At 42.6% G+C, this 144179-nt stretch overlaps 1 protein-coding gene across 1 annotated transcript; it reads right to left on the bottom strand.

Annotated features, from left to right (window-relative positions):
• Positions 1 to 33527: 33527 nt before the first annotated feature.
• Positions 33528 to 143424, bottom strand: sox6 (SRY-box transcription factor 6). The gene is made up of 16 exons (XM_069671211.1): positions 143362 to 143424; positions 135500 to 135550; positions 118025 to 118265; positions 114824 to 115034; positions 98540 to 98629; positions 88024 to 88196; positions 86305 to 86373; positions 72588 to 72708; positions 68762 to 68841; positions 60915 to 61064; positions 58503 to 58680; positions 58049 to 58236; positions 47421 to 47526; positions 40544 to 40717; positions 39642 to 39858; positions 33528 to 38861 (listed from the first exon to the last, which is right to left on the bottom strand). The coding sequence occupies exons 2-16, from the start codon at positions 135532 to 135534 to the stop codon at positions 38555 to 38557; spliced, it is 2340 nt and encodes a 779-aa protein (XP_069527312.1). The 5' UTR covers positions 135535 to 135550; positions 143362 to 143424; the 3' UTR covers positions 33528 to 38554.
• Between the last annotated feature and the right edge of the window lie 755 nt (positions 143425 to 144179).

Below are 144179 nucleotides of genomic sequence, written 5' to 3'. Positions count from 1 at the left end.
ACTTCAAACGTCATTTACATTGAAAATGAGCAACCCTACAACCAGGGGACAGTATATATACATCGACAGATGATAGGAAAATATACACATCAGACACGCACGCAGTTTTAAACATGCTCTGAGAGCTTAGAGAGGCTTTACGCGTGATAACTCCTAACAAAAACCCCGAGGCTGAGCTCTGACACAAAGCTTATAATCTGGCCCAGTGTTCCTGTGGTCCAACGCAGCTACAGCACTGAGCAGCAAACGCGCCTCCCGACAAATTTTGTCCTACAGTCACTTATTTTAATTCTTCAGCTGTAACAGGAGATCATTACATGTCTAGTAATGCAAAAAACAACAACTAAGAATTTATCTGTAGGTAAATCCTGTTTACACTCTAAACGCTATTGTGTAAAATGCATTTAGATGATAAGTAGGCATTTATGACTCCTACTAAGTATCAAAAAGTGAGTTATACATCGTACAGTACAAGACATTTTTGGCAGAGTAACAGTCGGGTCCTTTACAAAGATTAGCAAGAATATTAATCCCACTTGGCAACAATTATTATGATTCATTAACTGCTTAAGTCACTTAGGCAGGCAAATATTAGCTTGTTCCAACTGCTCAGAACGATTACCGTAAAATCCAGAATATAAGTTGCACCGGAATATAAGAGTCCGTTTTTGGGGGTATCCCAGAGGGACAAAGGTTTTCTAAAGCTATTTAATAATAAAAACATGTATACATGTGTATATATATAAGTTATTTCAACACTATTTCAATTTATTTTTATTTAAAACACATTAAAAACACACAAATTACAGCCTACCATCTGTTTTCGTTGTGTTTGCAAATCTGCTAGCTACCGGTGTTTTAGCTAGCGGCAGCTGGCAGCCTACGGTAACGCTGATTGCTGCGAGGGTGGCGACTGCAATGGCGATCATGACGGTGCATGTTCGTGATGAAGCTTACTCGTATGAAACGGTGAGGAAAACAGCACTGCGGCATATTGTAAATATCAGGGATGGGCATTTCCAGTAATCTCAATATACGAGTAATCTAATTACATTATGAACGATTAATCGAGTACTCGCAAATTATATATATTTTTTTACTGTTAAAAAAACATATGTCGGACACGGACCCCTCGGCCCGGAAATATTAGGCTTTATGCCTGTAAGGAAAACATTACTATCCAACACTTTTGCATTAATGTAAATAAATTGCCAACAATGGAAAGCAAGTGCAATTTCAAATGCATTGGGGCCCGATCAGACAGAACACGTTGTGCAGGCTGTAAAACGCGAGGCGCACCGCACTGCCTTTTTTGTGGAAGTAAACACCTGATCAGACAGAGCGCATTTTATTCTTTTTTTTTCTACTGTTGTTAAGGCAACCACCGAATCATTAACTGTCATTAACCTAACTGTTATATTGTAAACTGACAGAAGGCCCGCCTCTCCTTTCATCCTATTCGGATTCGGTTACTAGCACTTCTAACTTATGTTCCAATTTAATCCATAGACAGCGTCAGTCAAGCAGCAGCCCCAGCGTCATCTGCAGTGGGTACCGTTAGCAGAAGTCAGACACCAAGTTAAACCCATTCTCCATCGCTAAACGAGGGAAAATTACCCACTGAATGTCACAGAGCTGACGTCACGTTTACTGTGAAAGACTTAGTTTCCTTCAATACAGTGGAGTCCAGTTGGCTAAGCTAGTCACTGATAGCTTGGCTAAGTGTGAATTTTAAGTTGCCATGACAACCACAAAACTTGTATTTCTTATAATTGTTACCATTAACACATTTTCTGTTAATGTTAACTGTTGTTACTGTAGGGAGATGACCACAGCTTTTAACCCCAGTTACAACCTCCTTCCAGATGCCCATTATCAGACACCCTAATAAAGACATGTCTTTATTTTTTGCACCAAATAATGGAGGATAGTATCGATAAGTACCGGTATCAATGAGCAGTATCGGTATCGATCGAGATGAAACTCTTGATTAGACAACATAAGTCATTTGAAGATGTAAACTTGGGCTCTCAAAACCTGCAGTTGGTATTTTTTATTGAGGATTTTTTTGACAGTTTTGAAAAGGATGATTTAATAATAAAAATAATTGTTGGTTGCATCTCTACTGATTTCAACTTGTTAAAACTCTTCCTAAAATCTCTGTATTTTAAGACTTCATTTCAACAGGACTATTGTTATTACTTGTCCTGTGAAAAACAGGACCGTGTAATAAACGACTGTGGGCAAAGGACCATGGGAAAGATTATTCATCGTCCTCTCTTGGTTGTGCTTGGCTGGCCCGCTGTGGCGCTCCAGCTCGGGATCTTCAGACGCTGACAGACACCAGAGCCTAGTGGGAGCCTGCTGGAGTGGCCTCTCTCAGAAGGAGGAGAGCTGCTCCCACCCAGACAAGGTCACGCTGGCCTCTCGTCATTATCCTCCGGACAGACGGGGGAAAAGCATTCCTTTCCAGCGACCATTAGTGCCAGGCAGAGACCAATTACTACCAGGCAAAGGGCAAACAGTAAGCGGACATGAATGAAGCCTGACGGGTCAGAGTGGTCGCACAAAGCAAAGGTCAGTGTTGTCATAATTTCAGACAAGTTAAAGTTGTAAATAGCTCCCCAGATAAATACATCAGCAAGAAGGGTTAAATCAAGTACGCATTCCCTGAGTGCAATAAATGCTGTCCATTAGGGATCTTTACTGCTGTAGAAGAGCAACATTGTCGTTATCTGAATTGTCTCCCTCTAATCTCTTTACCAAAATCATTTACATTAGCAATTTATCATACACTAAGGAGTTGTAGATCAATACAGGCCTTTATTATGAGGATAAGGTCGATATTCTCCTTGAATTCAAGACAGAGCTATAGGTTAACTCAAATTGACATTCTGAATTACACAAAGATATCCTCAACCCAGTGTTAGTGATACAAGCAGCCACTAATGCCAACACATTTATATCAGGCCTTCCCTAGAGTGTACTGACATACAGGAGGTTCTGTAGAGCCTCTGTACAGTATGTACCATCTGTAACAGCTCTCTTAAGGTTTCCTATGTCATGTAAAAGTACATGTACATTTCCTACAACCTGAATATCACAAGATGTTGCATGCAGCATGTAGAGTCACTGAGGCAGCAAAGTATAAGTTTTGTCTAATACACTGCTATCTTTGCTCTCGGCTGTGGGAAGCAGCAGGGAAATCATATGGCTAATATCCACTCCTCCTTTTTTTCAAATGTACTGTGAGGACTTTTTAACTGTTTGTGAAATTGACTCAATTTAATACTGATGCCTCTACACGAGCTACAAAAGCATCAGCTTTAAGATTATATTTTTAATGCCTGTCACTGCTGCCACCAAAGCGATTTCCAGCATGTGGACAGAAAGAGCCTTTGTTTACACTTTTACCTGCAAAGTTTGACTGTGAGTAGAGTGTTAAACAGTTAAAAGGAGAGAGTTATACACAAGCATGTACATGACAGGATCAGCTAAAAGATAAAACACACTGCTTTGTCCATAATCAAGCTCAATCAAAACACAATTAAAGTTATACAGATATCTACAGAAGATATTTTATCTATTCTGAAGTGGGAAAAAACATCTAAGTCCTTCACATCCACAGGAAAAACTCCAGTACACCTCCTGCTGTTTCACAGCTCTGATCCTGTCAGCGACATGCTGTGACCGACAGGTTGGTGGGTTTTCAGGATATTCCCTGTGTGGGTGTTTCTTACTGTTAAGTCACAGTGGGGAAAAAAAAGGTTTCATTGTGATCACAAACTTGTTTGTGAAATGTTTTAGACATCTTGCTTCCATGAGACCTTCAAGCTATTCCCACATTTCCTTGTAGACAAGGTTCAAGACTAAAACTGTGTGAATGCACAAAAGCGGCATTGATAAAACTTCACAGTCTAATCTCACATCCACAGTAATCCATAAACAGACATATGCATGCTCTTCATTACATGTTTGCTAAAAACATTTATAAAGTACTGAGCAGACCTGTCAATAGGAAAAAAATGACAAGGCAAGATCCTCTGACAACACCAGAGTGTTGTCCTTACACAAGACTACTACAGATGGCTTCGGTTATTTTTAGCCCTCAAAGTGTGATTAATTTCAACAGTGTGCAATATCAACAGTGATAACTGTCTTAACACACTCATCAAATATCAGAAAGGTCATCAGCATTATTTTGATTTAAAGCACCCTTACAAAACTGTTTCAGAGCGCCTCACAATAAAGGATAAAATGGAGAATAATGAGTCTACTTTGTGCTTTTATGTTTCATCTTTTGAAGCCATTTGGGTGCTAACAGCCAGGAGCAAAGATTTTGTCTTGTTTTTTTTCACCAATACCAATAACAGCTCAGTTGGAAACGATTCAGTTGGACTGCAATTACTTTTATTACAAGATAAATGTAAGACGATAATTTATTTTAGCTTGCTGACTAATTTGTAAAATGGAAAGAAAATTAACAGAAATATAATATTAATGGTACTTTATATAAACAAACACTCAGATACAGTTATTTAAAATACTGTCTTTATAAACCAAGTGAGGAAATCATGAACTCTTAATTTTGATAACAACTTGATAATAATCTTTCATGTTAAAATTCTTTCACGTTATTCCATCTCACACACGGGATGAAACCACGTTCATCATGTCTGACTTGGGTTTATTTTGAAATATGGCTTATGTGCAGTTTCTCTGCCTGTACATAGATTCTATATCAGGCTTCATGTTTTAATGTGAAAGCATTAAGCATCCAAATATGAAGGTCCGCCCCTGTCAGTATTTAAAAGAGGGAAGAAAGTGAAGAAAATGCAGGAGGTTAAAATCATCATTATTACTAGAAAGACGGACCAAACTCTGTGAATCTCTCATCTTTATAAATTTGGTACATTTTCATCCCCTGCTTCGTGTAAGAAATTTCCACACACCTCCTCCTGCTCTGCACTTTCATGCCACACAGGGGTGATCAGCTGGAGGAAATCAAGCCCCTCTCTAAATTTCCTCTCAACTGATTAAGATAAACTGCTTTTCAGCCATGGTTACCCCCCCAACCAATCAATTAAAGTAATCAATTAAAGGCCTGCCGGCTGAGCCTTTGGTAATTGAGGGTTGAATAAACACAGGCTGCTGATACTGATGATAAAGCCGTAACAAAACCATGAGCATGAAAAGGGCTTGAAAAATGTAATTTCTGGGATTTTGGTTAGTCTCAATTGTAAGGTAACTACGGGAATCTAGTTGTAGTTATGTATTTCATTCCAGCGCCATCCTGGCTGTTTATCCCGCGCTGCCAGTGATACTGCCCTAGGACGTTAAATATTGAATAAAATCATCAGCCAGGCCGATCCAATTGGCTGTGGCTACTATTTGAAAAAAGTGCCAGTAGAATTCAAACATGGCAGTGTGTTCCAGCGCGTCCTCCAGTGAAAACAGATCCTCAGAGGAGGGTGAAAGAGACTCTTTGGGCAGGCTTGGCCTCTCCACTGCTGGCTGCAGGTCCAAGAGGTGAGGAGGCCGCCTGTACTTCAGGGATTTAAAAATACAGCCACAAAGGGCTCACTGACTCAGTTACGTTACTGAAATATGCATCTTATTCGCCTTATATTTAAAAATGTACAGTTCAATCTTTGATTTAAAGAGATTAAAAAAACTTGGCACATCAAGATAAAGAAATATTTAGGAATAGAACAGACAAAAAAAGCTACAGAATAATTACGACCCATTTATTAAGACCCTTTCCTGCAACAAGGCTGTCCATTTGGTTTGAATCAGTCTGCTTTTGTTAAGACTAGATGTCTCTTCGTCGAAAACTTATGAACTCCTCCTCCTCTGTCGTGTGGCTTTTTGAGGTGCTTGTCTTCCTGGCTTTTACTACACAGCAGAGACATAAGCGGCAGTGCAATAGGTCCTTGTTTAAGATTTGTGTGACCCTGCTTCTTTACGGGGTCACATTTTACATGTGTGCACTGTCGGAGCGCGCCTCTAATAACTAACTGTTTGTGTGAAGTCAGCTTCCATGTTTTTGATGACTCACAGCATGTGGCCTGGATTCTGTTTATATGAGAAAAAGAAGAGTACAAGGCATCTTTTCAGTTTAGTTCTGTATTAATAAAACGACTGCAATAGAATTTTTTGTTTTAAAAATGCTACAATTGTTCCAAAAAACTTGACAAACATAGAATGGCATTCCTAAAACACACGCTCCTGTGTGTAAAAAGGTGTTAACCACAGTAATACTGTATGTATAGACTGTACTTACAGCATGGAGGAGTGCTCTGCCTGCTCCAGTTCATTATCTAACAGCCACATAACATAATTTAACATTTCCTTTGTGTTCAGGGACACCGCAGCAATTAGCTAACAAGTGGGTCATCCATTAACCAGGCCCACGGCCCTGGGAGAGATATAAGCCTCCAGGGCAACACTCAACAATTCTCTGTAATAGAATGGCTAACAGAGAGAGTCCATTAGTAAACATTTAGGAAATCAGTGAGAAGGCAGGTCTCCACGGGTAATTATATTACTGATTATTTACAACAAACACACTCCGCACTTGATTGTATTTTCTTCCTTTATTTACTTCATGATGTTGTAAACTTTGTTGTTGTGCAAATTGCAGGTTCACATTAATAAAGCAGGAGGTCATAAATAAAAGTTTAGACTGAGCCTATAGACAATTCTCAGTGAAACACAGGATTCTTGTCTCTCTTTTTCAATTACATAAATAATACAAGTCTGTTGATTTTCCAGATTTTGCAATTGTGTGATCATGCAGTCAGAGGACTGAGAGTGCTCTTTGGAAGAGCCCATCTCGGAGCCCAAAATCCTGGTGGACGCTTTGTGCTATTGACGTCCTCCTTCACGCTCTCAGACGCAGGCTGCAGATAGAAACAAAGAACAGACTGCACTGTTGCACCTTGATCTCAACAGGGATGCTATGGTATGGACACCCCTTTGAAATAGTTTAATTCAGAATAAATACTTCATGCAGTGTGCTTTTTCTGATGAAATAATTCATCGAACACACTAACATTTGTAATAGCTAACCAGCCCCTCACAACGGTGTTAGAGTAAGACTCAAGGTTGATCAATAGAGGCCTTAGGGGTTTTATTTTCTGTTCCTTGATCAAGGCTGTCAGATTAGTATAGGTACAGTGTAAATAGGACTGCTCCTTGAGCATAGGCGGCGGCTCCGCAGCCCAGGTTGGAGCATCGCTGCCTCATTAATATGATTAGGAAAACAGCCTTCGGGCAGTGAGGATGCAGAGCAGCCCACACCGAGGCTCAGTGGATACCGACAACAGTACAGCGGCACAATGGCACCGTCCGTGTGTTTTTCACGGCCCGTCTTTTGCAAATCAACTTATTTGAACAGAATGTATAAATAGTGCACAAGATTAGACTTTTCTGTGACAGAGTCCAAAGTGAGATTTTATTCCTTTAAAGGAAAAATTGGTTCTTGTGTTTTTGTCTGTGGTAAAATTTAATAACTACAAGGTATAAAGATTGTTGGCATTCGGAAATGCAGCAAATTCATATTTTTTCAGTTATTGATTTTGTGCAGATTTTTTTTGTGAACAATATTGTTAAAATTGTTTTGTTCTTTTTCTTTGCAAAATATTCCTCCTTCTCTCCCCATGTATCGCCAGCTCCCTCACCAAGCCAGCCTCTCTCACAGGATTCACTAAAGTCCCACATGTTGTGAAGCCAGTGTCATATCAGTCTCAGGGTGTGAGATGTGGAAATGAAGGACATTTCTACCAGTGTGCAGATTTAGTTTTTTTTATTTGCTTCATTAATTCTTAAATATTAGCAATTTTGTGTTGCATGTTTATTTTAAAGGCGAGTTGGTGAAATAACGTGAAATATGAGTGATAATATAATTGATTAGCGGTAGTAATGCTTCATTTCTCAACTGATTTGCAATCCATTTAGTTTTAGAAATCACCAGACAAGGTTTCTGCTTTTCTCTTTTTTTTTTCTCACAGTGGCTGTCATCTAGTGAGTAATTATCATTGGTCTGTGTGTCATAAGCCGGGACGGATAGTGACACTTCTACTGATCTATTCATCTTTTAGTGCCGATGACATCTCCCTCCCGGCTTCGGAAACAAGTTGTCACCTCCTCAATCCAACAGACAGACAACACAAGTGTTATTAGTACGTGTTCCGTATTCAGCAAAATAGGTGAAAGTGAAAATGGCTTTACTTCCCAACACGGCTAAGCCACCTCTTGATGGCAATAATTATGAGAGGGACAATCTTGTTAATAATAACTACATTTTAATGGTACAACAGTGATAATATTTAAATTACTTTTATACGATTGCATAGGATAATGTTCTGATTTCAGTGTTATGACTCTCTTGCGGCGTTGAACAATTTGAAAGTTACTGTTATTGTTTTCATACTTGTGCAGAATTTTTGATAAAATTCCTTTGATAAAAATAAATTAATAATACATAAAAATGTAGGATGTATTTTCATTATATTTTGGAGCTTGAGACATCCTTTCCCAGAGAGTTATCACAGTGAGCTTTCTTGTTTTACCAAACAGTTGCACAGTTATAAATATCTTAGTGAACATACAATACAGCTGGTTTTCTGTCTCTCTTAAAGAAAACATTTTGTGCTTTACATTTCATTTTCTGTAAAGGACGTTTGTTTGCATCAAGCTGTGATTCCTAAATACTCTTATTCTAAATGCTAGAAGCAAAGCAAAAATTGTATCTGTCACCAAATAATGTCTTTAAGTTCAGCTACCTTCTGATTTACCCAGATATAATTGTTTTACTCACGATAAGTGACAGTTTTGCATTAATTAAAAAGACATTTCTATAGAAGATGATGTTAAGTTCACAGATGCTGTGCTTTGTCTCCTAATGTCTGTCTAAAGATGTTGCTGTCTGAAGACCTTGAGGAGCAGATGAGATCTGATTGTGCGCAGGTGACTGAGATGAGGCTGTGGCTTGTGTATCAGTACCACAAACGGCCAGTAGATGGTACTCTACTGTGGGGCTAAGCAGGAACATGGTGCTGTGCACTGTTGGTGTGAATAAAGACGGATAGGAGATTCTCAGTCGTATTAATTACCACAAGGTCATTAGATAAAGCATGTTTAATAAGATTCTTAAAGAACTGCTGCACTTGCCCACATAGCATTACATATATAGAAATTATAGGCATTGAAAAGCCTTAATAAAAGTGACAACATATTTAAGTTGAGAGCCAGTTTATGTAGCTGTCCAGTGTTGTGTGTAACAGACAACAGCAGATGGCTCGTGGCCGGCTCCCTGCATGGCCCCGTCAGTAGGACTGTTAGGTGGAGGTTACTTTGGTGGGTGATGGAAAAGCCAGATTATTCCTGTCATAAAGCAGGCAACAATGCAGCCTGGTGCTTTGTTTCCCCGTTTTCAAAGGCATTTGTTCTTTGATAAGGTAGCGGAAACAGTTAGCGACATGCTGGTGGGAACCTATGGAAAAGAATACACTTTCTATCAATTGTGTTTTCCTTATCCCCCGGTGGCGTTTGCAGGGTGTGGGAATAGGCAGCATTCTGGGCACTGCCGCTCTGAGATAGCATTCACAGACCAGAGCAGGAGAACGGGCTGCATTCAGCCCGAGGAACCAGGGGCCCTACGCTGCAGAATTGTACACAGGGATGGACAATGTTCACTATCTTTGGTTCGGACACAAAGAAGCAAGGAAAGATTTTATTGTAAGCTTTGGCAGGTCTTCTTTGCAGACTCCCTCTTTCTTGCTCGCTCGGACTCTGTATTTACTTGCTGCCTTCTTGTCGCAGCAATTTCATTACGTATGAATAATTATTTTATAAGACTAGTTTGCTAATGATAGACTGTTGGCTACTGCACAGTCTCTCTCTCACACAGCCACACACACCTTTTTCCTTGTTATTGTGACTTTTTACTGACACACATCCCCACCGTGCAGCTTCTGTCCACACATTCAGTCCCTGCCAAACCTCCATTAAAAAGAATCTGAACCAAGTGAAACCAAGTGAAGTCTTTCTTATGTTTTTGTTTGAATGAAGAGAACGTATGAAAGGCATTTCCGCTGCAATTTCCCAGCTTTTTTGATTCTCTATCAGATTGTGGAAATAAAAGTTTGTGCCGCACATGCTCCGAAACGAGCAGCAAAACAATGTTGTTGATATGGACATAATTGTTTCCTGGTAATAATTGGCGTTTCTGCGTGTTGAATGTCTCCACTGATTTGTGATCCATTCAGCACTGGAGCTCATCAGATGATGTGAAGGCTAAGCGTTTTTAATAGAAGTTGGACCCACTGCTGCCTCCCACAGAGCCACCCCATTGCAATGGGTAAATTAGTATTATGATTTTAAGGGATAAATACCCGTTCCACCTAATTAATCCAGCACATCACAGGGGGATATGACACCATGAGCCCAATAGATCAAGGACCACACATCAAAGGCTCCACCACTGTTAGAATCCTACACAGGCAAGAAAAAGGTTTCTTGTTTATTTTTATGTACAGATGGCCTGTGAACTAATGACTGAAGAATACAGCAATATACGCAAATTTGTTTATTGGTCGTTGGATGAATGATGGTACCTCGTCGCTTCACCAATGAGTCTAATTGGCAGTGTGGTTTTAAATATCAAGACTGAAATTTTAAAGCGGGTTGAAATTCCTTGTTTGGAAAAAACATCGTTGTGTCATTAGCATAATGTGTGATTTAAAGCATGTGCTTTGAATTAAGATACCATTTGTATTTCAGCTGCTTATGATCAATATCTAAACTGGGGTCCGATCGATATGTTAACTAGAAAGCTCTGCATTTAAAAAGTTATTTAATGGTTCGCAGTCAAAGCTGGTAATAAATTGATTGTTTGGTCTGGCCTGCAGCTCGGAGTGTTGGCAGGGAAATGTGAAGAAGATAATATCAGTACAGAAGAAATTTACCAGCTGCGTGCTTTGGAGTCTTAACACCTGTGAAAGTTTACCACATCTGAAACGATTTATTGAGCATTATAACAAATTTGATATATTTTTGTAATTTTAACATATTTCCTTATTATTTTTTATTGTTTTGAGTTCATCATTCTGACGAGTAATTAATTATTTTCCCTCTCAAGGATCCAGATCAGCCTTGTGAAGTTACTCAGACATCTTGTTTTTGTTCTCTAATTTTCAGAGCAGTGCTCACACTTTGGCCCGCCCTCCTCCTGACATAAGAAAGGAGCGAGCTGGGCCTTCTCTTTATTTAACACTCTGGCTGAGCTCTTAAAAAATGTCGGTGTTCTGCCAAGTTTACCACATATTCACTGTTTACTGATGGCTGTTACACATGTGGTTTTTGCATACGCTCTCCTCTCCCACTTAAATCATCTGCGGTCCCTGGGCTTTCTTTTGACATGTGCAGCGTTTGTGCTGCCACTGCAGCTTAAATTTTTCAAGCAAAGAAAAGGCATTTGTATGAAATAATAATGACCATTTCAGACATTTATATTTTCCCCATCCGACTGTCATCTCTTCTTTTCTTTCTCTGTGTGTCCACCACAATATCCCAGACCTCCTGCACACATCTCCATCATAATTCTGCTTATTTGCTTTAGTTTTCTTTGCTTTTAGGGGAGTGTTTTTTTAATATATTTTCTGGATTTTTTTGCACATGTGGTGTGCAGATTTGGTGGAAATAACTGCCATCCTGAACACCTTCATTCTCATCATTCTTCTGATTCATAATGACACGCTGACAAAAACCTACAACCGCAGCCTCCTAGTAAGCTGAGCAACGGACCTCCTCTCTCGGGACTCGCTCCCCAACGTCAGAGATCCTGGACTGACTGACAGACTGACTTGGGACTAGAACTTGTCTTCAATAATTCATACAACAGTACGCCATTAATATACTATTACATGCAATGTATAAAAAAACAAGCATATAAAGTAGGATTTTCAATTGAATTGTTTGTGTATTATAAAACATTCTGCATACTCATGTTCTGAAAGCGCATTTTATTGAGAACGTACAAGTCAGTTGTCATAACGCAGTTCTTTTGTTCGGCTGAATCTCAAAATGCCACTCAAAACATTCTCCATAATTTATTGAAGGTAGCATTGTGAAAATTCCCCCTTGTGTCAGACTACATCACTGTAAGTGATGTACACATGTCTTGTGGCCCACAATCCCTTTCAAAGAGGCTCTATTTGTTTTGTCGCTGCTCCTTTGTGTCGGCACGCCTGCAGTCTCAGCAGAGTGTGGATGTCACAAAGCATTAGGAAGTATGAGATTCAGGATGTTTCATTTAATCTCCTTGACTTCCCCAGTTAGCAGAGGAGCCAAGCAGCAGCTGAGGGAGCCCTGGCATCCTGTAGAACAAAGCTGCCTGACACGATGTTTGCCTGAGGGGCCTGCACTCACTCTCTCACAAGCATAGTCTGCGAGTGTGTAAAACAATGAGAAACCAGTCAGCTGACAGATACACTAAGCTGCAGTCACTTTGAATGACAACAGTGCATGAGAGGAGGAGTGGCAGCGGCGGTCTGGGACTCAGTACAAACAGCTCTGCGAGTAGACAGAAGGCTCAATCAGAGCGATCTGTCAGAGCTTCTTAGATCACGCTGCTGTAGTTTCATGCAGAGGACTGATCACATTGTGACGTGTACTGTATTTTCCCTGCAACAACATCAGCAGCATGTGGAGGGAGCGGCAGCCTGCATGTGTGGCTCTTACATGTTCTCCCCCATTGCAAAGGCAGTAAGGAAAACACAGTGGTCACTCTGATTACCCAGAGTGCTGCTGTGGCTCGGGGTTAAACAGGAGCAGATGCCCACTTAGAAAGCAGGGTGAGTGACTCTCCTCAGCTCCAGATCCCTTCTCCAGCATCCCAGTTCAGTTTTCCTCCCGTGTAATAATGATCCGCGGCAAGACGACACGTTTGACCCCGCATGACCCCTAAGGCTATAGAAATTATAATCAAGGGAGTTATTTAGATTGACCTGATTTGATGCTCAGCTGATGGAAAGGCTCCTCTGCTCTGTGTCAGTGCCGAGCTGACCCTTTCCTGTTTACAGCCAGCTTCAGAATCAGGTTACTGCCAAAGAAGTGATTGAGTATGATTGAGATTTGAAAGGCCACCCTGTGCTAAGAATTGTGAGCGTGTTCAAGGGTACAGATCTATGAAACAGTTACCCAAAGCAGTCATTTGGAGACAACAGCTTTGACAAACATTTAAAGTAAGCAAACCCGAGGATCAATGCTGTATTGTCTCACATACACACTCAGACACACACACTGTCCCACGGGTGCCACCGCTGCTCCCACTACAGGTAAAGAGGCCCACTCCAAGGGGTCATATGACTCAGCCTTTGGCTTCTCTGCCCGTCCTCCTGTGCATCTCTGGGGTACGCGAGGCTCCTCGGCATCCACCACTCCTCTCATTAGCACATGCCATGCTGCTAGTTGCTGCGGCTGAATCCAGGGCATGTCAGGAGCCATGTCTAGGAGCCACTTGAAATGACAAGATGAGAATGAGGGCCAGGGGCTGGCATATGGTGCTGATTAGCAGTCAAGTTTACAGGGGTTCTCTATCCAAAGAACATAATCAGACGGAGTCCCAGCAGCATCCTGCCCACTGAGCGTCGACTCACACACACCGGTTCCCCCAAGATGCCGCTGATACCTCTGAGAAGAAATGCCATTATTCTAAACTTTTACTCCAAGGGGAAACATTGAAGTTGTGTCCTTTAAACTAGGTCTTACTCGGCTGATACAAATATGTGTTTGATGATTTTCTTGTAAACAGGTCTTTTGGAATTAATGAAAATGAAAAGCGAGTGCTCAGGCTTACCCTGAGGGACCTTGTCAAATGTTGATGGATTTCTGTGTGCACTGACAAGTAAAAACTAATATCTAGAAAATAAGAAATCACAAAACTATTCTACATATTAATGAGCGATTTCAAACAGTCTATGCCTGCACTGGATGCACCTCCCTGCCCACCAGGCACGGAGCACAACTCCCCTCAAACAAAACTTTCAGTGCCACAGTCGAAGCAGCAACATCTGGCTCCTCATGTAGGCGCTTATTAGGATCAAATTAAGTAGAAATGAATGGGATGATACATGACAGGGTGCAGATGTTCAAAGCCGTGGTGTGAAAATCTGAGGGCAGAAAACAGCTTAATGAATTCTGCGTCTTACAGCAGGGGTGAGGCTTTGGGTTCACAGGTTACGGAAAAAAAGGCTAATTAAATTCTGCAGCAGACGCACAAGAAAATAAATGTTTGTTGCTTGTCGCTCCCCGTATTTACCCGTGGCATGCTTAGGGACAATGTTATGATTTGCAGTTAATCAAGCAATACAGGGGAGTGTAAGCGAGTGGCCGGCTGTTTGGTGATTTATGAGGAGACGCATACATCAGACCTGGACCTCTAATGTCCCAGCTCAAGTGCTTCACACATTAGCTGAACCGTCACTCAGACCAGGTTAGCGTCAGAAAATGTGAACCTTGTGATGCTAGATTTTCTCACAACTGACTGAATAAATGACTAATAATTACAGAAGAAAATTAAATGTCTTTTACATACGTCTTATATGATTTTTCCACCCAAGGTTAAGCATCAGTTTACAAATACATATCCATAAATGTCCATTAATTACTGAATCCAAAAGCCTTAATTGGAGCTTTTATTTATGGAGCAGTTTTTTCTTCCATACATCCACACAAAATTACATAACACAATAACTTTTGAACCACCTCTGCCCGGTAAACTGGCACAGACTCGGGCTGTGCTGTCCCAGTTGATAGCTCGTTTCTTTAGAACCATAAGACTAAGAGGGAAAACTCAGCTGAACATAAATGATGTCATCACACATCTAAATGTGACTTTAAGCCGTCCGTCGCGGCTGAACGACTTGATAGCTACCTCACTGTTGAATCACAATCCTCTTAATTACATCCTTGAGATCTATTATTTTGCTTTATTTTCCCTCAGTAGTGCGGGGCTGCTTTTCTTCTAAATCACAGAGTCTCCCCTCCCTCGTTAATGTCTCCTCAGTCTGCGAGCCGAGCTCCAGAGCTGCGCAAGGCCAAGTCTAATTTACACATTTTCACTGGCATAATGTTTAAGGGTGTTTTCCCCCTACTGACTTCATTGTAGCGTTTGTGTGTGTGTGTGTGTGGGTAAGTGTGTGGAAGAAACCAGGGTTGTTGCTGACACTGAGGTGTAGATCTTTTAAAGAGAGAATTGCTTTATAGCTCATTGTTATTATAAAAGTTTGCAGATTTTTTTGTGCAGAAAAAAAATGTAGTCCTTGATTTGGATTGAGTAATTGGATCTGGCTGTGATGTTTCTTTTTACTGTTGCAACAAGGAGACTGATGCTTTGAAATGCTCTGATTTTCTATGTATTGGAATAATGAACAATACCTGTAACTTGGTGACTCACAGAAAAGTTTGCATTTTATAAAGAAGTCTAACTTTGGCATAGAAAGTTCACATTACTACACAACCCGACAACCTGTTGAAAGATAGAATGTTTTGTCGTTGCCGCGGCCACAGCACATTTATTATCAGACATCTAAAGAAAAAGGCTCAGAATTTAATAACACAGATAATTTGTATGATAATTTGTAAAAGAATCGTGTCAAAAATATTTTTTTTCTTTTAACCACATTATTTGTTCACGTTTGTGTCATTCTATAGCAGGAGATTTAATTTATTTTCATGACCTCAACTGTGATCACAAAAAAAAGTGTCTTTTATATACCTTTCCTGATTCACAATACAGTTCTGTATTGACTGCAGCATAATGCAAAACAAATAGTGCGCTCCGTCCAAGGCCTTTCTATTGGCGGCATCCAGAGGGAACAATTTTTTTTACAATTCCAAGAACAGGGCAGGTGAGTTATTTCTCTGGCTGTGTTTTACACATGACTGTGTTAGTGCATAGCATAGAGCACGCTATAAAGTTTTAAGTGCGGGCCCACTTCCCTGCACAGGAGATATGTCATACTTTGTTCCAAGTTTTCTAACACATAAACGCACATTTTTGGTCCTTCACAGCTAAAGGAAAACACTCCTTTCCCTCTCGGTTTCAATAACAGTACAATATATTCTGTAGATTTAGAGCGTATAAAAGGAAATGCAGCTCTTCAATATTGGAGATCTTTTGTAAGATTAAAAGCAGACGCATGTACTTCTAACATATACTGAACGCGTGAACACACACTTCTCTGAGTTTGCGAGCACACTCCATCTTTCTGGGCCGGCACTTCCAACAGGAAACTGACAGTATTATGTGACACCATGGAATGTTCTAGAGAGCAGCAGCCCAGCAGCACTGACCTACACCCAACAACAATACCTCTTTTTGTCCCGCCTTTCCCTCTAAATCGCAGCTCCCCTCTGAAAATGCAGGTGTGGTGCTCTGCAATATGCACGCTGTGTGTTTTAAACCACCACAATTAAAAGAAATGAAGTCAGTGTTTTTGAGCATGAATCGGAGCACTCGGGGGAGTGACACAATTCTCTCTATACACAGGAACGGCATGCAGTACAAGCCAGCCCTGTAGTGAGTTGATTGAAAATAGAATATGATTGGTGAACCAATAAAAAGGGGAACAGACGTGTATGACAGACTTTTGGTCTAGCCTAAAGAATGTCTTAGTTACATAAACTTTAAACTGGAATGAGCATTTTGGCTGTACTTTGGAAATAGTAAAATGTTAAATATGCAGGAATTCAGAGTGGTGTTTAAATTGGCCCACGGGCAGACTTTACAATTCATTCTCATTGTATAATAATCAATTATAATTCTTTTTCCCTTATTGTATTGTCACCATTAATCATAGGTTAAAAAACAACACATTTTTGAGTGTTAAATTGTTTTAACCTGATGGCATTTACTTAGTTATATGTTTAATCTTAGTGCCTTTTTTATACTTTATCGTATTAGATCCTATTTGTTGTTTTGATGTGTTTCCTTCTTCCGTCTCTAAATGCATTTGCTCCACTACCCTGTTTTTCTTGTGTAACGAGGTTTAGATTGGAGGTCAGTGAGCGTGACACTGTGCCAGCTACATGGGGTTTGAAGACCAATCTTGGTTTCTGTAAACTTGAATTGCATCAGTCGCTTCCAGAAAGTTGTTTTTTTTTTTTTTTTTCAGCACTGACATCAAAACAGTTTTGCGGGTTTCACAGCGGTGGTGCTGTCTTTACATCATAAGTTGATTAAAATAACATAATCTATACGATATGGCCAAAACTGAGAAGTTATTGAGCTCTGATGTGTGTGTAGAAATAGCATCCTTCAGCTTTAAAATGAGCTATTTGGAAATGTGTGTATGTATTTATGCTCCATTTGCAAATACCTTGAGGCACTTTCTGTTACTTAGTGCACAGCCAGAGTCCAAAGCGCATCATTTTGCTATAAATCGACAACATATGCATCTTAAGTCTATTCTTCTGTAGTAAAATGTGCATCTTTTTCACTACTTTCCTATAAAGCAATCACAAGGGGGGAGAAAAGTGCATTTTAAGTGTTACATAAACATTAAAGTTGATGAACTTATAAACAATCAACTCAGTCGAGTTTATATGTGTTCAGGATTTGATTGAGCCGTGTTTTCCTGCTGGTCCTGATGTGAGGGATTTGAGGCTTTCCATGGCTTCATTGGGGTTTCAGCCACACAGCAGGAAGAAGATAAAAAGGGGGGCTTTGGAGGAAGAAAAAAAATCACAGCGCATTAAAAACAAATCTACTGGGGGATCCACCAGCAGCTTAAGTGAGCCAAGACGATTAAAGGGTCAGTGGTCATAGACTGCAGGTTGAACGTACCTGATGCCTATAACCTTGGTCCACTGGAGGGGTTGCCAAAACCAATCTCTCAAAATCAAAAACATACACAGGAGACACAGTGAAGGTCAACACAAAGTTACAGTAGGTAATGACAACTAGCTCAGCAGATCTCTTGGCTTGGTCGGTCACTCATACTGCACACGTCTTGAGAGTATTTTAGATATCTGCTTAGTTTTTCTTACTTCTCAGCAGTTCTTTTTCTGTTGTACTGTAACACTGTTGTAGAAAAAATGCACTGAATTTACATACAATGACACTTTAAAAGAAATTATGTTCAGTTTGATCAATTACAATTTTGTTAATTTTCAGTCGGCTGTTTGATTTTCAGACTCTACTGAAATGAATGGAAACCAATGGCTGCCTGGACTTGACTCTGACTTTGACTCTGAATGCAGTCAAAAGTGAAAGTCTGTATTTTTAAATGAAGTGGGCCGTGCTCTAAGGGTACTTTCTCTTCTGAGAACGCGTTCTAACTCTGGTGCAGACCAAACTCCCGGACCATGGTCCGCCAGAAACGACAGTACTCTAGGTGAGGGATCTAGTGAATTTTGGGCTTTCACAAATGCTTGTCGAAACGCACAAGAATACTGTTCAAACTGTTCAGTGAAAAACTACAGGAGAGTGTGATTGAGGATTGTGCTCTTTCTCTCTGTTTACTTCAGGGAGTTTTTATCCACTTGGAAATTCTGACCAATCATGAAGCAGTTTCCTCGCGCATCAAAACTTTTGGTCAGCTGGTGAAAGCTGCCGTGTGAACACAAACCAAACTAGGCAAAATGCAACACAGGAACAATTTGGTCTTCGGATCAAACAGCCTCTACCTAGAAAAAATATGCAGAGGAATATATGCAGAGAATTTATGCGGGATTACCAGGCCCTGTAGTTATCCCCAGCTAGCTGAAAGCTTTAAATAAGTGTAAATGTGACTTTGTACTGATTCCAATTGTTATATTTGTGTTAACTATAGGATCCATCATGTAACCTGTAATTGTAAAATGCTGCTATCCTACAAGACTGTAACAACCGGAAGCCTGAATTGGCTGCAAAAGTGTTCCTGTACTGTATTCATGCTCTACTGTGAAATTGACATTACTAAAGAACACCATGGAGGACACTTTTCCCCTGGACGTTTTCTGTAAGTGAAGCACAGAGGCTGGACCGCGGTGACTCAACATTTCGCCGTATCACTAAGGGCCTCTCTCTTTCCTCTGTCTGGTGTCACTAGTGGTGACTCTGAGTGTCTCCCCAGCCAAAGACCTGCTTTATCAAGCAGCCAATTTAACAAGACAGCTCCTTTCATGCTTGTTGGCTTCTCCAGTGGTAATGGATTTCCTCAACGAGTGTCTCTCTTTCTTCCAGGTTTCACACTTTTCTCTCTGTACTGCCGGGCCCCCTCTCCGGATCAGATCTTTCGCCGTTGACTTTGATTTCTCAAGGTAAGTGATCCATTGCTCCAGGCCAGGCCAGGCCAGCATTGCCTGAAATCTGGCCTCACTCCGGCTCCGATGCTTGATATTGTACACTCTAATGCAAAGTGAACAGCACGTCTAAATAGCCTGTCACTCCGCCCATCCCGCCCCAACCCACCCTTCAATGCCCACCCCACCTCCAAGCGTCTCTCGTCACCTCCTTTGGTGTCTGAGCTGCCCAGCTGGGACTCATTTCCAGGGTGTGTGGGGGGAATGTAAACGATACAGTGATATTAAGGGGCATTAAACAAGTTGATGACATTTTGGTCACGTTAATGAAGAGTGGCACTTTGAAAAGGGAGGAGGGAGAATGAGGGACTAGACCGGCAGCTTCTACTGTATATGATGTCGTAGAAAAAGACAGAAGAGAACTTCCTGAAGACATGAAAAACAATTAGTAGCTTTTGTTGGATGAATGATGAATATCTTGTTCTTCATTCTGTCAGTACATAAATCTCTCTACTGCTGCGGCGGATTTCAGCCATAATGGATGTTGAATTAATTGTAAATCAAACTCTGCGTGGTTTCCTGCAAACATTTTCAGAGCCTCCATTCCTCCTGCCTGCAACTAACTTGCACACCGGGATATATTTGAGCTGTTCCCAACACCTCTTAATGATGTTTGAAGGTCGAATAGAAATTTTTAAAAGACAAAATGTCTTTGTCAGTGTTCAGAACAACTTAACTCTTCTTCAAATGAACAAATGTGCCGGAGTTGTCATAACAGATAGAATATTAGGCAAGAGAAAGTACTGACCTTGCTAACCACCTATCAAGCTGTAGAACCTAAGACCATTCATAGATTTGAACTTCCAGTGAAGAATGCTCTTGAGCTTTCACTCACTAATGACCTGAACATCACCATCGTTGTATCAAACACATTAATTTATGTTTTGTATTCAATGATGTTAAAGTAATAATCTCAAAGATTTTCATTTAAATAAATGTTAAGTCACTATCGGCGAATGAGGTAACACAATGGTGACTGAGCCTATGGCCCACTGATGAAAGCCTTTGCATTTGCAGTATATAGTATTATCATGGACTGGAGGCGGAGCTAAGTGGCTGCTTTTCCGCTCTCTGCAAGTGTTGCGAGTAAACAGTAATCTACTATGGCTGAACAAACAAAGAAAGATCGATGACTACAGATACAACTTCAAAAATAAGTGAAAATCCAAAGAAAAATAAACAAATTTGACACTCAGATGAAGGCAAACAGTCTAAAAGGGAAAGCGACCGTCAGCGAGGAAAATCAAGAGTTACAACCGGAGCCAACCGTGGACGTCACACATGCGACACTGTCTGGATATCTGTGAAGTGTGCTCCTGCAATTTATCTTTATTTACCGTTTATCACCATAGGTGCCGCCAAAGAGAACTAAACTGAGATCTTTGAGATCATCACTTTAAATGACTAACATGCATACTGAAAGTATAATAAAGTATAGAAAGGGGATCCCACTTGTGTGTACCAAAAGTTTATTGATTGCTTAAAGTCACCAGAGAAAAGTATTTGATCGCACGCTGTAACATCTGTAGCTAACACCTCAAACCAGGCACACTCCTGGATCAAACTGTAGCTTTAAAGGGAAGAAGGGGAAAGAAAGACAACAAGGTATAGATTTAAATACGTTCAATACATATTTACATGTGAAAAATTTTACATTTTGGATCTGTGTGGTCTTACAATTAACAAAGCCCCCCCCCCCACCAAATGGCATGAAGTAGACTTGTAATGTATAGAAACACCTCAGGACATGCTTTAGTTTGAATGGCATAAGTAAGCCTTTATAAAGCAAGCTATACTGACAGCTGGACAGATTTGAAAAAAGGAGCATAAAATAATAAACCCTATATAAATCTATTTATATAGCACCTTTCTAAACCCAGGTTACACAGCTCTGGAAAAAATGAAAAGGCCGCTCCTTAAATCAGCATCTCTCTCTTCATGTCGTGGCCGGCCCGATCCAGATGTGAACCCCTTTAAAAACCTGAATGTGATCAAGAGGAAGATGGATGGTCTTAAGCCATCAAACAAGCCGAGTGGCCTAACGTCACAGAACAGCAATGTGACAGACTGGTGGACAGCATGCCAAGATGCTTGAAAGCTGTAATTAAAAACCAGGTTATTCCACTAAATGTTGATTTCTTAGTATTGTGTTGTTTAAACATGAACTTCAACTTGTTTACTTTGCATTATTTGAGGTCTTTTGGTTCTGCAAATAAATGAGAATATTTGATTTAAAAGATGGAAAGAAATGTTGTATTCAATAAAACAAAAGTTCATTTTAAGCGAACACACACCTACAAACGTAGAACCTGAGAAAAACACATTTTTGCAGTGGTCTCTTTTTCCGGAGCTGTAGATGTGTCTCTATCATAACATGCAACATTAGATCCTGACTCACTTATGTTGACGATGCATTTAGGCAGAAAAAAGTGGAGGACAAAAACTTGGAGAACTTGGAAAGTTTGTAAGAGATGGCACTGACTTAGCCGGGCATCATGATGGTCCAGCTGTTTAAATGCCTGGATTTAACTAGAACCAATGAAAACTCTTGGAAGGTGGTTAAAATACTTAAACTGTAACACAAAAGTCCTTGTTTAATCTTAAGTCTATTTGGCAGGGCTGTTAGCCTTTTGAGACCCTGTTGACTCTTGAAAAATATACATTAAGTTTCAGTTTGTTCAGGAGAGAGACTGGAGTAAAACTGTTCTCTACCATCCCCCACCAGGCCCTGCCTTCCCACCGCCAACGTCACTCTCTGTCTGTCCTTGCTGTACTTCGTCAGAGTGAATCCTGCGGTTCAGGGGAACATAAGCTCTTGGTTTATGCTCCTTTCCTAACTACAGGGTTTATACATCGCTAACCCTCCGCCCTTATGCCCACTGAGTCAGAGAGGCAACATATGCTTCTGTGTGGTTCAGAGACATATATTACAGCACGCAGTTTCCACAGCAGCGTGAATTCAATGTAATTATTTGGCTAAAAGTTTCTTTAATCCAAGTGTCACTGGTTGTGGGAACAGACCTGTACATGTCCGTCTTGATCTGAGTCTCCTTTATAACTGTTGTGGATCATACAGCAATAAATCCTTAAAATGTAAGAGCATGATATGTATGCAAATATACTGTGACAGTTACCCAGTGACATAACCTGGGAGTATTTTTCCTGTGGTGAAGTCTGCAGCAAACAGCTTCAATTTCCCCTCCGCATTTCACTTTCTGAATGTTCACTCATAATCATACCTCTATGTGAGGCCGCGGATAGCAGAGCGAGTCACAAGAAACCAGATGACAACTGTTCCGGGGAGCCAACGTTATATTTCAAACCACACACCATTACATCCTTAACTGTAGGGGAGTCACATTGGGAACACTGGCTCTGGAAAAATTGCATTACAATTTAGCGGACTAGTTGAAAGCTTTTAAAACCAGAGGCTTAATATGAAACAGACGGCAAAGTTTGATTTCGCTACGCTGAGTCCAGAAGCGAACATGTGTCTCAACAAGGTGCCAAAATTCTGACAGCTTAGATATCCAGGGCTCCAACACCATTTATCCCCTGAATTAACAACTAAACGGACTGCAATATTTCATTCAAGTCTTTTTTTTTTTCCGGAGCGGAGTAACGTTTAAAAAGTCAGATGATTTTTTCAGACAAGGGCTTTTACATCTTTTAAGCACAAAACCACAGCGGAGATAACTGCCAAAACCTTAAATCTAATACTCTGTACTCCACTGCAAAACCAATAAACTGATAAATTAATACTTTCCAATGTGATCTCAATCCCTGCTTTCGCTTTTCATGCGTAATGCACATTTGATTTGAGAATGCCAGCAGCGTTAAATAGTGAAACTTTACTTTCATGTTCATTATTAAGATGTAGTCCAGGCTTATTGCTTTATGTCTTTGTCCTTCCTTCTTCTTTTTTTCCCTGTCATTTATCTTGTTATTTTGTGGTGGATTACTTTGCTAAATCTGTCACTGTAAACTATTAATAACAGAGAAATCCATCATTGTTTTACCCCCCTTTTGATATCCATTATTTGCATGCCAAACCGCCACTAACATCCGTATTTTATTCTGAATGTTTTATCCATGCAAACACCATATTTAACAGTTTAAATCCTTTTCATTGGTTGATAATAAACTGAATCTCTGAGGGATGCCTTTATTCTAAGAGTAATAATCACAAACTAGATGTGTGAATAAATTCGGTCTTTCAGCGTACATGAATTTAAAGCATTTTTGATTACACATACGCAGGTCATTAAGATCAAGTATTCTGGACGTTCCTGTGATCTTTCCCAGTGTTTAAGATTTGCCGGCCAGTACCAAGGCAGTGCTACATAATGAGACATATTAGAAGTACATATTTAAAAGGCAGGGCAAATCAAAAGGCTGTGACACCTCTGGGTGGAGGCTAATTGAGTGGGCTGGCTGTATTCTGCGGGACTGGGAGACAAAGCCTGCGATGCTAATCATGCCACCATAATTAATAGTAGGACCACTTTCTGTGCCATTGGTCATGCCACGGGCATTGCTGAAACACTAACAATAGCATTATTCACAACTCCTCCTGAGTCTTAAAATTACACTGGTTCAATACATCGTGGATATGGCGTCTAATTAGAAGAGAATATTAAAAATCATGGTTTCACTTCTGAGACTTGAACTCTAATCAGCTGTTTGAAAAAGGCGGCGAGGATTCTCTGTCAGCCTTATTGTGCAGTAATTAAGCTGCTGTTCTAATATTCTTACTCACGTTTCTTCAACATGCACGACATCAAAATGTTTTTGTGTGCCAAGTAGTTATTATACGTGCATAAAAATATGACAAATACCAGCACACGGCTTGTCTGTAACTTCACATGAATATGTCAGACGCTTAGTCTGCAACCTTTAGCTACATTTTTGATCTGCAAGCAGCATCATCAATGGGCTCAGACTAAAACACCTGTAGATACTGCAACTATCAGAGAACCAAATGCGTGACTAAGCGATGAAGGTTGCTAGGTCCAGTTACCCATGCATATGGCTACTAGTCCAACATAAACACAAACCTCTGACATGAACTACTGTCCCCTGTTTATTACTGACGTGATAGCAGATTAAGGAAGTACCACATCTCAGTCATTTGGATGTTTACAAAAGTGCTTTAATGGTTTACAGTCATCGTATGAAACCCAGTCTTAGATAATTTCCCCATGATTCTCTCCGTGAATCTCTCTGAACAAAGGGGGCAGAGCAAATAAGCCATGAGCTTACAGTTTGGTTGCTTTCCTTCATAAAAAAATCCATCATTTTCATTCAAAAAAAAGGTATTCAACAAATTTTCTTCCATTGTGTTAGTGTTTTTGTCCTCAGAGCTTTTCTTCCATTGTGCAAGCTGCACTAAGTGCTGATTTAGATGGAGAATAGCTTTTGGGACCAGATGCATTGCTTTTTGTTATTACCTATTGAGGGCCTTCCCTATTACCTCATCAAATACCATAATACACCCTGATTTTCTCAAATCGACCCACCTAATTTTTTTTTTTTTAATGAGCCAACTTTATTAAGATGACACTTTGTTACCTTGAAGAATTGAGCTCTATTTTATTTTGATGTCGTAGAAGTAATAAAGAATCTTCCCTTGTCCGTAACAAGAGCTTACAAAGATGGCCGTAGAAACCGTTTTCAGGGTCAATGTACCAAACATGATCCCACCAACTTCAGAGTGCTAATGAACAGATACGGTCCAGCGTAACAGTCATCAGCGTGAACATCTCCTTTGATGCCTCATCGAGTAGAAAGCTCTTAAACAAAATGTTTGAAGTGTCTGCCTCTGTAATAATGATTTATAATTCTCTTGAACTAATGCAAAATTTGCTGGTAAATTTTTTTTGAAATAAAAATAAATTGTGCCCGGAGGGTCAGGCCAAGATTCAAAAGAAGATCACCCAAGAGCAGCAAATGATTTAATAAGCCACCAGCTCCACTAGGGCATGCAGACGAGCAGAATGGAGGATTTCAAAGTGTGTCTAATTAACATCAGTTTATTACTATGTCAATCTCTTTGGCTGGAGCGTGAATGAGGGGAGGGCTCAGAAATGTACGACTGCTTTGCTTAAATATATGGAATTACACTTAACTCCTTAGGTTAATATGAGCGCCCTAACCCAACCTCCACACGCTGATTTATCCTTTTACATTTTCCATCTCGTCACAGACGCACAAAATCTGAATCTCATCACAGCTTAGCTTTTTTAGCTTTGTTGAAAAATCATTAAAAATAGAAAACAAGATTTTTCCATCACCATTATTCCTCAAGGAACGAGCGAATGAATATTTAATATCACTTGCATCTATATGATCGCATAGTAATTATCAGAACCCAAATGCTTGACAAGCTTGGTGTAATATAATTTGTAATATGTTAAATTTGCAGGGGAGACAATGTTGAATCCTCAGACACCATGTTTCAATCTTATGTTGGTTTTTCATCACCTCCGTCGTGTCTACAGAGACGAGAGCCGTCCCCGACAGAGGGGAGCAAATCGTAAAGAATCACAAGTGTGAGCATTGAGGAAGAGGAACAGGTCTCTTCTAACGTCACTGCAGAAAACAGAAGGCTTCCTTGTTTATGGTGTCACATGTTTCTTTATTTCTATGCAGGTTTTGATGCCCTCAGAACTTGTGTGAAACAGTATCAGCAGGCCAGTGAGCAAGGATAAAAAACATGTTGCAAATAGGCCCTAAAATGTGCACCGTTAGGACTGGACAAGTTCAATATATAGATTAGGGATGGGTCATGATTTTGGAATATTCAAATCATTAATTTATTTATTAATTTATGAATTGATTCATGAATTTATAAAAGTCTAACACTTCATGTGTTTTTGTCAGCGCCTGGTTGTAACGCGGTGGCTTTAGCGCATCTAAAAGCATCTTGCTTTGTATAATGGTCGAATAGTTCTCAATAAATACCGAACAGTATTTTTGCTTGAAATGCTCATCCCTAATATAGATATAGATATAGGCTAATGTACTTTATTGGCGGCCAGGGGCGACGGACTGGGGGAAAATGGGGACTGAATATACAGGGAACTCAAGTGAAAAGGGCCCACAAAGATAAAATAAGGAGTAACTATGGATGGGGGGAGGGGCCCATAGAGAACATCTGTGTACAGGCTCCAGAAATGTGTGCAGCACCCCTGTTTGTGGCTTTTTTCAGCCATCATATGAGATCCAGGAATCAAATTAGGACACATAAATACTAAACAAACACATATATGATGGGTGTATGCAAAAAAAACCCAACACACTCACAATCATTATACACTAACAAAATGGGAGTTTTTGGATGCAATAAGCAAGTTGGTAATCCATCAACATCCCAAACTCAGACAGTTCATATCAAAATGTGATGTCTCTTATCGAGGTTAAACTGCAGAATGTTTTTGTTACAGTTGGGCTCCTCCACTCTTGACTCTTCTTTGCGACTACGTGACCCTTTGATGCTGGGCTATAGTGGTTGCGTAGCCATAGTGATGTAAAGGATAGGAAGCATATTGTCCAGACAGTCATCCACATGTATCATAACATAGTTCTGTAGGTAATTCATCCATGAAATCATAATTGAAATCACACTGAGATGCAAGAAGCTGCATTTAGAGCCTGACTGACGATCAACAACAGCAACAGTGTGGAAACACGGCTGGGCACATGAAAAGACTCGGCCCTTCTGCTACCTGCCTGCGCCGGACTCATTACTCAGCCAGGTATAAATATATTAATCATTATTCATTATTCACATTTCAAAAATAATTGCTTTACTTATTACCTGCTGAAATTAAATCTGTTACACAATTTGTCACATTAGCTTTTTTGTTGCTCACTGTAATTGTGTTAAATCGTACCTTCAAATATGATGATGCGTTGTTTACATCTGATCTGGTTTTGTGTGAATTTGTAAACATAACCATGTACCATTGATAGTGATAATTGAAATATCAACTTATTGCAATACTTGACGAGCAAACGCACAATAATTTTACTCAATACAGTAACCAAGAAGCACTGAGCCACTGACTCTTTCAGGGCCTGATCCATATGTGCGTTTCGCTGTCGTACCTCAGAGGACAGCTTGACTGAGCGCGAAGACAGTAAATCACCCCCCACCCACAGCCCATTATTCAAACTAATACAGTTTTATTAAAATAATCCAGATGAATGATTTAATGTTGCACTTTTGAATTGTAAAGTGGTATATATTATTATGATGACACATTTGTTTGTTTCTTTTAACCCCCCCCTCCCATCGCATATTTACTGGTTGAAGGTCCCCAGGCGCCCTTTCCTTAGAGTACACTCATGTTTACAACAAAGCCACCCCCCTTCCATTTACATAAATGTACCCCTGCACCAATCGGCAGGCAGGAACAAAGTGGCTGCATCTGTAAGGTAGCAGACCTTAATCCCCAACAGAAAAGGCAACATCACTTCTGCCTCTACTCCTTCATGTTAAATTCATGGTCCAGCAATGTGCACTGGCCAGAACACACCGATACACTGTGTTTGCAGCTACTCTCAGTGGGTGTGCAGCTCTCCTGAACGTGGTCATGATTTAACAGGAGGGCTCATTTAAAAGCCACATATGCAGGAAACCCCAAGACAGTACTGCTGGTACACAGGTAGTGTGTTTATGTTGAGTGAATATCAGGATTAAACAAGATGTACTTCATGGACCGAATGGATCAGCCCAGTTTGTGCATGTAAGCTGGCGTCGTCATTGATCACGTGTTTGCTCTGACCAAATATTACCAACAAAAAAAAGAATGTTGAGTATTTATTTGGACGTTTGATGCAAGTTTATGTGAGTTGTAGTTAATTTGGTCTAACGATGAAAAAGGAGCTCTTGCAGCTAGGTGTTAAATCATACTGATAACATTGTCAGAATTTAGCTTGACTTGACGTGCATGTCATTAATTCTCCCTGCTAGAACTTACAATCATTTATTTAAAGGAAACATAAAACACACCCAAGATCGTGGATGGTTTGTGTCAAGTTGCAATATTGTCCAATCTCCAAAATATTACTGCAAATGTTAAAAACCGAATTATACAGACCCAAATATTTTAATAATAAGAACTAACTTCCAGCTCTGGCTCTGTTCCTCATCTCTAATGCTCTAACACTCAGACTGGAACATTTTCACTGCAGAGAGACACGTAAAACATCTGTGCGCATAGACAAGATGCTTCTTGAATTTGTAGCACTTGTGCAGGTTGCATTCAGGTTGCTCCATGTGTGTGTTTCATGCAATGTTCCTTTGACATCTCATCATTTTTCTTCATGTCTATCTTAGAATTACCAAACTAGAGTTATTATATCAAACAGAACACACTGAGAAAAACAATTTGAGACGCTCGCGTTTTTAATATTTCGACCAGAATATAATAATGTAAGCAAACATCTACGCTGAGAAATATGCCTGTTAACATTATAAGTGCACTTGCAGATTTTGAGTAGAAATCCATAGATCTTATTATGAGACAGCTGCAACGATCCCGCCATAAAAAGCCAAGCAAATCATATTCATTGAATTACACAAATTACAGATGTAGCTCAAACCCTCTGAAAACGTGATGATGAATCCCCCTTTTTTTAACTTCTGCCTGATAATTCATCAGACTACACTGGCAAAGTATTGGGCTTGTGAAAAATGCATGAATTACTAATTAATGAGGCATTCTGCAACATTTACATATTCATAAAGGTGTGTAATTCACATATGCATGAGCGAGCTGAGTGATAGCTTTGAGAGAATAACGCACATTCCAAGAAAGAAACCTTTTATTTTGTTTAATTCTTCAAAAAGCTGAGGGAGCAGAGGCGCTTTTAAAAAAACATTACGCATTTATTCTTCCCCATAGAGATGCAGTCAAATGCTTCGGGAGACAAATGCACCGAGGAGATGCAGTGATGTGAAACAGTATGCAAAATTACATTTTCTGAAATATTGTCCCGTGTGGATTTTCAAAAGTTCATTTAGCGACCCAGTGTTCGTAACAACTGTGCTCAGGAAACCAGACTGATTTACATAGACAGAAATATGTTTTTGCTATCATCTCAGTGCAGCAAGGACATATGCTATGCAAGCTTGATGGATGTATAAAAGGCATGTTTTATTCTCTGATGATTTTGAAATATAAATCTGGTTGTGACATCTTTCAAGTCACATTTAAACATATTAAAGTTTTAGCTTACTTTAAACAGTTATGTCCTCTCTTTGGTCTTAAAGTGCGGCCTGAAATCTTTCCCATGCTTAAATAATAGTTTATTTATAGTCAATGTAGGGATTAGTCATCATTCCATTTAATCCTTTTTTTCAGAATAGTTAAAATCAACCAATAGCTTTGCCATGATGTCAGCCTTTTGGAGTCAAACCATTTCAGTGAAGCAGGTCCAAGATGGTTTGGCTGGAGTCGAGGCCTGTCCCTCTTCTGAAAGCGCCTCTCCATTGTTTCAACCTCCTCACAAGGGCTTTGTGAAAGCTGTCCCAAATATGGGTGGAAAAAGCACAAATAACATTCAGATGGTTCCTAGGCTTCCCTCACAGCTATGCACCAAAGAATGACAAGTCCAACAAAACCATGTCGAGTTTTTCACCCTGTGCCATTGTCTTTGCACATTAACTCCAAGCTGGGCCTTTTCAGCCAGGCCAGAGTTTTGTCAGGCCCACTCGGACACAGCCCAGCTCCAGCAGCAGGCTTGGCCTCCTCAAAATACCACGCAGAGTCTGATTCAGTCTTTTATTCCATTACAAAAAAAATGGCTCTTGGATGCATTGTCCAACACGTCTAATGAGAAAGAACACAGAGTAACGAGTAAGAATAGCCTCTGTGGTCAAGTGGACCCATGAATCCAATTCAGTGAAGTCCTTTGTGCTGCGGCGCATTGTTTTAGAAATAAAAACGGAAGTGAGAAAGTTATATTTTCAAAGGCCACAACTTTCAGGGTCAGAACAGCAGACATTCAATTAACTAAACGTCTTTTTATTTTCACTGGGGAAATGAGAATGTGAAAGGGCAGTTCACTTGAAAAACTTAACAACGCAGCCAGAAAACCATAAAAGAAAAGGAGCCTAACTGTCTTTAAAAAAATTAGAATTAAAGATATTGTTAATAGATTTCAGACAAATTGACTCATCTCGACACAGAACAAAAGGCAGGTGAAGCTCACTGAAGATGCTGTAAAGCTCACAACAAGGATGACATTTCGGGATGCTTAAGTTTGAGTTTAACCTTGCAGGACTTTTGGAAGGCACTTCTGAGCATCAGGCGCAGGGTTTTGGCAGCTGCACAGGGAGCCTGGTGGGTCAGCCCTTCTCCGGGAGCTGCTACTCCGCACTAATCTATTTTAAACCATCTGTGAAATTAGCAAGATTTCCTAAGTCCTTCACCTCTAAGGATTAAAACATTGCTAAGGGTCTCGGCTGTTCTTACACACTGCTCTTGTGTACATGTTTGATGACTCCGGAGATCAATCCCTAATTCTTTTCTGAGATAGAAAGAGAGAATCAAGCTGAAAGGTACGTGCATGTAAGAATATTAAACATCTGGATCGAGGCGTGTCTAGGTACAGATAAAAAAAATAATTTAACACGATTTTAACTGATGGCTGAAAATCAGAAACCAGGTGTTACACATTCCTACATTCAGTAACATCAGGGGAGTCTGTTTTAAAGAGCCATACCGAGGCACTGCAGCTCCTCTGCCAAAGCCAGTACAATGAAGTCATGAGTCAACCTTAATGAGAAAATCAGATAAATCGCAGCTGTTCTTGGGGAAATGGTGCTGTCTGACAGATTCACTGGGTGCAGCGGCTGCAGCATCGAGCAGATCCAAATGAGTAAAATATTGTTCCAGGCGCCCCTCGCTGCTCCCCTTCCCTCCAGTGTTTAGTCATCAGAGTTGTGAAATAGCAGCCCTGCCGCTACACGACAGCATCGCTGTATTAATTATTATCTGCCGTTCAAACATACACATCTTTGTAAAACAGTGACAGTTCATCCAAACGGGCCACTTAAAAACAGCTGTATTACTTCCCATAGCTCACCAGACCACCAATTCTTCACCCGGACCTCCTGTTTTGGCTCACACGCAAATCTGTTTGGTACAATGTAGAAAAGAAGATGAGGAAACGTCTCGCATACACCCAACTCAGCAGTGTTGTAATTTGGTGCACATGAATGCATAGACAAATACACAAAGCACAGAGCTTTTCTTCGTGCCATTAGTTGTCTTGCACGCTCGGAAAATTACTATAAGATTTATTGTGCGGAGGTATATGTGTAGTTTTCCATCTACTGCTGGAGAGCGCTCACACAGACATCTATTACAAAACTATGCTCCAGGAAAGGCAGCGTAAAGACGACAACTTACACAGGTTTCCTAAGTGGTTAATAAGACTTTAGTTCCAGAGAGTCTTTGTCCTTCTTTTCATTTCCTTTTCTGTAGATGAGTACGTCTAACGAAGAACTACAAATCACCAAAGTGTATGACGATCTGTAATAACACTTACACATTTTATATGAAATGTTTAACCCAAAGCACCAAGAAAGACATTATTTCAAAAGGAAGCAGGTTGTAGAACTCATAATAATTATGATGATAATGAGCAATAGATGGCAGAGATCCAGAGAAGAATGATGGACATAGTCTGGCCTACAATTCTCACGATGACCTCTGGCACACACGCAAACACACATCACACACAGGCTTTACCTTTGAATGTCTGCTTCCTGGAGGTCAAGGATCCTCAGGACGTGTGTGTGTGCGTGTGTGTGCAGGTTGTTCTTAAACACAAACCCCAGTGATCGGCTGGTGAGTAAATGCCTCCTATGGGTTGAATCTTCCATCTGAAGGCTGTATCAAGGTGGTTTCCAGAAAGGAGTTTAGAACGCTGTGCCACCTTTTCAATTTTGTTTGTGCGTGCATGTGTGTCAATCATGGAACCATGCTCACATTGGACACAACAATCTGCACATGCACCATGCAATACAGTGCCATAAAGTGCCATGGACATATAAATATAGTAAACAGTAAACTGATTTAAGTGGCTATTGTTAACATGTTCACATGAGTGAAAAGGATGCAGAATGTAGGACACATTGTCAGGTTGCAGGAACACCTGTTTTTCCAGTCAGCTACTTATTCATGTTGGCAGAGACTGTTTCTTTCTGTTCATGTTTTGTCATTGGTTGACAGATGACTAGCTGCTGGGGTTAGCTGCTAGCTGGAAGACAACACAAGGGCCAAGTTCAAACTTAACGGAGCAAAGCATTAAAACAGACATTTAGAGTATAAGGTCATATTGATTCAGACAGTATTTACTGGCTTTAAGATGTTGAGATATCAGCACTATGACCTATAGATGAAAATAGAGGTCAAATATATATAAAGCGTCCCTTTGAGACTTGAACTTGCAACTGTAAATGTGTTAGTCATTACTGTTTGCATTCACGATACAAGCTTTAATTTAATCACGTAACTTTTATGTGTCATCAGACTGTTCTAACAAGTATAAAATATAACAGAATTCATTGTGTGCAGTTATATTTTTTTATGTTAAAGTAGAGGTAAAATGTACACATAATGTAAAAGTGTAAAAACGTCAGCCCTTGGAAACATGGCACAGAAAGTCTCATCCAGGTGGTCTCTGTCACGCTGCGATGACATCATCGACAGGTCGAGGGGAATAATGAAGAAGCAACTTTTTTTCAGCATTAGTTTTAATTGAATATATGTCGACCTTCAGAATTTCCATGATGATATGCAGATATTATGTTATAAAAACTATAAAATATTTTGATATAAGCAAACAAATCATTTGTTCCATATTATTTTTTCTAAATTAACACTACCATAAATCATTTTGTTTATCATCATGTTTAATTTACAGTATTTATTGCTCTAAGGTAAGATAGATACAAATGATTATAGGCATGACTGACCTGAACCTAACCCAGTAACCTACTGTTAAATAATAATACAATATTTTCATTATTCAAAAGTTTCTACTTTTTTACTTTGTACTTTTAGTATCCTGTCATAGTAGTCATAGTTATCGTGGAAAAGTTTCTAAACAGAGGAAATAATATGATAAATGTGTCCAAAATAAGAACAATGAGTCAAATGTTAAAACAAAATGTCTCTTTAATTTGTAAGTGTCAACAGCAGTACAAAAGATGGAGTGATGGGAGAAGTTTTCTGTAACACAATTTCTGTCTGTTTTACAGAAAAGGAGGAAATTCTTGAGGTAAATGAGCTTAAACAGGCAGTTATTCATCCCACTGTTGCATCGTTACAATGGACTGAGACATACAGAAAATGGTGTTACATTATAATATGCCTGAATTGATCCTGTGGGGATAATTTATTCATATACAGTATACACATTTCGACGGTGCCCAGCTGCACCTGAATGTGTCACTCATTGGTTTGTTTTTACTTGATATAGTGTATTAATACTACCGAAGCCGAGGAGATCGCTCTCCACACACACCACTGTAAAATTATTCACCTTAAGTTTACCTCACGTCAATACTGCACATGGAAACCAAAGACTTGCTGGTGTACACTTTGAAGCCAAGCAAAAAAAAAAAAAAAAAACATTAAAAAAAAAAAGAATTTAGTAACATTTTCATTTTTTTTCTTTTGAGCATTAATACCCCTAGCAAATAATTGATCTTTTGTACTGTATAAAGAAGAATGTGAACACAAATGTGATGGCAACATTTTTTTTAAGTTGAATTAAAAACTTTACATTGGACTGTACAAGATATTATGATAAACTATTTACATATTCAGACATAAACTTTTTTTTAAAGCAGCAACAGACACTATGTATTTCATTTTCTCTAATAACACCCAAACAATACTTGCCATGGGCCTAGGTACCTGCCAGGAAAAAAAAAAAAAAACTACGCAGAAAATTGTATCAGGCTGCCAGCGATTTCAAAACGATGGCTCCAGTGATAGAAGAGCCACACACAGTGTTGCTTGAGAGACAAGTCTAAAAAGCAAAAAGTACCAAAGACAACCATAAACGTTGCCCTGAACAACAAATTTTACACTTCTGAACAGCAGCTAGCATGTCAGTCCAGCATGTCAGTGAATTGTGCTGATTAAATTAACACAGAGAACATTCCCACCATATACATCACAAAGTCCAGACAGAGAAAAAAAAAAACAGAAATTACAGTAAGTAATGTTGAAACAGCATACAAGCTTTCGTCTTCAGTTGTTCTTTCAAACCATTTGCATGTCGAACAAGTGGATTAAGAAGGAAACAATTGTGAGGGCTACATTTGCAGATGGCTTGATAGTCATGAACATGTACATAAAAAAAAATCAGCAACATACAAAAAGATGACTATGAATTATTTAAGATGCACCGTGTGTGTGTGCACTTTGCCACATTAAAACAAATAAATATTTGCACGCTCCCACCTTTTCAAAATAAAATACAAAACATCACTTGTGTTTGAAACAATCATTCATGAAAAAACACCTTTCTTTAATATGATAACGTTAATGCAAGCCAAATGCATGCAGGATTTTCTTTATAGGATGAAATCAGCTCCTCATAGTAAGTTTGCCGTATTCTATGAGTGCTGTGATAAACACTAAACACAAGTGAGGATATACAGCATTCCACTTCGATTGTATCATGATTGAAAACAAATTGAATCATTCTTGTACATCAAGTGCTCGTAGTTTAAATGAGTACCTTACTTTTTATGACTCCTCTATGTTTACACGTCTAATAAGTATAGATTTAATATTGATTGGTTCTTGAATAGTCGAGGGAAGATTATCGAAACGTAAGCGAGCGAGGCGCTTCTCTCTGTCTCAGGTCCAACACTGCTCTCCTCCTCCCATAAGCAGAAAAAAAAATCAGCATCCACATGAGGTACAGTGACTTGTCAGCTTTTAAAAACCACGTACAAAAATAAAAGAAAAAAACAGCCAAATACATAACTTATACTTCACTAATGAACAAAAATATATTCCTATGTTATATTTACAATAAAATCTAAATGAGATGGTGAATTCACTGAAAACCATTTTTAGCTCCAATTCTTCAACTTCTTTTTTTATTTCTCTGATTGTCCAGGTTGTTTGTTTCACTGACGTATTTTAGAGCCAGCTGTGGCTGATAATAAATACAATATGTTGGTACTCTACAGTTTCAAATACAATATACAAAGCACTAAAGTCTGAAGTCTGGTGTTTGACGGCTAACCGAGCCTGCTGTTGAATTTTCTGCTCACTTTCTTGTGCTGAGTCTCTCCCCTAGGCAGCCCTGAAGCTTAAACAAAGTGTTCATTCATCACATGTGTCTCTGCATAAATAAACACAACAAGTAGACAAAAAAAAAAAAAAAGACTCAAATCTGGCAACGTTGAGAGCAAACCCACTTGAGTCCAACTGGGGAGAATTTTGTTCATTCATGGTGTTTTTCCGCAAACAGCTTCACATTAATCAGAATTGATAAAAAATACAATTTATATCCAGTGCTTATAACACTTATGAAACATCGTCTCCTCGTGAGCTCTTGTCATTTTTTTCTCTTTCTTTTTTTGTCTTTTTTTTTTTCTCTCCTCGCTATATAAGCACAGTCAAGTTTCAGTTCCGTGAAGAGTCCTTTTTAAGAACCAGCCAACTAAAGCAGTGTGGCGTGGTCATGAAAATATTTACAATCACATACAAATCAATCCTGACCACCAGCAAACAGGAGCAAACAGCTTAGAAATACCAAACAGGTCGACTTGGAGGGAAATCCGCTTGGGTTTGTTTGTCGGAGAGCATCCTTTTAAAATGTCTAGTACCTCAAAATGAGAACAATGTAGAAAGCATGTGATGGGGAAAGAATAGAAAGAATGAATGGGGTGATTTAAGAAACTTTGAAGACTTAATATAAATGCTTCCAAAACATAGAAATAAAGCAATAAGACAATAAAAGTTCAGAAGATATGAGCGCTTAAGTAATAAAAAAGAGCCGTCTTTACCAATTAGATCTAGGAGATAAATGCAGTGACCAGCAGTGGGCTTATTGTCCAGTTAAAACCAGTTACCAACCATTCAGATCCTTCAAAAACCTCTGTGCTCTTTCTGCAGTGGACAGGTTCAAGGGCAAGGCAGGGGAATAGCTGGACTCATGCATTAATAATGCTGTATTTCAGATGATACCCAGTCGTCAGTCATTTTAATAATCCCCCACAGCTTGATGTACTTGTTCCATCTGCTCGCCAGTGCCTGGTGATGGGGCCAGGGTGGGAGCCCTGTTGAGGCCTTACCACCAGCACTTTGATGGAGAGCACAATGAGGGACACACACCCCGTTTTTATTGTTTCCCCGTCCCACCCTGGTGTTTTCTCCTTCTCCGGGCCAGATGGCGCCCCCTGGGTGCTGAGGTTGCCACGGGCAGGGGTCAGAGCAGGGCATGGCAGGGAGGGGAGCCACTTAGACCTTCTGCCCTGTAAAGAGGATCTGAGTCTCAACATCAAGGCCCTGCTTTATCTAGCTGCAGCCTCCAGAAGGTCACCGCTTGTCAGCTTTTGAGCTGAAATTCGGATAAAGACTTTGTGCCCCTTGTTTCTGAGTCATTGCATGTGTTCCTGTTTTAAATTCAAGAGATAAGTGCATCTCAGAAGCTGCTAAGATAATTAAAAACAACAACGTAAGGCTCTAGGGTGACAGAATAAGATTAGTATAAGTGCACAAATGCAAAATCAGTGTTTTAAGTTACCCCAGCTCTGTACTTGTTTAAGAAACAAACGTAAGATTTAAGCCTTTCTCCATAAAAACTCTCATAAACTGTCACTCCTCTTAAGACTACGGCAGTAATCAAGTCATTGCATCAGCCCAATGTCCGTGCTCTGCTTTAAGACTTCTTAGTGTCACTTTAAGATTTACAATGTCTAAAAAGAATTAAGATTGAAAAAAAAAAAAATGAAGTTCTAAGACCTAAGACTTTAAACTTGCCTTCCAAGTGGGGCTAAAGCGTTTAACAGAACGAACTGTAGCTGCACATTGTACAACATCAATTTGAGATTGTAATGCCCCCAAAGCTGCCTTTCGCTGCTGTTCCAATCCCACAGATTGGAGGCCTTTGGCCCTTTAGCATTCTGGCCTGATTATAATCACTCTGATTAAGAACTTGGTGAGTCAGACTAGGTTGCAGAGCTGGAAACGAGTTAAGGAAGCCGCGGTGCTCTGTGCGTGTGTGTGTACTGGGATGAGGAAATGAAAGGGGCTGGCCGGGTTCATTGATGATCACTGCATTGGGCTCCCTGGAGAACAGCTAGCATCACAAGCTACCACCCGAAGATGTCCCGTACTGTAGCCTCCTGCAGAGCTGGCTGCCTCCAAGTTCCTGAGTGTCATTTGTTTATTCTGTCAGGGTGAATTAAAGAAAGACTGGATAATGAGGATGTATTAAGAGATCAAGAGATTGTCCGAGACTCACGAAGCTCCTCCCAAAAGACTTGACAGATTTTAGAAACAACTTGAAATGTTTGGCACTTCTGCACTTGCAGTTTGTGTAATAACAAAAAATAACACTTAATAATAATAATAATAATAATAATAATATAATGTGTAATTTCCCTCTGTAATAAGTTGGAATCACTCCGTATGAATTTTGAGATATTTTGTACTGGTATAATTAGTTCTTGATTAAAAACATTCACGAGCTGTTGGCTGGCACACTATACCTGAGTGAGAATATTTTCCCATCTTAAACAGTTTTGCAATATATCAAAATCACCTAATTGAAGAGGCAAACAAGATCAATAACTGTAAGAATTACTGGTTCATATCAAACGTTCAATTTCAAGTTCCGTCTCTTGTTCTAGGCGATGACCTAATTGTGTAAATGTCCATGATCACGATGAAAAAACAAAACAATGACATAAATCAAAACAACCACAACCAAACTGCTTCACACACTTGAAGAAACACTTAAGACCAAATAGCTTTTGATTCTGACGGAGCCACATCTGCATGCTGGCTCCTAAATGATACATCACTGTTGTTGTTTTTTTTTTACATTTTAAAACCTTTGTGGTGTAGTTTTCTTTTGCTCTTTCGCTCCCTCAGTTCAGACTTCCTCCTGTATGAGTCTTGTGTCTGCTTTGACCCCTTCCATTAAAGAGGCCTCAGTTGGCGCTGACCTGCTCTTGTGTGTCATTTTCACTACTATAGTCTGATTTGGGCTCGTCCTCAAAATCTTCGTACATGTCCATCTCGTCCTCGCCGTTGACCCGCTCGGTGTTATTCGCCAGGGGGTTCGGCTCTAGCTTCATGTTGTAGGTGCTCTGGATGACGGGAATGGACGGCTCGGGACTCGCAGAGGCGCTCGAGCACTCTGATGTCATCTGAGGTGAGGGTGTGGTGGTCGCCATTGTGATGGCCCCGGGGTAGACCATGCTGGCGCTGGTGGTGATGGGAAGCTGAGGCGGTTGTCTGGATGTGGAAGGATGAAATTGAAATGAATCACACATTTGTTTCCCGACTTACTGCTGATACAAATTTGCCCACAAATACAATAAAAGGACAGATGGAAAGAATGCTCAAAGTGTCCAAAAAAAACCAAAACAAATTCTTTGTTGCAGCACTTCAGCTGAGATGGTTGGATTAGAGGGGTTTTCCCTCAGCAGTTGTCTGTAAGCCAGCAGCTCTGTGAAAATGATTTGGGAAAAGAGAGCTTCTCCTGACAGCTCCCGTCTTGAGCAGTTCAGAAACACTACCCAGTTTATTGGTGACATAAAACCAATGCGTGGTTAGTGCTGCTCTTGTCTGCTGCTGCGCTGGATGATTGATACTCCAGCCACTGAAGCTTATGACTGACATGGGAACACCTGGAGAAGGGCTCTCCTGCTAACCACACACAGTAAATTAAAGTGTTAAGCTTCAGACTGCTGCCCTCCAGGCTTCTGTAAGTGTACACCTACAGCTTATATCCTGTAATAATGTCTGCACTTCACGCTCCATTTGCAGACTGCTATTGTCTTAAATTATATAATCACAGCTATTGAAAAACTCTCAGTTTTAATGTCCGTGCCCGGGCCTTGTCTTTAAAACCATTCAATTGTTTAACTCAACGCTCACTTCTGTAGGTGGTGTTTAGATTTTATTGACAGAAGAAGCTCCAAGGGGGCGGACAGCTACGGTCCACTTGGTGTGTTTTCAGATCGTCTTTGTATTAGTGAGGTGAGATGGTGAGGGTTTTGACTGCGCACCTACCCCACGGTGAAGAACTGCCTCATCTCTTGCCGCCGTGAGCGCATCATCTGCTTGTACTCGCCGATTCGGAGTTTTTTTCCGTCAATGATGCAGGTCCTCTTAGGCCGAGGCTTGTACTTGTAGTTTGGGTACTTCTCTAGGTGGAGCTTGCTCAGACGGGCCTGCTCCTCGTAGTATGGCTGCTTGTCCTGGTTAGACATGGACTTCCACCGAGAACCTACACACGACAGTAGATTCAGATTTTCAGTACTTGAACATAAGCTGTAGAAAAAGCAGTTTTAATAAAGAACACGATTCATGCGTAATCCAACAAGGTAGGTGTTAGCTTAAAGATCAGAAGTTTTCCAGCAGAATCACGTTTTTTATTCCATCCAGCGTGTGCACATTATCTTAAACGAGGTACATGCCTGGATGTCAAACAGTCAGGAACAACATGCGAGTGTAGTAAATACTGCCGCTCTGTGAAGTGTCCTACTAGGTACCGGATGACAGCACTTTTAACAGCTCTGATGTATGGACTCCAATGCTGAGGGGACAAGACCCATTTAGCCTCTGTCATTTTTCATGACAAACACTTATGGTAGCGATGGGCTATAAATCCATCTGCGTGCTGAGGGGACTTGATGCACGGAGGCCGATGAGATAACACACCCTCCCCTCTTAGATACAAGAGAAATAAACCCGTATGTAAATGTATGAAATCTATAAACGCATGCATTTGATTCATTCTTGCAGATTTGTGCACAGTAGTTCTTCACCTTTACAGCGTGTCATGTAAGAATGCTGTTGGGTTCTTTCCACTGCAGATGCAAGCTATAACACTGTCCTTACTGGTGACATAACTTACATTGTCTTAGAAGAGTAACGACTGGACATACGTCCTGGTGTGATTTGTTTCTTACCCAAAATCTTGCTTATGTTGGAGTTGTGCATGTCGGGGAAGGCCTGCAGGATCTTGCGCCGCTCATCTTTGGCCCACACCATGAACGCATTCATTGGCCTTTTAATGTGCGGCTCGTTGTTGTTCCTTCCTCTGGCTTCCCTGAAGACTCGTGCCTCGGTGGATCCAGCGCCTCCTGTTGGCCAACAATAATAGGGTTGGGGTTTATGTGCGGAGCCATTTACCTCCTTGGACTCTGGAGTAGCCAGAGCAGGAACAAGAAGAGAGAGCGAGGCAAGACATTGATTAAATGACGAGCCGTGCTCAAACTCTTCTTCATCTACTGTCATCGCTGCTATCATCACCGTCAATGTTGTTTCAGATGAGTGCAGGGCTACAGACCCTCTTAGAGGGGGTAGACTGACTGACAGGATATGTTTAATGTGCTATAAAAGTGAATACAATGTCAGTCTATGCTCTTTCACTTACACTCCGGTCCATTCTAAACCAAAAGGAAGGCCTTACACTTCAATGGCAGTGAAATATTTTGTCTGCAAGTGTTCACATTTCAATTTGACATTCAAAGTGTCCATAAAAAGAGGAAGAGCGCCAACATAAATAACAAATATGGGACCTGAGGCGGTCTCTAAAAAAAGAAAATCAAGAAGGAAAGCTTGAAACTCTGGGAACTTTAATAAAGTGTTGTGCCAAAGTACATTTGAACACATATATGCATAAATAAATCCTTTTTCCTTCCTTCCTCTTTCTCAATCTTTCTCTTTTTCCTTTAAGCATACACACACACACACGCTCGCGCACACACACAAACAAACAAACCAGGCACACATTTGCGATGAGAGACTGTGCCGATTCTGCAAAGTGCCGTTTCTCAATCAGGGCATTCACAATCAGCATAAGAGAGTTTCTCTCAGTATTAAACTGTACATCAGCCTGATAATGATTTCTGTTTGCATGCGCATTTGCTTCCTTTTATATGTAAGATGTGAAAGAATTAAATAAAAGCAGTATGAATATTTAAACAAACAAAAACATGTTGATAAACAAGGCTTGAAAAATAAGACAAAAAAAGCCTTCCATATGCTCCGATACATCTTTAATGATCTCAAATCTGGAAAAGAAAGCTTGGGATGACTCATGCATATTTCATCATCCACATGTGAAGCCTTCTCATTAGACCGTTCCTCTCGCAGCCTTGGCACACGTTACCTGGGGTTTGATTTCTATTATTATTTCAGTTGATAAACAAAATCAAACTCTTAATGAGTAATGGAGGGCTGTGCGGAGACATTAATTCCGAAATCCACAGAAAGCTTGCTCGGCTCAAATCACTGAAGATGCTGCTGCGCCATTTTCAGCCTCGAGAGTTTAAGTGTCTTCTTTTCAGAAGTATTAGAGGAGACAAGTAGAGAAACAGTGTTATGTGCACACACAGATAATGTGCTGAGGGAGGAAATCCTATTTTCTTGTAGTTCTCTGGCCAATGGAAATTAAAAGTGTGCCCAAAATCTTATTCTAAAAATCCAGTTTATGCGCTTTGCAAATATACATTATAAAAACATTAAATTAAAGTATGTATAAAAAGAAATAAAAGGTTATATCCGACGCTAACATCACTAAAAGGTCAAGAGCTATTGATTACCTATATTTAAAATATTTAAAAACATTATTTTAAAAAGTCGTAGATTGTCTTCATATTATGTCCCCTCTAAATTGTGAATCTTTGACTTCAGACTTTTACCACTTAATTTTGATTTTTCCGTCTTTCTCCGGATGCCTATAGAAAAACAAAATCTGCAAAACCTTTTTGCCCCACAATAATATTCATGCATCAACTCCCAAATGAGAACCTGTAAGAGGTTTACTTTTATTAACACTTCAAACTCTGCGAGCATCCTGTCCTGTCCTGCGTGCACCTTTTCCCTCCTAGAATGCGATAGGCCCTTTAAGCCATCATGAATTCAAAAATAATACACTACCTTTGCTGCCACCCAACCCCACAGTACGTTAATTTCATTTAGCATGCACTCACTGTACAGGATGAATTGATTTCACTTTGTTTGGTTTTGACAACCATGTTTATTGTGCAATGAAATGTGGTGTGGCGGAGGGCTGACAGTATCCATCAACGCGGGGCAATCTGCTGACTGCCGGGGCCAGATGAAGGTATTCATTAGCTCAGGAGCGCAGCGCTCACTCAGACACGACAGCCAGTGTCTGCGCCCCGGGATCGCTTGCTGTAATTTACGATGCCTCCCGTGCCATTACTCTATCACTGACACTGATTCAGCAATTTATATACTGGTGTGCATGCATACGGGCAGAGGTGAGCTTCTTACGGGGAGGGGGGACAAAACAAGCGGCTGCCATCAGCTCGTGCCACATCCGTAGTTAGCCAGGAAACCAGCCACGGGACCTGGTTCATTGGAGGGAAGCCAGATGAGGCATGGTTTTTCTGCTCACATGATGGCACATAGAAAAGTGCCTGTCTCCTCTGCCTGATGCTACAGAGAGCTGCTTAAATGAACAACAGCAGTGTTGCATCGTTTTCACCCTTACTGAGGCAGGTGCTGTGGTCCTGGGTTAAAAAAAACCCCAAAGAGATATAAAGAGTTTGACCTTTGACCTGAAACAATACTAAAGTCTACATTACATTGCAGTAACTTAATCAGAGGCTTCCTGCGTGTTAGCCGCCAGTCTCAGCAAATCCCAAGAAACTGCACTCTGCAATTAATTTACTGCAACATTGTTTGTGTCGTTTCACTGAAAATGACACTGCTCTGACATTTTGCAAATGAGCATTAACTCTTTTTTCCAGGAGGTGCAGGACATTTAGGAATCAGTTAGTTAGGTGTGTGATTGTGTAAATAAACACAGATGTTTAGCAGTGACAGGGGCAGCCCCCCTGGGTGGTAGCTTTGGGGGGGGGAGTGAAACAGAGGGAGCGCTGCTTAATAGAATTTATTGTGATTCATGAGGCCCGCAGCTCAAGTGTGACAGAGCGATATGAGAATCCCCTTTTAATTTGTCTCTCCTGGAAACACTGCTGATGAGCGGCATGAATTACAGTGAGAAAGAATCATTTTGTGTGTGTGTGTGTGCGTGTGTGGGGAGGGTGTATAAAAAATGAAGAAGGGAGAAGAGAAAAAAAAGAGCGATGAATAGTGAGAATGTAGTGAGGCCCAAAAAGCCGATCACACCTGTGAGCTGCAGGCTCAGACTCGACCGTACCGAGCCAGAGGGTAGCGCTGCCCCGGCCGTCCCCTCCCCCCCCCCCCCCCCTTTCTCCTTACTCATCTTTGTTCTGCGGGCAGACACATAATGTCACCCAGGAATCCGCTCAAGAGGATGAGCCTCGGTGAGCAGGCAACAATCACGCGAACCTGCCAAGCCCTCCCTGTTGGGATCAAATCTAACACCTCTGACTGAAGGCATTTACTGCTGACAATAGAGCCTCTCCCTCGGAGCAGGATCAGGCTAGCTTAATGTGTGCGGACGGACGGGACGTGGGCACTCGGTGCCTCTGTTCTAGCCTGAGCTCATCGCATGCTAATTAAACCATTACAAATTACAAGTGATATAAGCCCTTTTTAGAACACGTCAAACCTTTTTTTTTTTTTTACCTACTCAGGATGTATGTGTGTGTTTTTGTGTGAGCGCAGGCACATGGGAACTTGGGAACAAACAGCCAACCTGTTTGAACATGCAGGCCGTGGCTTTTACTTTTGTCTTCCTTATCCCCTCTCATAAGCTAAAAGTGGAGTCTAATCTTTCACAACATCCCAGCTTTACACAAACACAGAAACAAAGCCGCACAGGAGTTTGTCCTATTGGGGGCTAAATTTCAATTTGGCGACTTTAAAAAAGAACTTATTGATTGCGTCGACCCATTCAGCTATTGTTGTTGCCGCTTGATAAATCATTACGTCTGAGCTTTCTTCTCGTAAAACTCCTCAGCAGTAAAAGCCCAGGCTCGTTCCCACGGCCTCACAGTGGAAGAAAAACAACAACGAAAACCTCTTTAAACAATCAGCTCGTATGAAACTTCACAACAGCTCCGAGCTACCGATGCACAGAAGCCCCTCACCGATGATCTGTAACAGTGCAACACCACTGTTCTTCTCATCCTTCTCCATGAGGACTTTAGAGACTCTGCCTGGCTAAAGCCTAATCTGCTCTCACTCTATAGCTGATATTATCACACTGGGCGTTTAGATTAATTCTGTTTCCTGCCTCTACACATCTCTCAACAACCTCTTTGTTCTCTGCAGACCCTCCGTGATGGGGGCGGTTTAGACAAACACACAACCTCAGCCACACAGCAGCTCCAAACTGCCACATGTGAATGAACAAAGCGCCTGGTTGGGCCGAGGCCTTTGTGGGTATTTGGTCATGTTTACGTCAGAGCTTAAAACGACCTAATGAATTTGCGGTGGCTTGGTGCATTAGGCTCGTGGCTTTTGTAAAATGAAGGAAATCCTATCTATTTCCATTCCCTCGCCGCTTTTTTTCCAAGTCGTTAGGACTTTGGTTGCTGCGTGCTTTGCAAATATTAGCTTAAGCAACCTAAAGCTTTCTGCGAGCTGCTGTGATGACAGAAGCCCGCTGTACACAGGGCCCGCTCAATGTGGCTGCTCTCTGTTCTGGAGGGGAGGCTGCTGCACACCGAGGGGCTTTCACACCCTGTGTAAGGGCGGGGAGGTACACCCAGTAATTTTCCCTTTTAGGAAAACAACCAAAGTATTTTGTAGTGTGTTTGAACTACTGAGAAAAGGTTAGTAAGAACTTCTCCTGTACCACAATGGTCCAAAAAAACTGCATTTAAGAGTTAACATTTGCAAGTCAAAAGACATTCAAATATCTGCATTAAAACTGTCTATTTATGTATGAAAAGTTCCCATTTACAGTTGTTTTGGTGATTAAACCATAGTTCCTTTTAGCCTGGTTTAAACCCTGGACACTGCATCACCTTTGACCTTTAAATCAGTCCTGTCTCTCTTATTAAAGAGAGCGCATTTTAGCTTCAAGCAGATGCTGTAGGTTTTAAGGTATGCCAGGGAGCTGAGCCTCCATTGGTTCAGGGTGTAGAAAATCCTCACAGCATGATTTCACAAGTAAACATGTTCTCAGAAGAGTAAACACGTTGTGGTTCACATCATAAAACCCTTCTTCACATCATTCAGCCGTATGTGTTTTCCTGTTGGTGAAGCTGAAGCAGACGGACAGATATATTTGTGGTGAAGGAGAAGAAATGGTAACTGTGTGTTTTGAGTTATGTGTGCGCTGCCCTGGCTCCCAGCCATCTCCCCCCCTGGGAAGAGGACCTCTCCTCTCCTCTAACCTCTGCCTGCTCCTAATCCATAGCCCACTGGGAACACTGATGTGAGGCGTCTGGCGCGAGCCTTTCCCTCGGCCCTGCGCAGGACTTAAAAGGACACAACTGCCCTGGTGTGCGCTCTTTTTCGTCCCGACTCCACAGTAGCCACAGAGGGAAGGTTCCCACTGGGAGAATGAGCTCTGGAAGCAACATCTGTGCGTGGAGTCAGACGGGTGGGATGGGATCTGCCGCTGCGGCTCACATGGGAAACATGTCAATGAATCCACTAAATGCACCTCTAATTCTCATCCTCAGCGTTGGGTGTGATGTGAAACTACGCATGATTAAAAAAAAACATTTGCTTTGGAGTTGGTAAACACTTTTATGGGAAGTGAAAAAACATTATAGAAACATCTATGTGAGCTTTTTTTTTCTGCTAAAACTGATGGGAAATGTGTCTAAGATGCTATTTAAGGCTGTCGATGGGTTACATTGTCCTGAGAAATATCTATCCCTCTGCCTTGAGGCTCTTCGAGGCATCAAAGATGAGTCAGACCCGTTTTCCTCTTTGCTCTTGCTCTGAAGTGCCATGGAAACTGCCACAAATATTTGTGTCGGACAAACACTGGAGCACTGAGGTACTCCTTGCTCCTGTGTAGGAGCCAGCGCCACAAAGGGAGATGACGCTTTGTCACACTGGTGCAACTCGAATTTACACCCCTGTGCCCAGGACCTCAAACAAGCACAACAGCAACAGGAGCCCAGCTTGGAAAAAAGCCAACTTTGTCCTCAGGCACCCTTGTCCTTCGCTCACCTACGTGTGAAAACCTCGCAGCCTCGGCTCATTTCAAACGGCATTCACCCCTCAACCCCCACTTCTCCCTTAAACACACACACACACGCACATGCTTCTGCACACACCCTGACAAACCACTCTCCCATCCACAACTGAGACACACGGCCACATGCTGGAGCCGACTTTGTCAGCCATCAAAACACCTTTTGCTTTCAAACTAGAGTGTGTAGGGCAGGCCTATTCAGTGACTGTTCAGGAGGGACAGAGTTGAGAAAGAGCGAGGGGCATGGGGACCGGGCGTTCACATTTCCTACATTTTCTAAACCTATCAATTTAAATGTGCCTTTTTAATCCTAGAGGAGAGGTAAGAGTTGTTTTAATAAACACAATGTTGGTTTTAACACCTTTTTATTCAGCTTGACCCTCATTAATCTGTTTTAGCCTACTAACACGATAATGCTCTTGTAATCAAACAGTGTACTGACGAATTAACTGAGGTGTGCTCCTTGTGGCTGTTCACTAGCCTGGGAGGTTTTACTATTTTTTTCATGTCTATATTTTTTTATTAAACAAGGGTCAGACTGAGGTTGTCAAAGGGCCTGATCTGACCTGAGTCCTCTCAACATAAATAACGCTTTGGCAGAGTTTTTACGGAAACTTTTAGGGAGTTTATTTGAGTTACAAGCAAGCAAAAAAATCCAATGATTTACAAGTATTCTTTTACAGTAATGTGTGACAAAAGAAGAAAGGAACCCAAACGTTGCTTACCGTCTAGATCCTCCGGCCTGGTGAGGTCAATAACTCGGTGGCCAATCTTCCCTTCCTCTCCCAGCTTGCTGAGGTGGTGGCCGATGCCCTCGAAATGCGCCCTCTCCTGCAGAGAAACACAAACAGTCAGGTGCACGAACAAGCACATATACACTCGTACTTGTAAAAATAACCCCATCAGAAATCTGAAATTTTGAAAAGAAAAAAAGTGTCTTTGATAAATGGAGGTTTCTTTTGAAGAGCTGCTCTTTTGACACGAGCGAGATGTAGCTTTTTCCTCTCTCATCTCTCTATTCAGCAGCTGCTATAATGGATGACAGGAGGCAGTGAGACAGTGAGGGCCAGGGGTGCTGTAAATAGATTTACAGAAGGATACTTTGTGATCCGAGGCACACAATGGGGCCGTGGCCCTCTTTGCAGCGCTCAGATTTTCCTCTGTAATCTTCTCCTTACATCCTCCCTTGCAGTCTGCAGCGCCCAGAGCTCAGCGCCCATCATTTATTCAGAGTTCATGCTTTAGAGAACACACCGTGTTTTCCCGTTTGTCATGTCGCTTTGTGCTCAGATTAAACTTGGCATCATGTAGTACTTGACGCACAATGAAACCCTGTCATTCAGTGCTCCGTGACAATATTAAATGTCATGTCCGTGTGCATTTACAGAATAAAATAACAGCTTTCGGGGGGCCTCTGAATAGTTGCTGCACATTACACTTAATGTATTATGCAAGGGGAGAGTGCCGACTGCTGCTGGCTCCATTGTTGAATGACCTACTTCCTCAGTGAATACACAGGGCATTAGCAAAGGGCTGTCTTCCTCTCTAAAGACTCAACTAGGAGATGGACACTTTGACTCTGCATGATACAAATAATCTCTCCCCCCCTAGGTTTCGCCTGGATGACACTAAAAGCAGGCATGTTGCCACCATTCAGAAAAAAAGCATTTGTTTTACTCCCAGGGTGAGCATTCAATCTCTGCCAAAGATGTACTGTCTGCTCTGACCTCTGCCTCCTTCTTTTCTTAACATGCCTATCACACGCAGCCTGAACAGACACTCAGGTAGAGTCCCCACACAATGCTAACAGCTCCCCTGCCACACACACCGACACCAACACACACATTAATCTTTTAGCCCCTTCTTTGTAAAGCTTCGTACCATTTTGTTGTTGTTTTTTTTTGCTTTTTCCCCACAGGGACGTATTTCTTACAGGAGACGACGGTGGTAAAAAATTAAGCAGACTTAAGTATCATGAGGGAAAATATTTACTTTTTGCAGATTTTGTTGTATTTTCCTGTCACATAAATCATGTTGGCAACAAAAGCCGTCAGTAATCACAAAAAAAAAAGAAAAAAGACGAAATCTAGTCGTCAAATTTCCTTTTTCTTTTCTTTAACCTTTTTTTCTTGAGGGTTAAAAAAGATGACAAGATGAAGGATGAAGATAGTTCAAGTCCATTTGAGGCCTTTCACAGTATTTTGATTTGCCTCATGCTTTTATTTATTCAAGAACTATTCCTCAGAAGAAAGGACTGCGAGGGAGACAGAAAGAGCTCTGCAATTTACCATCATACTTGAAGGAGCAGTCATTATTTATGGCCAGCTGAGTGATTCTGATATACAATTAGCCACTACCTGCTTATGGCGTGTGATTAGAGCCTGTCTGTCTGACGGCCCTTTGCTTACTTAAGTGTTTTCTAATTATGACATATGTGCTGGTCCCTGCTGGGCAAGAGGACGCTTTGTAAAGAGAAGACGGAGTGCGGGGCCTTTTTTTTTCTGTTTCACATTCTGCGTTAAGCAACACATGCACGAGCACGCACACACTCGCGGAGTCGTATTCATCACCCGGCCACATTATTGCTCTTAATGAAAGAAGCTAGCAGCCTGATGACAAAGTGACTGATGTGCGATTAGCTGGAGGGGCAATGGTGCTGCTTCAGATGCTACTTGGACAGTCCAGTAGGAAGACACGGCGCTCGTGTGCGCTGTGTGTCTGTAATAAAGTAGTCATCTCGTCCCTCTTCTGCGCTTCGGTGGTCCCTCCTGATCAATCAAGTCCTTTTATAAACTCATGATCATTAAGCATCATGTTGGGCTGAGGAGGAGGAGGAGGGAGAACAGGAGCCATCCATCAATGGATTTCATTAATAACCAGCTCAGTGTTGAACTTCCTTCTACTGCACACAGAGTCATGTGATTAGTGAAGATCAGCGCACTAGACAGCCTGAATGAGACTCTTGTTCTTTGAGATCGCTTCACTTCATTTGACAAAAAGGATCATGGGATTTTTTGTAGTTTTATAGAAAACATGCATCTACGCTTTGACCGAGCACGCATTTTACATGCTTGATATAAAGGGGTAGTCACACCTCTTCCTTCTAATGTCAGCTATGCTAATTAATATCAGACTAGCCGTGCAATATGGTACCACAAATTTTCATAAAATTTTATATACTTGGCTTAATATACTTATTGGTTATAAGTTTGGTAATTTATCTCGGCGAATTAGAATTATAGTTGTAATTAAGGCCATAAATCACATTCACAGCATCATGGTTTTGTTTTAGGGCTTGAAAATATTCACTGAACTAATGCTTCTTTACAGCCCACGCATCAAGTGCTGTGATAAATTAATGGCACTTTTATTATTTTATAGTGTCATTAAATTTTTACTGATCACTCCGACACAGAGAAGTAGCAAAGGACATGCAGTATCTTGGGAAGCCGGCCATCCTGCACGGAGAGGAGAGGGAGTGTACGGCTCATATAAAGTGCTGTTTATAATGCACAATACAAGGGAATGACTAAAGACTTTGGACACATAAAATACAGATTGTTTTTGTTGTTCGGAAGGGGTGAAGATAAAGAATAAGGAAACAAAAGATGTAACAGCACACATCTCCCCCTCCCACTTTAACCACGACCGCTGGCAAGCAACCGGTCCCTCCCTCAAATGACTTCAACATGCAGCTCTCCACCCTGCAACTAAAATTATAGCGATGCTCTCGGAGCTGTAGTGGAAAACTGCCACCCACAATAATCTCATCCACCCTGCCTGCGCAGCCTTTTGTCTTTAAAGTTTATTAACACATTCATTTTATTCAGATGCTTGTGTCTGCCCAGTGAAGTCATGAGCCAGTCCACTGAAGCTGTGAGTCACTGCGTTAAGAGAGACGAGCAGAAAGATGATAGATAGCAGAGTCTGTGCAGCTTCTTGGGCGAGGGAACCCAAAAGAGCCCTTGTCAGTGCTGTAAAGAGAGCTTTAATCTGGCCGGCCACAGAACATGTGCCGGAGGCCTGCTGCTCTGCCCACAGGGTGTATTCTGGGCAGAGGCGGGTGGCTGACGGCCCTGTGCATTGTGCCTACTCCTGCCCTATATTTAGGCAACGCACTGCCAATCCTAACACTCCTTCACTCGCTCCTTTGTAAATAGCTGCAGGCTATAGGCAAAGCCATATGGTCTGATATTGTTCAAATAGAGATGAAAGAGAAATAGCCAGAGGAGTAAGGTGGGCTGCAGTGCAGATAGGTGTGCAGTTTTTTTTTTTAGAGACAGCTAGGTTTATTGAATCGGGTTAAGAATTAAAATAAGAATTCTCGGAAATCCAAAAACGTTCAAAGTTAAATTCCTGAAGATTTTTATCATATAAATATTTCTGAAGTCTAAAACAATCTTTTTCATTTAAATAAATGTCTGTAAGTCACTATCTATCACCGAATGAGTTAACACAGTGGTGATTGAGCCTTTGGCCCACTGATGAAAGCCTTTGCATTTGCAGTAAATAGTATTATTAAGGACTTGGTGTCTGTGGCGACATTCGCGGAAAAAATTACAAGCGGCGCCCAGTTAGTGACGCGTTTTCCATCACCCAGCAGTGGTTGGTCTGCCAGAGAGGGTAGGCGGAGCTAAGCGGCTGCACCTCCGGTTTCTGTAAGCATTGCGGGTAAACAGTAATCTACTATGGCTGAACAAACAAAGAAAAGATTGATGACTACAGATACAACTTCAAAAGAGTTATCACCAGTGGGTGGCGCTCAGGAGCGTGAAACTGAAGTATTTGAGATTGTATCTTTAAGATAACACGATGCTGACTGAGCCTTTGGCCCAATACAGTGTCTATGGTATAAGTTAGAGAGTAAATGAATACTATGGCCAAACATAAAAAGATCAATAACTAAAGATGATCTTAAACAAGTAAAAAATGCAAGAAAAAAAGGAACACAATTGATGTTCAGATGAAGGCTGCCAACAAAGCGAAAGTAAAAGAAAAACCCCACCAGCAGTTACTGCTTTTTGCCATAGGTGTCGCCAAAGAGTCCTAACAAAGATGGTCAATGCTGTTACTTTAAAGTTCTCGATTAGAAAGTTAGCCAAGGTGAAGAGAGGCTTAACTGTAGCCTGCAATTATCATAGCAGAGAGGTTTGGACGTACTTTTTCTGTAACCCATGGGTCATAAAACCTTGATGAAGATGGACAAGCCAGAACATACTACGAGCCTTCTGACCAGGGCCAAACACAAGGTTAACTTTATTGTTTTCTTATACATCATTGAATCATTATTATTTTATTTTTTTCAAGGTTGATTTAGAGAACAAAATGATCTGCCTCCATGTTGAAAAAGGAATAATGTAAACCAGATGATACCAGCACAGATTAAGCTGGCATGTGTGCTGTCTGCTTAATTTCTTTCATGCAGCTGGTAGACATTGAAAAATACCCATTGCCAACTTGAAGTCATATAATAGTGTGATTATTATTTGGCCGTATATGAATGTATTGTATATACAGTAAATCTTTTGGTAACCGCTTTGCTTTCCAGGATCTCTAAACTATAAAATCTCATCCATATTGAGGGTATCTAATTTCATATGTTTAAAATTGTCATCACTGGAACCTTTAACAGCTGCAGGCCCCTAAACAGCCACTTATGTTTGATAATGTGCTGAAGTGGCTCTGGTTATATCACACACCTGGTATGTGGCAAGTTAAAGGCAATGTCTCCCTGACCACAATGCAGGCCTTTGTGTATCAAGTGTCAGTCATCACCCTCGGAGTCTTCCCTCCGACAATGTGTCCCAGCCCTGATGGAGACAAAGACTGCACTTTAACATTGCTGCAGCTCCTCGCAGCTCAGCGCCTCATCTGTTTTGTATTTTCATTGTAACCAGTCGCAATGTTATTTATAAGTCTGCAGCTTTCCAGTAGTTTCTGCGAGTTTTGACCCATTTAAATGTTAAGTACATCCAGCCATGCGGTGAACCCACAGTTCCTTTCATGCAGACTGTTGCTTCTCTTTTTACCCTGTGCTCTCCCTTTTGCTAAGGCTAATGCAGGCAGCAGCAGAATCAACAGTAGCAGCCCACAAAAGGCTGGCATCTGTTCTTTGGTAGTCGTCCTCGACATCACACAGAGCAGAGATGGCCCGCTATCCCAGTCCCATTTGTGCTGCCAGGGCATCACCTCATTTGTTTAAAACAGAGGCAGAACGGGCCTTTAATTTTATTAAGGAGCTTAAAGTATGAAAAAAAAAACGGTGAGGTAGCTTTACTCTGGGCTTTGTGCCAATTTAATGTTTATTGTTTTTTTTCCAATGAAGGAATATGCTTTCATTAGTTAAGATGAGTTATTTTTTGCTGGAGGGAAAACCCACAAAATGTGACCCTTCAGAGCCGATTTGAAACGTCCTCTAAGTCTAAACAATTGGTTTTCTTTGACATGTTGGTGAGTCTACTTTTGGACATTGCGCGATCATTTTTCTCAATTAGAATCAGATGTGCTGAAAATGTGGTAATTTTAGGAGTGTGTAATATATAACAAAGTCAGCACTGTGACTTTAGTTTTTGTTCCTCTCCACACTGCTGAGATCATTTCTGTTGACATCATTTTTTACGGGTTCCCAATCCTCAGTGATCCAGAGCCGTTCACTGGCTCCTCCGGGGAGTGTTACACTAAGTTGGGCTGGAATCTCGTTCCTTATCAAACCCTCAGGTTACAAACAGCAGGATATTTGGAACTGTAGCATGACCAAAAAAAACCCCTTTCAGATACAGACAAAACCTCAAAAGACTTGTTGGACACTGGAGCCATTATGTTCCTTCTGCAACAATACCGACGATTATAAATGGTCCTTTGTGGCCTATTCTTTCCCTGATGCTTTGTTGCGTGTGCCTCGTGGTGAGTGCCGTATCACAGGTCTTAGACATCCTGGCCAGCAGCATTTCTGAGCAACTGCAGCAGGCCAGAAATTCACTGTGTTAAACGACAACTGTAGAAAATAATGGAGTCACCACCGCCAAATGACCCTACCAAGATGCAGTGTTGATGTCTTTCTGGGGGGAGAGACGAGACGGAGCAAAAGACCTGACCTGGGAAAGGAGCCTGCAGACACTCACACACACACACATGCAGAGGCACATATTATCCAGAGTCATACATTATTTTTATTCTTTTGGCAAACACGAACAATTGGACAAAGCATTAATGTAAGCAATCTTCACAATAGCACTTGCTGGCTACAGCCAGTGTCTAGGAGCAGAGCATAATCTAATTTGGATGGGCAAACCCTTGTATGCCAGGGATTTACATTGCAGCCAAAACGCCTTGGTTTGCAATTTCCAAGACAGCAGTCGAAAAGGAGCAGAAAATTGCTTCCAGGGCTGCAGACCAGACAAGATTATATTCAAAGTCTTTGTGAGGGCTTTGCCTGAAAAGAGGCCTGGCATCACATACACACACATGCGCACGTGCATGCACATGTATGCTTGCACACACACAGACAGGAGGGGACAGTCAAACCACTATAACCAATAGGTTAGCAGTCTGGATTTTGTGGAGCACCAGTGTAAGCTCTATTTGAATATTTACAGGCTGAGCTTTGCGACACGGGAAATGGACAATTGTAGTCATCAATACTGAGGAGAGGAGGTGTGGCAGGGCAGAAAAGGGCAGTTCAATAGGTTAATACACTGGCCTTTCACCTTTTGATTCCAGTTAGGCACATGTCAGCAGAGGAATATATTTTATCTCACGCAACCTCGAGAGCATCGCATATGCAACGTCCGTCAGAACTAAAGGGAGAGGAATTGTATATCAGGTGTGACACGTTTCTCCACTGATCCATCAGAGTTCAACAGCCAGGTTTGTTGAGAGGTCCAGGGCATAGAAACGACAGAGTTTGGCCAGACAACTCGTCAATCAATGGCCTACAATGTATCACTTTTCCTCTGCTTGGCCTACGGTTTGCTGTCTCTAACCAGGAAGTAGAACTGCTCATTTGTGCAAGTCAGATGAAGGCTGGAAGTTAGAAATTTGAGTCTACCTGAAGACTTTTTCTTTCTTTGGATTTCTGAGTAATTTAAAGTTCTCCAACTCATATGACCTCAACCCTACCCAGACTTTTTGCTCATATGGGTCATAATAAGTTGCTTGTCATGTATTATTACCTACATATTTTTAGTGAGGATAGCCTCAGAGATAATTTCCAGACAATTTATAGGATCTAACAGAGCAGCTATGTGGCTACACCTGACCAGTTCTGAATTGATAGTTTAGATGAAATAATAGATTTGAGAGTTATTTGGCTCTATTTATTTAAACTTTGATTGTTGTAGCTTGATTTATTCCATCTTCTGGTTGGTTACATGTGCGAAAAACTTGTAGTTATTTGTGATGTTGTGCTGTCTGAACATGAGGCATGGGCCAGGGTGATTTAAGCCATTTATTTTGTTGATTAAAAAAAAAAAGATGCTTTTGGGTTCCCAACAGTTGCATTCTTAATGTATGCGTTTAAGTACTACATCTCCATTCTATTGGCCATATATTCCATCAGGGCCATCAATGTTCCTGAAATTTGGTAACATGGTTGCGTTCCTGAATGCACCATCTATTTGAAAACAGTCGGATACAGACACTTGATATGTATTCACCCGTGACCCTGAAAAACAGTATGTCCAGATATAGCTCCCGTGCATAATAGAGGCAAACAATTCCAATGGTTACAAATGGATTGCGATGTACTGTATTTGTCTGTAGGCCTACTGGCACATTCTAGGTAAAAGCTTCCTCTTGGTTCGGAGGAGATGGTAAATAATGGAACAAAGTAATTGCCCTCTGCAGACAATAATACCTTTAGATAAATATTTCAAAAAGGTAAATTGCAGAAGGGTTGTAAAAGGTTTTATTGTACTGATGGGATATAGTAAAAACAGACAAATAAAAAGACAAGCAAGAAAATCCGCTTGTGTAAAGCATGAATATTTCACATGTCCTCAGGTTAAAGGCTCGTACACTGTGGAAGAGAGGGTCTGCTCTACGCCATGTTCTCCTAGGTCAATGGCCGGGGAAGAAGAGGGAGAGCGACGGAGAGAGAGAGAGAGTCCTAGTGATAAAGGTGAGGGAGGAATGCATTGTACTCTTCCGACACACTTTGTATGAAAAGATGAATTGATCCATCTGTAAGCAGCACTTAGACCCACTCCTCTGCCCGGTCATTACAGTGGGATAAATCAATATTTAATATCCCCCTCTAACAGCCACGCTGGATGATCTTAACCTCTCCTTAATCCCATTTATGTTACCTTTCCAGAATCTTCTTCATGTAAGCTCTCACTATGATAAACTTCCAAACAAGAGACTGGGAGGGGAGCTATTAAAGACCACACCATATTTATGTCAGGTGAGGCGCTTTGGTGAAATATTAATATTCTGAAACTGACCAAAGTGAAAGCTTTTATCTGGGGCGTTCAAACCTTTCTACTTCGTTGGCTTGTATCAGCAAAAGACTCTCTCTCCTCCTCGCTCATTTCGCCGCTGAATTACAGCCTACTGTTCTTTATTGCGGCCGAAGGATGAAGATGATGGGGCGATTCTTTTAGCTGACTTGATAAAGCGCGCCTCTCATTTCACACCGTCCTAATAGGGCCAGTGTCACAGGAACTAAGAGGTGACAATATCTCACTGTGATTTGCACGAGCCGGAGTCAAGCGTGAGCACGGTTAAGGTGTCATTCAACGAGACAATAAAAGATGTAATGAAACAGAAGCATATTTCCTGAGGTGATGCTTTTAATTATTGATATATGAACCACACACACAGGGTGTAGGGCTTAAATGACTTCATATGCAATTTGTATTTTCCTTATTATTTGGTCTTTATTGTGTAAAAGTATTATGCCCCTTTTGTCATTGCTTAACATTCACATGCCTTACCACCCAACACCCACTCTGTTTTCTCCCTCCTCATTGTGCTAAGCACCTACAAAAGGTAGATTGCAGGTGAGGAGTGAGTGGCTATTTCAGGCAGGAGATCCTTTAGAAAAAAGATGACAAGAAAAAAACAAGAAAAAGAAAACCTTTTTCCTCCTCTCACATAATTGCTTTAACAAAGGTCAAACACACGAGCCCAAAACTCAGAGGAAACAAAGCCTCCAAAAGACGAAGAAGCAGGGAGTGAAAAAGACGTTAAGCTCTACCTGCTAAGGACAATGTAGCTGTAGGTGTGTGCTGCCTGTTGAAAATGGCTCTTTACGGGCAGTGTTCAGTTACTGCTTTCATGTCACGGCAGATTCCACTGCTTGGGTGACCACCGGCTCACTTTAGCTGGGAGAGAGTGGGAGGCAGCTGCACCAGCTCCTGTGACTGAGGCGGGTGCTCAAATACTCCTGCTTAAAGTTTCTCATGCTGTAACTGCAAAGAAACGGGAGGCAAAGGCTTGTATATTGTTCCATGAAAATTGCTTGTTTACATTTTTATTAAAATAATAATAAGGATTGTTTGATTATTGTAAAGATCTGTTTTGTTGGTGTTAGTAAAGGCTAAGTGCAGGGGAGGCTCTGTCTGTGTCTCTGTCCTCTCTGTGGGCTGCACTAATTTATTCTCTTCACTTCAGCAAGAGCATAGATGATTGCCACCTGCATAGACAGTGATCTCTTCCAAACACCAAATTAGAGGGAAATCAAAATAGATATTCATTGACTTTTTTACATATACATTGACCTAGTTGAAGCTGTTGGTTGAAAGTGTCAGGTGCTGAAATATTAATGAGCATCGCTCCCAGTTCCTGCCTGCTCCTCACAGCCAACTGGCAACACGGCATCAAGCTGAAGAGAGGAGGACAGCTTTTTTCTCTCCTTGATTGACTCATCGATTGAAGATATTTTTAAAGGGAATCCCTGGGAGTGTGTGCTCCCGGTACAAAGCAGCCCCGTCCCATGTCAGGGGACGGAGAGGGCTGCGAGTCTGCCTTAATTGGGCAGAGACTTCAGAGTCTTCTTAACCCACACCGGGCAGCGCCATGGCCTGTCACGGCCCTCACACCAACATCAACAACGCCAGGCCCTCTGAACACGCACACACAAACACATACGTACTAATTTAACTAAAAACATCTACACACTGAGCTATGCCAGCTCTTATCAATACGAGCACCCTGGACATGGATTAGAGAGAAATATTAGACTTAAGCATTACTTCTGTATCCACATTGCCATGTTCCACTTTCTTTCCTGCGCTACTCTCAGGGAGAGATGAACGCTCTTTGTGGTCAAAAGCTTAAGTTTGTTTCATGGAAAAAGCTTGCAATGGAGAAGACCTGAAACAGAGACAGGCTGTATGATAGTAGTCCTAACCTTGTCAACTCTGCAGTTGTTGAGGCCCACAGAGCTGAGGGCGGACAGCTTGGCCTCCATGCCCTGCTGGTGATGTTGCAGCTGTTCCCTCTGGATCTGCTCCCTCATTTTCCGAGCTTCCTGGATAGCCTTCATCACCGTGTCCTGGTCCCCGAACAGCGCGGTAGAGTTTAGGCTGGACAGGATATCTATAAACACACACACATACACAAATTAGAGACGTTAGGATACCCTGTCCTTCCCAGTACCTAGATTTGAATATAAGCCGATGCTGAGTATCCCTGTGAAACATATTGTTAAAAACACTTATTGCTTGCTTTAACTAACATTGCACATTCTGTTAACTTTGCACAGTTGCTCTTTGTTATGCCACATGATTATTAACCTGAAACAAGTTTATTTTGGGGGGGAAATAAGTGGAATAGAGTAAATCTGTGTCACTCTGAGGTCTTACCAAAAGATGATCCGCGGCCCAGGCCTCCGAGTGGACTCGGGATGCCGCCCTTGCCGAGGAGACTGTTCGGGCTGCTTTTACTGCCGAGGAACAGGTTCTGTGTCGGGGAAGTTGGGGATTTGACCAGGTCTGTCGTCTTTGGCCGAGCAGACAGGTTGAGCGGCTGTGTTCCCTCCTCCTACAGGCAGCAGAGAGAGGAGTGTGAGAGAAGACAGATGTGAATAGGTGTCCCCCCCCCTCCTCCCATTTTCAGGGGGGGAGCTCAGGATTCCCAGACAGCACAGTTCCTCCTCTGTTACTGGTTAATTATAGGATCCCTGTCTTGACCCACACCTCCTCCCTGCTTTTTCCCCTCTCTTAGCCCTTTTCTCCTCTCCTCTCTTTTCCTCCTCACTCCTCTCCTTATCCATCCTTCCTCAGGAGCTGTGCCACTGCGATCTTCCTCACAGTTGCCCGGCGCCTTTGTTCACACTAATTAAAGCAGATTCTGTCTCTCTGTACATCTTCATCTGTTCTCCCTCTCCTCCTCCTCCCCGCTCTCTGTGTCTGCACTCCGGTTCGAAGAATAAATAATGACCAGATAACGGCGGTGCCAATGATCAAAGACAGCTGTTCCATTCATCAGATGTCGACTTGCATTATCTACTTCATTAACTTGTTTTCTAATTTCATTCCTCATTTGTGCATACTTGGTTTTATCATATGCTTTGATATGCCCGCTCCTTAAAAATATGATGTGATTTAAAAAACCTTAAATAGTGCAGTCCTGAGATGAGGTCAGAGCTGGATGCTCGTGTGTGGTGCAGTATTTGCTGGGCTGGTTGCAGCCTTTAGATGTGGGATGAAGAGCACTATTCTTCAAGTTGCCACCCTCAGCAGCTTAACTACAGTGACCAAACATGTTTTTACCTGCAGATAAACTATTGGGGGCAGAGTCCAGGTATTTTAGAGCTTGCTCCTCTCCTTAAATGTGTTTAAAATTGACCTTAAGAGTCGGATAAATGGGCACAAAACCAAAAGTTACCTTGTATGAGTGGTTATCCACAATATGTTCAAAGTTGATAGTTGTGTTAAATTTATGTTGAATTATTTTTTTTCCTTATTGTAAGACATTAAAAAACCACAACATTTATAAATTATAATATAATGTGAAAATATTTAAAATGTCAAACTATGATAGAAAGAAAAGATGGTGGAACTGATCATAAACTGGATCATAAATATGCACGTAAACACAATAAATGCTGAATAATTCTCAGTAGAAACGTCTCCAACATTTTCATCCCAGTAGAGAAATGTCCCTTTGCACAGCATAAATCACCATGTGTACACAGCAGTCTTTTAAATCTGATTATGGCATGCTGTCATTAACAGTCTTTTTCAAAGCCCAAGTGTCTCCTTGTCCAAACATATGGCTCAAGCAAAGACTGCCCCGAGGCCTTGTTATTGCTGTGCCAATAACAGTTTGTCAGGCAGCGAAGCTGAAAGCAGACAAACAAACTAAAGGCAATCTGATTCCAATGGACTGAGGATATAGATGGGACGATGCCAGTATGTGTTTGCTTTCCATTTATCCATGATTAATTTCATTAATCCTTAATATTGTGATTATTGGCATATTTGTAATATTATGATTCAAATTATGGTTTTATTAATATTGGTCTGAATGGCATCCATTTAATCTGATAAGTAGATAGAGTGTATTTGTGTGATGAAATGTCAGATTGATGGCAATCTCTCGATTGAAATCCCATGAGGCAGGAGACTCGCAACAGTTCTGTTCATGTGTGTGTGCGTATAAGAAGAGAAAGCCAGAGTGCCTTCCTACCATTTCAAGACATGATTTATGATCTTTCTCCATTGTGATATTATTAAGCTAAACTACTCCAAATGGGCGCATGTTTCTGATTATGGCCTTACTGAGTGGGGATGATGTATACTGCCTTTCCTCTGCATGGAGGTCTGGTGGAGTGGTGCCATACAGCAGCAGCAAACACACATCCTGCATTTGGGTTGTTTACACGCCAAAAGCAGTCGTCAATCCCACTTCTTACTTTCCTTTTGTCAGCTTTGTGTAGCACTGTTGTTATAGTTTTATTCCATTTCAGTTACAAGAAAAGAAAAACTTTTCATTGTGAAAAAAAAAAAAATAGAAACCATGTGTTCCACAAATTACTGGCTTGGCGCAGCTCTCGCCATAGCAACCATGTCCACAGAGTTCTGGTTAAGAGAGAGAGCGCCTTGTTAAAGCCCAACAGATTGATGGCCTGTTAGAGGCTGGGCTCTGTAACATGAAGTGGTGAACTATGTAGATGCTTTTTTATTCTAAAAACACCATCTACTACGGTAGGTCAAGTACCACTCGAGGCCCGGGCTGGTGGGTGGGCAGGTTGGACGAGTTGCGGGTCGTACCTTGACTTGAGTGATGGGGCTGGAGGAACTCTTGTCATTCTTCAGAGAGGACGGAGAAATGGGCCCGCTTGCATTGAGGGGCTGGGGGAGCGGAGGCATCTTGGCTCCAGGAGAGACCTGCATGCTGGCAAGCTGGGCGGCATACAGTTGCTGTAGGGAGGTGGAGAAAAACCCGCAAGGCGTTAACATCCAAATCCAGCAAACATTCAAAGTTTTATATTCTGTCTTTTCCTCTCCCTAGAACTCTCTCTTGCTTCTGTGTCTGCCTTCATCTCCCCCCCTCTCTCTCTCTTTTACGTCTTTCCTCTCTTTCCATGAGGCTGGCAGAGAACCTCCATCAAAGGTCTTAACTGTATTTCAAAGGCTGAACCCAGAGAGAGACAGCAGTCTTTAAAACCACACAGAGATGGCTTTCATTCAAAATACTTGGAGCCCCTATTTTCCACTCATCACAGAGAAAAGTTTGCCGACTGGATGCAAGTGTGTTAGCAAAGATCTCTCGTTTCTCTAGATCTACACTGCGTCCTATTGAAGTTTCTGGCCTGTGATTTGTCTCCACACAGCCGAGCGAGACAGTCCCATTCCACAATGTTACGGGCCCAACCTCAGTTGGATTGCCATCACAGAATAAATTAAACACAAGCATTATTAAGGCTTAGAAACCTGCACAGAGAGCCCTGATGTAATCACCGTTATTTTCCTTGGCGTTAAATCAGTGAGATGTCCGACTGTTGGTGACATTACCACACAAGAGGGCGGTTCAAATGTCTGGCGAAGTACTCAATATCAGTTGTGCCTTTACAAGGTTGAACTCTGAAAGCTCCATTTACATTTCCACCACCGGGCTGATTATGTGGCATATAGTAGAAAGGATCTTTCAAGACGTTGATATGAGGGTTTGGGAAAAAAAATCTAAAAACCTGGTAAGGCCACAGATTGCTAAGTGTCCATTGGATCAGATTTTTGACACGGTAATCATCCTTTCTCCTGGATAAAGTTACAGTTAATGTCTTTACATTGTGTTGTGTGCTAACTCACTGAAATAATACCAGGCTGATTTGATTTCATGATTATTTTTCTGCTTGTTTTTCTGTGCTTACAGAGCCCAACAACCCCGCACTGCTGGGGCTTCTCTCTGCCCCAGGTCTTTATTGATTGGCCACCAGGTAAGTGATGAAATTGGCTTTTGTCTCCTGCTGGATATGGCAGGAGTCTTTCAAATAGAGCTGCTGTTTGAGAAATAGTGTTACTACATGCAGCCTTAGACCTCACTTCATCAGACAGATAGCACCCTTTAACTCCCCCACTGGCCTGCTATCCTCAGACTGGGTCAGCCTTATGGTTTGGTGTGTTATTCAGTCAGATGTTGCTGTCACACAGAATCTAATTTTCTCTTCCTCTAGCCAATCAGCAAACCCCGTCTCATTTCCTGGTTCGACTGGTCACATACAGGCTGCATTTGTTGGGGAAAAGCAACTCGGCCCCGCTGGCCTCACCTACGGCAGACTAAAGCCAAACAGAGCACTTTATGTCCATGCACATATCTCCAGATATAAACACATATGTGCCTCTGTAAGAAACTTTATCGCTGCCACATAAGCGGCAGTACAAAAGGCCCATTCTTCCAAAGGACCTGGGGATAACAACAGCACATGGGCAGCGGAAATGACAGACTGATTATGTTCCCACAATGATAGCACTGCCCCCACCTCCCTCACAAACAGCCTTTTGTCTCGGACAGGAATGGACACAGGAGTGGGCCCAACTCTATTTTCTTCTCATCTGAGCGAGACTTAGTTAATGTCAGTGGTTAAGGCGTTCTGTGTGTGGGGTTTAAAGAGAGAGAGAGAGAGAGAGAAAGAAAAACAGTGACGGAGAGAGGGGAGTCTCACTTCACTGGCAGCCACTCCGGGCTACACACGAGTCGTAGTAAAGGAGCGGAAGCTGAGTCTGTTGGACAGATGTTTGCTAACAGGCCTGTCGACGGCTCTGCCCCTGACCTTGACTGAGAAGAATATTATTGTCCCGGAAAAAGAGCACAATTAGACGCTGCCTCAAATTAGACGCAGCCTGGGTCGGCGCTGATTAGCAGGTCAGTGCCATAGGGTGAGAAGCCGTGGTTACCCTTTTTACTAGGAAGACTCCAAGAGCCAAAGAACAATAAATACAATCAGGGGGAAGACAGATAAAAGGTGTGTTAGCTCCCCCATTCTTAAGATGTATTGACAACGTCCTTTACTGTTTCATGAGGTTGATCTTTCTAATGGATACTGAGGGATGATGTATCCTGCTAAGGCTTCGTCTCCCTGAGCAGAGGACTTCTGCCTGCTTCTCCCTGTTGACTCTCTCACATCTAGTAGCCCCTTCTTCATATCTACTTGCCAGGTGGGGGCAGCAAAAGGTTCAAGGCCTTAAGGGTCAAGCTGAAAGTCAGTGCTCCAACTCTGTTGGTGAAAGCTGGAGAGAAGCTAGGGACCCTTCAGTTTCCTTTTTCTCCTCCTTTTTTTCTGGTTGTTTTGCTATATTTGATCAGGAACATAATCATGTTCTGGAACACTAATTATACTCCTGTTCATGAAAAGCCATAGAGCAACACACAGCGTGGTAAAAATAGCATCATCATAGAGAAATACGTGTACTATACTATGTTTGTTTTTCTCCATAGCGCTGTGAAAGGCCTATTTTTTAAAAAGAGTACTATCTCTGCGTACACAAAAAAACACATCGGGAGACACAGAAATCTAAGGTCTTCATTTTGACCCCATCATTCCCTGTTTCCCAGTAGAGCGGAGCAGATCTCGGCAAGCATGGATTCAAAGTGAGTGCAGCACGCCCAAGGTCAGCCTGTTAGCCTCTGGTAATTAAAAACAAGCCCTCTGGAGGCAGCAGAGGTTAAACAGGGAGGTTCACTTTCCTGCCTGCGACATGAAACTCAGATTACACACTTTATTGATGTAGTTAGACATCTCAAATTGGCTGCTTATGCTCAGGGTACAATACAGTTAATTTTGGGAAAAATATAACCTCCATTTATGCGTTTATTTCTTCAAACACTGGAGCATATGCCTCAAAGAGAAATACGTTTCTGTGGAAGAACAAATGTGCATCTTGTTTTCAGCATGGCAATATGTGCTGGAATACATTGGCACATATTTGTCACATTTCTTGCTACGAGCAGTGACGCTGCGATGCACATTTACAACTGCGGCCTGCAAACTATAAAATAAATTCAAACAAATTGCCTTAAAACTCTAACGATTCCTAATACCAATGAACTTCTTGTGCATTTAACACGAGGTGAGAGTTATCTGATGACTGCCACACTCCCTCAATCACACTTTCATCTCTTTGTGTGCGAGTGTGTCTCTTTGTCTGTCTGTCAATGTCTCATTCACCTCTGCCTGGCCTGGGCGCTGAGCACTGGGCTGGATATGAGGGCATTAACTGTGCTTCAGTGCACCACACCATTTAAAAGGCAGCACAGCGCCAGCCCCCGTTAGCCACAAGGCTTGTACAGGCTCATTGCCCAGGGCGAGCAGGCAGTCTGACCCAGGCTAGGCCCAGATGTCAGGAGTGGAGGAAGGCGTCCTGGTGCACTGTGCCGAAGCTTTCCAGTATGGCCCAACATCTGTCTCATCTGCTGGCACCCAACCTGCTCTGCTCCGACCCCTCCTCTTGCCTTTCTCTGTTTCTCCATCTTACATCTACAGTATATATATTGACGTCCTTCTCTATCAGTTTCTCTCCCTGGCACATACACATACAAACCCATCTTCTGTAAGTGTGTGTGGGTTCTCCAGGCCCAGGGGCCCCAGAGCCAGCCCTCCCATTCAGCGCAGCTCACTGCATTATCCACTCTATCTGTCCATCTGTCCCTCTGTTCACCACTGCCTCCATCCAGCTGCTCACCTAGCCGTCCTATTAGCCAGCCTTCCACACACAGCTAGCATTTCTGCACTGCTCTGGGTTACCTTCAAAGACCGAGCTCCTCTGCTCATAAACACAGAAACAGCTGCTCTCGACAGTATGTCTGTTCTCTCCTCTCTCCCCTCCTCCTCCTCTCTCTCTCTCTCTATCTCTTTCAAAGTCAAAAGTGCTTCACTTGTTAATGATGGAAGCCGTTTCCTCACATCTGTACTACACAGGCATTTACATCCAAACAAAAGATACTGTGCGGGTTTGCTGCTCTCCCACTTTCTTCCTGTTTGTCCCTGACTGTGCAACACTCTTTCTTATCGCTCCAGTCGTCTCAGCCTCTGAGTACTCCTTCAGATGTGTCCGTCTGCTTGAGATCTGGTCAAGGTTGTCGCTGAGCGTGTGGGCTGCTTTTTATCTTTACAGTGGGAGCTTGAGCTGAAGCTGGTCCTAGGTTTATCACGGGCCTAGAAAGATGCCATTGCAAAGAATTGTGTCATAAAAGCTCCACTTCTGGCAATGTAATGGGCCTGAGCAACTCAGGGAGAAAAGCGAGAAAAACACCAAGACCGAGTGAGAATGAGAACCCAAACTAAGATATTTAGAGAAGGTTGGAGATGTGTAAGGTAAATTGGAAAAGCAAAACAGTGGGGCAGAGAAAATGGAGCTTTGACTGAGTGGAAGCAGAGGGTTTCTATTCCTTTAGTCCTAACAGTGTTAGTGCATACAGGGAACCCAGATGTTTGGTTTTATCCAATAATGCTGCCTTTAAAATGGCTGTAACCCCAAAGTCTGCTTCCAATAATAGAAAACAGGACTTTCTCAAAGGTCCTCCTACTGTTTAGTGGTTCTGTAAAAAGGACTGGTGATATATATTAAGTTCATGCTGGCCTTAAGTAAATTGTTTTTCACTCTGCAAGCGATGCAAGGTGTAGTGTACAAACACCAATTTAAGTTTTCTCCCAAGTAGAAGATTCTTTTGTGGAATTAGGGAAATTCCCTTCTTGTCTGCTCGCTCAATTGAATATAGTAGGTGTCCGGACAGATTGGGGTACAATCTGAGCACAATTTCCTCTGTTCGCTGAGAGGTGTCAGTTGTAATCAGGGAAGGACAGGCAGGGATGGAGCCATTGTTTCCTGCTGGTCCTGGCCTCATCCCGGCTCTGTGTGGGCACTAATGAAGAGGGGCATGTCGCGCTGGGATAGTTTACCCGCCTCCTCTCCTGTGAGTTGAGGACGAGAGCCAATCTGTCAGGAAAAACATTGAGTGAAATTGCCCTGTGGTACAGCAATGCCTGGTGACAGCCACTTGCAGACTGCCAGCCCACCAGAGTGATGCTACCACCCTGTATTGACAAGCAAATTATAGTCTCCAACACTCAAACGCATCGCGGAGGATTCATTTACATCCATCAGGGCCTAAGCCTTTGTTACCTCGTTGGGTTTTTCTTCTCTTAGAGGGGAAAGGGCGGGGAAAAGGGAGGGGGGGGATCCCAGACTGTTATGACAGAGGAGATTGTGAAGAGGCTGCGCGGCCAACATTAAGACTGACGGCGCGGCTAGCCTCCCCGACCGGATGGCTGATCACATTACCTCTGCAGCATTGTGGGAATTAATTCTTTCAATAAGATCATTTTTAAGGTTCATATATTGCACAATCTAAACCGAGCAAATTGGGGGAAATTATACCTTGCCATGCACCTGACAGGAAGAGATATTTTAATTGGGGGGCAGCCATATGTATGTGGGATTGTGTGTGTGTGTGTGTGAGGGGGATAAAGAATGAAAGTGTATAGGGTCAGGGGAGTATTGTGCTTGATGATGCAGGAAGAATAAACTCGCAAAGCAATACCTGCCTGGGAGCCAAACATCAGTTTATTTTAGTCTGATCGTGTTTTAATTAAAAATAATCTTGCCTGTGGTGTTTAGATTACAAATTGCAGCATTTTAACACTGAACATAATGTGTTCATTTAAAAGTTTCTAGCCCTAAGACACGTCATTAAGCAGCCACAGGTAATCACTTACCGCTCAGCGTGTTTCCTCCTTTGTTTGTTTCTGAGATGAACATTTTTCTGCTTTTTTTTTTCCTACCCGTGAGTCCACTTTCTTTCCACACGTATCGGAGTACACTTTTTAAGATTTTAATTTTGAGGAGGAAGGAGGCTGCAGCGACAGACGACTCTAACTTAATTCCGTGTCTGCCTTGATATGATGTTTTTAATCATAGCCGACTCCCAGTGCTTTGTAGAGGAAGTGGTGGCAGTCACGTGGTTTGTTGATCCCAGCTATGTAGGAAAGGGCATGTTTGACTTGCCTTGCTGTTTTAAGGGGAGTCTCTACGCAGGGTAAATAGCAGCCAGCAGGCGGAATATGTGACGGGCTGACAGACTTCAATTAATGGAAAATGCACCTCTTTTTGTTTACTGTGTTCTGTAAAGGTCAGCCAAGTCATGGTCTTGGAGGCACTGTTTTTGCCCATTCCCAGGGTTAGATACATAATCAAAATTAATCACTCTCGCCCCGTCTCCCCTCCTCACCCCAACCTTCAGATATATGACTGTCTCATCTGACCTCATACGCCACTATAAATAGGCCCAGCATGCCTGTCTGAACTACCACTCCTTTCCAATGGACTTCTCCGTGATACACAACACATACACACTCCAGTCTTTTTCCTCTCACGGACACACGTCTTCAGACATGAGCGGACTCATTTAACACCGTACATGCTTCTGATAGCTCTTCTCGTGGCAGCATAATGACGCACGGCTCCTCAGAGCCAGCTGCATGCATTGTTCCAACTTGCCAAGGCTCGTTAACACTGACAGTGGTAGCCTCCGAAGGACAAATGCCACATATATCAGCGTGCGAAGAGAGTTCCCCTCTTAGTCTCGAGCTTTCTTGTTCTATCTTGACACACTTCTCTCTGCTGTGGCGCGTCACGTGTTGCTGCTTTCAATTACTTTTGGCTGTTGTTGACAAAGCAGCGGCGGCCACTTAACCACATGTTAGAAGGCATGCTTTTTAATCCTTTGTTTCCTCCTTTTGTTTCCGAAGAACAGTGCTGATTTCCAGTTTCAAATACTCTTGAGATCTACAATTACTCTAAGGAAACTGATGGTTAAAATAGCAACATGCTGCACTGCAGCTGAGTAGATGGGGTTGTTGTTCATCTTTCAGTTGCTACTTGTGTGTTTTTATGTAAATATAAATCCATTAAAGGGATTTGTTATCACCTAAGATCATGCACAGGCTGACAGAAGCCAAGGTTACAGTAGTATTTGTGATTGTTACAACTTGAAGCACTGATAATAATCTAAATTAAACATCGTGGCCTCAGGTGAAGCTCTGACCTGGGTTCAGCTGCTTTAAAGGCTGTGTGAGAAAAGTCCTGGAGCAGCCTGAAGGGCTTGGAGCCTCTCCCAACGTTCATTGTGCCTCCAAACCCTTTCTCAGCCTCACTTCGTGTGACATGCCATGAATTTGCTTTTACTACTACAGTATATACAGTATGACAGACATTATTATTGCTCAGATTTACGTCCATTCTTTCTTCTTAATTGTTTCCCCCACAGGGTTAAGATCACAGTGATTCTCCGGGATAAAAGCAACAGAAAGGAGATTCTTTGCTTACACACTCAATTGTCTTCTGATAAATTCACTGGCAGGCGATTAAGGCAACCAAAGTGATTCTCATTCCCTCTAATAACTATTATCTTCCTAGCTCCTCTGTCTGGCAGAGCGAGTGGGGATAAATCCTCTATAAAACAGGATAAATTACATATGTAAGGTGATAAGCGTGTGTGAGCCGGGGGCCTCCAGGATTATTTAGTGTGCAGCTCATTACTTAGCGTACAGCTGCTTAGCCATCCTTTCTGCCCTGGGCTTGGCGGGCGTCCCTAGCATTCTTTGTCATAGTACTGTACATACCTGAAGCTGGAGGGGGCTGAGTCCTGACGCTGCTGCAGCTGCCATTGTGGATGGAATGAACTGCACTGGGTAGTTATCACCTGTCAGAGAGGGAGAGAGAGAGACGACAATGCATGCAGGTTCAGACAATGAGCCGGCCCACAGCGACCAGGCAAGTGCCAACACAGATCTCCGGGCCGTGCGATACTTTGCCACAGCAATGTGGCACATTGCAACGAGCCCTCGGCTTCAAGCCCAAACATCTGCATTAACAAAAGGCTAAGCTGGTTTGACTGGAGGAGGATTACTTAGGAGCATTTCACACTACTCCCTCCTTCCTCCACCTGCGCAGTGCTCCTGCTGGAAAACGGCACCATAACAATAACTACTCCACAATTTAGCAAGTCAGGAGTTATTTTCAAGGTTCCAGGAGAAATGTTAAATGTCTCCCCTGCTATTCAGTTAGCGGTTATGTAAAAGGAGCAGCATGTTCTCTCAGGCAGCTCAAACAGCTGTAGACTTGTCTGGCTATTGTTCAGCACTACATTGTTTGTTCCTGAGTGATAGCTTTTGGCAGCAGAGCGAAAGCACTTGTATGCAGACTGGTTCGAACAAGTGTGCAGGCACAATAACAAGGTGAAAAAAAAAAAAATCCCACACTTTCTTATCTCACATATCGCTGTGATCAACGGGGAAGAATTGGGCTCCAAATAGCAGCACTATTTATTACTGTTCACTACTGTTGGCCTGCCATCAGCACGTTTGTCAGACACGGGTATAAAAACGGCTGCTGTATGAGTGATATCCACTGGGGGTGTAAAACAGAGTACCAGACGCTTTTACACACTCAGGCTAGTGCGTTGAGACGGACAGAACAGCCCCAGTGAGACGGGGCGGCCCAGCGTTTCACGGAGGGGAGGTCGGTTTGAAGCATGTGTGCGGAGGCGAGGAGGTGGGGCGCACAGTGGGAGCGGGGAGGGGGTAGTTGGCCTTCGCTCAGACCCCACTTCTGCCTGTCACTTCTTCTCACAAACATATGGAGCCATTAAGCCACAGACAAGGTAAATGTATATACCTTCTCTTTCACTTTGCCCTCGCCCGCTCCGCTCGCCTCACTTTGCAATCTTGTACAGCACTGCACAATGTGATACAGGCCATGGAAATTCAATCCCCATTTAGTAGCAAATAAAATCACACAGCAGAAGTGGTTTCAAATAGTGCTGGGTTGGATGTGCAAGAGGGGAGGGGAGGGGGGTCGGGCACTGTGGTTATTTCTACACCTCCTCTTTTTTGGTATCGCTTTCTCTCTGTCTCTGTGCTGTCTGTGACGTAGGATTTGGGAATAATAAATGGCTGGATGTCTTTAGATGTCATGTGAAACCTGGGGAGGGTCATGTGCTAAGTGAGCACACCATCACTGCTAGTGGGGGGGTCCCGGGCTCTGAGGTCCTTGGTCTCGGTTGCACAGAGTCTATGTGGAGGCACCAGGCTCCATCAGAATGGCACCACGCCAGGGTAACATCACCGGGGAATTATGTTTAAAACTGTGTTATTTTTTTAACAGGCCATGGCTGGTCCCATGCCCAGAGCCTAGACTCTCACTGTTAAAGAAGGCGGGGAGGGGAATGCAGGTGACGCCATGGTCACAACAGGCTATATTTCCCTGCTCATGTGGTGCCATGAAATACTAGTCATAGATCTGCTGAGGGTTGACAGATGTAGCTAAGACCTTTCTTAGAGCAGATCAAATGATGATGAATGGACTGTATGACTGCAGCGCTCAAACACGATCCTCTCTTTTACATTTTATTGAATTACCAAAGCTGTTGACAGAAAACAGGCTTACATGACAGTTAAAATACAAGTACATCATTTTATATTGTTAAAAGGACTCTCAAGTAGATCTCATCGGCCCATAAAAATGACTTAAATTACCGAATATAATTCAGTTTATGTAAGGTATAGTACATCAAAGAGAGAAGCATGTTGTCCGACGTGAAAGACTCGCCACAAAAGCAGAGAATCAGCTTTAATGTAGGAACTAAAATGTGACACAAGAGTTGAAATTGCATGAGGAAACTGTCAACGCTCAGCATGAAGAGTAACCTAAAGACTAAGGGCTCATTCTGCAGCTCCATTAGAGGCACATCAGACTAAATGCTGCCCCATGTAAACAGTCCAAACAGACAGGGAAGTCCTCCATGTATCTATTTGTTTAAAAGATGACTTGGTGTTCCTACGACTGTGCTTGTCTACCATGCAGCACCAGGCCATTGAGCACAGCCAGTGGACGGGGTGATGGCTTACCACCACGGTGCCAGAATGACTCAGTCTCCATGCGAGCGCCACAGGGCCGGGGGTCATAAGCAGTGGTCCCTGGGAGCTGTCTCATAATGATAACATCAGATTAGTGTGCCTTAGTCTTGGAAGTGAATGCTTGGCCACTCTCTTCATGGAGAAAGGACACGGCGGCATCCTGTACGCCCTGCAGGTGGTGGTGATAACATTGTCGTCTGCGGATATATTGTGTTGGACTCGGGGAAATAATAGAGGTTTAGAAATACCTCTCCCGACTACAAGAGTCATTTTCAGACCCCCTTTGCCGTTTCTTCACGAGCTCATGAATTATGCACGAGCCGTACACATGGCGACCCCTGACCATGATTCCATAATAGCTCCTGTTATTTGAACTAAAACATTTTCCGTGTCAAACGTATTGCAGAGCGCACACTGGTGAAAGACTCCCCCTCAGGCACTTTGTTTAAGCTGTCATGGCTCCATAGTTCCAAAATAGCTGACTTTCTTTTTCATCCTGTGGTTTTATAGTTAATTCATTAACTGCACTACCACACCTTTTAATGTTCTGCTGCGAACCTGCTGACTTCCCAGTGTTCCTTTTTTTTCCCGTTTTTTAGTTCTCTTTCTTGTTCCAGTGCCGTTTTTAAAACAGACACAAGGACTTTTTCTTCCTTTTTCAGGCTCACTCGGAAACCCTTTCTTCTTTGGCGTTGAGATTTTCATCATCAAAACACTGTCTTCTTCTTTTGTGCGTGGGTGAATAAAAGTGCACATTCATTTTAGTCCAAAACACATTTAAAAAGTGCTTTGTGTAAATAAGCCATGTGAGCTATTCTCAATATTGAACATGAGTACAGCTGTGTGTGGTGGCACTTCGAGGGTGTGTGAGCCTACTGCTTTGGCAGGGCATCAGTCAACATGTTGAAACGATTTCCCAAAAAAATGTTTTATTTTGAAGGCCGTGGAGGGCTTCTCCTTCGCTCAATTCAACAAAACAAAGGGAGCGAAAGGGGCATGCTGCAACAGGCAGTGACAACAGTTATATGTGCGGGAAAACCTGTTTTGTTGATGACCCATAAACTTCCCACCTTATAATTGTCTTTTAATTGCCTCATTTCACTATCAAACGACATAACTGATTTAAACTGTCGCTTTTTATGTATGTAACAATCGGAAGACGTTTCATTCGGGGATCATCTCCTGTGTTTTTCAATCTCTAACAGCAGATACTTGAAAAACAATTACAGCCAGCACACTCTTGAGAGATACTTTCATGTTGAATGCATGTTTACATTCCTGTGCTTCTCCAGCCATATCTATTGTTCCACATGGTCTGCAACATTCCCAGGCTTTGGTGTAAAACCCAAGTTCAGACAGAGCAGAGCATGTCAGTGGCCTCACGTGTGAATCAAGCGTTTGTTTATTGCAATATGTTTGTCATGCAAGTGTATCTTAAAGACTAGAAATCAACATTTAGAATCGTCAAAGGAAAAAAAAAAAAAGCAGAGAGAAAGGGGAGAAGGATGAAATGAAGAAGTTGCGAGCATACCTGGCTTGTAAGACATTCCCGGGGGGAAGAGAAAGCCTTGCTGGGCGGCGGCGGCTGCTGCCAGAGTGCGTTGGTCGTGTGGAAAAATGGGGATCATGAGCGGAGGCATGTGACCCTGGACCTGCTGAACAGATAGAGAGCGGAGATCAGAGAGAGGCCTAAGCACGGTCATGGTACACAGAAACACAGAGCCCACTCAGGAGGGGGGAGAGGCCAGATCACAGCTCTCCCTAACGCGTGCTGACAGGGGGCTCCGCGGCAATGACGGCCCTCGTGTGCTCGCACAATACCTGGCAGAGCTGCGCCTGCTCTTAATCCAAACCACAATTTTACCTCGGTACATCAAAGGCCCCGCGTGCGCACATTGTTACAGCATCGGTTGGAGGAGGCGACATGAGTGCAGAGAGGCTGCTGTAGAGAAGTACTATACGTGTTGAAAGCAGCATTCAGCGACATGCTTTGCTGCTGCTGTAGATTCATGTTAACAAGAGGAATTTTGTATGTATAACACACATCCAGGGATGGAATTGATTTGCATCTTACCTCAGCTACTCCCATAATCTCAGATGATCATTTACTTCAATAATAAAAGCCTAAAGACAATTCAGTAATTTACAACGACTGAGGAAAAACAGCAGCTAATTGAAAAGAACGGGCCGCTCGCTGTATTTCATTTTAATGTCACTCTCTGACTGTCGGCCCGCTCACATATTCACCTTCACCAGCCGCTCTGTAGCCGACTCTACCGGGAATATCAGCACAAACTCTCTGCATGTGTGTGCTAAAGTGGCTGAGTAGCTTATGTCTCAAAAGACGTGGGGTGCATGGGGGTTTTGCGCACATGTTGCAAGCTCCAATCTTACTGTCATTCTCTGCTTCCTGAAACTGTGTGATGAGGAGCAGCCCGGCTACCACGGGCCTGCGAGGGTTAATCTAGCACTGAGCCAGGCCACCTCAGGGGAACCTGCCTGGAAAATGGGTTAATAAAGGTCATCCCCCAAAATAAACACTTTACAGAATGTTTCTCCATTCATCCCTCCTTAAAATCAACTCGCAATAAAACAGGTCTGGGTGCAATTACTGCCGCTGCATTGGGGCATGAAATCAACCTGCTCTGAGCAATGACTCTCCCCCCGTGTTCTGGCTGAGGTCTGCTATGATCTCCACTTTTTCAGCCTGCGCTGCTCCCCCTGTAGACCCTTTACCGGAGTAGACGCACCCACTTTCTAGCACGCTTAAACCTTCTTAAAACTACTTTATTGATCGGTCCAGAGGTGCAAAGCTAGACTGAAAACTAAATACATAGAAGCATTTTATGTCTAGTGAGCTTTTACAGAAGTGCAAGTGCAGAAAGTGCATTATAAAAGAATAGAAAAGTGTGTAATTCCTCCAAAAGTAATTCTGCAAAATGTGCTGCTGCTGGAGAAAAATAAATGGCAGAGGAGACTGCGACAAATGACCTTAAATAAAACATTGCTTTATAGGGATTACTGGTCCAAGTTTCCAGGCTGAATGGATGAAAGATGGATCTTGGCCTTGCATGTATGGAACATATGGAAAAACACAATAATTAATGTCACAACATGAGGTAGGGCCAGTGACAGGCAGGGGGGATGGGGGGAGGGGGGGGCACTGGGGAACACAGCTTTTCTCTGTCTCTGTATTTGGACTGTAAAACCAGATGGAGTCTGCTGCTGAATGTGCGGTAGTCACAGGGCAGAACAGGGCTCCCTCAAGTCCAAGTGTGTTACAAGTGTGCTGGATGCTAGTTTTCATGAATTAAATAACACGCGTCAGCAGTACATTTGTGTTTTTGAAATTGGCAAAATCATTCAACGGGCTTGCTACACTCTCCAAAGTCAAAACATCATGTGTGAGACTGCACCCTTAACGTATATCGATGGAAAGGAAATTAATTAACATAATTGTGCTTCCAATAATAGCAGCTAAACCAACCGGGTGAACAGCTGCTTTACAGGAGGATACAACAAAAAACATAATTAAATTATTTATTTACAATTATTTCAAAGACAAATGTGTCTGCTTTAACAAATGTGTCAGATAATGTACAAGGGTTGTAAGGCCTTAGAGCCAAAAAGCATCAGATACTTGGACGCATTTTTCTCCAGCACTAACTGTGAATGATGCGATTTCATCCGGGATATCGCCTTTTATTACTATTATTATTTTAAAATATGGAGCAGAATATACAAGATTCACCGAGGCAAGACAGAGTGTGAATGTGTGCTGAAGGGGAAATAACGGCATTGAGTTCGAATGGCTGTGATTTGCAGTAATGAGCTCCGCGCATTAAAGTTTAATTTACAGCAACTAATGTCAGAGAAAGGCAAATCAAATTTTGAGGAGCTTCAAGGTGGCAACAAATAGTGGAGGTTAGTTGAGCTGTCAATTAACAGCTGGCACAGTGGCTGAGCAGCTTCTATTACGTTTTCACAAGTGCTGTCTTTTTTAATTTGACTGTCAAAGTAAAGGAGAAGAAAAACATAAAGAAATATATAAAAAAATGTGTATGTATGTGTGGCTTCCACTCTCCCTCTGTAAACCCCGCCTCACCCCCCCCTTTTAAGAGTTACCCTCAAGTTCATCTATGTATGGGCTGAGTGCCCAGGATCCTTCTATTGCCAAGATGATGTTGAAGAGTTGGAGAATGAAGTGGAGCAGATGTGAGCGGGGCACTCGGGCAGCGTCCTCCCTTCTCCTCGTAAATGCAGCAGCATTGTTGTGCTGGCACTGCTCTTCCTTTGTCTTAGCGCTGCTAAGTACTGGATAATGTCATTTCACACCATCTGCCCCCAGGCTTCATTAAAGATACATGAATGGGCTATCTTATGAGGAACAGGTGCTATTGTTTGTCCCTCAAGACCCGGCACTAAGGATCTGACTCGGAATACTTGAAGAGGAGCATCTGTAGTGATCAGTCAGACAGACTTGGCTGCGGCCCCCGTCTCTGCCAGCAAGCACTCCAACAGAGGTTTCTGGGGGAACGCAGCCGCCTTGCAACATGTATCATCAATTCAGATGACCTGATGAAGTCTGTATCAGGCCAGCACGCAATCTGTTTCCCTCTCAAGGAGACGCTGGTGTTTGATAAATAGGACCAACTTGCCGCTCAACTGCGAGCAGAATAGCATATACAAACCACATTATGGAGGAGCTAATTACAGGAGAACTTACTCATTGTTTTTGGCGTTTCACATTTTGTGTTTTAACGGGAAATGCTTTAGTCATCCTTTTTTCAACTGATGATTCATTTTGACAAATAAAATAAAAACCTGTATAATGAATGCAATGGTTAACAACAGCAGCCTATCCTGTGGTCAGGCTGCAGAGGAAGAGTCACACGGCGCAGACGGACTCATCTCTGATGTGTAAATACACAAAGTGTTAAAAGACAGGGTCCAGTTGAAAGAAGTTCTTACTTTTCCTCTGAGTAGATTAATCTCTAATTTTGTACTAAGGTTACTTACATTGGCACTTAACAGCACTTAACAGTTTTAAGAAGAACGGTGCACTTTTATGGTGTTTTTTTCCCAACATGCTGTAAAAAAACTAGACAAAAATATATCTACATTAAGTGAAGGAGGTGTAAGGTTTTTGTGCCAATGAAAGAAGGAAGGTTTTTCTATGTTTTTCTAGGCGTCTAAGCATCCACCTACAACACACAAGCAAGCGGCTCCGAAACACTGAGTGCAAATGGAGATGTACAGCGCATTACAGCACTCACTTGGGCCCCTGTCAACACCCATGTTCCTCACTGTCTGTTAGAGCTTCTACAAAGCACCCAGGAGGCCTGGAGCCCCCCTGCTGACTCTTCCTCTGAACCCCCTCACACTTCCATGCGCTGATCTACAAGAATCTGCTGCTTGCATGGACCACAATGCACTATGTGCAGAAAACTGGGAGAGCGTCATTCTCACCGCGTTTCGTGGTTATTAGCGTGAAAGGACCTGTGAGATCCTGGGTCTAAAATCCTGATTAATTGCTACTTGACACCTTTTAAAACACCTCTCACACATGTGCTTGTCTTGGGTATAATCTGCATTAATTTGCCCTGAAGAGACTTGTAAAAAGGTAAAACCCCTGCCAAGTATTTAATGAAAATACTGACAACAATACGGCTATCAGTAGCTAAAAATTTCTGAGGAGCTCCTGGTGATGATGTTCTTAATTCTGTACAATCATTTCGATTATAAAAGGCGCCTTTCCCATTAGGAAAAGATCACAATCACCAGCAATCATTTAGAGGAGGACTCACGTTTCACTGACACCTCATTTTAATAAAATTACTTCCACACTTTAGTAGCTGTCAGATCCGCTAGCTCTCGCTAACCTTCTCTTTCACATTTTCTATAGGAGGGCTTCTGTAATTTCACCCAGGGAGCCGAGACTCCAGCTGTTGCTGTAAGAACTGATAGTTCACACTTCGTTCCCCCCCTGCTCTCCACTGAGCGAGTAGAAATCACCTTTTGTGATCCATTTAAAGAGAAAGTGATCTTGAGGAAGCTGGTAAGTCTGGCTATGTCCCAACAGCAGCAGCACACACAGTAAAACTGACACTAGACAGCAGGATATGTTTAACACCCGCCTCTGTGTACACAGCCCGCTGGGTGTACACTGTACTGGAGCCTAACCAGGAGGAAAATCACTCAGTGGAAGCACTTCTGGCTTGTTGAATCCTCTATCACTTCAGCTTTTATTCCCCTATGAAACAATCAACAGTTTTTAAGCACTCCTTATCTACGGGTCAGCAGATTATACTACACTGAACAGTTACATCACACGGCAGACGTACACATTGATCGAACAGAGATGTTGTGATGCTGTTTGGATTTGTCTGTAGCTAATGGTAATCAGACAAATGGATCAATAGATTTGAACAAGACTTTGATGCTCCAGACCTCCTCAGCCTTTGAATCAAAGTCTTCATATTACCACCCAGCAGACTTCAGCAGACGCATTATTCCTGCTTGTCTGTGCTGAAAATGGGCGCGCTGGAAAGGGGAGGGCAAAAGCTCTAGCGAGGGTTCAGGTCACCAACAAAGGGCCCTTGTCCCGGTCAAGTCTCTGACCTTTCTGCTCACTTCCTTCCTGCATCTGAAATCCTCGAGCAGCGCCCTTTCCTACAGAAGTCAAAATCAACGTTGCACAAGCACCAGCGAGAAAATAGTCCCATAATATTTTCCTTGAATTGTTGGGGTACACGCTAACTCTGACGGCAGGCGCTGTTTGCTCAGGCTTAAGTGTAACGCTGCACATCAGTCATGCTTGTGTGTGCTATGTGCTGAGTGCTGCTCAGGATGAAGTGCAGCAAATCCAGACACTTGGGTGAAGTCGGGCCGTCCAGAGGGAATAACCAATAGATGACTTCTTGTTCCACTAATTCCTTACACAGTAAAACAAGCCCTCTTGGAATACAGCCATCCTGATATTAAGTCGATGGAAGCTTGAAAGCAGGTTAGTCCAACCCTCTGACCCCAAATCCCTCCACTCCAGCCCGCCTCCATCTCAGCGTCTCTCCTGCTTCTTTGCAGCTCTTGGTAAAACTGCAGGCTACTGTTTGCTTAAATACACTGCGGTGCATTCACAGGGTTTCTGCACACTGCTCTAATTGAATGTAGTTTCAGTTTTAAATGTAGGAAGAATCATAAAAGCTCTACCTTGAGAACGACGCAAAGTGTTTTATTCTGAACACTAAAAGCAAAGTAAAAGCATACATCCAGATTATTAGATGAAGCAAAATGCATTTCTGAACGCTGACACGCCGTATGTCATGAATCTTGTTCACTAAGCAACAAAATCCTGCTTTAAACGCTTAAATACAGATTATTTTTAACAGCAAATTCAGTGTTTTACTTCCAAAGAATCTTCTCTCTTTTTTTAGGGGGAGGTGGGGGGTTACATGGAAGTGAAAATGAATATTTTTTTCAAGGCCTGGCCATAAAATTAAGGTTCGCAGTAAACTGGCCAAATCCACAGGGACTCCCTCAAACAGCATGTGTAATGACAGGATAGAAGAGAACAGACATAAACAAACCCACAAGTGGGCTCGGGCCCGGCATCATTATCCTGCGTGTATATCCTCACTGTATGGAAATGGGAATAAGTGAAATGCCTCTGACCCTCATTGCAGGGGGGCGAGTGAGGTTCTAAAGAACATTGGACACGGGTTAGTCAGATAGTCAGCTCCGTGCATGTGATGTGAACAGTGTAGGGAAGTGGGAAATAGAGGGATTTAAGTACGGGAGGCTTAGGAAATAATGTGGGTCTGAATCTTCAACAGTTACGAGCAGGCTGTGGATGAATGTCCACTGCAAACTGCGATGATTTTCCATTTAAGCCTGTTTTATATTTCAATATTAAACATGTTTAATTCTGTCATGCAACATTTTTCAATATAAAAAAGTGAGAGAAAAACCCTCTTTTAAAACTAAATGACAAAATGATTTTTGTCTGCCAGTGAAACATCCTTAATTTGTGCGATGTTATTGTCCACGCTACAGAGAGGGGTTTCCCCCTCTGTCTATCCTCCAATCATAGACTGAGGCTCTGTCCTCACTGTTCACCTCCCAGCTGCCCGACCATAGGAAACAACAGAGCCCATTCTGTTGTTCAACAGAGAGGAGGCCTGTCAGGAGGGGCGACGCACAAGTGAGCCGAGAATTTCATACATGCTCAAATATCAACACCTGATGACGAACATGAAAGGCCGCAGTATTTTGTTAAACGGTAAAACAAGTTTCTAAGACGTCTAAAAATATGGAGTTAAAATTAGCAATTTAATTAAGGAAACGGAAAAGGGATTTAAGAGATCTAAATCATGGCAAGACGAAACAAACAAAAAATCCTTTAATTCTGCTTCTCTGAAAAACTTCAGGACAAAATAGCTCATTCATTGTGTTGTGTTGGGGAATGCTTGGACTCTCCAACGCCCTAAAAACAAAAAGCTCCCTTTCTGCGTCGGCCCAGGGCTGAATGCTTTGCTTTGCCACCCCGGCCCTAAGAAAACACGCGCCCCTTTCTCCCTGCCGGCTGCCCGTACACAGTGGAGCCTATTAATGCGGCTCCTTCTCCCCGCGAGTGTGCCCACCGCCGAAGACGATGGCCGCGCAAAGCCAACACAAAGACAAAACAGTTTGCTCAACATTAGCAGAGAAAACAGTCCATGCAGAGCGGGGAGAGGAAACCGAATCGACATCACACTGGAGGATGTGTTCTCCCTCAACTGATGTTTTCCTTACGAGGGTCGGGGTACAATGGGTGTAAAGTGTAGGCGCTCTGAGCTCTGAACAGGTGCTTTATGGGGGACACAAACCTGCTTCATTCATCATATGTGTATGTAAAGAATAGATGTTCAGTTACCAGGATTATGTAGCACCGGGATTCATCTAAAAGGCAAATTTAAGTTCCCCTGCGTCAGGTAATCTTCTGCGTTGTGTCGATTATTCCCGTCACCTGTGAGACTCGATACAAGGCTGGAAGTTTGTGTCATAAATTAAGCCGTCCCATGGCTGCTTTACAAACCCCTCAGGTGACTAATTTTAAGTAGACCCTTGTGTGTGATTTCACACGTTACAGCCGTTCATGTGGCACCTCTCAGATGGAGCCTCTTAATTATCGCTGCTTAAACTGCTGAGGTGTTTGAATACAAAGGCCAATTACACAAAAGCATGGCTTTATTGTGCAATTTACATCAATAATGGATCTATGTTTGTCTACATCCCTACCTCATTGGCGAAGACTCTACAAGCAAGCATATGTTTTATTTGACTGTGTTTAAAGAGAGCCAATAAAAGAGCATGTATCAGCTGTTATACTTTGACAAAAGAAGGACGGAGGATGGATGCAGTTTTCGCACTATCATCTTTAGTTTAAAGCGATACAATCAGAAGCCCTGGCTGTGAACCGCAACTTAGAGCTTCAAATTAGTGTTAAAAAAGTAGATGGTGCATATTATCCAGAGACATAGGACATAAAATTATGTCCTAATTGGACAAAAACCCACAGACCTCAGACCATTCAAACAGCATGTACTGTTTAAATTCCTTAAGCAAGAATTTGTTTTAACAGGCAAATGGCATTACGCACCCAATGTTCATCCACTTAGCTTCATTTGCAAACCATCACTGCCACGGCTGAGGCTGTATCTATTACACCTTTTTGCGCATCATTAAGTTTTAACAGGGCCACGATGGCTTTATTGTTTAAATTGCGCACGACTTTGTTTAACGTCAGCATTTCTTCTGCTTCCTGACAAGAAGTCACATTTCATAACTAATTAAATTGATCCCCCTCCTCCTCCCTGCCGATAGAGTCCACTAAATGGAATTATTTGTATCCAAGTGTCAATATATTAAATCACAGGGGCTAATGAGTCGGGTCACCGCTTTCTTTTATCTTCAGTCTTGCATGTGCACATCTTCATCAGCTAACAGTCTCCTTAAATGGAGGATGAACATGCTGGACTGAGCCTCCCTGGGCGAGAGCCAAGCCCGTCTGACTCGGCTGTTAATGCCCCCAACGTAATCCTACTAACACGGGCTAACACGGAGCTCTTCAGCACAAGGGAGAGCACTGGCAGCACTGTATCTGTGCGCACACACACACACTTAAACACACACTCGCAGGCACATAATCATTTCCCTGCTCTATTATTCTCTTATTATCATGCTAACAGTTCCCATCTAGCTGTGCTAATTGGGGGACTTACACATTCTCTTTAACAATGTCTATTTTTGTGCGTTTTTTTTTTTTTGCCAGTGCATTAATAAGAGTCTCACACTGAGGAAATCACTTGTGTCGGGGAGACAACAAAAGCATGGGAGAATACACAAATTAGCCCTATTATTTTTCTGCAATTACCATACAGCCCCGTGTTTATTTAAACTCATCTGATTGATTTAAATATTTACCATAATGCTGTATTTGTGCTGCCTTTTCTTCTCCAAACTGAATCAGTTTGTTAAATAACCGCCCAGGATTGGATAACATGCATATTCTTTTTTATAATAATAACAGAAGTGATAACAAACCAGTGCTGCTAAAAGCCAAATTATCCTTCAGACCAAACAGTTTGTTTTTGTTCATGCCGGGAGATCTGGTTAGACAATTATCTGTGCAGAACAAGACAACAAGTTGTCTGCTCCAGCAGTGGTCAGAAGCTCTTCAAAGAAATGGTGAAACAATCTCTGATGAAAAGCATTTTTAGGCTGTGAGGACGGACGAAACAGTGAGCACACTTTGATACATGCCTGTTATTCAGGGGGGGCACTGATTTTTAGTGACAAATACCAAACACTGGCTTTATGATTTATGTTTGTGTAGGACCGTGACCCCCGAGCGGACTCAAAGTGGACTGGCATCGCAACAAGAATGTGAAAGTCCTTGAGGGGCACAGATAAAGCAGCGGCTGACAATAACTGCACATAAAGTTGCCGAGCTAATACAGATGTTTCAGAGAAGTTAAGCCTCTGCCAAACCGGCTTCAAAAATGTATAGAATTAGACTTAGATTATGGCATTGTTGAGGGATCAATCAATAGATAGCTTGTTGAAACAGATTCCCTGCTCCCTTGCTGCTGCCGTCAAGTGTTCACCGGACAGACTCTACAGAAACTGAATACAGAAGACACTTTCACAGAGCTTCCCCTGTGGACTCTCTGGTTTCTTCGCAGGTAAATGGGAAATCCATGTGCAACACACTAAAACACACTGCTCTCTGTTTTTTCCAGCATGTGCTGTAAGATAATTTTCTCCCTAATAAACAAAACCAGATCGTCCGCCGTACAAATGGCAGGCGGCTAAATGCTGGAGTAATTAAATTCCATCTTTAATCTTGAAACCTTTTGCATCTAACCACTGAACCAGCACATGTCCCCCACTGTTTCTCCACACCATTAAAGACACATGTGAAGAAGCCTCCAGGACTTTGAAGTGTGCAGTGGACAACAATATAGTGGCCTTTTCCTCTCTTTAATCTCTGGTTCCTTTTCTTTTTTTCTTCAATGGAAGTGACATTCTGTATGCCTGATTGTGTATCTGTGTGGACACAAGGTTAAAGGTGTGACGCAGGGGCACATATAATGCGAGTGTGAGGTTGTAATTGTATGTGGAGAAAGAAGGACGGGTCAAAGCGAGATAAAAAGAAGCAGCCCTGCTTGATGTATGGATCATTTAAGGTTTCAAAAACAGGTGTGAAAAACACATGATGGACAAAGGCCTCCGTAGAAGAGTATTCATTCTCATATGTGGGATCTCACAGCGTACTTAGGGTTAAGACGTCCATGCCACACAATGGCAGTGTTGACAAAATTGAAATGTAATGTTTTGGATTAAAAGTGTCCCTCTGTTTCATCTCTCGGCCTGCTTTCTCCGGTCTGTTTGTGAAGATAAAGTTCACCCTGACCTTTCCTCCAATATTTATTCTCTTGATGTGCGTATCAATGCGTGGGTCCCTGTGTGCCGGCACTGTACTGCGATCGCCTCTGTGCATGTGTGCGAGTCAAACCAGGGTTTGTATCTTAACAGAGCCATCCTTGAGGAATGCACGAGCAGGGGTCATTACCACGCTGAGGGAATTGTTGCTTTAGCGTGGCTTCGGAGCTTCACATCTCATGAAGCATCCTATTTTTTTTATTTTACACACATAAAGAATATCATTCTCTATCTGCTGTTAGCACTCTAATGCTGCTCGCTTCTTGGTAATATGTGTCTTGCTTTTGACTCTGAAAACTGTAATAAGAAAATACACATGAAAGAACATACGAGCATTCAGAGTTAACCGTCTGATGATCAGGCTGTTCGGCTGCTCATCTGCTGCGACTCCTCATCCATTAGGAGCAGGAGAAAGTAGCTGTGATCATGAAACAGTAAGCCATGAAGAAGAGACTACAAAATGCTCAATGTACGGGAGTGATGCTGTTTGTTTTATTTATATGTATTTTTCACACAGAGATAAGTAACTTAGATCTCTGCTAATATATACGTTTATTTGTCACATGTATGTTGGTGGTGTTTCAAATTTCCAACTAAGACTTAATCTCAGCCTGGGATTGAATTAGTGCCAACTTGATTTCAACGACAAGGATGGACTGACAGAATACAAACAAGCTGAGGGAAAAACACACAAAGCCTTGAGCTTTAACTTTTGATAAGCCTCTAACACTGCAATCAAAACATCTGCTATCTTAAAACAAGTGACATTGTAATCCCGAAGGACAAAGACTAAATCTCTCTGCCTCTCTTGTAGGAATGATGAGAAAGGATAAAAAGCGAGATGGCTATTCAAAAGGGAAGCTTGATTAAAGTGCTGCATTGCTGCAAAACCTCGCTAACTAAACCTCCTTCAACTACACACTTCTGAGGGATTCAGACACGCATAGCGTGCCAACAGCGGTCTCCAGTTGCAGTCCCCATGGTTTTATTGTTTGGACGGTTTACAATGTCCACTGATGTGATCAGTTACATCATCAATACGAGACCTTAGCGAGAGGCTTTCTTTTGGTTTTCTCCCCTGAAGCCAAAACAGAAGGACTTTGATGGCCAGTAGGGTCTCCTATAAAGTTTAGTGCTCTCCATGCTAATAGCAGAGTAACTCGATCCCCCAACACCGCTCACCACTTTGCTACAAGTCTGTGACATACAGGCTGGAAGCTTGTTTACAGAACTAATTAAGGCAAAGCTGTTATATATTAGGATGGCCGGGGCATTTTAAGAGGCAGCAGTAATGAAAACAGAGAGGCAAAAAATGCTTGGCTAACTTGCTTTGCTGGACTCTCTTTTATCTGCTCTTTTTGGTACTCCAAGTCGAGAGGAGTGGCCATCAGCATGCTCGATATTTAGAGGAACTCGACTGGGGAGAAAGAACTTTAAAGGGCTAAGTGTTGGATAAACAATGATGCACATGATGAAACTTATTTGAAGTATTGAGAGCTCTCCTTGGTAATTATTTGATGGTGCTCTGGATGGACAGATGGTCTGAACGCGGGTGTGTTTTGTTTAATTGTGGATGTGGTTCAGTGAAGATCTGTGGCACAGTCGGTCAAGGGAGAAGCTGGCTAACTGGGCTCTGCAAGAAACAACTTTACTTGTATCTCTGTTCAAGTGTTTGAAATGGATATTTAGAAGTACGCTCCCATACACACTCGACCCCCCACCCTCTCTCCAAACTATGCATCAAGGGGAATTTTCAGGTATCATTTGCCTTTAACTTTGTGATGAAAGCAAGAGTCTCGAAAAGTGAGATGCATTAGGGCTTTGCCCTTATGCTCATTGAGCATAAGTAAAGGGCCCTCCATGATATGAGTATAACTAGCCCCTCAGTAGCGTATAAGGTACTTCATTTTAGAGTGTTTTCCAGACAGAGTGTCATGCTCTGGGCCTCTCTTTAGTGGAGTGTAATATGGAGGTATTTTTCCAATAGACTGTCCACTGTTGAAGTGGAAGGTCCAGGATAGTGGCTTTCCAAGAACGTGTTGACAGTGTGGCCTTTACTTAAAAAATGACTCTTAAAGGGGAATTTTCGATGTCCTGGAAGTTAATCTGGTTGTTGTGCTAACACCTGTGAGAAACCAGAATGACTTCTGCTTATGTGTATAAGAACAAACTCATATGTAAGAAGGGGTGTCGTGCCCTGTTTACTGGAGAAATATTGGAGGATATAAGGAGAAAACTGCTCTCAAGTTTAAAAACACCCTCTGGGGAGTACTTTCAGGGGCTGGAGAAACAATTTGTTGTAAGTGAATGTTTGAAGAGGTAGGAAAAAAGAAAAGAGATGATGGGGAGTTGTCAGTAGAAGAACAGGCAGAGGAGGAGGAGGAGGAGGAGGAGGAGGAGGAGGAGGAGGAGGAGGAGGAGGAGGAGGAGGAGGAGGAGGAGGTGAACGGAGAAGGATGTGCCTGACACTGAGCACACCCAGCAGGATAACGTTCTTCACACAGGCAGACCGGCTCAAGGCCTTGACCACTGCCAGTAACAAACCCTGGATCACCCTGAACTGTCTGACCATGTCCAGTCCGCTGCCTGGGTGGTCTGTCATTGCATGACTCTGTTCTGTATCAAACAATCCACACACACACACACACACACACACTAATGAGCGTGATAATGTCTGGCTTGAAGTGCATAAATATCTCCCAGAACAACTACAAGCACTAACACACACAGTGTCAGCCCTGCTGCAGTAATGACAATGTAAGTTTCAGTAGTTGTGAAAGCGTGCCACGTTGCCCGTCTGGGGCCCGACTCGTTTCAGAGGCATTTACCAGCCTCTTTCATGTCCCCCACCTCCAGGCTCTTCTCCATCAACAGGACTCATTAGCTGTTGTTACACCCACCCCCCACCCCTCTCTCTTTTTTTTGTTCATTAAGATGTGCTAATTATTCTCCTCCATATTTTAAAGCCCTCCCAATTACCAACAGGCAATTAACATTTGATGAGAGTGATGAATGTTAGTGTGACACAAAAATTAAAGATAAAAAGACAAGAAATGTAGAAAGGAGAGAAAGAAGATGAGACGGAAAGGCTAACAGAAGCTAGCAATGATATTTACTTTCATGTCTAATATTGTTGATCCGTGTCATTGGGCTCACGGTGAGACCAGTGGTGCACAAATTACACTGAAGAGGGAGAAATGCTGTAATGATCAGTGTGGAGGAAGTGTAAGCGGTACGTGTTAGCCGACAGAAACACTTTGACTGACCTGGATCTGCTGCTGGAGGAGGTTGATTTTGTGCTGCTGCTGCAGGAGCTGCTGCTGTTGTCTGGCAATCTGGTTGGAAACAGACAGAAAATGAATATTCTCTGGTTAAGCTGACTTAAAAAAGGAACTAATATCATGTAATACTTTTGTTCTCTTTTTACTCAACTACATTATAGAGGAGCTGCACCGGAGATACTGCTCCTAATAGCTATTGTGGCCACTAGAATAAGTCGAAAGAAAGCCGTTACAATGGGAAGAATACAGGAAGGAATGTGCAGATTAATAGGACCGAACAATATTTCTTTTTTTCTCCTTTTAATAAAAGTTTTGCAAAAACACACAACGGCAAAATCTTAAAATACAGTTGTCGCAGTGAACATGAAATAAATAGTTCTGCACAATCGAACATGTTGGTTAAAGAGAATGAATAATTTACAGGACAGACGAATGTGGTGATGACGGGGATAACTGGTGCAGGCAGCGTGCGGGTGACAGAGGTCCCCGCCGCCCCTGAGTGACAAGCGGGCCCCGCCGCAATCCTTCTCATTCCAGCGGTGCCCCTTCCTAACATGCCCGCTTCATTGAGCGTGACAACCTAGTTTTAAGTGTCATTTAATTTTCATTTTTAAATATAATTACAAAGTGTTCACTGTAAGATATCGGTCGTCTGCAAATGTGTCAAGATTAATTTGTGCTGGCTTCCTCACGAGTGTCAACAGTTAATTACTGTGTTGTATCTTGATGGCTCGATGACATTCTGGCTCTCAGCGGGCTCCCTCTCTCTCTCTCTCCCCCTCCTCTCTCTCTCTCTCTCTCTTCCATTTTATTAATATTCTTCCATTTTAAAATAAGATCAAATAATAAAATAGCTTACATCACTGCTCGTTTATGCTGCGATGTCTACAAAGCCTACAGAGTTGAGTGTAGTTTGCAAATGAACATCATTGATTGAAAAAGAAATCAATACTGTTAATGTATTATTAGTGTACTATGACCAAATGCATCACTCCAAGGTATACGCTCTATCTGTTCATTTAGCACATGAAGGTCTGAGAGTGTGCCGAGAAAACTCTGAGTGAACTCCTCGCTGATAATTGACTCATAGCCATTAGGCTGGCTGCTGATAATAAAAGTGTCGCCCGTGTGGATAGTTTGTGTCCTTATTTCTTCCCAGACATTAACACACTTCATGGCCTCTGCTAATTTGCTGATTTGTACAATATGGCTCATTGGCCTGATTCGTGCTGCAAATCTAATGCCAGTCTTGTTCTAATAGGAGCCGATTTATAAGATATAGAGGACTTCCATGTTTAATATAACGTTTAATTCACACATTCCCTCGCATTTGTTAGCACAAGTCATAATAACGCTTTTCTACCACACAGCACAAACGTGGGCGAGAGAGCATGACGGAAACATCGGAGGTAATATAAAATATCTCTTAAATCTAATATTATTCCAAATTTGCACAGAGGACTGGGGCTTTATTGGCATATTTCAGGCATGAAATTTCATATGAAATAGAAAAATCAAGTTGTTTTGAATGGGGTTTACTCTAAAGACAGAAGGGGAAATAGAGTAAACAAGGTTTAAGAAAGGAGGAAGGAGGATGTTTTAAACTGTAAGAATAAAAGAAAGAGAGGAATATTGGAGGATAAAAGGGGAACACTTGCACTTATAAAGAGATATATTAGGAATGTGAGAACAGCGAGTGGTTACCTGCTCCTGCTGCTGACGAGCTAACTCCATTTGCTGCCTCTGTTTCTCCATCTGTGAGGCGGCCAGCTTCTTCTGTTCGTCGTGGGCAGCCAGGAGCTGTTCCCGCAGGCTGATCAGCTGGGAGATCATCGTGGAGAGCTGGTGCTCCTTTTCTGCCAGGCTCTCTGGAGTACCTGGGGAGAGAGAGAGAGAGAGAGAGTGGTGTCAGGAGTGAGGAGGTGGAGTCATGAAGATACAGGTGTGTGTAATGTATGAAGGTTTCATAGTGGTGTTAGTAAGAAAGCCTGCAGAAGGCCTTGGTCATTGTACACTGCTAAATATAGAATAGTAACCGTGCTGCACACACACCGATCAGCATCTTGTGCTATAGTATTGTGCACAATATATGGTACAAAGAAAACCACACAGGCAGCAACCAACTGCAGTGAATTCGCCAGAAAGTGTTAAGGTCACACACAGCCTGGAGTTGTCTGTTTGACTGAAGCTGCTGTTCAGCGCTCTCACAGGAAGAAAGGGAAGGAATTGTTCCCGGCACACGGACAAAGAGCTGCGGGGAGCTGTCAAACTGAGATGGCAGCTTATGTCAGACTACCAAGGGTCTAATATAAAGAAAGTGTTGGAGTCAGTGTTTCCTGCTGGACTGAGCACTACACAAGTTTGTCATATGTTACAACAACACACTGGAGAAGGAACTGGTCAGAATTACATGGACAAAAACAATGTTTACACGCTGAAAGATACGCTCTGAATCCACTATGACAATCACACAATCAACACGCATCAGCACGTCTTATTTTATTATCTGTGTAGTTACTTTCTGCATATTTCAAGCAGACCAATAGGCTCGCTCCTCTCTACGGTCACATGTGGACGCTGTGTGTGATAGAGAGAGCGCCTCCGCTGCACTGCTCTCTCCCTCCGCCTAATCAATGCTAAGTGATCCTACCATTGACTTACACCGCCAACATAATTGCCAGTGAGAGGCTAGACAGTAACTCACTCTCCTCCCACTGCACTCCTGTGTGACAAGCTGATCCCAGAGAACATGCAAGAAAAAGAGATGGGAAAACCGACGGGAGAGAGAGAGACCGTAAGAGAGAGAAGGATAAAAGCATAAAGATCCAGATAACAGTACAGTGGAGTCTGGCCCCGGGCCAGCAGGAGCTGAATTCTTTCCTGGGTGTCTTCCTCTCCTCTCTGGCCACATCTGTCTTGAGTTTCTCCGAGAGCTCCCAGGGGCCCTCTCCACTCAAACTATTTTAATTTGACTAAACACCTGATTTATTTTATCTCTCCGATGAGGAAAGCCGTTTGTCTTAATAGGGCTTGTCAACCTCCAGAACCCATTCAGGGCAATTTACTGGCAGGCTTGTCTGAACCTCGGCTCGCCTCGCTCTGCCTCCGCTGCCTGCTGCAATGGAAGAGAGCTGCAATTCTCCTAACGAAAAAAAAGCACCTAAAAGCAGCTATTCATTGGGCCTGCGTGCAGTTTCCAAGGCCTGAATTGACTTCTTATTCACCCGACTACACTTGTTGTGAATGGCTTATCTGTAAAATTGATACAATCAGCACCAATTTTATTAACCTTTGGCTGTGTCCATGAAGGAGCTGCCTTTTACAGGTCACCAGCGAGATGCATCAGTCGTTGTCACAATAAATCACTGCTATCAATACTGTGGAGGGAAGGAGGGAGGAAGCGAAGAAAGTAATAAAGAAAGGGAGAAAAGGGAAAAAATCATCCAGATGAAGATGAGGGCCATCGGGCCTCGGGGCCGGCATACATGACCTTGAGTTGGGAACATCTGGACTCACTGATGCCCTCCCAGCCTGCCTAATTACACATTTCTGATGATCACTCGCCAGTTAAGAAGTGTCAACACTGTAAAAACCTACAACTGCAAACATTTATAGAACGCGAAGCACTTTTTTGTGCTTAAATGTGCAGAGGGACTGGTGCTTATAGGGTCCACAGAATAACCTGATGGGTTAGTCAGAGTGTGGAGAGCTGAGTCCTGCCCGGACACCAAAAGAATACTAACAGAGGGCCCATTGTTTTGATGTTAAGCTGAATTGTGGGAAGACCAAAACACCCTCAGTCCTATTTTGTCCTTCCTTTTCTGCTGCTTTTAATCTTTTTTGCCACTTTGTTTTTGCATTTTTTTTGCAACAAAAGCTGAAGACATTCAAACACAACTTTTTCTTGTACCGTAGATACTGTACTCGGCTTTGTAGAAAATCAGCCGCATATGTTTTTTGTTGGCTGCCTAGTGTAAAAAAATCTCTTTCTTCCTGCTTTAAATTATGGATCAGCTTTAAAATGCAGATAAAACTTTTATTGGGTGGTGCAGAAGAGGAGAGTCGCGGTCTGTGTCTGACCAGCCTGCTGACAAAGGAGGCCGTTTCCTGCATATTGCATGGCTTTTAACAGCGGTGGGGCCGGGGTCTGCCTGTTAACATGTCTCCTCACATTGCGCTTCCGATGGCAGACAGACAGCCCAGAGATGCCTTGGCGCTACATAAACCCCAGCAGTCGGCCCAGACCTAACATGTTGTGACATCCTCCTGTTAGACGACTGAAGCTCGGTAGGACAATACCCGCCTGACACAGGAAGAGGATCCCAGGAGTGAGCGGTCAAGCTGTTCTGGCACTTTTCTTGTTATTTTTTTCTCAGGCTGCGGTGTTAACTTCAGAGATGTTAGATTGACACATAGGAGGAGGAGATGGTGAAGCTGTGTTGTTCAGCCTCAGCCCATTCAGCATTCACCTTTTGAGATTCCTGCCCTCTTTTAAACGTCACAAAGTAGGGCAGAAAACATCAACGGGTGACTAAATAAATGATAAGAGGAAAACAAGCGGAGCCATGGTTGCTTGGGGAGGGATGGGGGTATTTGAGCCTTGGGGTCTTTGGATAAAAGGCACTTTGTAGGGGTGCGATTTGTTCTGTCCAATACCCACATCTCCCTCTCTTTTGGCTCCCTCCTCTCTGCTCTAATCAAGCAGTCTCTAATTTGGGTTCCAAGTCCAGTACCGGGGAAAAAGAAGGAGGCTTGTTACTTTGAAGAGTCCCGAGTGAATAACACAGATAAAAGATTCAGGCACAAAAAAAAGAAGAAAAGCGAGGGAGGGTGAGGGTGAAAAGGGGGAAAATCACAAGGCACCCTATTCTCTTCCCTTGCTTTGGTTACGACAGCTGAGCCATTATGACCAGATCTGAATTGAGTTTTTTAGCGGCAGAAGACTGGAATTTCTTTGTCTCTCTATCAGTCAGCCATTGTGGACGCTTCCATATGCTGCGAGCCCATCCTAAGTAAATTAAGACTTGTCTAAATGCTACGATTGTACCAAGCTGTGTCCGCACACAGACCGCACATAGCTTGAATGCCTTGCGTGCTGAGGCTCTCTCTCTCTCTGCTCTCCGCTAAAGTGTGTGTGAATGTGGACATGAGTGTGTACAGATGTGTGTTGCGTGCTGCTCCGATCGATAAAAGGTACATGCCGCTGAGTAAATGCACACGTGTGTGAACTCTGCGGTCATCTGACCCTTTGTCCAATCTTTCTTTGGGAAACACAAAGAGCCAATTGAGTAGCAGCTAATGGCGTCTATTGGAACCTTCTTTGGTGTTCAAAATAGGATTTTTCTGCCTTTCTTAAAAAAACATAAAACTGCCTCTACCAAAAGATTGAAACGCATGAAACAGATTCACTTTTGTGATATTGAATTTAACAGAAACATTTAATCCTTTGCTCAGAATTCTGAGGATCTACATTGGCACAAACCCCAGCTAGAATAACACGTTTTATGGGATCCCTTTGCTTTTAACTACTACATACACTTGTTCAGCAGTGCTACAAGGCCATATGTGTTTCCAGTAATATGGTGTTAACGCGTCTCCATGCCCTACAACCAAGACAATATGAGCAACAGCTGTTTCACCTAGCTGGCTGCCTCTGCCATGATATAAAAGCTGTTAATCTTGCCAATAAAACCCCATTAACAAGCATGAGCAATGACTCACAAGCACAAGTCATCCATTGGCAGCGAGGGCTCCTCAGTCCTTAAGCTTTCCTGTATAGATGCTAGTTCAAACTGAGAAGCTAACAACTGGATTTACTTAAACGTACTGCTCTGGAAATGCTAATGCTAGCCCTATATTAAAGTATATTTTCTATGTGTATTGACGGATGTGATTTTAAGACACTTTCACAGATTCAAAATCCTTTTAATGGCTCAGCAGATGAATTTTTGCCACAAGTATTCTGATTGGCATATGGAGAGGTTATTAATAAAAGGACACTTCATCCATGCTGGTTTTGCTGTTCACGCTGAACGCTGATGGAGACTAATATTTTGATGAAAGAGGAAGCTTTGCTCTTCAGTATAATTACACTAATGTGAAAGCTCCAGCACTTCACTGTCTATCCATGACACTGGACGAGGTACTTCATCAGACCCAAGATAGACGCTCGACCTGAACGCACCGCTCCATAGGGAATGCCAGGGACCCTGAAATCCACACTGAAGGGGGAAAAAAAAAACTTTACGCAAACGCTAAAAACTTTACTTCTTTCAGGACTTGAATGCGTCATTCTTTCACGCTACAATACAGTGCAACACCATAGAGGTTGCAAGGCCGCATATAGCAAAGATCATTCCAGGAAAACAAAGACTGTCTCCGGTCCTTTTATTCATCTCTCATGGCCTTTATGATGATGAGTCTGACCCGTGTGCCCTTACAATGAAAAACATACAGAGTTTTCAAGGTCTGTCTCATACAAAGCGCTTAAAGCCTTTAAGACAGTGATGGAGGCAAAAAGCTGAAGAACCTTGGAAGTGAATTAGGACTTCAATGTTATCTCTTTCTTTTCACCGTGCATTTATTTATTACCTTTTCAGCTGAGAATTAAAGAAGGATGTACTTGATTTCTTAGACTGATCATTCAAAAGACTTTTGTCTTTGATGGATAAGTGCTTTTATCCACAGCGTCTGCGTTTTGTGAGGGTTTAATCCAAATGACACGCTGAAATAGATGAACAGGACACAAAGACACCTGAGAACCGGTGCTGGCATTCACAAAGTATATAAGAACACCTGCTTTGTTTACAAGCAGTCAAGACGGTTGTCCTCATTAGATCCAACCAGAGAACATAAATGAGTTTAGTAATGTAATGTTAGAGTTGCTCAGGGTGGGAGACAGTATTCACGGGGCCCAGGAGAGCACGTTGGGCTTTAAATGGAGAAGAGATGGGCCACACAGAGCAGAGCAGGAGGGCTTATGAAGAGACGAGAGAGCTGAGATTCTGAATTATCTTGGATATAATCACACTGACATGCACAGTACTAACTACAAGTGTAATGCGAGGGTGCTATATTAGATTGAAAATCCCTTCATTTTCCAAGTCAAGTTTTCTGCAGCTGCATATACTCCTCTTTCAATGTATAAGATAAGCTGCCTGCAAAATGATAAGAATAACAAACCATTTTAACAGCGTATCTGTCTGTAATTAATTGTACAGTCCTCCTCGCACTGATCACAAGTTTGACTCCCGGTCTACCGACCATTTGGTGCATGTCATCCCCCACTCTGTACTCCCAGCATTTCCTGTCTCTCTTCGGCTGTCCTATCAATAAAAGCAAAAGCCAAAATTGGAAGATAGTTTGAAGAGAATCCAGATGACTTTTGAATAGTTTTTAAAGCTACAAAGAATAAAGAGGTAACCTCACATAACAAACAAATAGGAGTTGGCACATGTAGAAGGGGAAGGTCCAGGTCAAATTAAACCGTCTCTTTGCATTTTCCTGCACTTTGGAGACGGTCCCTAAAATTCAGATGTTGTTTGCATGTGTTCATATTGCATGTTGTATTAGTATCTGATAATGTATTTGATCACATTATTAGAAGTAGCATAGGTGCTCCCTTTAGCAGTTTTTCTTGACAAATTATTTTTGCTATACAATGTTTTAGTGGAGTTAGCGTCCTTTTATACATTTTATATGTTTTTTTTTTAGCTTTGCACATGTTTTACATTCTCTTCAAATAATAACAGAACTAATACGCTTGTTTGCATGAAATGTGTAATACATTTTATAAGGTCGTTAGTTTGGCAAACCAGTGCAATATAATTCAAAGTGCATACAGTGAATTCTATCCCTATTACACACACACACACACACACACACACACACACACATAAGAGGACAGCACTTCCCTTTTTACCTCCATTGCCACAAGCTAAATTCCTCAATTCATTAGAGGAGAAAAACACACAGTCCAACACTCTCATACATTCATCCTGCAAATGTGGCCTGAGGAATAATGATTTAGTGTGGCTCATATTTCACCTGAGTGCACAGGGCAAACAGTTGACTGAAGTGTTGTGGAGAAAATGCTAACTGAGGCATTTTTGACTCGAGCAACTGGACAGATCCCGTTTTGTGCTGTTTGTGTGACTGTTTTTGTGAGTTTGGGTAAATACGATATTCATAATATTTATGTACAGTACGCTGAAAACACACAAGCAATTTGAAGTTGACTGCAGACAATTCTTTTCCTGTTTATGTGGAAAGATGCAAGTGGGTATCACTGGAAAATGTGCATCTCCAGTGGCATTAGAAGTGTGTGGAAGCCGTAGAGAATGAAGTAACATCCTAAAGTGAATGATCATGTTTTAAAGCTGAACAATGCCGGTTCTGTGCTCACACACTGGACTCCTTTCTGTGTGTGTGTGCAGGAGTAAAGCCAGCACAGGTAGGGCCAGCATCAAATCAGTCTCAGCTGCCGCCCCGGCCCTGCCCTGTGTTCTCCTCCTAAACAGCTTCCACTTATCTGCCTGCCACAGGACTGTCTGTGCGAGCCCACCACTGTCATGTAGACACCATTCTCAAATTGATTGTGACAGTGCAAGAGCCCCGATTTTTCTGCTTCAGTATCCCAGCTGCCGTTTCTGCTGTACAATGCTGAGCTTTTTTCTTATTTTTATTTATTTTCTTTAGCAAATTCCAAGAGAATGAATACAGCTTGTGTTCCAATTTAGTAACTACATATTTTCCTTCAGTTTGAGTAAATGCTCGAGCGTTCTGCTCTTTTTTTTACCCCCCTCCCGATGGGGGGGCCGGGAGACTGGCACTCAGCGGGGAAACTTAAACAGCTCTGTTGAGTGTGAGGCTCTAAGACCCTGCACAGAGCAAGCATGCAACACAGAGCAACCTTATCTGCCAGTGGACACTGTGCGCTATATTTACATTTGACACAAAGTGTGTATATATGAATGCATACATGCACAGAGCAATAAAGTATGTCATTATAAGCGTCCTAAATCATATGCTGAATAGGGGCTGTGCATGTTTGTGATAGAAAAATCTCTTTGACGTATATAATTATAAATGTCAAGTCTAAGTATCCGGACTAAAATATTTTTCTCTCTCCACCTCTTTTCTCTGCACTCCTCTTTCCACCTTGCCTCCCATTATCTGCTACTTTCTGTGGTTTGGAGCCCTTCCAGCGGCCTCCCTTTCTTGCTCTGTGGTTTTGTTCGAGAGATTTCATCTCCCTCCTCATCGTTCCTGCAGATTGACAGCTAAGCTCAGGTATGAAAACAAACAGTTAGCTCTGGAATTGACTGGTGAAAAGAAATCCGCCACTAATGCTCCTTCACAAACACTCCTCTTTTTTTTTTTTTTTGCCTTCACCTGCTCGTGCTAAGCCCTAACAGCGTACAAGAAAAGGCAGATGGAGATTTGAAATCATTAACCCTTCATAAAACCATTCTACATGTCTGGCTTAAGCGCACCACCTCTGCTGGATTACTGTGCTTATTTCCACTCGCGCTAAAACCTCAGAAACAGCACATTATGTAGCCAAACAGCCACATGTCAATAAGCTATAATTATACATCTGTAAGAGGTAAATTGTTGGGTTAGCAGACCATGAAAAGCAAACCTCTGATGTTGTTGATACAATTGTTTTGTTTGTTTACTGTACGTGCGTGCTCACCTCAGCGGGATAAAGTATTCAGGGCATGTTTGAACACAACTGCAGTAAAAGAATGTCTTTCTTTTCACGGTTAAGGCCTCGGGTCAAATCCTGTCACACCTATTGTTTTTCAGCTTTATTTGTTATCTCAGAGCGAGACCAAATTATTTCCCCAACAGTCAGATTCCTGCACTTGCCTGTGCAATAACACAATTACTCGTCTTTCAAGGTTTTTTAGGCTCTGGAACAATGTCAAAAGGTAGCCTGGGAGGTGCTCCGTGTAATTGGTTGAGGAATGAGTGAGCGATCAGCAGAGAAAAGACAAGGCCACTGTGCCAGTATAGGTACTGTAGTCTTTATCTGCATGTCAGCTTTTAGTCTCTGCTTTCTTTCATTCACTTAAAACCTACAGGCATGTTTGCCTTTGTACTGATTTTAACCTAACAATTAATGGAACCTCTGATTCATCATAACACTTTAGATCTTAATCATAAGGTGTTTTCTGCTCGCTACCTTTGTTTATGTTTTAATTAGGCGGACCTTGTGCGTCTCCAACCCTGGGCTTCTTTTTAATTGCCCGTATTTACATCAGGCAGACATCAAACGCAGAGAGAGAGAGACATTTGTAAGGGGGAGCACAAAGCAGCCCTTTGAAATGTCTACAGTCATATGAAATGGCATGCTAATTAAAAATCTAAGGCTGCCACTGTGATAGGAGAAGCATTTATATTGGTAACTGTGGTGTATAGACTGTCTACATAACTCGTCGACAGAGACAGAGGCCATAGTGTTTATTATCAGACTCCCTACCTGTTTACAGACCACCAAGTAACCTTCCTGTTGCCATTCATCAAACAGAAGAAATGCCCTGCCTGTAATTTAACAGACCGCCTTTCAAAAGGCTAAATCATCTGAAACATTTCACCCGGTGCACTTTGATCTACTGTGGCACACAGTGCACCAGGGCAGGTACAATGAATCTAGTTTACCAAGCAGTGATTTACCCTTCACTTCATTAAGGTTATTGCCAATGAATATGCTCAATAGAACATTCAACAGCTTTTTTTCTTTTCCTCTGAAAGTGTAATTCAATAATTAAAACCAAGCAGTTGCGTTATTTAAGTATGTCACCCGTGTAGATGTGTTCCTATAGCATTTATTCTTCCCTATACCCACTCTGTTACCGAGACTTTAGCGTTGGCAGATACAGAGCACCCTTCTGATACCAAAACAGTGATTGCTGACATTTTGCTAGCTTTGACTAACATTAAACTCTGCTAGACTGAAGGGTTGTTATTTGTTACACATGTTGTGGAATCGGTGTAATGACTCGCCGATACATGATACGACATTTTAGGCAGGATCGGAGGCCAATAACAATAGCCCCTTATACACTGCCGGTTTAAGGCGGGATTATTACGCCTCTGTTACGTTTCATCTTTTATGTAAAACACACAGAGGCGGAACGATGGTGCGAAGTCGTTCCACCTCTGAGCCGGCATCAGAGGTAGTAACAGAGGCGAAACGGCGTCAGTGTAAACAGCGTCGCTGCAGGGCGGAACAGCGCTGTGTGTGTGTAGGTGAAGCTTGCGCGATTTGTTTATACCTTGTGCACATGTAACACACTGGGGCGGCTTTACGCCGGCGTTGCTTGGTCCAATATAACATGACAAAAGCGGCATGACAGCAGAGCTTTGTTGCTGAGGCAGAACAGCAATGTTATGTTGGTTTCTGTATCAGATCGACTCTTCACTCACGTCTATTAAGATAAATAAATGTTTAAAATCACCTACACGGGGAGGGAATAATCTTTCTTCATAGTTTTGTGGATTGTCTTCTTAAAAGACACAAGAAGTTTTCCAATGAAGGGAAAGTGTAGGAGCCAGTGACAGCCTGGAGTTATCAGCCAGCTGGTATTGTGCTTCCCTGTGCTGTATAAACACACCAGCTCTCAGTAACAGTCAGTGCTAAGGACTGAGCAGCAGCCCTGCCCTTCCTCGGCCCACCTTAGCCCTGTCATAAACACAGATTTTGTGGGAGTGTTGAGTTTTTCTTTGGCGTGCTGCACTTGATACGCCGTGCAGGGCGTTCACTGTCAGACTCGAGACATTCCACTCAAAAGCAGGCTCGCCGAGGAGACGACTCTGCGCTTCTCCTCTCCGCTCAGCCGTTCGCTGTTTACTTCAAGCACACTTTGGGTTCAGCAATTACCCGAACGGCATGAACGTACTGCATGTGCCACAGCGGAGTCGCCGGGCGCAGGGACAGCTACAATAAACCGCTGACAAGCACAGAGAGCGTCGGCTTTTAGGTCCAAACGGGCTGGAATTTTGAAGACAGCACTTTGGACAGAGTCGGGCATTCCAACAAAAGATAAGGGAGGAGAGAAATGAACGAGGAGGGCAGCCAAGGCCTTTGTTTAATTTCAGAGTACAAGGCGGTTTCTGAGATTATACAGTGCTCAGATAATGTACGTCTGATAGGAATGAGGGACTTGTTAACGCGGCTAAAAGAGGCGTTTGTGTGGTGAATCTGTTTTCTTACCTTTCACTTCTGCCAGGAGTTCACTGGTGTTGAGCCGCTCCATCTTCTCTTTCCACTCTTTAGAAAGCAGTTTCTCCATGCATGAGGAGTCTGAGAAAGAAAAAAAGATACATCAAGTTATTTAATTGAAAAACACAGTCAAGGTCCCTGTTTGGAGTGTATTTTTATATGAGTATGGACGATTGTGTATAGAATATAGCTTCCTTTTTTTATAGTTTTGTGGATGTTATAAATCCTTAAATATATTACTTGAATGGAAATTAAAGAAAGCAATTGTAGCAGATGGAAAAGAGGTATTTTATTTGATGGTATTGCCCGGCGGACATTAAAAAAGACTCAGGCCGACAGTAAAGAGATGAGCTCAGGGTGGAGTGAGGAGGGAAGCAGGCATTGTGGGGATAGCATAAGGGCAGAGACGCATTAAGAGGGAGGCAAGGAGTGAGACTGGGTACGTCCGAGCGTTCACATGGCTGCCAATGATGAAAACAATTAACATTTGTCCAGCAGACAATGAATCAGAGGAGGAATGGCTGCAATCTGCCATGCTGTCGCTGGGGTAGCTGATAAAGAACACACTGGGCCGTCTGACCCGGGCCTCCACCATCCACGCGCCGCTCAGGGGTCAGTCTGTTCCCATCAAACACCAGGAGCACAAGCAAGCCTCCACCTTGAGCCAGTGTTCTCCACAAACCGCCTGCAGGATGAGCCAGATCGAGTCACGCAGAGTCCAGTCCTGGAGAGGCTGATTAAAGGAGCACCTATCCCGTTCAATCCAATTCTGGGAGGGCGATGAATGTAATGTTTATTAGATGATTAAAACGCTGCTGTGCTGATTTCTATAGAAATGGTCCTCAGGTTGCACACAGCGCCTCAGGATGGTGTAATTTGTAAAACCGTGTTTTTCTAGATTTGGAGCAAAACGCAAAATCAAAGCAGACGCGCTAATTATCAGCACAAAGCCCTGAGGCACCATGATGAATAGTCTATCCACATATCTACCCGTTAATCGTTAATTAATATAGTTCTGCCAACAAAAGGACTGTAACTGAAGAACTACCTGTCCCATGCAATATTTCGGACCCTCCAGCTTCTCCGTTATCATTCTTGTCATCAAACACTGAGCAGATTTATACCCTTTAAATGTATACAAGTGTTTCCTTTTATCCATCCCTAACATCTCTTGCCCTCTGCTTCCACAAACCAAACACTGCTGCTCCCTCTGACAAACACTCTGACTTCAGAGGAACTGGGAGTAACAGGGAGTCTGTACGTCTTGTTGCCTTGTTTAAGGATGGCTTTCTGAGAGATCAAGCAGAGTGTCCATTTTGTTTGATTGTCCACTTCCTCCAGTGTGATGGGGGTCGACAGGACATCTCCAGCTCGGGGTCATTATAACATTACTTCTGCTTTATTGACTTTCCAATTCCCAACTCACAGTTTGTCCCCTTGACCCTAAGAGAGAGAGAGGAAAGGCTGCGTGTGTTTGTGTGTGTTAACTCCCTCTCTGGCACAAAGATCACCCATCTTAAAACAGGGGTTAAGGGGAGAGAGAGGGGGGGGCGTAGCAGAGCTCAGCTTTTCTTCCCCGTGTTTCACCCCTGGGTGAGACAGCTTCCTCTCTCTGAACAACAAACTCCCCTCCGATCATAATCCTCAGGCAGACAGGGCGACATCAGTGCATGACATTTTCTCCCCTGAAGCACAGAAAAAGCTTATTTTTAAAGTTGTTCTAAGGGGAATTAAACAAACACAGCGAGCATATGTTAATATGCACACATATGTTCCCCCTCTGTGACGCACACACATACGTACACGCACGCTCTTTCATCACAGATGCTGCTCTAGCACTTGATCATTAAGGAATGCACCAACTGTTGGAGATAATGTGGTGCCAGCTTCCATTCTACTCCAGTCCTCCCCCTTCTTTCCACCTCCCTCCCAGGAGAGCCGCCGCTCCCTCACTTCTCCATCCCCTCCGCCGGGCCAGACACGACCTGCCAAGTCCTCCACCAGGAGAGACTACAGCTGGAATGCACCGCTGTCCTCCCTGCCTTCCACCTGGGAGACGTGAATAATGACCTGGATTAGGCTATAAAATAACTCTCAAACATCTTTCAGTGTTCGAACTGCGCGGACTAAAAAGGCAACCAAAAATGGTTTTGGTGAAAGCAGAGCAGCTTCTGCGCAGGCGCGCTGCACAACAGTAAAGGAGTCAGATGTCTGGCTTTCTTCACAGCAGCCTTCCTCAGCCCATTTTTCACAAGAATTTAGATTAATGCTATTTCAGTGTCTAAAACGTCTGTCTGTTTTTGCTGCAGGAATTATAGATTCCACTGGAAACACTGGTTAGTATCAACGTAACAATTACTGTCGGGCTCTGACACAGCATGTCAGAAATTGATCCACCCTGTATTCTCCATGAAATAACAAATTATTGCCGAAAAGATTTACACTTCACTGATCTAACTGGATCCAAAGTGCTGGCAGATTTGTAAGTGAAAGGCAAACATCATTATGTTAGTGATGTTAGTGCAGCTTCTGAAGTTTTCAGTGTAAAGACAAGTTTGCTGCTCTTGTCCTTTCAAAGTAGGACATCACATACTGGGGAATTAGCTTAGACAACAGAAGAGTCCAGTGAGTTTATTTTTATTTCCCTTTGGGGGCTCTTAAATCTCTCGCACCCCCTCCCCTTCCATTTCTCTCCCTCCCCCTCTCGAGATAAAATGCTGTGTGGCTGGGGAGCAGGCCATTCAGCTGGGATGAGAATGGAATGAAAACAATAGCCCTTATCAGGCTCTTATTTACATTTTCCCAGCGTCCCTGCAGTAGACAGCTTGGCTTGTCACCAGGCCCAGATCGCCCCACTGGACCCAGACCAACTTCCTCCAGCCCCGGCGATTCCAACGGTCCCTGCGGACCATCGCCTGGCACGGACCCACTCCGCTCTGCAGCTAGCGCAGATAGCAACATACAAGACAAAACTACTGGAGTGTGTGTCCAAGACGTGTTCCCATTGAGGGAGGAATGGTTTCTGGACTACTAAGCCTGTCTGGGTCTCATTGTCTCCTCTCTGGGGCTGCTGCTGGATTGCTGGAAAACCGCCCTGAACCCTTCCCCGGGATTTTTCCAAAGTGTTTCCAAGTGGCACTCAGAAGAAAGTGAATAGTCATCACTGATTTAATGCAGCCAAATTCAGCCAAAAGTTTGTTTATCTCCTATCAGCGCTATCATCTCTGGTGCGCCGCTCCTGTGCAGGTATTCTGTGATCTTATTGATGTGGGTGCACAGGCGCAGGGATTAAGACACCTAAAGCTGAGATGAGCTGCTGAGATTAGGCTGCAGCTTTTTAACTTTTACTGTATTTAAAGAAAACAAAGCTAATGATCCACATTAATCTCACCAAAGGAACGTTTCCTGGTTGACGTGTGATGTAAACAAAGCTCTCAGCACCAGCAGTCAGTGCTGCCAGAGTACACAGTAGAGAAGCTAAGAGGCAGGTAAGCTATCAGTCCTGACACCGACTGTCTCCACTTCCTTTCCTTCAGTTCGCTCCACTGTTTTTACTCTCTTGTCTTTTAATTCCACATTTAATAATCTGAATTATTTTTTTATTGTTCACACTGAAAGACAAAATACTTTTATTAAATTGAGTGCTAGTCGGCCATAAAAGCCCGTGCTTCACGAAGGGAAGAGTAGTTTGCTAATTTATGTTTTTATTGCCGCTCTAAACAGAGCAGTTCATTCAAACGATCATTGCAAACTGTAGAGAGGCTCGAATCACTGAATAGAACACAAAATAGACGAATAAACAGCTTCAAACAAATCAAGTCTTGTCACTTTGGAATTGGATTGGACAGTAATAAAGCAGATCTTAAAAATTCATGGCACACTAATTTTCAAATTGCTCTGGAGGCCGCCGTGGAGATATGAAGTCCGGTGTGTATATAAAAGTTAGTAAATACACCAGCAGTGCACGCGCAGAAAGGCAGCTTTTACATGTCACACTTTCAGCCACTAAAAGGTTTAATCTACTAAAGTTGTTGATGCAACAAAACACGCCGTCATGTCTGAAAAGGCCGAGACTGCCTCAAAGCACAAGAATGGTTTGTTACAACATGCAGCACTTGGTATTTTATTACCCCGTGTTGTCAGCAATGAAATGGTTCTGTCTGTCTGCCACCGCAGTCAGGCCTTCTCTGTGTGCGCTGTTCTCCTGGGAGAAAGATGATACTCGTGTTTGAGTGTTTGTTGTGCTGAAAAGCCGTTGGCAGAGAAAAGACGGCTATCTGGGAGAGTCAAATTAGCCATAAGTCATGGATAACAGACTGAGAGACCTCCCCTTTAGCATTGGCCTTGTATATCAGTTATCCCCGCCTCAAGGGGAAACATGTAATTACCAAATCAATGATCAACTGACACTGACCATATAAATAATTTCCTCCCCAGAATGCAGAGGCGCGTACAGAGAAACAATGCTGAGCGGGGGGAACACAGGAAGTGGGGGTTAGAGACTCTAAACAAGCTTCAGCTTGAGCAGCTCTTTTTTTACAGTTTGTCATAATCCAGTTTAAGTCAACCAGAAAACTCCTCCTCTGAAAACTAAACTGAGCATAAGAGAGCTGAGCAAGGATACAAAATGGAACAAAGCTGCATCATCATTTATGCAACCTTTTTGTATTTATTGTAACAATAAAGCAGCTACTCCATATTTTGTGTCCTTACAGTAACCATCATTTCCTTTAGCAAGGTTCTTTCCCTTCCACACTAAAGGCTAGGTGTCAAAAGGTTACACAAATGCATGTTTTCTTGCTCCAACAGAAATAGCCGTGTGTATAAAATGTGGAAATATAACCGATGCAATTTGTTGAAAATGTCTTGGACCATAGAAAGGAAAGGTTAACAAAGATGCTTAGTAAATATCATGTCCTAAGTGTAACATCAAAACCACTTCTCCCTCATGCATCTTGTCTATGAAATACAGTCATATATTATAACATGTTGATGACTGCTGCCTTGTGAAGCTTGGCTAAAGGGTCTAATGAAGTGAGCAATGTGATGAGAAATATCCACTGTAACTTCTTTGGAAATCACACAAATCACACCCTGCCATTTGGCAATGATTGATACAGTCATAAATTATGCATGAAGAACTCTATAGGATATTAGTGCTTTTGATTTACTTCATTATACTGACTGTATCATGTGATTACACATGTAGAAATGATGTGTCTACGATCTCAAAAACAAAGATAAACTAGGACGTCTTAAATAGCTCTGAAAGGGACTCTTACATTTCACCGCTGCGTACAGTATATTTCTTTAATTCAGGCGTACATGTCAGAGATAAAACTCTCCAAATCTCCGTCAGACAATGATAGGCTCACGTCTAATTTCACATCCACTCCGCTCTGCACGGGAAACAAATCAAAAGTCGAGATTGATAAAAAAAGAAAATGACTGTGACACACTCCAAGAAGTCCTTTGAATATCTTAATCACAGACACACTAAAAACAAGACCCCATCATCACAGCAAATAAAACATAATAATTACAAGAGGCAGGCAGGGAAGTGAAATGCAGAGAGAAAACATGTTTTTGTCATTCAGCCGGTAGTCCCTGAGACAACAGCTGCTGGATGCTGCAAATACTCCTGAAGTCTCCATAATCATGGCGTTATTGAAGTGAGGACAAAAAGGGCACTAATTGCAAGGGAGCAATCGGAACGCAATAGGTTACACACCCGGGTGATGCCGCACAATGCAAACGCTAAAGAGGGAGCCGGGGGGAAAAAACATTCTGAGCACAACAGTGCGTTGTCGCTCATTTTCAGGCAATTACCTTTCCTCGTTGTCAACAGTTTTAATAACCTCTACCATTTCCACGAGACTTTTTGGGTGCAGTTAAATCATTCCAGCTTTTTAATATGTAATTACAAGTGCTGGCATGCATAAATAAAAAGGTCCAACCATGGCAGTGTATTGTGCAGCACCTGCACCTCGTGGTGGGCTTTCTTTAACTGACACCTAATCATTATTCCACTTGGTGAACATCTCTGTTAGTCACCTTTAGACTCTCTGTTTGCTCCTGTAAACAGTTGCTATAAATATACTGTAGGAGATGGGATGTATCTGAGGTTCTGATTTACTCCTTTGTGGCTTCATTTTCTGTTTTTCTTTTTATTCTTTACCTAAAAATGATGTCCAACATATCTCACACTTATCTACATTCCTGTTTGAAAGAGGGGCCAACATCAACTGTAAGTGAAGGGGTCACGGATCACTTGTAGTTTCATGTCAGGTTGAGAAACTGATCTATTTTCTGCTGCTATATTTCATTGATATTTGGAAAGTTTTTCATGTAGCTTCCGGCGTATTTGATTCTTTTTCTTGTATTTATCCCATTAGCAGCTGTGGGTCTCACAGTTTGATTCAAAGTGCACTGAAAGACTTCGACACATACAACCGGAGGTCAAAATGATTACAAACTGCGCCGCTTTAGGTAGTAAAATTTGCAGGTCCCTTTTTGAATCTTTTACCTTTTTCCTCAGGCAGCTAAACACCTCAAAAAATTCTCCCTTATCCGTCGCCATTATCTGCACTGACCACCGTGTTAATCCCACAGTGTTGACCTGGCCATTCTGCGAAGACGTCGACACGCGCAGCACCCTGACCTCTCTAAATAGGACACGTGTCTATCAAGCATATATGAATTAACCATCCCCAAGAGGCTTCACCTCCTGAGCTGAGCAGCATGTGACCTCTCCCAATCCATTTTACTGCGGCACTCTGTGGCAATCAGGCTTGAATTATTAAAGTGAGCAGTGAGCAATGATCAATTCATTGCGGCCCCTGCTCGCAGACCGCCCGGCCGTACTTCAGCAGAAATGACATTGAGAACACTTGAGTATGCTTCCAGACAATGCACATAAATGTGAAATATGTCAGACCCAATATGTCAATAATCATAACTGTACAGGCCGGGGCCATGTCCAGGCTAATCCTGCAGAAATGCTGGGAGATGACAGTGGGGTGAGCAGGTCTGTGATTCAAGTGAATTCTTGGGAGAAAGCAGGGGAGAAGTTGAGGTGTGCAGACAAGAGGCAAGTGTGCTGCATCTAAGATGTGTTGTCATCCCCATCTCCTACCTCTGTACTGCTATTACTCACTGTACATTTTTATTTTTTGAACATATCTTGAAGAAACACGGCTCAAGACTTCGATGCCTTGCAGTACAAATTGGCCAGAAAACAGATTCAAAGTGAAAGAGCAGCCCTATCTCCCTCATATCTACTCAATTTGGAGAGGGAAAAAGAAAAGTAAAGTTGTAAAAATATTGCAATGAAGTATGCAACTCAAGGAACCTGGAAGTCGGAAGAGGGCAAGGAAAAAAAATCCAATCAAAACTTCGCGAGGAGCAGATGAGGAGCCAAGATAAACCAGTACTCAGAGCCCCCAAAACTGCAATCTCCCCTTAAGCCGGAGAGTGGCAGCTGGCAGAACAGCTGGTGAATAGGATTAATGTCAGAAGAATGAAATAAAACTCAACATATGTCCGAGCCTGAGGTGTTGGGACTGTGCGTGATTGTGCCCCCGATGGATGCCATGTGTGCATCTGGAAGGAGCTGCTGTGCTGCTCCGCTCTCTACCCCACAAGGTCACTTTTAAGAACTAGGACCATTAAATGCTTGGATAGCAAAATGAACTTTTCATTCCCTCTCCTTTCCCCTGCTTTTGCTTTAAAGCCTCTATTCTGGCAGCAGAGTGAGTCTATTGAACACGGCTATCAATACAATGCACCCCACCATTCATCAGGGAAACAAACAGTCGCTAATTTGATTGAATGAAGGAAGAGAAAATATGTACAAAGAGACAGACAAGGTCAAAGAGAAGTGGAGGTTTTATAAAAACACAAACATTTCACTCTGTGTTTTGTGTCACACAATTGTTTTTGATTGAAGCCTAATGAAGCCTTTAATCAAACACAGTGCCTTAAAATATCTCAAGTGTGGCATTGGTTAATTATTTTTTTAACTAGTTAACAATAGTGGAATAAAACAAAACTGGAAGGCAGAAAGAGAGAAAAATTAGTAATACATGAACGTGTGTAGTTGACTAGAAAGAAAGTGTTACATGTGGTATGATAGCCGCTGCTGATGAGGGGATCAGCACTTGTGAAGACGAACATTACGAGGAAGAAATCTGTGGACTTGATTTCAATTTATAATTTCCATTTGATGTCGGTAATCATTAGGGTCCACACACTGTAATAAATTATAATAATTTCACACAAAAATTAAATTACTGGGTACCTTGCATTGGGGAGATTCTTTTTTGGGTACCCTGCAATTTAACTGTCAGATCTAAACTTGCCCACTAATCAATGCTGGGAAACATTCACATTTATTCATCTATGTTAAATTAATAGACGTGTGAAGAAAACGTGGAGCGCTGTGATCATGGCTGTTCAGTGTGATTTAGTAAATTAATGGGTGTCTGACTCTACAAGGACAAAAAGGGACTAATAGGATCCACATGAATGCATTACAATTTGCAGTGAAGCCAAGTGTAAGCTATAGACACGGAAACTTTATTTCATCGTAAACGGCGGGCGACAGCGACGCGCTCCAGAGGCCGAACCTCAACATGTGACATTAAAAAAGGCACATATTACAAAAATAAGCCGGGTGGTATACTGTACTTTGATAATACAGCATACTGTAAGGGTGGTGACTTTAGCTCAAACAAGGTCAGTTGAAGTCAATGACAAATTTTTAACTCAGAGTGAGGATATTATTAATTTCTGCTTCTGCAGTTCGGCTTTCCCATTTTCAAATAGTAATTAGAGTCGTTTATTGCATCTTGCAGCCAACTTTGTTTACTAAGATGCCAAAGTTCAGGATGCAACACTGCTGCTTACTGGACTGTAAAACCAAAGGCCACTAATTTTAGATTATGTTGTTCCATCTCAGAGGGGAAAAAGAGGAGACGTGTGCACACATTAAAAAAGTCTTACTATTAAAAAAGTTTATTGACCTTACTTCACATCGCTGTGTGGTCTTTGTTAAGGTTGTTACATAACATTTTTAAATTCTGATTAACACCAGATCTGACAAAATAAAAGGTTCATAAAGAACATTTGTACACTGTTCACTTTCATTTTGCCTGAAGAAGTAAACTTCTTAAAGTCCTCATTCATTTGCTCAAAGTGACTCAATGTGCTGTTGTTCAAGTTGGTTTAGCAACAATAGAAGCTGCATTTCTTTCCTTTTCAACCGGCCCATTCCCTTTCTGTTGGACACAGAGCCGTACGGGCCGAGACCTGCTGGGCGAAGACGGAGAAATTTGCTTCTCATGAGCGACTGAGCTCATTGGTCCAGCTCACAACGGGGGAAGCTAACAAGGCTTACAGTATCGGCTTTGTGGAGCAGAGTGCCACCCACCCAGGGAAAAACTGACAAGGAGGAAGGGAAGAGGAGGTGAGCAGGAAGTTAAATGTTTATATAGTCTAACAACCCAGTGTGCTTTTCCCGATATTTAACTCATTGAAACAAGAATAACAACATTTCAAATAACGTCAACTAATCGATTAATCTTTACGACGTGTTCATACAGCGCATTAACCACTCGACCGGTGCAGACTTCAAATATTATTGTGGAGGTACTTCCAAAGAGAGATGACGTTCATCAAATAATTATAATCATTGGCACTCAGGCTTTGCAGTGCAATAAAACACATTTCTATTCGTTTCTTCTGACATCCTCATCTCATCTCCTGGCACGTGTAACGTTATTGAACAAGGAGAAAGAAAAGCATGGAGTGGGAGGAAACATCTGTTTCATCACTGCTTATTAAACAGTCTCTTTGTTCATCAAAGTTTGGTGCGAGACACTCAAGCTCGCTTTGCTGTTCGGGAGGAAAACAATGCAAATATGTTAATAGGCTGCACCTGCACGAGTTGTCATGTTCGCTTGTGTCGAGGCGGATCTCTCTGCAGGATGGCTGACGTACGTCTGACTTCCAGAACAAGCCTGCAATGTGCTCTGAAATCATTAGCAGGCCACAGAGGCTGTCTGTGCCCGGGGTGTGAGTTACACTCTCACTATTTTGATCCTTGGTCAGATGACACCGGCTCTTTTGTCAAGTTATGTGTGGAGAATGCTTGGGAGTTGAATGCCTCAGCTAGGACAGTGATACTGAGCTGGCACACAAGTCTTTCAGAGTAACCCTACTGCGAGCCCTCACACACATACACTCACACAGACGCACAGCAGGACACAAGTGCCCTCCCTCTGCACCCCATCCCATTGTGGAATAGCCTCTGTTGTCCAATTTTCCGACTGCATTAACCCCTCCTCCTCCACTGTCTTAACTACATGAAGTTTGTCACTTCCATCTGTGTCCCTCTTCGTGTTCCTTTTAGATGCATTTCCCAATCTTTGGCGTCACAGCCCAATGACCGATATAGAACCATTAATGGCTTCAGCCGTCTTATGTGTCAGCGTTTAACCATCTCTGTGCCGCTCCAAAAGCAGTCCGAACATTTAAAGCTGTAGCTGATTTAATCACACAGACATCCACATACAGTACTGAGATTGATCTATTGTTTTAACATCAAATAAGATCATTTGCAATTTCCCTGCACAAGCAGTGACGTCACTGATAAGACAAACCTACAACCAGCGTGTTAGTGTGCGAGTGTGTAAAGACAAACAGGCCTCTGTGCAGCCCTGGCTGTGATTTGTCTCTCACAGACACCCGTTTCCTCCTATCAAGGGGTTCCTGTGCAGCCAGTAAGCCAGGATCACAATGGGAGTTTTGTGCTGCATGGGTGCAGGGGGACACGCTGAACAGCTGAAACCCGGGAAGATGGCCCCTGGAATGCTCCGCAGCAGTTGCTACTGTTGACTAATCGGAATATGAGAAGTGGGGAAGGTGATCTTGAATGCAAAGAATGGCACATTGAAGAAGCAGCTGCTTGTTTTGTCATGTGAATGACCAAGACAGCAGAAAGGGTTCCCGTTTTGAAAGGGGGGCAACAAAATCTATATCTTAGCTTGTGTAAAGTGAAACCTGTGTCGCCCCCCCCCCGGCGTCCTGTGGGGGACGTGCCTGTGTTGTGTGAGGGCTCTGTTTTGGAACAGATAGTAAATACATAATTCAGCAGGAGCAGACCAGACACTCTGTGCTCCCTGTTTCCCTCATACTGCCACTCCATTTAGCCCTGGGCTCTGATCTCAGCCTGGCAGAGGAGCAACTTTGCCACAGGAGAATAAGATGGGGTGGGAGACAAAAATCATGGAAGGAGGGGAAAGGTTGATCTGGATCAGGTACGGGTGATCCAGATCAGAGAAAAAATAGAGAAGAAAAAGAGAGAAGGGAAAAAAGTGGACAAGAAGGAAGAGGATGAGAAAGTGAGATTAGGAAGAAGAGAGGGGCAGGGTGTCTTTTTTTTTTTTTTTGTGAAAGTTCACATGTCAGGCTGGCAGGCTGCCCGCGGCATACAGCCGAAAAATCTATTTAACGTCTGCTTCACAGGGTGACAAGAGGGTTGATTGGCAGAGAGCAGAGAGCCGCTTTTGATCATGTGTCCTAACAAGCGATTCCAGCTCATGTCTCTTCAGCCTGAACAGATCTACATTACCTATTCAAACAAAAGTGACAGACCAGAGCACTGCTCCGCTGGGCTGCTGCACCACGCCACAGGCCAAGAGAGAACACACACACACACACACACACACACACACAGGAAGGCCCCCACTGACACATACAGTACATGCAAGCGCACACACACAGATCTATATTGGCTATTTGATCAAATAGATTACTTGCATCAAGTTAAGTAGCTGGCTGAAATCATGTAGACAGAATAAAGAAGAGACTATTAAAGGAGGTGGGGACGCGGCGCACAGGAGAGATGCTGACTGATGTTTGGCCTGTGTGCGTGTGTCCTGCCAGGAGGGTCCCGGCCTTACGCTGTCCGGTAGGAAGCTGCGCTCAGAGGCAGCGCAGAGCTATGTGTGAAGATTGCCACGAAAAAACCTGCAACCAAGGCAACTGGATTTCTAGCACTCATTGCATATGCATAGAGTCAGAGGCTCATGCTCAGATCATTATAACAAAGATTCCTATTAATTAGGTGGGATAAAGCAGAACCAGATGACATGGCAGCTGGGATGAGAGGAGAGGGGAGAAGGGAGGGTAGGGGAAGAGGAGGGGAGGAAGTGCATCAGTCTGTTGGGGGGAGGGAAGGAATGTATAAGATAGACTGTAATATATGTATAATGTAATTCACCTTTAGGAAAAAATCCTTTGAAATGCTACGTTTCGATTAAAAAAATAAAGAAGTCTTTGTGCGTTTAAGCACCTGCAACCAATTTCCAGCGAGGCGTCAGCAGGGGCTGTGACACTGACAGGGGACGGTGTTACAACAGAGTCAAGAGTTCATCAGTGCTAATCAGACCACAGGCTTAGAGCTGATCCTATTCTCTCCCAAAGCTTTCACCCATCCCTGAATCTCATTACATGGCCTGTTGTAATAGGGGATAATGACCTGGGGCCACGCACACAATGCTGATCACTCCCCCCACACTCAACCTACTGCGCAGTCATTATACAGTGATAATACACAACCTCGCCGTGGGGATTACACTTCTAAATAGAGGAGAGGTGATAAAGGCGGAGCGAGAGAGGAGAAAGGTCTAAGGGCTAACACGTACAGTACACACATACTGTATAACCCCAATGCCCCGACACAATTAGTTCGCAGTGGCACGCCGTGTTGTGCTGGTTTGTGTCACAGGCAATGATCAGGTTGCCATACCTTACTCTTTTCTCAGTAAACGTCCTTCTACCTGGGATTAAAAATGGCTCACAGTCTGGCTGAAAGGTGCTACGGCTCCCCTTTGCTAAGCTAATTAGCCATGACACTGTCAAAGGGCTCCAGGTGTGGAGTATTCTGCTTGAGATCCACCCTGACTGGTGGAAAAGGCTGGAGTGTCAAAGAAGGGCATCACTTTAATGTAGTTGCCTGACTGTCTGTCTGCTTCTTGATGTTTATTGAGGATAGCTTCAGATTACAAGTAAAATGCACGATAAATTATGGCCCAGGATTACATGCAGCTGTTTTCTAACAATATCCAGGTAACTGAGCATATTGGTTTACTATGATCATTGGTGCCATAGCTATAATCAACAAAAGTAAAGACAGCTTCTTACTCAAATACTGAGAAACTATGACACTAAGTTGTAGCATTTTAATGGCACCAACTGAAACCAGTTTAAACTTCCTGAACCTTTTACTCAGATTAGTATCTATACGCCCGTCATTTAGGCAGTTTGACTCACCAAAACAAAAAGAAAGCAACCACTCACTAACACAAAGATGACAAAAGACACATAAGTGCATCCTATTCACTGCAGGTTTCTACTGACAAGGACTCAACGTGCAGATACCAGGCCCAGGAAAATCCCTAAAAGCCGTCACAGGAAGCTTAAACTCAATTACCCGTCCTTGTCTTGGGGACGATCATAAAGGCCCAACACACAAAGTATTTCTGTGTTGACTTGCACAGTATTGATTCATACTTTAGTGCATTATATAAAACTGTTCTAATTGCATGTGAATCAAATCAAGGTCACCTTGAGTTTTTATAATGCCGGCTGTTTTTCTTTTCCCCTCCTCATACTTTATACTGACATTTTTAACTCTTGACAAGTGCTGTCTGGAGACCTATCCATAAATAATGCATTTACAATACCTAGTAAATAAACATGGGGCACAATCGTTAGCCCTGCTGGCAACTGGGCCTAATAGAGCTTTTACAGCAAAGGTGACTATTCAGCTAAATGCGCCGCTTGCTGCTGGGAGGACATTTTCATTCATTAGCACAGTCACAAGCACTTAAAGCACTTTAAGGAGCAGAAATGGAGAGGAAGGGTGGAAGGATGGAGAGGGTGAAAGGGTACAAGTATATAGAGATGGAAGAATGGAGGAGTGATACGTACAACACTGAGACACGGACTCTATTGTTAGAAGAAGACACCATGGTCAGTGAAGGAAACTGGCCTTAACTCTTATTTAAATGGACACATACAGTATCGGTTAAGGGAGCCTTAGCAGGGATATAGCTGTCACCTAATTATTGCTTCTTGAAGGTCACATGATCAAAATCACTCAATAATTCAGATACAATATCAGCACATAAAAAGGAGTTGTTAGGGATCAAATGTGTCGTTCTGACAGCATAAACGACTCCAAACTCAACAGCAGGAAGCACTGTACACTTACAACCATCGTCAACAATATCTGGATACTCGACCATTTGTTTCCCCGCTCCACTTGAGGTCACCAGGTTCATCCCCAGCCCATCAGGACAATGAACTGTGCCGACCAGACAAGTGAGCCCACAGAAGAATGGTAGCAGATGGTGGAGAGTCTCAGAGGACCCCGGTGATCCCGACCACTCAGGCACCAAAGCAGCAGAATTAGAAACAACAGTTGTCATGCTTAGATAAGCGATATATTTAGCTCATCTGTTGCTTGTGTCACATTAGCGGCGTCATTAAGACAACAAATGGCTTCTCCAACCTTCTTGTATGTTCTTTAATAGGTTAATCCTGCCCCCTTTCATGTCTCCGACTGTGTCTCTCTCCATAAACAAAGGCATAAGATTATGATTTGTCTGCGAGATTTTCCTTTGCTTGTTCTAAGAGTCCCTCTCCTTCCATTTTACAGTAATCACTGATCATCACCGCTGAAGCTTCCTCGAGTGCTCTCCAGAACGGAGTATCTCTCAGTTCCTGCAGCTCGGGGACAGCAGACTGAACTTTGTGAGGCTCTTGTCTTCTGCTGTGTTCCCCGCTCGGAAACTAATTTCCTTCAACAAGGGACTTTATTTAGGTGGCGATGATACACAGCGCATGAGGCAGACCAAGTCTCTATTATTAACAGGAGATTAAAACAGCTGTATGGCACTCTAAAGCAGCCTCTCCTCCCTGCGCTAACATACGGCCCTGGATTACAAGCTGCACTTGACCATTTAAATTACTGCAACAACCAGCCTTCACCAGCTGGGGCTCATTACCATAACGCTCGCCGTCGCTGCAGAGAGCACCGACAGTGTTGGCCTGGAAAATCAACCCTGAGAGAAGCAAGGCGCATGAAATATATCCTTACCTTTGGGTAAAACAAAGAGCAGCAAAACCACTTTACTTCTTTTATCAACTAACATTTTTTGTGTACAGGAAGACAACTTTCTCTGCACCTTGGGATCAGCTCCAGATTTAAGCCCAGTGTCAAGAGGACCAGTCGTAAGAATACGGCATGTTCCTGATATCAGTAACTACTATCGTAGAATAAGCGTGTCCAGATGTATCTTGCGTGTTGTGGTGGACCTTTGTTGGTCATTTCGCTCCATTTCCAGCATCCAAACTTTCCAAATGATCTCCCATTGTTGTGTTTATTATTATCCAAACCACACCACACATAATCAGTCCCCACACCAGGAGGAGACTAACCGATTATCTGAGAGCCCTGTGACGCTCTGATACAAAGATCACCAAACGAACACTTAAAAAAGAAGTGGCAAATTATTTTTAGGCTAACAGAGGTCTAATTTATTCGTCTGATGAAGTGCTTAAGCTAAGAGCTCCCCAGACACTAAATGAGACACATGCGTTCCCGAGGGGGTTTAGCATTTGATTGGATGTAGTTATATTACTACAGCCCTAATTAAGAAGGGGGATGTGTTTCAGCAGCTCTTTCAAATATTTGTTTTTCCGCCATACTCTTGATAGACTGCAGGCTGTGGGAGGGAGAGCCGAGCAGGGTGAAACGGGGTGCAGATATGACATAGGCCCAGCAGTCTTATCGCAGAAAAGGATTTTTAAGTTGTAGGAAAATAAAAGGTCGGAAATTGTGGTAGCAAAGTTTGATGAATACCTGCGCTGAGTGAAAAGTGTTCTGTGCGGCAAAGTAAGAAGAGGTAATGTTCCTGGCATCAGGTCAGCACTTTGACTTTTATAGTCAAAGAGTTTTGCTTGGCACAGAGGAAGACCACACTTATGCTGATGTGCACTGCCACACAGTCTTTGTCATGTTGGAGGAGGTTCAGAACCAAGTGGAAACACGGTAGCGTCAGTATTCCCAGCGTGTGTGTGTGCTCGAGAAAAAGATTCGGACATTCAGGGAGCTAGCAAGAGGGAAAGCTTTGGAAGTTCAGGCGCACGTTGGAGGGAAACAGCGTACACACAAACACACACGCACACACACGTAGGGAGTCATACCGTCTTGCTCTGTCTTTGTCATCTCCTCCAGCTTCTTCTGCTTCAGCGTGTCCACTACGTCTGCCAGGCTTCCTTTGCGGCGCTCCGGAGTTCCAAAGGCTGATCCGCTCAGCAGGTCGCTCCGCTCCCGGGCCCCCTCCTCCGGCTTGTGTGGAGAAGTGGAATTGTTCCGGAAGGAGTACAGGGAGCATACTTTATTGCTGTCAGATTCCTGTAAGACAAACACAGGTCGGGGCAGGGGTGGGGGGGGGTTGGCGACAAGGGATGGGATTTATATTAAATGATGAGTGTGATTCTGTGTTCTGTCAGGGCTCCATTGAGCTTCCTGACAGTTTTTCATTCAAATGCAGTGATTGCTGGGTTTGTGCAGCTCAGGGGCGATTTGGCCGTATCAAATGGCTCCTCTCTGGCTTTCACACAGCAGATTTCTGTCTTCTACAGCGCTAGCCGCGCTGGTAAATGAGACATGACAAGCGAAAAACTGAGATGAAATGATGAGGTACACTTTCATAGGGCATATCCATAATGTGCTCAGGCTTTACTTTTCATCTGCAGAGACTACACAGAGCAAACCTCCCAACTGTAATTTCTCAAATTGCTTTTGAGTGTGCATTTGTGTTAGGGTGACTGCTGTGTAATTTGTTCATTTTCTAGCGGAGACCTATTCTCAGCTGAGTGCCTCGAGCCGTCGTAAATCTGTGTCCTGTCTCAAGCTGTTGTTGTTTTTCAGTCCCACCTGTGTATGGTTTAGTATTTAACTAAGGGTCCTGTCTGTGGCTGACTGGCTGAGTGCTCCCTGTGCACAAACAGAGACATGAAGGAAACGGGGAGAAGAATGAGGGGGAGAGAGAGGGGGAGAGAATACTCTGCACATGGGAGTGCACGGTGAGCACGCAGACCGTGGCTGAGGGTTGCGTCTGACAGAAGGTGGTGTTAATTATGGTTTGTGGAGTCTGAGAAAGCAGAAGGTAGCTAAGCAGCCAGGAGTTTGCAGCCTTTAACGGGGGAACACTTAGCTCTGATTTAAACTTTGGCCTTCATGGTGAAGAGAATAAACACGACACACATCTGTATCCAGCACACCTACGCTGGAAAAGTCAGCTTTAATCAACAGCACAGTGATAACAGAGTGTTATAACGCAGGGGTGAATGATAGAACCACGTCTGGAGCCACTGACAATCCTGAATAAAAAGTCAGGAATGCTATAAACTGGGCAGGAATGTTGATGTGCCAAACTCTCATCCCTGCGTTACAAGTCAGGCTGCAGGCAGAGGTGCAGTTGGTGTGTAGGGTGGTCTGGTACCAAGCGCCAGGGTGGCACGACCTACTCGCCGACTCTGCACCTCCCGGCCCCGGTGCTGGATGATTATGCAGCGTGGCAGAGACAGTGGAGAGTGCTTGAGGGGAGTGGAGCAGTGCTGGGTTAATCAGCTGGCGCAGGTTCAGGGCACAGCCCACACAGACGCATGGCACAGCAGTGGAGTCAGGTAATCAGCAACGGCAACACTCTCATTCCTTTCTCCTTATGCCTTTTTCTTCTCTCCGTCTCTCCCTGTCGTCCTTCATTTTACCTTTTCTGTTTTCTCTTTTGCTCATTTTGTCTTTTACTCTTTTTCACATCCTTTCTTTCACTTCCTATTTTCACCTTTTACTTATTTTAAATTATCTCTAAATATAATAAATCTAGGATAAAGAAACATTTTACAGTCTGTACAGTGCAGTGTTTCATGTCCAGACACATAATCACAACTATTGGAGGTGATCATATTTAATATAAATATGTTCATCTCTTTTATTTAGGAAGCCATCATCCAGCCATTTGTGATTACTTAACTGTAAAGCCTTTTCATCTGTCCTCAGGTTACTGGGATGGCTGCTAGCCTGGGTTTTTGTTGTTGTTGTTTTTGGCTTTTGCCTTTATTAGACAGGACAGCTGAAGAGAGACAGGAAATATGGGGAGTAGAGAGTGGGGGATGACATGCACCAAATGACCGGCCGACCGGGAGTCGAACCTGCGATCAGTGCGATGAGGACTGTAGCCTCTGTACACACGGCGCCTGCTCTACCGACTAATCTAAACCACCGGCTGTTAGTCTTGTTTACCTCAGAAAAAGATCTGACACATTTTGACCATATCTACTTTAACCATATTGTTGACTCTACTACGCCTAACAAATATATCATACCTATCGATTCACACGAGTTACAAAAATATTAAAGCTTTGCAGAGGATGCTCTTGATAAATCGTCCCGAATTTCCTCCCTGGGGATCAATAAAGTATTATCTGATCTTATATAAAAAAGAAAGAAATGTTTTATACTTGTCTTTTTTTTGTTTTACTTTCAATCAGTCAGGATTAAGACATCTTGTTGCCATTTTTGCTAGTTACATAGTAAATGTTTTTTAAAGGTGCTATTAAAATAATGAGTGGTCGTATTATAGAATTGATCATTTTAAATGAATATTGATTGTAGGTATTTGTTAACTTTTTTATGTTTCTAACTCTACATAATAAAACTTGTTAAAATCCTTAAACCCCTTAATGTGCCACAGATGAGGACACCTGAGCAGCCCTTTGCCTGTCAATTACCTCCATCAGTCAGCATGCACACCCCAGCATCCTGAGGAGCAGTCTGCTACAGAGGCTATTCAAATGTGTGTGTATGTGTGCGATTGCATGTGTGTTGTACTGCAATGCTGCTGTGTTGAGGCTCTCGGAGGGCGGCTGCAGAGCTACTTCAGAGGCCCTCTGGGTCTCTTTACCACAGACCCGTCTGTCACAGACAACCACCTGCCTCCCATGTCTATAGCCCACAAGTGCCTGTGCTCTTCCCCTCTCCGCTCACATCAAAGCTGCTTTGCACTTAGAATGTACAGCGTTTGGGGTCTGGCTGCAGATGTAGCTTTTACCCGACAAGACAAACAAGGCATGTGAAGGTGTTTGTTTAATAGCAAAAAGAATAGAAGCTAATGGAAGCACATACAGCTTCATTCCCTCCCATTGGGTCATGAGGCCACTTTGTGCCATTCACATTATTCAAGGGAGAGTTAGAGGTCCTCTGTTTGACCTACTAGTAATCTGAAGAACACAGAATCCCAGAAGTTTTGAGGACATTTCAGGTAGCAGTGGTTATCCAGCATCAGCATGGGATCAAGTACATATTCTTTTGCATGTTTGTAGCATGTTGAAATGTCTCACCATGCGCTGCTGGGCTGACACCAGGCTGTCCCAGTCGCTCTCCGGCGGTACGCTGCTGAGCGGCTGCATTTCGTCGAGCTGGGCTTTTCCGTGCAGCAGGCTGTGCAGGGGCAGCTGTGGCGTACCGTGGGCCTCGGCGCTCTCCTCTTTCTCCCAAGACAAGTGCTCCTGACTCATGGCGTCATCCCCGTCGACCACAGAGGCGAAAGGAGACGTGGCTTGCTTGGAAGACATGACTCTGCTGCGGAGCGAGAAAAGAGAGGAAGAGAGTGGAGGTTAAGAAAGGATGTCTCACGGACATCTTGAAGTTACGTTCATTGTGTGGGCTGAAACGGGGATTATTAGTGGTGCACCTGAGCAGATCATGGACTGAATGCTCTACCTGACTGTCGCCTGTTGGCCTGCAGAGTTTGGAGCAGACTATGGGGTCCCTAATCCTGTGTTTAATGTAGATGGATGGCTTTATCTCAGGCTGGAGCATCGCCTGCTTGGGTCCTGGCCCAAACCCTTAAACACTTACACTTAGTCAGCCAGGCGGAGGGACGACCATCACGATATATAAAACTCACAAATAACTTAACTCCTGCACGACAGAGATGTGAAACAAAGTTGCTTTTCTTGCCTGAAAATAATTTGTCTTTTTCAAAGCTACCCGACGTATCTCCTTTATCTCTCATGTTGATTTGATTTTGTCCTTCAAACATCGTCTAATCTCCGTTATGTGGGTTTATTTCACTCTGTAGCAATCACTCCCGAACAAAAACCAGCCTCAGCTTTTGTTTCCACTTTTCAACTTTGTAAATTATGAACATTTCGGTTGCTCCCTCAGGCCAACAAATTCCACTACAGCGGAGTTAAAAGCAACAGAAGTTAATTCACAAATGTGTCACACGCTTTCATGAATATCACAGTGAAGAGAGTACTTGACTTATCAGGTGCAAAGAAAATTCATGTTAATTCCAATTTCTTTTTTTTCTTTTTTTACAACTAATTCTGATTTCTTTTTCTCACTATTAATGAGGCCACACTCAATGAAGGAAATTAAACTCTGTGCCAGCAAATCTAATTTAATACATTTGCTATTAAATAAAAAGGGGATAACACGGCCTTCTACTAATGTGAATTAGGGAGAAGGAGCTGGGGCATATTTAACTCCTCATCCGCTCTTCCCTGAGTTGCTCTGCTCAGTTCTCTAAACTACAGGATGTCGGATGTGTGTGGGTGAGAAAGCAGACATTGGGGGTGTGAAGGTATGGGCCTGTGTTTGGATGTGACAAAATGCTCGGGGTACTGTTTGTACTACATTTGATCAGTGATCAGCCTCTGCCTCGTTCTGCTGCTCTATCCACAGGGGTCAGTGTGACAGCACTTTAGTTCCACCCTCAGCTTGCCCTGGGGGGTATGAGAGAGAGAGAGAAGGGGGGTCTCAAGGTTGAGGCAGGCTGTGGTGCGATGGTGTCCTTGAACTTTCTAGTCGGAGTCAGGCACAGACAGATAGGGGGAAGATATGTTGCCTTAAAACTGGAGTTCAGGAACAAGGTTTTTGGGGTCTTAATTATGGAGATCTTTGTTATTAGGCGTGTTATTTATGTACACACACTGTTGAATTATTGTCGATTATTGATATTTTTATTATCTATCAATGAAAGGTTGTTTTTTTTGTACAGCACCTTTGGAAAAACTAAGGAAGATTGAAGTGTTGTACAAAAAGCTAAAGCAACATTTCAAAGACAAAATGAAAATACAACAAAGTATAAAAGTATAACATTTAAAATACAATCAAATTAACTGGTTGGACTCTAATGAAAGACAGATACAGTGCAGTTGCAGTTCTACAATAAAAGTTATGAGTCGGTTTAGTCTTTAGTTTAAGCAGATCTCAGATATTCTGGACATTAGGCAGGACAGAGAGCATAAGGTTTGTTTAACCCTCAAAACAGTAAGCAGACCAAGTGTTCCTATCTATTACCACATTGTTTCACACTGGCACATAGTCACACATCAACCTGAGCAGGGGAGTGGGACCCAAACAATGGCAGCCTTAAGTTAATCTCATGTGTCTCAGCAGCTGAACAAACAAGCCCAGGTAGATGTCAGGGCAGGAGTGTGAAACGTGTGCCTGTCCGTCTGTGTGTCTGTCGGCCTCTCCCGCTGTCTGTCATCGTCTGAGCCTGCGTGTGTTGCCGGCTGTGTCTTTAGTGGGATTGAGCCCTCAATTTTAATCAGCCATTAAATTGTTTCCTGTAATTATATCAAAGAGAAAGTGATCTCAAAATTGGCTACAGTTAATTGAAAATCAAAAGTCAGAGTAAAGTTCAGAGCAGGCATGTAATGGTGAGAAGAGGGGGCAGTGTGTGTGTGTGTGTGTGTGTGCGTGTGTGTGCGCATGTAGATCCTGACGTATTTTTTATTCATGCAGCCAAAAAGCCCGAGCCTGCAGCGCAACAAGCACCTCGTCCTCAATGGAGTGTGAGAGTGAAACAAAGCACTGCTTTTGTCTTACACAGTAAATCAAGTGGTATTATTTTACCACTAAAATATTCAGTCTCTCAGGCACTTTTACTTTGGTCTCCAGCCATCAGTCAAACTGCTGAGGCGTGAGCGAGAGAAGGGGATCGAGAGAGAGAGAGAAAAGGAGCGGTGGAGCCTCCATCCTCCTGTAACATGTGTCTACAGCAATCTTGTTAAAGAATGCAACAGATCTGCGGCAGGCTCCATAACAGTATTTGTCAGCAGGAGTTAATAATTTATTAGCAGTGCTGGGAGGGCTGCGCTCAGGCAGCTTAAGAGTGCAGAGAAGCCCCCTCTGCCCCACCCCCACCTTCGACAAGCCCCATACAATACTGCCTCGTATTATTGAAAGGGAAAAGGGGAAGCGCAGGCGGTAATTCTCTGAAAATATCTGAGGGCAACCGTACAGTATTTTATCCCTCATATTTGGAGAGGGGCGCACACAGCGCTGAGATCTAAAGGGGCTTGTGTGCAACAGATCAGCACAGACACAACAAAGACATTTGATGAGGAGCAGAATTCAGCAGAATGCATGCAGAATATGATCATATTTTCACTGCTCACAGCCTTGGAGTTTGTGCTCGCAAAATAAAATCAGCAAAACAGCAGCTGCAGTGTATTCTGGTGCTGTTGAAATAACTTACACACATTAATAATTAAGTCAGTTTATCTGGGAATAAAAATAAGCCCAAAATGTGCTTTAACAAACCAAACAGTGGGAATATGGTGAACTGAAGGGGCGGCTCATAAATTCTTGACAGGCCGCCCTCCCTCATGCTTGATTACACAACAACAATGGACAACTAACAAACCAGAGTAATCAATAAGTGCATGAAATGCTGCTTTCCTGCCTACTTTCTCAAAGACAAAGCCCCTGTGACTTTGAAGCCCGCGGGCAGAGACGAGGGACGCTCGCTTAGAAAAGAAAACAGGTCTATATATAGCTGACAATATTGCACACATTTGAAGGATTAGGATTGAAGTTCTGCAGGCGCGGGCTCATGTAGCCTGGAATGCTTTGAGTCATGAATTGTTCCCTGAGATAATGTTTCATCAGCGTGCAAAACAACCTCGGCTTAATTGGAGAGTATTAGAGGAGTGTTGTGCTCTGCTCATCTCGGGGGTCTTGTGACCGCGGGGCCATGTGTCCTCGGCTATCCCATTTCCTCTTTCATCGTAAAAGGGTCTGGCTGACTTTCACCCTGACGCTGTATGTGCTCAGTCACACTGTTTACCTTTTATAGACAATGGTGATAAGTCTACTCCACACCCACCCACCATACCCATATGCCCACTTGTCTGCCTCACTGCTGATGTCTTGCACACTTTGAGAATAGTAGAATTTTACACTTTGTTCCTTATTAGTGGACAAAAACAGAGAAAATCTAATGACTAACTAAAAAGAAGAAGACTGTTAATGTGTGTACTAATGCACAGGATGCATTAATTGCACTTAATTCATGTGAAGGATAAAAAACACAATTTTAAGTGATAAAAATATGTTTATTCCTGTATAAATGTAAACTTTTAAAACTTGCTATTCGAGCATAAATACAGAAAGTCTGCACTTGACTGCGGCCTGCGTCTGACTGTGTGGTATCTTTAATTGTATCCAATTAAAAAAAGAGTTTTTTATTCTCTCACTTTATCACTGATTTATACTAAAGGAGCTTTTAGGCGTTTGTACCAAACTAAGCACTTATAGTTTCAAAAGAAATGTCGGGACTTAAATTGTGAATTTGTTTAATTAAATTAATTTTAATCTTCATAATAAGTTTTAACAGAATAAGAATTAATGTTGACTATAAGTTCTGGTGAAAATAAAATAGTTAAATCCTCCTTTATTCTGTGAGAGAGAGCGAGAGAGAGAGAGAGAAAATCATCTGTGTGTTTCCCTTCAGGGGTTCCTCCTGTTCTAACAGGTGTCGTGGTAGGGTTCCTCTGGGTTCTTCACCTGCCATAATGAGATATTACTACCTGACAGCTCCCAGCTGGAGGAGCATTGACACGGAATCCACCGTTTAGCACAATTAAATTATCACCCTCCATTGTGATTGTGCCATGCTGTGCAGCAGCCAGCTCTCTGGATACATAATCAACTCCTAACACGGGGCTGCGCACCACACACAGTTAGTCTCTTTTACACACACACACTTAGACAGAGAGTGTGCACGCACATTCATGTTTGTCTGTTGTCTAGCTCCTGCTCATTTAAAAACAGGTAAATCAGAGAAGGAGATTCCTACGACTATTTCTCTTTTTGCCGATCAGATTTAGTGACACAAATTGATTTAAATCTCTTAAACCTCAGCTGACAAAGTAATTACACATAATGATATTAAAATATAGTAAATGGTTGGGAAAATACAGATTTTCCAACAAGGTAGCCGACTGTACAGCCACTGGAGAGTCGTCTAAATGAATTTGTTTAAATTGTTCCTCCATTATTGTTGACCTTCCCTTGCAAAAAGTCAACTCAATTACGGCTCCACTTCATCCTCTCTTCACACTCTCTCCTGATGCCTTCTCTATTAGAAGCTGCCACAGTTACCACAGCTAAAACCCACACTCAGATGATAGCCGCCCAGAGCAAATTAAGCCAGCCACCTGAAGTGCACACTTTACATATTGAGCAGAGCATTGATAATTACTTTGCAGGGTAAATTATTTGCAATAATATGCTGCTAGAAGAACTGCCTTGTCTCTCACTTTAAACACTTGTGCAGCTGCCATGACAGCGTGCTCGGTGTCCTTGCCCCCCATGCAAGGCAAAGGCAGATGCAGGTGTGAGAGCGCTTAAGTGTCCCTGTCTGTCTACTCAGGAAGGGTCGATGAGCACTCACACACTGAATCCCTCGTTGCCTCCTCCTGCCCTACCTCCTCCTCCCTCTCCTCCCCCTCCTCCCTCTCCTTCGGTCCCCTGTGCCATTGGCCCTTTTCCTGATCCCAGGACACAAGCTCAGAGCTGGATGGCATAACAGCCTCTCAGTTCCCCAGGACACACACAAGTTCACTCATGCGTACGCTTTCACAAATGAAGGATGGTCGTCACAAAAAAAAAAATTCACTCCTGGCCTCTTTATCTGGACTGGCACAATTCTTTACAAAGAAATTATCCACAAGAAGAGCAACCCGGAAGATTTGGGTCAAACACTGAGAAAAAAACGGCAGCAGGACAACAACTTAAGCAGCCTCCCTCATCGGCCAAACAGCTCCCTGTCTGAGAGGAGGGAAAAATCATAGACAAGAAAAGCTTCTCTTTGTTTTACCCTCTTTCTTTCTTTCTTTCTCTTTTTCTCCAGGCCTGCTGGAGGATGGAGTTCCCAAAGAGCCCTCTGTTGTTGCTGCTGCTGCTGCTACTTCTGCACTTAAGCAAACCTCACAGCGAGTCCAGCCATCAACCAACACAACCCTATTTGCTGAGCAACAGTGGAGCTTTGTGGCTCGCCTCATAGTTGACAGTAAGTTATGAGCCCTTTGTAAGCAGGAGAAGGAAAACAGAGATCGGAATTTGGCAGGAACATAATAATACAGAATTCTCCTGTTCATGGAACCTGAAATTTTCACGGAAACAATCGAGCATTGTTGAAGGGAAGAAAAGCAACGGTGACAGATGAAATATAGAGTGGGGCCCCCTTTTTTGTTAAACAGTAAACAAAGCGCTATTCATGGCCAGGTCCATTCTGTCATTTATAAAGATAACTTCTTCTGTGCTCTGGAGAATTTGCAGCAAACGGCTGCGCTTCAACAAATCGAGTGTAACATCTCTCACAGGCGCCAGAAAAGTGAGTTGAGGAGGCGGCTGGAGGGTGCCAGAGAGAAGTGAAGGGACGCATCCCGAGTTACCAAAGAGATGCACAATAAGTCTATAGGGGAGCAGAGACATGTGAAAAGGCAGGGGAAGTTAGAGGGAAAAAAAATGTTACAATGTTACACTTTTGGCCAAATAGAGAAGGACAAAGGCTAATTATGGAGGAGGAATTTTGCAGACGAGGAAAAAACATGAGTGGCTGTGAATGCTTTATGAAAGTGGGGAGGGGGTTATTGTACTGTATGGCAGGGGAACTGTGGGCCTCAGTCTTTTGGTCTTGCCATCATGAGGTCATCATTGGCAACATTAATGCCCAGCAGAACTCGGGTTGGTACAACTGCCGTCGGTTTGGACATCTGGAATGCCGACAAACAGTGGCCCACTTTCTCTGTCACTGTCCTTTGCTCCTTTCTTGTTTCCAAATGTAAAACAAGCTCTGGTCACTTAATTGGCAAATTTGCGGGGAAGAAAAGCAATCTTGTTCCCATACATAGATTTCCGAGCAGGGTGGAAAAAATGAGAAAATTACCTCCAACACTGTCGTAATTAAGCCGCTCTGTTGTTATTCGAGGGGCCGAGAGGACAACAGCTCATTAGCTACAGTTAGACCCACCTCTACTGCTTCACTTTTTGTCCTTTTCTGTTTCACATTCTGAATAAATTAATGCTATTCACCGAGCAGTCTCGCACAAGGGAAGGCACACAAATGTCTCTCCCCTTGTGACAACTGGACTTCTTTTCCCTCTTTGTCTTTGGGTCCTTGTGTGGGTTTTTTTTTTTTAAAGGACTGTGAGAAGAAGAAGGGCCGGGGTAGAATTGGGGAGGGGAGAGAGAGTAGCTGCGTTTCATGTGACACGTCAATTGGAAAATCAAAACAGGGGTAGTTCATTTGCTCCACCCAGATGAGGCCATGTAGCCGAGCCATGATGAATAGGGGTCAGGCAAGCCACACCTCAAAGATTTATGATTAAGGCTTATTATGTTGGGAAACTGACATTGATTGCTGATTTAAACCACTGAAACCAATTAATTTGCCAGTGCTGAATAGAAAGCATGGTCAACAGTGTGTGTCATTCTGACAGGTCGGACGGGAAGAAGCCGACGAGCAAAAGTGAAGGACTAAATGAACGGCTGGCACCCGGCTCTGTTTGGAGGTGGTTAAAAGTTACCTTCGGTGATTGACAGCTGATACAAAAAAAGAGAGAGAGCGGAGAAAAATGAGATCTGAGGAGCAAAAAGCAGAAACCCCAGCCACTGATCTGAGTAATTGCCCCAAAATTTGGTTCAGAGAAGACATGTACAAGCTGCTGTTTTAGCAATGCTAAGATGGTTTCATTCATGGGCCGGCACTGAGAGAACCTGAGTAAATGAATGTGAAACATAGCCCTAATAAAATCAGAGAGCTGACAGACATGGCTGAACAGAAAAATGTGCTGTACGTCCGCTCCGGGGGAGCGGGCACTGTAGAGGATTAGACGCTAGAAACTGAGAATGCCTCAGTGGCCGGATGCTAACCATGTGTCTGACCACTCATACTGCGCTTCAACTCTCATGCATTTGTGCAGAGCGCTGCATGAAAAGACCCGGAATTAAAAGTGATACACATAACACAATCTTTAACTGTGCTGTCCTCACAACAGACGCCACATGCTGCTCGGTTGCATGTTATTGCTCCCTGTGGCTGTCAGGGAAGCTTGTGTTTACCTTCCCCTCTGTTAGTTCCTCCTTTATTCTATTCTCGCTCAGAGGACACATGCATCATGACAGTGCTTCAAAATGAAATCATTAACTAAATTGCTTTCTTAAAAAGCCACAAGTGTGCGGCAGGATTTGTGTGTGTGTGTGTGTTTGGCTGTGGGCCACGGGCCTCTGGTTCCCAGGCAGCCTCTGCCCCGGCTCTGTTGTGGTTCCCTGCCACCGCACTCATTATGCTCAGCCTCAGCGCAGCACAGCACGTCGCAGGGCTGCGGCTCGCCTCGCCTCGCTCACTGGGCTAGTAGGAAATAATCTGGTAATCTCAAACTACTCCTCCATTTCAGCTGGGGCCCCTTTTACACAAAGAGAGCCTTTGTCCCGAAACGTTTATGACCACCCTTTGAATCTCAATCAGGGAATCAATCAAAAACACATTAAACAAATATGGTTTTATATTTGATGTTAGAAGCTTTCAGGGAATGTTCTGTGGAGCTGACCTACGAGTTTATACTGGAACAACAGTTCATGCTGTGACTTGTCAAAATGCTAAGAAACTTAAATAGAAGGGAAAATATCCACATGAGCCTCAAATATCTATGAAAATAAATGTTAAGTACAGTAAAATATCTCTATATATATGACATTTACACACAGAAGCACCCTTAGAGAAATGCACAAATAGACATTATGTAAGAAACCAAATCTGAAAACAACTTTCTGGACACTTTATCAATCTGCCCGAGATAGATTTCAATAAACAAAGCAAACAGAATGAAAGGCAAATACAGAGTGAAGGCCAGACAAATATTTGATAAGAGGAGAGTGACTGTAGCTGAGCTGTACACACACACACACACACACCTCAGTCCTAACTGTCTATCTGCTCTGCTCTGAAGGTAGCAGATGTGTCTTTCACAGCCTGCAGAGTGTGTAACCAATCTGCAAACAATAGCTGGAACTTCACAAAGGTCGCTGCACTTGCAGCACACATTTTACAGTTCAGGGCAGTCACTCGCACTCCCTCTAATTTTCTTTCTCTTCCGACCAGTGAAAAGCATTTAACATTGAACACAAGAGCAAATAGATTGTGTTTTCTGTTTGTGTGTGCGCCCACTATAATGCTGTTTGAGCTCCTGCGTAAGCCCCTTAACAAAGTTGAAGTCACCTTTGTGACCCCGTGTTAAGCTAACAGTTGCTGTAAACATGTTCAATCCTATTAACCTCATAATATACAAGGGACCGGGTACAGGGGAAGTGCCATGTGCTAAGAGCCCGCTCTGAGTCTTAATTACAACAGACAGCCATGACAGTGAAAAAGATCCAGCATCAGCCATGCCTCTAATACCTGCGACTGTGACCACAGGATGTGGGCCAACAAAAGAAGCAGGCATTTCACAACACAGCAGATCGCCTCTGTTTTGATACTGTTAAGTCGATTTAAGCCCTAGTGTGATAAATGATTTAAATCACAAAAATATACTTCTTATGAATAAACAAAAAACTAATGATGAAATGCGCCCAATTTAGAAAAGGTCTTTTCGCTCTTGACTCCAGGCTGAGCATGAAGTGGTGTCAGGTGCGTGGAGCACCCAGCAGGAAAGGAAAAAGACCTCTGCTATGTAAAAAAACACAAAACGCTTCTTCAAATGCAAAAATGGAATCAATTAAGTTTATATCCCAAAAATGACATACATATTTGTTATCATTATTAGCAGAACTTGTTGAGGCTGAGGAAGTCTAAATACTCAAAACACAGTCAGGCAGACAGTTGATAACAAGACATGAGTTAAGAGGATGTAGCTGTTTTGCATGAATCCATCAACTTGCTGGGTGTGGGCAAAAAGGCCCCCAGAGTATCTTACTGAATGAACACCCAATGCATCAAGAAATCTGCATATATAAGTCTATGCAATGTATATGACTTATTATGCAACAAATAGAACAAAATACAGGCTTGATTAAAAATGGCACACGAGTAAGAAATGCAAAAAACAATGAGGACAGAATAGCAAACCACACGTAAGAGTGAAACCAAATCGCTACACGTTCAGGCTGTTTGTGTTTGTGATATTTGCATTGGTTGTTGGTCTGAAGCACACTCTTACACGTGCGGTTTGTCCTTTGGCGGCACAGGTATGATACAATCACTAGTGTGCCCCATGAGATCATTTCCTCTGCGACAATAAAGTGTCACCACATCCCACAAAAACTTCTAAAATATAAAATTATCAACCTCTCTTCAGCAATTAAAGAAGTCACAAGTATCTTCTTCTATATTTGGTTTGTCTAATTATCAGTGGTACTTATTAGATTAAGTGTGTGCTGCATATAACAGTCCCTGCATGATATGATTTAAGCTATTTGTTTGTCTGTGTGTTTGAGATCATGTTGTGCAGACGCTGTTGTCAGCAGGGCAGCCCTCCAGCATCACACGGCTATAAATGGCAGCTACCTCACTACGGCTCAGGCTAAAAATACAGGACCCGCTTTCTTCCGTTTCCCTGTATTCTCAATTGTGTGTGAAACTTTAGCCGTAAGAGTAGCTTTATGTGGAAAAAAATGAGTATTGGTTTTGGACCTGTTGAAGAGCCTATAACAAATCCCTGCGTTTTGACAGCAGAATGCAGAAATTACAGCAGGAGAGACCTTTTTCTCTGCACTCGCGAGCCAGGTTTTAAGAAGGCTCTCTAAAAGCTATCAAAAGTTTCAGAATTTCCCACAACCCGCTCCTGTGGGTGTGCCTGTAAAGTGCTTCACTCCCTGCTCTCGAAAAACTCTAAGGGATTGCATCATGGGACGGGGTGTAAGACGATGGTAGCAACATACTGTAACATGGAGGAAATACCTCATGTTGGTTGATTCATAAACACCTTGTGCACTGGCTGGCTGGTCGCTCACACGGCTCTGTGCTGTGCTGGTTGTAATGGTAGAGCTGCACTGTGCCCGGTGCCAAATCCCTACACTGGTGCGGCTCAGGAGCGCACACATTCACAGACACACACACAGATTATAGCACGGCCCTGTTTTAATTGAGCCCCGGGCTTTGTGGCGTCTGTTATCTCTGACTAATAGCATACATCGGCCCTCTCTCATTATCAGAGTGGGTCTTTATCAGAGACCCTTGTTTGATACAGTTAGAGTCGATGCATTATGAACCGCACACCAAGAGTCAACAGTGATCTGCATATTCAATAACTTCCGTAATTATATGCGCAATTCATCAGATGGGATGTGATTGCAGGGGAAGTGGAATAGAGTGGAATAGAGAGGAGCAGAGAGGTCTGATTCCTGGAGGACTAAAATCTAATCACAAAACTAACATGATAATTGAAATCTAAATTGAAAGGCTTAGCTCTCAGGGAGAGTGTGTCAGGCACGGAGTGTAGAGGCGCTGGTTAGAGTTAGAGAGAGGAATACTGGTTGTAAAAATAAGATTGAAACTGATGTAGCACACAAGCCAGCAACAATACACGTATGAACACTTAGGTCTGCTTTGCAGCAATATTATAACAAGCTCACAAATGTGTTCCCGTTAGCAGAGGTGCTGGCAGTAAGAAGGAGCATTGAACAGCCTGATGAAATTATGTTTTTTTATATATTTCTGTCACTTTAATGCACATTTCAAAATACCCATTGACTCATAAAACAAACTACATCGAAACCATCCGTTAAAAGCAGTTTCCATTAGCGATCTGATTCAATTAGTGAGCGTCTTCGCTTATTTCAGCGACAAAAACAGCTCATCATTTAAAAGCACTCTATTATTTGTAACCATATACGAACACGTCAGGGCGTGTCATAAGAAATCAAGGGAAAATGTATTCCTTATTTTCCCATACACTCATAACCTGGTGCTGGAGGGTGTGCGTCAGGGGGCGTTCAATATCGCCTCAATATTCCACATCGTCACCTTCATCCGTCTTTGCTAGAGTAGACTCTGCTGCTCGGCCTTTTAATTCCTAATTTTCAAGAGGTGACTGAAGTAAATACTTCAACAGTCATGTGAAAAGGGTCCTGCATGTTCAGCTGTTACAGCACAAATACAGAAATTGATGGACGGAATATTAAAGTGTCTGCCCTCAGTTTTGGAGGTGTTCCTTTCTTTAACACTTGAATATCAGTGTCTTATTTTCCATTTATTTAAGTTAAACATCATCATAACTAACAGTTTTCCTTGTATGTGCATCCTCATATATAAAGTCTTGTGTCAGGACGTCGCACTGAACTAAAGCTGTCCTCCATTTCACCTCAAAGCCTGCGCTGTCCTCACATTCTCCTCTCATGTTTTACACCCAGCGAACGCAATCCAGAGTAAGACCTGCAGGAAAGAGACAGTCCCCCCCTCCCTCCCTCCCTCTTCTCACTGCTGTCCCTCCCACCCACAGGATTCATATTCATCCCTCAATAACGTTTAATTAGTAATGCCAAATTCATTAACCTGTACTGCTGTTCTGCTGGCCTCAGCCATAAATTAGCTTAATGTGAGCAGACGTATTGCAGCTGTAATAAGGGACATAAAACTCAAAGAGAAACACATACTGTTCCTCCATAGTCATGGATCATATTAAGTCAGCAGTGTTTTAGTGCCGGAGGGTTTCTGTTCGGTGTCGCAGCTCTTAAGCAGCTCTTTACTTTAAGTCTGTCAAACATTATTTTAGTAATGCTTTAGAAGATGTTTAATGCTGGTGGAAATATAAAGAACATCATAGAGATGACTCATGACAACCAGCTTTCTGATCCTCAAGAGTTTCACTTAAATACATATAATATCATGGAGTGTTTAATGGGAGCGAGAACTGCAGAAAAATGCAGTTGTGTGATGCTCAGTGTAAGGCGACGCTGCACTGGTTAAATATGAAGCTGTTTTTTAACATCCATGTAAGAGTTCATGTTGTTTCCAGCGGAGCCGAGGTGCCAGAACTCGATGCACACTTTGGTTTCATCAGTAAAAAAGATGCAAGAGACAATTCCAACAGCTTCTGACAGCTCCGCCTAATTGGTCCAACTCTTTGCCATCTTGTTTGTGTTTATTTAATCAGCTGAGGGAATGTGTACATTTTGGCTGTGGGGCATGTTACCGCCTTTATCACGAGGAGACATGTTAGCAGCAGCCCTTTCTGTCAATCTTGTTTTCCTTTAAAATCTGTTAAATGGACAAAGTCGAGGTTGCGTTTCCTTCGCAGACAATCTGATTCAGGAAACAACGCGCTATTGTGAAAACCTCGAACGACCTTCGCTGTCCTAGGATTACACGTTGACCTTCCTGCTCCTCTATCCCCCAGTGATCTCGCCTAACAACTCGCACCAGAGAGCCTATTAGGCCTGGATCCCACTTTGTTGTTAAAAAGGGTCTTGTCCTTTCAGCACACTCACTTCCTCGCTTTCTGTTTTTTCAAGCATAGGTGGTGGAGGAACACAAGTTCATTGTTCCCCTCGCAGATGGAAGTTGGAGTTACCAGGGTAACAGCTCTAATCCTCCTTTTTTACCACTTTTTTCGTATTAACAGCCTATCGAGTGCTACCTTTTAAGTCACAGGCGAGAGCGCTCGCTCACTTTTAATTAGCTATGATTCTGTTTGCCAGGAGACAGCATGATGAGCTAATCGAAATTTACGAAATAATGACGTACTGCGAGCAGCTACTCCTTTCTTCCTGAGGCCTGCTCCAAGAATAACAATAATGAGGCCATTATCGAGGATTGCACTTTAAAACGCTGCCCTGCCACCAAAACAGAGCACATAATTGTTCTGGTGTTTTCCATACAATCAACAACCCATTGTTGATGACTTGAGAACTACGGGAGCAAAGAATGGGGGCCATAATGATTGGTCTGTGCTGCCATGAAGATCCTGTACAAAGTGTCCACTGAGGAGGGACCTCGATAGACTACTGATTTGCTTGTGAGAGCTCCAGATGAAGACAACTGTCTGGCTTTGTAAAAAAAAATGTCCTTTCTGCTTTTTGTCTGTCTTGCCGCTCAAATAGCCCCCAAGCTGCATTAGAGAAGAAGCATTCATTTGGTGAAAGACTGGGAGTCACACAGGCTCATGTGAAGGGCCACAGAGTTGCTGAGAGAATGGGCGTTTATATAACCTCCATTTCATTTTAAGAAATATAACTGATCTCCAGCAGAGGATAAGATAACAAAGAATAACCAACATTAACCTCCAGTGCTTCCATACATATATCTAAAAAGTCAATGTAGTTCACTGGACATGTATGTCAACCCAGCTTTATCTAACATGTCAACGTAACTCAATTAGATAATTGCATATCTGTGCTCCAAAACTAACTTCATTAAAAGCCCAGCCCGGCCATTTGGGAATGAACATAATCCCAGAGAGAGAATGATGATAAATAGAGCGCTGCAAATACAATATTTTCTCTAAAGTTCCACGCCTAAACTTACTGCGTGCGAGCTCGGCAGGTTTGCACAAACACGGCGGTGCACCTATTAGCTGTGCTCCATTGTAAAGGAGAGACAGAGAGAGAGAGAGAGAGACAGAGCTCGAGGGCAGGAAAATGCTAAGTGGGCCCCTTAGCCTAGTCAACCTTCAGTGGGTTTCATTTATCTTCATCTTGTTAGACTAAATTAATTAACAATCTCAATGTTACACACTTTCTCCTTTCATTACATCAAATAATGGCAGAAATGTAGGGGGAGGTCCTGCCCACTGGGAGCAGACAGAGACTGAAGACATCTCTCTCTCTCTCTCTCTCTCTCTCTCTCTCTCGCTCCCTCCCTCCCTCCTCTGTGTTCACGTCTCTGTATTCTCTCTTCCTTCCCCTTTCTCTCTCACACTCACTCTCATTTTCTCAGTCCCTTTGATACACAAACAAAAACCTGTTAAACGTCTCGCATAAACACATGAAAGATTTATCTAAAATGAAAACACATCTTTGCAACAAAGAGAAAAAGTGTGCGGCTTGCCATCGCATGCACTTGAATAGTTTGCATTGCCGTTTGTAAACTGTAGTTCTGAAAACTTTTGTCTTTGTTTTGGGAATTTTAAACAGACTGGCAGTATTTTAATACAACAGTACAAAGGCTTTGACTTGTACATAAAACATGCAGTTCAGACTTTCCCATCACATATAAAGAGTGTGATGTATTTTTCATGTTGGCTGTGTATCAGGTGCCATTAGGAAGCTCTTTTACAGCCATTAAAACTAAATGTACTGTATGCATGACTCAAACCCAAACTCATGACTCATTACAATAAAGAAAGGCCCATCCGGTGTGCAACTGAGATACGTGTTAGAGTATAAAAAGTCAATAACATCTGCACATTGGAGCAGAAATGTACAAGCATGTTTAAAAAGCCCCCTCTGACCTATTTCAGCTGCTTGAGAAAAGATACAGGGATTCCTCACTGGAGGAATGTCTAACTGCCACATCCATCCCCTGTTTCTATCCTTTTCTCCCCTTTCACCCCCTCCCCCCACCCCGCAGCCCACTCCAGGACACAAGTCTTATCAAGCAAAAGGGCTAACCCTGAGGCAAAGCCTGCCTTTAATCTTGGCCTGATTGTTGTGGCCTCCAATCTGCAGCCAGCGTGCGTGATATCTCTCCGCTCGCGCTTCTCCTTTAATTAAAACCGACATTGACAGAAGGATGTGGATTAGCGGCGCAATAATGTGTTTACTTAGAATAATCGCCGTGTTTTCTCACAGCTATGAGAACAAAAGGAAATTGTTGAGAGGGCAGCCGAGGGTCAAAGGTCATGTTACTTTTTTTCTGTCCTTACTGTCCTTTTGAATGTGGACATTTCTCTGTATTTATTATTTATGCATGCTTTTGCCAGACCTTTTCACTACACCACCCCATAGCAGCTACAGTATACTGCACTTTTTAAGTGCAGTTGGTTATTCGCCAATCTGGTTTCGACAGGTGCTGGGAGCCAAATATTCTCATTCGATTTGTCAGATTATTCAAAAAACAAAAGCGGAAATAAGCATCGGCAGTGCACTTTTAACACGCGGTACGCCTCAATAATTACTTTCAAACTGTATCAGATAAAACACATCAAACAGATTGGTACCATGCCATGAGAGACAAAACAGATAGTAAGTATATAGACTCACTGGCCACATTGGGGTACCATCTAATGCAGTTGAACACAACAGCACTGCCGTGAATTCTGCTTTTATGAAGTTTGTTGACTTTTGTTTTGTTGACAGAAGTGTGTAAATTCAATGAGGTTTATTACTGAGGCCGTAGTTAAAGGTGGTGTTGTACTGAATTAAATTATATTACCAATTATGACCTTAACGCTGAAGTATCATTGAATTAACACCTCTATGACAGCTTAGAAAAAAAGCCTGTACATTACAGGCAACATAAAAGCAAATCTTATGGCTGAGCTGGTGTTTTGGATTACATTAGACTTTTCAGGTGTACTTAATGCAGTGGCTGGTGAGTGTATAAGATTTATAAATATATTAAATAGATTTCTTTCAATTTGTTGATCATATAAAGAGATAAAAAGAAACTGTTTCACTTAATAGTCCTATAAATGCAGGACTTGTATTTTATGTTATATTTTAAATCATTACATTTGTAAGATAAATAATATAGAAGTTAATGAATGAACTATGTTCCTAATTGAATTCCTGAAGGACATCCTGACTAGCTAGCGTAATAGCATCAAATTGTCCTTTCTTTTTAAAATGCCCCCAACAGTTCTGAGAGAGAGAGGGAGAAAAAAATGCTGTTAATTTAATCAAATAAGTGACCTTTTGAAAAAGAAATCAAAGAGGATTCATTAGCTTTAGTAAAGTTTGGCTGACAGCAGCTTTGAAAGGCAGATGCTGCTGCTGTGGCTTCTAATGAGCCAGCCCTAATTAGGGAGCAACACTGGAGCCTAGAGAAGGTGGTTGACTAGGAAAGGAGCCAATGGTAAATACACTCTCTTATTTACTTCCTCTGTGTGTAATGACAGCACACATTTTTAATTAGAATCACAGGAAGGGTAAAGACAAAAATGTAAATCTTTATGGTAGGTTGAATACAAACACAGAACACAACAGGAAACAACATCACAAGATAGTAACTGCCTCACCCCAGCGTCCCTGATTAGGGGGGTTAGTGAGGGGAGGGGGGAGTGGTCAGACAAAAGCATGCTGGGTAAAGACACAGAAAGCCTGATCTGCAGTTAAAGGGAGAGGAAGGGGAGAAAAAGGGGGACGGCTCATCTGCATGTCTCCCTTAAGTTGTTGATGTCTGCCATCAGGGTGAGCATGCCAGTCAGCCACACACACACACTACATGAACACAATCATAACACACAGCTTGGGTAAATATGTCAGAATCCATGTTAGACATTGTTCAAATATACGGACACACACACACACACACAGAAGAGGACAAAGTCTAAAGTTAACAATGTGTCAGAAAAGCTTAACCCCTGTTAGCCCGGCCCGTGATCCTAAATGGCAACAACAGAAATGAAACTAACCTCAGTAAAAAGCTGCTACGAAGAAAGCCCTCCATGTCAGCGTGTGGGGTTCTGGCAGGAGAAATCACAGAGAACCATTTTCACTATGAAACGAGTGATAATCAAGAAGAAGAAGAAGAAGAAAGAGAGGAGGGAAAGGGAGAGAAAAAAGAAAAACACAGAGCATACATCTTCCTCCTATAATAAGGCATGTCTTTAATTAAAGCAGAAATATGGCTACCAACCCATCCTCTCTTTTTATGAACTGACATCATTAATTATACCTCTTTCCATCGAGGGAGTGGATTTGCATACAACATCGGTTTGCACTGGGAGCCTGATGATATGTTTGCATCAAATAAACTCTGCCTACTGATCTCTATACGGGCTTTTTCCACGGCCGTGCGCGGATATATACATGTACATCCAGCGCTGTAACCACAGCAGCCTCAGCCTGTTTCAGAGTAGCCAACGGTGGTCCAGCTGCAGCCCATGTGTGGCGATGGGTGCTGTGGCTTCTGGGAGCCCGGCCGCAGGGGGCCCAAGCTGGGACTCGCAGCGTCAATGAGGCAAAGGGATGTGGTCATGATGTCACCACTTGTAGGGGTCGTTCAGAAGCCTTAGCCGCAAAGTAGCGGAGGCACATGGCTAAAAATGACTTACGACAGGTTTCCATTATCCGATGTTATTGGTCTGTATGAGATACAGTTTTATTGTGTTAAGATTGGTTGAGGATTGATTAGGGTTTCCATGTGCTTGGTTTTAAGTGGTAAAAAATGAGCAGTGATTCGTGAGTGGAACTTTTCTCTGCGGCTGAAATTTAAACGTCTTTCAGATCCATAAAAAAATAGCCTGATAAAGATGTTCAGCCACAGAATTACAGCTGGGATATGTTGCAAAATATTTTCAGCGTTATAACAAAATCATTTCACCTCAACATTTCATCACTCCACCATCATTTTATTCAATTTCATAACTTTGCGTCCAAGAGCTTTAAGTCTGCAGATCAAAATTCCTGCTGTGAAAATCACAGCTTTCAACACAAGTGGAAAGAAAAACAGTCATTTTAAAACATCTCTGTGTAATACTCCCTCATGCACATCATAAAGAAAAACAGAATGTAACAGCAAATGACAGCCCTTAAACACCTTAAGTTTTAGTGACATGGGTGTAATTTGGCGTTTTCTCCCCTTGCTCTTGTGGCTTATGAGACAAAGCCTCTGAGAGAATGGAAAGAATGAGCCGGGCCCAAGGACACTGTGCCTTTCAGTCTGGCCAGCACTTAGCAAGGCAGCGGATCCACGAGGCCCAGAGGGCTCAGCCGAGACTTTTCTCACAATAAGGTGTCTGGGGAGGCGGGAGTGGCATAGCTAGGGGCGCTGCAGCTCTGCTCTTTTCTGCACTCAGCTGGGCCCAGCGCACATAATACCATCACCACGGCACAGCACACCATGCCAGTGACAACGTGAGAAAACAACCGTCAAACAGTGCAGAGCAGATCAAGCGTGTCTCCTCACTTCTCTGAGTGCAAAAAGCACACATACTCTGAGGCAGGCGCACACAGACGAAAACAATCAGGAACACAAATTCGCTCTGAACTTACAGCACATGCAAACAAATTCTACTACACATCTACATACTGCAAAGCCTAGTTAGGAATTAGGAAGAGGTTTGGTGCAGATCTTTACAACAGAGCTTTCTTTTTTTAATATCTGAATGGTGTTTGTTTATCTTACTGGCACCTGGATCCCTCTGCAGGTTTGCTAAAAGTATTATGTAGCAGCAGAGAAAATGAAAAAGATTAGGCCATGCTCAGTTTCTATCTTTATCTCTAGTCCTCCTCCGTAACCCTTGTTCTTTCACTCTGTGTGTGCTTGTGTTTCCTCAGCTGTGCCTGCTGTCTAAAGTCCCATTGTGGGCAGAAACAACTGAACTTAGTCTATGGAAGCAAAGGTGCGGTTTGGAGAGCAAATGACCAAACTCAGGAAAAAGTGACTGTGCCACATTGTATTTGCCCCTTAAAAAAAGAATGTCTTTAAATCAAGGCTAGGCCACAATTCAAGGGCAGGCTTTTTGGTGAAGGAGAGGCAGGGAGGATAGACATCACTGAGTTGGCCTGGACCAGTCTGAGCAGCACGGCGGCCCTTTCGAAGAATGAGGCTCTGCCAAAAGCTGCCTCTGCCTAACCAAGTCTCCCACCATCTGCAACAAATGTGCTCTATTAAAGCAGTACCATATGGACAACAAGCTCGCTATTAACACGGCTTCAGCACATCCCCTTAACCTAGCCCAGATTTCAAACTTCCAGTCAAATTGACTGCTGATTTAATGCACCGCCAGCAGCCATGTGGGTCTTGGCACGAGACGGCACTCTCAGCCTTCAGTCATTAACAAGCTCACGTAGAGCGCGGCGCACAGCAAGACACAGAAGTTAGCTGCACGGATCCTACCAGAAACTACACCCCAGGTTATTTGGTATATCCCTAAACCAAACCCATATGAGGGAAAAGCAGCGATATCCAAAGAGGAGAGCAAGAGTGTGCGCTGATCCAGAACTCAAACATTGTTAAGACAAGTAAACCAGCTCTCCAAACACTCTATTGTGCACAGTGGAAACAAGCTCATGGAGCAGATCTACCCACAGAGCTGCTGCAGCGGTGGCTTATGTCTCAGTTCTTCCACAGTGATGGAGACTGCATTCGCTCCTCTGCATGGATCCAAAATGGCAGTGATTAACCCTACAGGGTGTGTGTGTGTGTGTGGAGGGGGGGACTTTAATCCCCGTGGGCCGGGCGGCCATGTTGACGCCTCTCCACTCTCTGAGTCATGGGGGGACCCACCCACCGTTCACAAAGCCATGCTGTCTTCTCCTAGGCCATGACGCCACGGCTGCTCTACGACACACACGCACGTGGAGACACACACACCAAATCAATTATAGTTGTGTGATTTGAACCCGACTGCAAAGTTCAGTTAATTTTGTTTGTTTATTTTTTCTCCTCCTGTCTGAGCGGCGTCAGATACTGTACGTAATTAGAGTGGAAACACATTTTGTCTCGCAGAAGTCTGAATGTAGACAGAGCTGTGCACTAACAGATAAAGTTTGGGAGGAAATCAGGATACAGTTTACTTTGATTTAACACTTTAATTTTAACCTTCTCATTATAAACAATTTTTTTCTATTATTATTATTATTGTCATGTCTTGAGGACTCCACTCTTCTTTCTTATAAATGTACCCCTTTAACTTGAAACATAATATAATTGTTCCGTAACATCTCTGCCAGTCGTGTCCCCGTGCAAATAGAAGTGATAAGCTAAAGACTGCCTGATGACAGTCTAATTAAATGAGCCTTTCAGTGCTCTCAGTGGAGAAGTTGAATGTGTGAAAAGGTACTCTTGGTTCGGTGAAAAAGCTGTCCAAGCGATCCCAACATCCCAGCAGACAGCTGTATGCCAGCTCGACACCAAGCCACATGAAATATGATGTTACCTGTCCTGCACGTGTCCACACACACTGACGTGTATGCTTTTACACCTACAGCACAGTCCACACACACAGACACACCTTATGTTACCTTTACTAAGTGTCCAATTGACCCCTCCCCCCTATTCCCTAACATACACAAAGTCTTAGATGCACACACACACACACCTCCGTCAGGGCTGCCAGATGAGTAGTGAATTAATTTGTGTGAGCCACTCCAACATTAAGAAGGTGTGTTGAAAGGTGTCTGCTCATGTTTCAAATTAAACGCGCTGCTGGTCAGCATTAGCACCTCGCCACCCGTCGGCAACTGACACTTAGGGGGCTGGGGTAGGGGTGGGGGGATGGGAGGAAGGAGGGGAGCCCATCCGCCGTTCACACTGGAATAATTAGAACATGTCAGGAAGAATTAATTTCCTCATTTTTCAAAAGGATACACAGAAATTACCATGTTATTATATGACAGGGTCCCTGGGAGGATTGGATTAAATTTGATTTCTTGCGCAGCCCACACAACAAATTAAAGTCATAAATAAGATGGAAAGAAGCGGGGCACAGAGCATATGTTTATGGCAATGAGTGAAGCCAAGGGACCAGAAACAACTATCTTCATTTCATTTTATTTAAATCAGGCCGACACCGTGTGTCTGAATGACAGCGGTTGCTAATGGGTCGAGATTAGAGGCTCCTTGATATTAACACAGAGATCAAACAGCTTCTGCTAAAAAGCTGTGCAACGTACAGGGTGTATGCTGCTACACGGGCCGGCTTATACTCTGCACAGAATCACCAGATACCCCCTCATATAGGTCTTATTTTAAATGTTCTTGATTGATTGATTTTCAGTCAGTCATAGTTTTCTTTTTGAAATTACACAGGACACAGAGACTGTTTAGAGTGTATTGTGATGGACAAATGACTTAAATGCACATTTTGAACACAATTAAATTTGCAAACTACTATATAGAAAAAATCCTAATGTTATATCCTTATGTGAAACAGAGTATCCTTCACTTATATTGTATGTTTTCACAAAGAAAGCCTCTCAAAAAATGAATAACGAACAATTAGATTGAATCTCTTCCTTCGGAAATGAAACACCCCAATTTAAAGAGCATACTCGTCTGAGACTATCTCACAACAACACTTGACACCATCTCCATTTGCGTTTAGATTTGTTAGCTTACCGTCACAATTTAAAACTGTCTTGCCAGGGAAGAGTTTTTCAACTCTTTCAAAATGGGCCGTCATTACAGTCTAGCACTCCCCTGGGCACCACAAACTTTAAATAATTTGCGAATCAATTAACTGGCTACTCTCAACGCAACAGGGATTTCACACTCCAGGGTCGCGGTGCATTATCAGTGTGAGACGATTCATGGCGTTTTGGGAGAAAAGTTCATGGTTGAAATCATTAATTCATTTTACTGGACTTTTAGTTATGCATTACTTTCCACAGCTGGGATAGCAGGGAGATTAATGGCGTGTTCTTTGGTCCTGTTTTCTGCCGTATAGAGCGGCGAGGTGAAACTGTGTCCTGCAGTACGAGGGAGCATACCATGAGAAGCAGGAACGCAGCCAAGTCTGTATTAGGTTTTCAGTTTTTCTAAGAATAAAGTCAAACCTTCGAATAATAACACTAATAATAGTAAACTCAGATGTTAGGTCCTTTTCCATGTGATTAAATATGGACCGCGCTTAATCACCGACTGTAAAGAGAGCAGACAACAGCCCATTTTATCAAATTGCCAACGTGCCTATTTGAGTTTAAGCCCTTCAACAAGAGGTCATTCATGAGTAATGCAGAGAGCAGTAATTAATTGTTTGCGGAGTTTAGGAAGATGGATAAAGTTCTGGCAGCTTTTCCGCATTCTCGACACGTAATGACATGTGCAACAATTAGTTTTTCATATTCGCGCTGGGATCCTCGCTTGTAATTGAGGCTGATGAAATTAAAATCTTTGTTCGGCGGTCTTTGTCAAGCGCTCTCTGTTCAGCAACATGTTGACCATAATCACTGTGGTCAGTGGACTGAAGAGGCCCATTTGCTAAATAATAGATGAAGAATAACCATTCAAAGGTTATTCATTTTCATTTTACGGTGAAGTGCTGTTTATTTAATTTCTGACAAAATGGCGCCCCGGCATCCTGCCCTTGAGTGGATCCATCGATACGAAGCTGAGAGCTGTGAGACCGTGCGGCTGCTGCTGCTTATTAGATAAATGCTGCACACTAACAAAGAGTGTGGGTGGTTTATTCTAATGTATCCTCAGGTGTTTCCAAATGAGATTGCATGAGTGTAAATAAACTTGTTGCATCGGCGCTGCAGACACAAACTTAATTACTTCCTGTCATGTTTGAGATTAATTAATCCTGCAGGTCAAAGGATCGAGATTTCCGATTGTATGAGAACTTAATGTTTCAAAAGTATGCGATCGCAATGAATGCTATTATTTATTTTTATAACATATTCTGACAGGTGTGTTATAATATGACATTGACTAAATAACATAAGTTATTCACTAATTAAAGCTCCTGTGAGGAACTTTCGCTTTGTGTTGATTTTGGCGCCCCCTGTGGACAAAGTAGTACCTCTTATCTCTTTGCTGATCTTCTCCTGTTCATGTGTAAGAAGTGTGTTTTTAACAAAAAAAATCTCATCCTGCTTCTAACATTTAAACATATCACTCACTGTGAATCCTTGTTGTGGAAAATTGAGCAAAATGGCCGACTTGGCAGCGCGAAGTGAATCGCCTCATCTGACACCTTACCCCCCAGCAGTGGTTGCAGGCATTTAAAATAACTATAAAGATATAATCAGTCTTGTTGCTGGTGGTCTTGTTTGCTTTTGTAGCTCATATAAAGGCATCAGTATTAATTTCAGTCCATTTAATAATCAGTTAAAAACACCTTACAGGAGCTTTAAAGAGGAGCATTGTTATCATGACCAGCAGGGGGCAGGAGACCTAACTGGCGACCCCGGAAGTAGGTCTTTGAAATTCAAAGAATTTGCTCATATTAAAAATTAAAAGATATGTTGTTCTTAATTTACCATGAAATGTGTACAAGCTCAAAACAAAAACTGGCACATGCTAAGTGAACTGTAGGTTTTTTATGTCACTACTGTCCGTATTTTATCTCTGTCTACAATGTGTGCATTAATGTCTCATACAGACATGTATACATTTATTTTTAATAACTTTACTTTATTAAATAGATTAATTCTTTATGTTTGTCAGTGAGATCACACTCTACATGTCAAAGCACCACCACTGTACAACGAACCAGACAGATCAACATGCAGTAGTAGAGGCAGCTCTCTGAGAGACAGGTGCGTGTTCTCCTCCGAGCAGGCGTCGGTGTGTGCGGTGTGTGCGGTGTGAAACGACGTGATTAAACAATGGTAAATGTCCATGAACTTTGAATTGAGAGAGACATTTCCCCAGCTGTTATTGAAGAGCTGCTCTTCCACATTAATATGACTCCCATGATATCGCCCACTGACATTTGGAGAATAAGAATAATATCAACTAAGTTCCTCACCTTTATTTGCTTAATATCTAAGATACACTTTTATTAGAAAACCTGCTCGAGCAGCGGCTGAGCAAAGATGTTAAAGGGATATTTCCTGTGATGCAGAGAGGACTGGAGTTTTCTCTATTCTGCTTTTTAAAAGCAAAATGACACTTTTCATCGCAGCTGTCTGACTGTTCAGCTCACTTATACCCCCTTTGAACTCACATATTTAGGAATACAACCTGAGGTATGCACAGCTTGCTCTGTGACTCTGACCTGGGTTAAATGACACTTCTTTTATACTGAAGGAAGAATATGTGTTCCCAAGTTTGGAGCAGGATTATTATGCAGTTGACCTATAGGTATTATGGCAATATATCTATTTCTGTCTATACTCTTTTATATCTTTGAGCTAGGTACAAAAAGCCTTAATTTAATTCAAACAATATTATTTTTTCTGATTTCATGCCTCATTCTTATTCAAAAGACTTTAGAACCAAAGAATACCAATAAAATGCCCATTAAATACCTGATTAATACAAGAAAGCCCTGGTTTTACCCTAATACCACATCAACAACACAAGAAACTCAACTATATCAAACAAGGAGCAATACAATGTGAATAATGTAGGAAGTAGATAAAATAATTTTGAGTAAACTGTACAAAAATCCGGATAAATAAGCAGCAGGATCTAATGCTTCAAAGGTCTTTCAGTGACTTTGTGCCTATCTACAGTAACCGTCTATTAGTGCATTTATTGTGCGCCTATCTGATCGTCCACCTCATTTGCTGCAGGTGCTCTGTGTGGGTGAAAGACAGCAGGGGTGTGTGAGACATGCAGCACGACAAGAAGAAGCTGAAGGGGCAAATTGATACTTACAAAAACTGAAAGACTCAATCCCCAGCTCCCAGCGATCACTGCTCGGCTGATTTTGAATTCATGTAAAAACCTGAAATGTCAGAAAAAGGAGACAGAAAGGACCTATTTTAAGTCTGTCCTTGTGTGCGACATCAAATCACTCATATGTAAAAGTATCTCGCAGTTAATTAAAATTCATAAAATAACATTTAAACAGTTTTATTAATGGATTTAAATCGCTGCCTTTTAAAAAAACAAAAACATATTCTTTTGGAACACGGTGGAAGTCAACAAGAGCCGGAGATAACAGTGTTTACCTGCATGGGAACAAATAGAGACAGCACAAGAGGAAGAGAATTGGGGACATGGTGAGTGTTTGCTGAGGGTCAGAGTCTCCACAGCAGAGCTACTGTAAATCAGCTTTGTTTCATGTCTGACCTGCAGTCATAGAAAAAGTCACCAGTGACGATCCGTCTTAGACGTTGTTTGAAATCTACGTCCGTGCTACCTCATTAATCTGTCTTAAGTTGATGTATTCCGCTCATAAACAGCTCTCGTATAAATAGGTTGTTTTATTTAATTTTGCTCTCTTTTTTTCAAGCTGCCTGCCGATGATTTATTTAGGGGCCATGCTCTGCGGCTTTCAGCACGTCTGAAGCTTTGTTCAAGAACACAGAAATAACCAGGAAACTGTAGTGCACAGCTTTAGGCGTCACCCAGCTTAACGCAGCCACAGGTCGCAGGTAATGACAATACACTGATGGGACCATCCAGCCTGAGGGGTGCAGATCCTGTAAAGCTCATTGGTGTTCATTTTCTCACATTATCTTGTGTTTCAT

Source organism: Semicossyphus pulcher, unplaced genomic scaffold (assembly GCF_022749685.1).
Source record: "Semicossyphus pulcher isolate SPU_LCO1_2020_fin unplaced genomic scaffold, fSemPul1.0.p SCAF_1, whole genome shotgun sequence".
NCBI classification, from domain to species: Eukaryota; Metazoa; Chordata; class Actinopteri; order Labriformes; family Labridae; genus Semicossyphus; species Semicossyphus pulcher.
The sequence above is the reverse complement of the archived record's forward strand: the minus strand, read 5'-3'. Positions and strand labels throughout refer to the sequence as shown.

Coding starts and splice junctions, on each gene's coding strand:
- sox6 (XM_069671211.1), bottom strand. CDS start 135,534: ATGGAGGGCTTTCTTCGTAGCAGCTTTTTACTGAG. Junction 98,630..114,823: donor GACAAAGACAGAGCAAGACG/GTATGACTCCCT, acceptor TTTCTTTCTCAG/ACTCCTCATGCATGGAGAAA. Junction 40,718..47,420: donor CAGGCCGGAGGATCTAGACG/GTAAGCAACGTT, acceptor GTTGGCCAACAG/GAGGCGCTGGATCCACCGAG.